A 121365-nucleotide genomic window follows, 5' to 3' on the forward strand; every position below is an offset into this window, starting at 1 on the left:
GGGTTAGGATAGCTGCCTGGTAGCCAGCAGGCCTGTCTGAGAAGAGATGGTGTTGGGTTACTGGTTACACCCCGGTGTTTCACATGCTGCCCGGACCTGTGGGAAGAGGAGGAGGGCTCACCAGTGCTTCTGGACTGGTGCCTCGGTGACAGCAGAGGGGATTGCCAGCACTCAGCTGTTGTTGCTACTGTGCAGAGGACTTCTGAGAAGCCTGGACAGCCAGGATGTGTTTAACTATTGCAAAATCCTTCAGGATGGAGTGCTGAAAGCTACTCCTAGCTGGGCTGAAAAGTGTTCTTTTGCCTTGGAGATGCCAGAGTGGAGCAGGTTCTGGAGGACACGGCTCTAGGTGTGGTATTTCCCTGTGCTCTGCTGTTAGCTCTGACTAAAGGATGTGGGTGTATTCTCCATCCACGTGCTTGCAAGCTTCCCACTAGCCCATCCAGGCTGCTGGATGGTTTGAGCCCTGGGTGCTTTGAAGTCCTGAAGAGCTTTTCTCAAAGGAGTGTCTGTGAGGGGCCCAGCGTGAGCTTTATGGACACACAAATCTTCTACTACAGGATGGATGCCAGCTTTGTTTGGGATGCTTGCAGTGTCTCTAGGGTATCCTTGACTGCTCTTCCACATACAGAGCTTTTAGCTTTCATTTCTGTGGCGGTGCTTGGCTGTGCTGTTGCTGGTTTTGGTTCCTGTTGGTAGCAGGACCAAATGCTGCCAGCTGTGGGAAGCATCAGATGCTAAATGAACAGGAGCAGGTCAGGTGTTTGTTTTACCACTTGGGTTTATTTTTGTCTTTCCAGAACAAGCTCCTGGGGACAAGCTTTGCTTCCTGCTATAAGTGACTCTTGAGCAGTAACAGGAGGAGAACCTAGTGGCTCACACTTGTGCCAAAGCAGGATGCTGTGGCACTGACTGGCCAGTCTTGAAGCTGAGTTTCTATAGTCCTCAGCAGCTTGTTCTAAGCTGGCTTAAATCTTGCTCTGCCTCTTACTCCCCTCCTGAAGTTCGCTTTCGTGCCTACCAGGTTTATTCTTGCCTTGTTAAATGCTCCTGGAGAGTCCCAGGACCTTGTCTGGGGGGTGGGCTGAGCCCTTAGCCCGCAGTGCTGAATGGATGTTAATAGCCTTAAACGGGCTGCATTCGGAGTCCATTGTTCAGGGCGTGCCTGAAGCCATTATGGAAGTTGACAGTTCAGGGTCTCCTTTGCTTTGGAGCTAAATGGTGGGAGGGGGAAGCTGTCCTGTGTGGAGAAAACTGTCAGATCATACCTTATGGCAGTAAAACTGCTCCTAACGACTGGGCTGGAGGAGGAAATGCCAGCCCCCAGCTGGGCTAAAGTTTCTGTCCGTGTGAAACTGGGTTTAGACCTTCTGCCGCGGGCTGAACGCTGGAAAGGTCAGTAAGGGATGGGTTTGGACGAAGCAGGAAGGGAATTGGGGAGGGGGAAATCAGGCCCCAGAGCCTCGCAGGAGTGTATCCAGAGGGTGGATGTATGAAATGTCTCCTTGACAAGTACAAATGGCCCAATTTAGAGCTATTGGCTTCTGTGTGCCTCGCAGTAGCAGGGGCTTGTTGGCCAGCCTTGCTGCAATCCACTTCTTTCGAGTTTGGCTCTAACTCAATTTGCTTAATGGCAAGGATTCTGCTTGGGAGGCCGAAGCTGGTGAGGTTGTGCCTTCCAGCTCTTCATATGGCTCTTAATTGACAGTGATACCGTTTGCTCAGCGTGTTTAGGAGCTGAGTTCTGCTGCAGTGGCTCTTGGGTGGTGGGCAGACCCTGCCCTTGGTCCAAAAATGCTCTTCGGGAACTAAGTTCAGTGGCTTCTAGACCAGCAGAGACTCAGTTGTTGTGCAGCTGCGTTGAACAAACGTGGATGTGAATGTGGCTTGCAAGTGAAGCTGAGTAGAGCCTCTGTTCTTGATGGTTGTCCAGACCAGCACTGGGAAGCAGGAGGGATTTGTTCTTTTTCAGGCAGAGGGAGCATTACAAGAGCTCCAGTTGTTTAGGGTGGGCCCAAAACCTTGCTGCAGCCAGATCCGTGCCTGTGGGAGGATTGAAGAGCTGGTTTGGGGTAACCTCCCTTTGTGGTCAGGAGGTGCTACGTAAAGGGAAGGTCAAGGTTTGCTTCTCTGCCTTTCCAAGGGAGACCACAGGACTTGGGGCTGTCTGATTAGCTGGGAAGCCACATTTTTCCTGCAAGCCTGTCTTCTGAAGCTACTGGCTTGGCCTGACCCAAGAAGTTGTTCAGAGCTCCTAAACATGGGTGATGGTGAGCCAGGCTCTCCTGTCACATGCAAGAGGACCCACCATGATTTCTTGTGGCAGCTGCCTCCCCCATGAACATCTCCTGTGTTCCCCTATGTCAGGAGGGTGGTTCTGGGGAGGAGGTGCATGCCTCTGAACCAGTTACCTGCTGTAGTGATGGGCTGGGGAACATCAGGGAGCTAGTTTGGGTGGCTGGTAGTGTGAAGAGCCTCCCAGCTGTGGTGCACTGGTGCTGGTGTGTGACTGGGGCAGCCCTGGTGTGATGTGCCACGCTGACGAATTGCTGCCCTGCTTTGCTTAACCATTTCTTTAATGCCAAGAATTGTTTGAGTGTTGCAGAGGCCTGGGGCTAGAGCTTAATGTGAGTGTTGGAGGCAGTCCAGCCTTTCTACAATGTATTGAAAGCTGAGTGGTGAGAACTGGCCTGTTTGACACCAATACCTTGTTCTTTCTTAGCAGAAAGAAGATCCTGGGAGGAGCATCAAAGACTGCTGGGACAGCCCGGACGCCCCTGCGCTTTCCACTTGCAGCAATGCAGACATATTCCGCCGAATAAACGCGATGTTGGACAACTCCTTGGACTTCAGTGGGGTCTGCACCACGCCTGCCACAAAAAGCAAACGTGACATCCTGCCAGGTAACTTCTTTTTTTGACTGAATTTGAGGTGAGCTTGAAGATTTAGGAAGAATCTCCTTGTGGGACCTAGCACACTTGCAGTGGTAATCGGTGGTGTGGCTGCTGGTGTGCCTGGAAGTCACAATTAGTGCTGCTTGGTACTGGGGGCTTCATTTGTGTGCCCCAAATGGACAATCCTGGTGGTGTGGTGGGAGGTGCCAGGGCAAGTGTAGTTGTGCTCCTCCAAGCTGCTATGGGGCTGTTGTGTGGGCAGGATGGGAGTGCTCACTGCCTGACCTACCATCTCCTGGTGTAAATGGTTCTAGCAGACTCCCTTAGGGGTTCTGGAGGCTCTGTGCCAAGGCAAAGTGTTGGATCCAGTCTTGTGAGCAAAGGATGTGCTTTTGTCCCCTTGCAGGCGGTGAGACCTGCCAGTAAATAAACCTGCTTGGGGTTCCTTCCCTTCTGCCAGCACACTCCTGTGCAATGCTGCTCATTCCAAGAATTTAGGTGCTTGAAAGTAATTGTTGTTCCTCCAGCCCCTGAATTGTAGGATCAATAAACACTTTGGCCATTATTGGAAACAACCTGAGCCTCTGGAAAAAAAGGGGGAATAAAGCTTCCCCAGCTGGTGACCTTGCAGCCTGCTGTAGGCAGGGAAGCTGTCTTGGAGACAGGGTGATCTTGTGCCTGTAGATAAGCTGGGGGAGCTTGATCAGAAGGGTGTGAAATAGAGCCGTGGGTGGGTGTGGGAGCATCCCGTGGGCCTGTGTGGTGCTTGTGCAGCGCCCCTTTGTTTAGGCTGCTACCAGATGACTTCCAGTGCAGCTTAATCTGTCGGCCGTACGGCGTGAAGGGCTTAGTGCTGTGGGGCAGGGGCTGAGCCAGCCATGTGATCCCGTGCTGGCGCGGCAGAAACGCTGGAGGAGGCGAATCCTTCGCTTGGAGGTGCGGCTCCAAAACGTGCCCAGTAAGGCGGCATCGGAGGAGATGCTGGCAGCTACCGAGCAATTGCACAGTGAATGTTAACTCCTCCAGGTCAGTGGTGCAGTTGGAGAGATTTGCTGCTGTGCTGGGCTTGTTTAGTTCTTAGTTTTTGGTCCCTCAACACGGTGGTAGTCACTGCTGTGTCTGATCTTGATGCACTGGGAGCATAATAGAGAAATAAACCTCAGTATTTGCCTTTATCTCCTTTCACAGTGAGTTTGTGGAAGTTGTTTCTGGCTGCCTTGTTAATCTTATCTCTAACCCTTTGTATTTCATTGACTGTTTGGGAGTCATTCCTAGTGGAGTTTCAGCTTGCCTGACAAAAAGTAACCTAGCTGATAAAGGAACTGATAAAGGAGCAGATTCATCCTGTGAAGATGGGGGTTAGTCCTGGTTTTAGCTCTAAGCTTAGAGTTGGCACATCAGTGTTAGCCTGCAGTCCTCTCTTCTAGAGTGTTAACACTCTTAGCAATGAGGGTGTTCACCTGGCAATGAAATGGACCTGCTACTGATCTGCTGCATGTGAATTTCTGCTCAGTTTGGGGAGGGTGTGGATGTCTGGGGCAGTCTCCCCACTGTGGAGCGGCTGAGAGGTGGTGCCTGGATTGTAAATGGGGTGAATTTCAGCTGCTGCTGAGTACCTGCTGTGGAAGACCTCTTGTAAGACAAGGACAATGCATGTAAAACAGGGAGGCTTCCTCTAGCAAACATTTTCTGCTGTAGTGCAACCAAAGTTGTGCTTTTTGGGACATCCTAAACGGCTTTTCTTGTTCCTAACGTAGTACCTGAGGCCAGTGTGACAAGCAGGTGCTGGCACAGCTGCTCAAGCTTGGGCACTAGGTTGGGAGCCCTGCTCAGTTCTGCTTAACCTGACAGGAGGCTTTGAGCTTGTATCACATCCCTTGTGCAGTGGCAGAAGTGCTTGTGGTGGCAGGAGGAGAGAGACTTGCTCATGTCCCAGAGGATGCTGGGTGCTGCTGAGCCAGGTGAGAAGGTGGTTACCTTGGGTGCCCTGACTGTGTAGGCTGGAGGAAATGTGTGATTTCTTTCAGGAGACTGATGACAGAGCAGAACCTGAGCTACCCAGCCAGGCCAGGAGTGAGCAGTGTAAGGATGTGGATGAGTCAGCAGCTGCCAGTGCATGGGCAGCTCAGAGTTGTCAGTCTGATTGCAGCTATGTTTCCTTAGTGTCAGTTGGGACCTCTTGGTGAGTACCAAGAGCCTGAGTGCTGCAGCTCTGCAAGCCTACTTGTCTCTGGGTTGGAAAAGTGCACAAGGTGCTTCTCTTGTTTGGTGTGCTGCTCATCACAATCTTCTCCATCAAAGAGTTATAGAATCAGAATTGTTTTGATTGGAAGACATTTAAGATTGAATCTAACATGCAACTTAAGACTACCATGGCCATCAAACCATGTCCTCAAGTGCTATGTCCACATGCTTCTTGAACACCTCCAGGGATGGTGACTCCATCTCCCTGGACAGCCCATTCCCATTCCTGACCACTCTTGCAGCAAAGAAATTTTTTCTAATCTCCAACCTAAACCTCCCCTGGCACAGTTTCAGGCCAGTTCTTCTTGTTCTATCACCTGATAGTAGGCAGTTGGTGCTGTCAACAAGAATGAGTCCTGGGGTGGCCATGATCTGCTTAGACCCTGTCTCTTGCAGAAATTCATTCCCAGTGGCTCTAAGGCTAAGCATATGACGACTAAAATTCAGAACACAACACAACACAGCAAATTGCCCTCTGTGCCAGGCAGGGGCTTTAGAGCCTGAAGCAGGCTGTCAGAGCTGGCTGCTGCTGCTTTGAGGAGACAAGATGAGGCTCTGTGGGATCAGGGTCCTCCCTTCCATGAGCCTGGCTTCTGGATAAGCAACCAACAGAGTAGAGAATCTTGTGTGGCATCACTGCTTCAGTTTAAATCATGTCTGAGGAATTCATGGAATCCCAGGATAGTGAGGGGCTTGCAAGGGGCCTCCAGAGACTTAGTCCAACCACCCCTGCTAAAGCAGGTCACCCAAAGCAGGTTGCCCCAGATCACAATGTTCATGGGTTTGTAATCTCCAGAGAAGGAGAATCCACAACCTCCCTGGGCAGCCTGTTCCAGGCCTCCAGCACCCTCACACCAAAGAAGTTTCTCCTCTTGTTCAGATGGAACCTCCTGAGTTGTGGTTTGTGTCCGTTGCACCTTGTCCTGTCACTGGGCACCACTGAAAAGTCTGGCCTCATCTGCTTGCCCCAAAACTATTGATCAGCATGAAGATGATCTCCTCTGGGGCTGCTCTTCTCCAGGCTAAACAGACCCAGGTCCCTCAGCCTTCCTGCTCAGAGATGCTCCATCTCAGCATCTTCATAACTGCCTCTGGACTGTCTCCAGTAGTTCCTTGTCTCTCTTGAACTGGGTCCAGAATTGGGCTCAATCCTCTTGGTGTGGCCTCACTAGGGCAGAGGGGAGGTGAAGAGCCTGCCTTGGCCTATCAGCCACACTCTTCATGAACTGCAGGACACCATTGACCTTCTTGGCCACAAGGGCACATTGCTGGCTCATGGGGAACTTGACCACCAGCACTCCCAGGTCCTTCTCTATGGAGCTGTTTTCCAGCAGGTCCCCTCTCACCTGCCCTGCTGCAGGGGGTTGTTCCTCCCTAGATGCATGACCCTACACTTGCCCTTCACGAGTTTCCTTTCCACCCTATTCTCCATCTTGCCCATGCCTGGTTGAATGGCAGCATAGCCTGATGGGGTGTCAGTCACTCACAGTTCTGTATCATCAAATCATGAGCCCCTGGTGCATCTGCTCTGTGCAGGTCTGAGTTCTGTATTGTAGTTAGGATATGAAACTCGCGGTCTGTGTGAGTCTGGAGTTCCACCCTGAATGTCGGTGCTCTGACTGGTGGAAGGACTGTCTTCTTACAACTTAAACTCTGAGTGGCAGAGCTTGGGGAAGAGATTATGTTCCACCAGGGGAAATACTTGTACTTTAATCTGTTCATGGTCCCTCAAGCTTTTTGGTTGTCTTCCTTAGGTCAAACTAAATTTATCCTGGATTGGACTTTTCAGCATTAAGAGGATTACACGTGGTGGAGAAGGGATGGCAGAGGTTCATGACCTTTCATTAATGCTATCAGGGAAACACGTGGGGAGCCACCTTACTGGGTGTAATGAAATGTGCAGCAAGATGGTGCTGGGAAGAGGTCAGTCCAGCAGCAGCCTGAGCAATGTGAAGGGAACAAGCTTGTTCAGCACTCTTGGGGCTGAGTTATCCAGATCTGGGCAGAGCTGTGTGACAGGAGGCACCACCATTGGAGACTTAGCTTGTCGTACTTAACATTAAATCACAGAATCCCAGCATGGTGTGGTTTGGAAGGGACCTCTGGAGGTCATCCAGTCCAACCCCATGGCTAAAGCAGGGGCACTCATAGCAGGTTGCTCAGGATCACAATATCCAGGTGGGTTTGGAAATTTTCTAGAGGAGCTCCAAAACCTCTCTGGGCAGCCTGTTCCAGATCTCTGACATCCTCACAGCAAAGAAGTTCCTCCTTGTGTTCAGGTGGGCCCTCCTGGGTTCTGGTTTGTACCTTGTCCTGTTGCTGGGCACCACTTGAAAGAGTCTGGCCCCATCTTCTTGTCCCCCACTCTTTAGCTCTTGCTGAGCATTGATCAGATCCCCTCTGGGGCTGCTCTTCTCCAGGCTCAATAGCCCCAGGGCTCTCAGCCTTTCCTCCTCACAGAGATGCCCCTCATCAGCTTTGCAGCCTTCACTGGACCCCCTCTAGTAGTTTCCTGTCTCTTGAGCTGGGGAGCCCAGGACTGGACATGTCTTCAAAGGTAGCTTTTCAGTTAATGATAATCCTTTGTGCACTCAGATCATTCTGATGAGGCAACTGAGTTGTCAAGCCCAGCCTAACCCCACCACCACACCATGGTGGTGCACAAGTACATGCTCCAGGAGGTCCCCAAGCCCTGGCCTTAGCTTGCCAGCTCAAACCAAAGGGCACAGTGCAGCAGTGTGGTGAAGCCTGTCAGTGTAGAGCCTATCTGGTTGCTTCTGTGGACAGGATCTTGTGGTGCTTCAGACTGGTTCAGTCCTCTGCTGAAAGGCAAACCTTCCTCAGCGAGGTTGTGTGGTGCAGGCAGTACCTTCTAGTGGTGGGTGGTGGAGATGGCAGTGGAAGTGGCCTTGACAGGCAGGAGTTGACATTTCCCACCAGCTCTGCTCTTGCCAGCCTGTCCTTGAGCAACTGCTCCACTGGGAGTGTGGTTCTGCTCCCCTGTGTTTAAAGCTGATCTGCATGATCCTCACTGAGGGAATGTGACCAAAGCCAGCTTCTTAAGGTAGCAGGTGGTTTGCTTGCCAGGTTTTAAAGCTGGGTATTGCTGGGTGGAAGGTGCTGCTCCCAGGCTGGGCTTAAAACCCCAACAACCCTAAAGCAGCTTTTGAAGTCATCCCATTCTGTAGGCATGACTTCCAGTGTAATTAAGAGGAAAAGGGAGTAAGGCTCCCTTCTCAGCCTTTCCCTGTATACTTCCAACATGACTGAACTGCCTGGCTTCAACCCAAGGTGATGCTCAAGGGGGTTTGGAGGACTGTAGATACCTTAGAGGTTCTGGTAGCATAAGGACATGCAACTGCTGGAATGGGTTCAGAGAAGTACTACAAAGATGATCAGAGGGCTGGAGCAGCTCCCCTGTGGGGGCAGGCGGGGAGAGTTTGGGCTGTTCAGCTTGAGGAAAAGGCTCTGGGGAGGCCTCAGAGCAGCCTTCCAGTACCTGAAGGGACTTTTGACAAGGGCTGGAAGTGCCAGGATGAGGGACAATGGTTTTGAGCTGGAAGAGGGGAGATTGAGACTGGAGAGAAGGAAGAAATTGTTGGCAGTGAGGGTGGGGAGGCACTGGCACAGGTTGCCCAGGGAGGCTGTGGATGACCCCTCCCCGGAGGTGTTGAAGACCAGGCTGGATGAGGCCTTGAGCAGCTTGGGCTGGTGGGAGGTGTCCTTGCCGGTGGCAGGGGAGTTGGAACTGGATTATCTTTAAAGTCCCCTTCCAGCCCATCCCATTCTGCGATTCTGTGATTTCCCTTTCATTAAGCTCTGCTCGTTTACGGGAGACAAAGCAGCCATTACTTTGCTATAAGGGGACAGGTGGGTGAAGAAATGGGAGACGCTTAAACGACTTCTTGAGGATGGGAGTGGCTTCAGATGCCAAGTGCAGTGTAAAGGCTGTTAGTTGTGGCCCATCAGGTCCTAATGATTCTCGGTGGCTGCTTTATTTAAGGAAAGCTGAAGGACAAATGCAAACTCACGGTGGCTGACTGAATTGGTTTCCTGTTTGCTTTCAAGTGCAGTCAAGTAATGACCTATTACTTGTTTAGCCGCCTAAAAAGTCCTCTCCAGTACTAGAATGTAAATTTTTCTGCTCTTCCCTGCTCTGCAGCCATGAGGAAAACAGATGGTGCTGATGTGTGGGGCCTTAGATTAAAGGACAAAATGTTGTGAGGTGCAGGGACCCCAAACGTAGCACCATTGGTGGGGAGTTGAAGCAGCCTGAGGCGCAGCGCATGGCTGTTGGCAAAAAGCTCACCTGGAGCCGGCAGCTGAGGACAATTTTGCTTGCCCCAAGTCAGAGCTGTTTGTCAGCTATATCCAGTTCTATGAAATTCAACACCTGTGCAAACCCACAGGAGTGGGTTTGGCCTTTCAAATGTCCCATTAGCAGGTCTTTGCCCGTGTGGGCACAATGCTTCTCTGGACTGGAAAGCTGCTTTGGTAAGGGCTTCTCCACCAGGTCTGCAGATGGGAAGGAGATCAGTGTTCCTCTGCAAAGAGCAGGGGCTTGGCCTAGAGCTGGTGCAGCCACTGCAGAGTGCAGCTGGGCTGGTGCTGAAGATCCAGTGTGCTGCCTGCAGTGCTCTGTCCTACAGCATGGGAGCTGGAATCTTCTGGAAAAAGGTAGGTAGAGCAGCAAGTTGCAGTGCCCTCATCCTGAGTTTCTTTAATAGCTCTTCAGTTGTTCAAGTGCTAGTGGTAGGGCAGACTCCTCCATCTGGCTGTGGAAGTGGCCATGCAGCAGCCAGTGTCTCCACTTGAGGAATGTTTCAGATTGCAGGGAAGGTGCATTGCTTTGTGCCAGTAAAACTTCTTGGTGGGCATAAACTTGCTAGTAACAAGAGCTTTGCTGAGCCCTCGTGTACTCTAGGAATACAACTGGCTCGTCCTTTAAAGGCTTTCACTTGAGGTTTGTTTGTCTTGTGTGCAAAATATACTCAAGAAGCTTATTTTTCAGGGATGTGGATTCCCTGCCTTTAAAAGCAGAAGTGAGAGGCAAAACCATGCTGCTGCTGTGAGCTGCCCTCCCATTTGTGATCCTAAGGCTGCTCCTGCATCTTGTTTCTCTGGTTTGGGGTTGGAAGCTCAGCCTTTGTCAGAGCTCAGGTCCATGAGATGAGTCCCATCTGGGCAGTGAGCTGGCAGCTGAGTTGTGGTTATCCATCCTCTGTTCTGTATGCTTGGGAGGTGTTGTTCAGGGAGGGGTTTCCTCCATACTTAGGTTCTGCTGGAAGTCAGGAGGAGCAAAGGGAGACTTTCATGGCTGCAGAGGTGGTAGGAGTGGGATCTGGTTTGTTTGCTTAACCCTTCTGTTGCCTCTTGATTTTCTGTTTTCAAACTCAACTCTTTGCTGAATTTTTAGCTGGTTATGCAGGGGCCTAGATGTGGAAGGCTTAAACATCTTTGGCTTCCCTTTCATGACTAAGTTACAGATGCTGCTGCTCCAGGACAGGGACTGAATTATGCTCACCCTTCCCCATGCTCCCTTAACCCTCCTGGCACAAACTCCCCATGGATCCCAGCTCCTGGTGCTGGGCCCAGGTTGTCCTCACCACACAGGCTTGGGCTGTAATTTTCTGCCTGGTTTCTAGTTTCACACTCCTGGCTGGTGCAGCCAGATCCAGGGGATGAGATGGCCTTCAAATTAACTCCCTGTGGCGTGACTTGGGCCAGAGCAGCTCCCCAACCCATCTTCCCCTGTGGAAACTCACCTGGTGTAAGCAGGGAGGGGTTGGGGACTGGAGCTGGCCGAGCTGGTATGGTTTAGCTGCAGGTTGAAAACTGAACTGAGTAGAGATGCTCACCTGAAAGAAGCCTTTGAAATGTCTTCAGTGAACATCTGAAGTCTGAGGAATGCAGCTTTTCAGTCCAGGTGGTGGTGTGCAAAGCTGTCCAGCCTGTGCTGCTCTACACACTAGCTCCAGGGATCTCCTGGACGGGCAGGAGGACATCGCCCTGCTCCCGAGACCAGCACAGGAGCCTTATACTGAGGTCTTTCTTCTCATGATGCTGTTGAATGAAACCTGACTGGCTCAGGAGACAGGAGCTCAGCTCTCCCAGATGCTCAGGCCTAAGCCCAGCACAGCAGGTCCTTCTGCCAGCATGGTTGGCTTCCAGTGGCAACTCCAGGGAAAAATCCAGGTTGGAAAAATCTTATGCTGGTTCTTGGGGTTTGGGAAAGCCTGCAGCAAAGTCTTTGGGCCACATCAGTTTGTAAAGTGAAATAATTTCATGTTTGGGAGATGTTACTTCTGAGTAACTTAGGGTTATGACTTTTCTGTTGGACCTTTGGTAGGAAATGAGTTCTTCCTGCCCTTGGTATCCCAGCGCTTTTGACTGCCATCAAACTGATTGCTTTGTAACAGATTTCCAAGCTCTGAACTTGAAAACTACTATTCCAGGAATCTGTTTAAATTCTGTGTTGGTTTTTTTTTTTGAAGTTGGTGTTTTTCCTAGCTGACCTGTATCTATCTTTTAGTGTGGCTGGGAATGTTAAAGGGGGAGGCTTGTGCTAGCTGCCTGCTTTGGGTGGAAAAAGGCCTCATTAAAATGCTGGTTGTCTAAGCAAGTTCTGTGTTGTGCTTCAACCCCTAACTGAAGTGCAGGGAGCTTGTCTCTAATGGAGGTTGAAGTCATGGGGGGAAAATGTTGATCTCCTGAACTTGGATCTGACTTCAATTAAACAGAACAACTTAGTCTCTGGGAAACATGGATCGTGAGGCAAAGATGGCCGGATACTGTGGGGTGAGCGCTCCCATTGCTGATAAATGATTCTTCTTTATTTCTTCAGTGGTGGGTTTCATAGAACCACAGGAGGTTAGGGGTCATAAGGGGTCTCTGGAGATGGAATCCAATCCCCCTGCCAAAGCAGGATCGCCCAGGGCAGGTCACACAGGACTGCATCCAGACAGGGCTTGAAAGTCTCCAGAGAAGGAGACTCCACAACCTCTCTGGGCAGCCTGCTCCAAGCCTCTGGCACCCTCACAGTAAAGAAGCTTTTCCTCATATTGAAGTGGCACTTTCTGGGTTCCAGTTTGTCTGTTGCCCCTTGTCCTATCACAGGACACCACTGAAGAGTGCTTGGCCCCTTCTTGACACCCACCTTTCAGGTGTTTACAGACATTGAAAAGGTTCTCTCTCTGCCATCTCTTCTCCAGACTAACCAGCCCCAGGTTGAGAGCCCCAGGTCTCTCAGCCTTTCCTCATCATGCAGATGTTGCAGTCCCTTCATCATCCTCATGACCTCTTTTGGTCACTCTGAACTGGGAAGCCTGGAACTGGACATAATGCTCTGGCTGTGGTCTCACCAGGGAAGGGCAGAGGGGGAGAAGAACCTCCCTTGACTAGCTGACCTGCTTGGGTTTCATTCAAGATATTTTATCTGGGTGGGATTCAGGTTCTGTTGCATGTTTATACTCTATCTTTGTGTCTGTGCTTCCCAGAAGGTGAAGCTTGATGAGAATTAACCTTGGAGATGGCATAAAATCTCTTGGGATCCTGGTCCCTGAAGGGAAGATAATCTTCTCCCGCTGCTGGGGATCTGGGCTGGAGCACCATGCTCGTGTGTGTTCATAAACACAGCTATGTTCCATATTCATATGGGCAAGCTATGGTTGCTGTGGGAACTGAGCTGTCTGAGCAATGTGCCTTGATCCTCTCCTCCCTACAGCTGCCTTAGAAATGGTTTCAGGGCCTGTCCAAAACAAGCAATCTGAAAACTCTGCTGGCAGAATGAATGCAGTGAGATGCCCCACTGAAGCTGCAGGGTGACGCTTTTGGAGGAAGGAGGAGATGCTGTTACAGGTGCTTGATAGTAATGTGGCTGAGTTGGCACTACAACTTGTACTAGTACTACTCAAGGGGTAGCAAAGGACCCTGGTGGATGCTTTCCTGGTGAAGTGCTGTGGAGGAGGCTGCTGCTGGAAAGGGGAAGGTGGCGCATTGCCAGCAGGTGTGGTTTTAGCTGCTTTCATCCCGACTGTAGTGCTTCAGCCCCCTCACCATCATCTGGGAACGCTGGCGTTCCCCAAGCTGCCATGTGCTAAAGGCAGGCCTTGTGCCTCATGCACAGTACCCAGCTACCACCAGGCTTTGCAGGGTCACAGCCAGCCCCAGTGGCACAGGATGTGGATGTGGGAAAGGAGGCCAGGAGCGCTGTCGGGGTGGCCAGGGCTGCACGTGAGGGCTAACGTGACAGGGGCTGGAGCGCCTGCAGCGCCCTGGAGAGCCGGGAGCGGTGTGTGCGAGGTGTACAGCTGATGGCACAGTGGGAGGGTGTGGAGGCAGGGGGAGGAGGAGGAGACAGCTGCTGCTGCCTGGGAGCTGGCTTATAAATGCCCTCTGACTCAGATTTTTGGGTAACACAGCTGAGCATCTTGTGGTTTGATCAGCCCCCAGATCCCTACATTAAACTGGAATTCTCAGACTATGAACCTGCTGCATTTCCTTAGGCTGTTGGCACAGGCTTAGAGCAAGGCAGGAATCCGGCATCTCCAGTACCATAGGCTGGTGAACACCCCGCAGGGGAGGGGAGGGCAGGGCTGGGAAAGTGGGGAGGGGGGGCAGGCAGGCAAAAGGTAAACAGGCCGTGAAAAATTCTTGCTGTGGAATGAGTCCAGCTGCTCCTCTTCTCCCTGTGGCTGTGTGATGTGCCCTGCTCGGGCTGGACCTGGGACAGTGGTCTCCACTCAGGGTAACTGGGGGGAGTGGAAGGTCTGTCCTGGTTACTCAGTGGTAAACAATGCCGAGTCAGGGAGGCACAGTGGCCAAGTTGAAGTGAATAGATTATGCTAGCAGAATTGCAAAGCCTTGCATCGGGCTCTGAACTGGAGCCAGCAGCTGGAGCCTGTCCAGGACTAAAGTGTTTTTTGGGTTTGGTGGGTGGAGAGAGGCGGGGACAGGAGAGCCTGGGTAGCACTAAAACTGTCTGCTCTGTCGCTGCTGCCGCCGCTGCCTTCAGCGTTGCTGGGGGATCGCTGCCTCGTCTGCCGTGTCGTGGAGCCCTGGGTTTTGTGCTGCCTGCCTCCCTCCATCTCCTGGAGCCGCCACCTCTCCCCTCCTGCCTGCTAGCTTGTCTTTTTGAGGGGGAAGCCTTCCCCCTTTCCTCTTACCTTGATTTTGTAAGAGCTGATGCAGTTCTCTTGCATGGCTGTGTGACGTCACTGTCAGCACAGTAAGCATCAGCCGCCTGGTCACATGCTGACCCAGTCAGTAATGCAGACGGGATAGGAAGGTGGAGGGGCTGAGGGGGGTGGGGGCCTGGCTGCTGGACATATGGTAGTCCTCCCCTTTGGGGTGCAACTGCTAGTTGCAGAAGCTGCGGCTTCAGAGCGGCACGAGACCTGGCTTGGGGCTTAAGGCTTTGGAAAAACTCCTGTAAAAAAAAAAAAGGCAGAGCAGCCCCTGAACTCTCAAGCTTCTGTTTGTTCTCCATCTGAGCAGACTTGCAGGACTCTGAAGAAGCAGTGGCAAGCAGGATGCTTTTCCCCACGTCCACGCAAGAGTCTCCCCGTGGCCTCCCAGACACCAACGATCTGTGCCTTGGCCTGCAGTCCCTCAACCTGACAGGGTGGGACAGACCCTGGAGCACCCAGGACTCTGAGGCTGCAGCACAACCCAGCACACAGTCCGGTGAGTTTGCTGACGCACGCAGCAACACTTGTGGGATTCCTCTTTATTTTGGGCCCTCTTTAAAGCTGTTGTGGAGCCATTTGCTTGTGTAATCGGGTGCTGCTGGGGGGCTTCTCGACCTGTCATGCTTGTGTAAGGTGCTGGGTGGGCTGGGGAGGCTGGGGCTGGTGATGCCACAGCCCCTTCTTCTCTGGTCACTGCAGACAAGAAGTGCCTGAGGCTGGTGTTGGGCTTGGTGCCATAAGGCCGACAGACAGAGTAACCCTGCTGAGAGGGGAGAAATCCTCTCCCTGCCTTTGGATGGAGTAGGTGGGGGCTGTGGTGTTAGAAGGCTGAACTCGCCCAGTAGGAGCGAGGCCGAACTTTGCTGTGGCAGCCCGGGAGTGTCCCCAGTGGCAGGGATGTGGGGGCTGGTAGAGGGACCCCTGACAGCACCACTTGCTCCTACGCTGAACTCTGGGGTGTGGTAGGCGCAGCCATCACCGACTCACAACTTTGGCTAGCAGCTTGCAGCCTGGCTGGGAGACTTGGAGGGATCCTTCCCCCACTCCCACGGCCAACTGGGAATAGTGGTCCCTGCCTCAGTGGGCTGGAGGAGATGTGGCAGAACGGCTTCTCTGGTTTAACTCTTCTGGTCCAGCACAAACCTGTGTGTTGGGCAGGGTGTGGGCTTGCAGCCACACACTGCTGCCTGGTTTGCCCTTCCCCCTCAATCCTTTCCAGTCTGGTTTTACAGCTGGGATGGAGGGTTTTGGGGTGCTGGGTACTTCCCCTGGGTTGAGGCAGGGTGCAGTTAACTCTCCAGAGGCCTGTGCTGCCAAATCGCAGGAGGAAGGGTTGCTGCCTGTGCAAACTCAGTGCGTTTCCTTGGCCTGCTGACTGAGCAGGGGAGTAAGAGAGGGAAGAGTTTGTTTCCCAGCTTCTGAGGGCTGCAAAAAACCAGTTTCACAAATGGTGGTGTGCTCAAGTATCAGTCCATGGAAAGATCTAGTGCTTTGGCAGAGTTTGTACAAGTTCAGCCTGGTTGCTACAGAAACTCATCCCTTTATAGCAGCATGCTGCTGCTTTGTTCAAAGGGTAGCACATCTCCACACAGACTGGGGTGACACAGGAGGCCCCAGGCGTGAAGTTGGTGCTGACAGGAATGTAGATTGCTCTGGTGGGGGTGTCCTGGCAAGTGTGACTTTACCCATGGAGATCTCTGGAGGGGGGCAAGGGAGTGTCATAAGCTACCTCTGTTCAGGGGATGCTGCCCTTGGGATAGGAAGAGCAGCCTTGAATGTTGCTGCCTGGGCTGTAAACCAACAGAAATCCCATGTGGGTTGGTGGAGTTGGGGAGGACAGCAGCAGCACAGCTTGCTCGAGTCTCTACACCCAATGTCCCCGAGGCTTAGTGGGCAGACCCAAGTGTGGGCCACAGCAGGCACTTAGGGTCTACTTGCAGCAAGGCTGCAGTGGCTTTCTTAAGTCATTCTCTGCTCCAGCACACAGTCCTGTGGGCTTCCTCTGCACAGGGAGTGCCACACGCTCTGTGCCTGTGCTCCCTCCATTGCTAGCTGAGACCTTGGAGAAGGAAGGAGCAGTGAAAGTTGTTACCATGCAGTGAGGCTGGGCAGGTGTTTCAGAGCTGTGCACCAAGCCCCTTATGGCTGTTAGCAGACTATGGGGTGCTGAACCTGACCTATAAGGTCTTCAATTTCAAGAGCACCCTCTTCAAGGAAGGTGACATCCATGCTGAGGAGTTCTGCCACTGCTACCCACCACAGCCCCTGGGGCTTGGCACACAGTGGTGCTGCAGAGCACACCCCAGGCAGCTGCTCTGTGCGGATGTCCCGGCCCCACCTGATCCACTGTAGCTATCTCCAGCTCTCTCTTGGCCAGTTTCCTGCCAGGCTGTCTTGGCAGGGGCACCAGTGTCTCTGCAGCACGCTGGCAGGCAGGCGAGCAGCTGTCGCACCAGCCTCTGGTGTGCTTTGCACCTTGCAGGTTGGGTGGTGGGGCCAGGCGTGGTGGTACTGTGGTGGTGAGGGGTTCACTCTCCAGAGCAGAAAGGACTTCTGGCTTCAGGAGGGAGGTTCCTCTGGAGATGACTTGAAGGTGCTGTGGTGACCTCCCTTGCTGGCAGAAGGTATCTGGTGTCAGGTGCCCCCGCTGACTGCAGTGTCACGTCGGAGCTCCTGCCTGCCGCAGAGGCCTGGGAAGAGCCCTGGAAAGGATCTAACCTCAGGCTGATCAGCACACAGTGGGTGTTTGTGACAAGCAGCTGCTGGAAGATGTCACCCAGTGCTGCCTGGAGAGGTCTCCTTGCTTGCTTCTCACTCCTGGCATTTGCCTCTGCATGCACACACCACAGCTTTCCCCCCTTTATAGTTGGCCCAAACACAACTGTGCTGTTTCCACGGCAGGGCCTCTGGCCTTTGGAGGCTGTGCAGAGGGTTTGATGCTGTCTGGCTGGGGTTGTCATGGTCCTGAAACCACATGATCCCCTCAGTCCCACTGAGCTTCCCAGGTGTGCAGCAGCTAGGTCAGGAGTGCTGCTTGCTCTGGGCTCCTGGGCCTGTGGAGATGGCATACGCTGGCTGGAGAAGTGCAAGGCTGATATCTGAGCACAGCTGTTGTGTTGCTTCAGCCTGCCCACACCTCCCACGGCTGCAGAGCCTCATCTCTTCCTCCTTAAGGGCTCTGAAGTGGCAACAGGGAGCTCTTTGGGAAGGGGATGTCTTGTAGCTCAGGAATGCCTCCTGAAAGGCTTCTGTGAAATGCTCCTCTCTGGGTGGCAGGGCAGCGTTCCCATGTCCAGAAGCTGTGTGGGTCTGAGCAGCTGGCAGATGCTGATGATTCCAGGTGGCCTAGCTGTGTTGTGACAAAGGAGGATGTGGAGAGGCTGCTGCTGTATCCAGATAATCCTAATATCCAGTACTGAGGCCTGGGAGACTGTAGCTGGCCTTGGCCCAAGGGCTTGGGTCCTGGCAGGGTGTCCTGAGAGCAGGTGAGGCTGCATCAGCACTGGGCTGTCTGTAGGGGCTGGGGAGGGCTTGGCAGTGCCAAACAGAGCTGTTGTGTTGCTGGTGCCCAAGCCTTTGGAAGGTTCCAGCAGTGACTCAGCTGCACAGACCTGTGGGGAGGTGGCTGGAAAGGTGAAAATGTGAAGGAAAAAAAAAAGCCACCACAAACAATCAGGCTAAAAATATTGCTGATGTGATCCCCTGCAGTGCCTGTGCTTGAGTACTGATGAGCTGGGACCTCTCCTGGCTGCGTAGTCCTTTGCCAGCGCAGAGCTTTCCTCAGCCTGGGAAGGACCTTTGGCTGCCAGTCCTTCTGGTGTCACCTTGTGCTCCCAGGGTGGTGTCACTGCCCAGCTTGGTGCAGCAGGGATCAAGTGCCTGCTGCCAGCTGAGGCTGTGCTAGGGGTGGCCAGCGAGCAGCAGGGGCTGGTTTGTACCCTCACGTCCTGCCTGTGGCCCTCTTCCCAACTCTTCCCCACCCAAGGGTATTGGTAACAAGTTTTCCCTCTGGATCCAGCACCATAATGTGCTCAAGGATGTGTGCTTGGCCCTTGAGAGCATGCCACAGCCATGCCAGTCCCTCAGGCTGGTGTCTGGAGAGAGCTGCTCTGGGAGGCAGCAGCTGCTGCAGCTCGAGCTGCCAGTGTTTATTGGCTGTAGGACTGAACTGCTGTCTCATAGCTCCAACCCACTGCTGCCACTCGAGCTGTCAGCCTGCAAAGACTTCAGCAAGTCCCAGAAAGCTGCTCTGTGGCCCAGGAAGGAGCTGTTGTAGCAAACTAGCCTTGAACACTTCCAGTCCTGCTCCGTCCCTGGATGTATTTCCTTACTCTGCAGGGGTGAGGAGGGGAGATGGATCAGTCCTCTGCACATCCTTTCCCAGCACTGCTGTGGCTGATGGTGCTGTGGTGCAGGGCTCAGGCACTGGTTCTCTGAGGTGTTGGCTGTTTTGTTGGGTGGTGCTCTGTGGTGGGTGCAGCACAGCCCTGGAGCAGGGAGCCACATCCCTCCAAAGCTGGCAAAGGGTCTAGAGAACAGGTGAACGAGTTCCGTGAGGAGTGGCTGAAGAGCTGGGGTGATTTAGTCTGGAGATAAGGGTTAGGAAGGGGCTTTTGCAGCAAACTGACCTTGAGCACTTCTGCCCCATCCCTAGCTGTATTTCTTAGTTCCTCACTCTGCAGGGGTGAGGAGGCAGAGAGATGAGACTGCCCTTGCTGGCATCCTTTACCTTCCCTGCTCTGCTCCTCAAGGAGCACAAGCAAATGGGGTCTCGATCCAATTTTTTGCCAGTAGAACAGGTGACAACAAAGCACACAAGCAGATCAGTGTGTGGATTTTGGGTCTTTCTGGCTGGTTTTGTGGCCTGTATTCAGCTGCTTTGTCTGTCCTGCCCTACATTAGGAGGCTGTCCTTATGTGGGACAGCAGACTTGCCCCCTGGGAAGTCATCCTAGAACCAGTCTTAACACTAAGCTTGCAATGGTGTTTTTGGAAGGATCAGATGTTCTGGAGAGGACTTTCACCTCTCTAGGTGAGCCCAGCCTGAGCAGGTGAGTGTTCACTGATGGTGTCAGCTGGACCACCTTGCTCTGTCTCCCTCCACTTGTTGTGTGGCCCTAGAGCTGCTGGTGCAGCAACAGATTGGAGCTTTCCTTAGCTCTGCTCTGGAGACTGCAGCTCCAGCCTCCTCTGTGCCTTCTCTGGGGTGGCTGCTGCTGGCTCATTCTTTATCCTGGAAGGTTACAGCTCCAGTCACTCTGGTGCTAGAGAAGCAGCCTGTGGTAGGGAGGCTCTGCTGAACCTTTCCAGCCCTCAGCTCTGCAGCTTCTCCAGAGCACAGCAACTCTTCTGCTGTGAGCTCAAACGTGCTGATTATCTGTAGCTGCTTTAATATGTGCCAGGCTAGAGCTGCAGGCAGGTTGGTCTGCATTGCCTGGCAGAGAGCTGAGGTCTCCAAGTGTGAACTGCTCTGAAGTCTTCAAGGCAAAACCCTGCCTCTGAAGGATGAAAGAAAAGACCTGTTGTGCAGAAGGAAGCATGGTTGTTGTCATGGACTCCCAGTCTTTCTTCTCGAGGACAGCAGGAGGGACAGTTTCCAGATTATCTTCAGCAATGCTGTGTATGGGTGGCAGGCACCTGAGGAATACCCTCCTGAAGTGAGTGCTCAGCCTTGGGGTGGTAGTTGCAGATCAGTACAGTGCAGCAATGTCTTCCTTGAGCTGCTGGCTGGAGTGGTCAGCTGCAGAACTTGCAGACCCTGGTGGGGCAGAGGATTTGGGTGAGGGAAGTCCCCTAGATCCCTGGCTGTCTATCTTGCTACTAGGCTAACCTGTGGTGCTAAATCCCTGCTCCATAGCTTCTCCATTGTGCCCTTCTGCATGTCCAGGGCTCTTCCTGCTCTTTGATGTCTTTTGGGCAAGTTGCTGCCTAGGTGTGCCCTCAACTATTGCATGTTCCTTCTTGGCTGTATGAAAGTCCTTCTCGTGCTGGAGGAAAGTTTCAGAAGCTTATCCTGATAGAGAAAAGCTCAGTATCTGGATCACTCCAGGTTGTCAGAGTAGCCAAGAAGGATTTTTCTGCTCTCTAGTGAAAGGGGAGCCTCAGGTCCAGGGAGGGAGCACTTTAATTCTGAGTGAGACTTTTCATCAGTGTTCACCTGCAGCTTTAAGCCTGAGTCTGCCTGGGAAACTGGGTCAAAGGGTCTTCATCCTGCTGCTGGTTGGTTGTTTGGTGCTGGAGCATTGAGGTGAGACCACCTCCTGCTGACCTCAGACTTGGGCAAGCAGGTAACCAAAGACTTGCTGGCAGTGGGGATCCTGATACTCTATGACTTTGTCCTTTGTGGCCTTGGAAGGAAGAGCAGCTTTGTCCTTCTGGAAAGCTTGTCTGCTGCTCAGGACTTTGCAGTGGAAGTACAAATGTGATGCACTGAGCACCAGCAACCTCTCTGCTCATAGACCTGGCCAGCCTATGAAGGGCCCTGCAGGGTAGCTGGAGAGGGGCTTTCTGCAACTGCACATGCTGGCAGGACGTGGGGTAATGGCTTCAAACTGGAGGAAGCTAGGAATAGATTGGACCTTAGGAAGCAATTCTTCCCTATGAGGGTGGTAAGGCACTGGAACAGGTTGCCTACAAGCTGTGGAGACTAACCCTGGGGGTGTTGAAGGCCAGGATGGAAGGCCTGGTCTAGTCAGAAGTGCCCCTGCCCATGGCAGGGGGGTTGGAACTGGATGACCTTGAAGGTCTCTTCCAATGCAGGTCATTCTGTGAATCTGTGGTGCTGGTGGTGCCCTCTGCATGGAGAGCCCTTAGGATGCTGTGAGGGAACAAAGCTGGGAGCTGGCCTGGCTTGCATGGTCTCTTGTGGTTGTACTTCAGGAGTCCCTGAGACAGCCTTCCGAAAAGCCTGCCCCATGCCATCTTGGCTCCTTGTAGGGTTTTTGTGTAGATGTTTGATGGACACTTTCTGGAGTGTTTCTATAAGGGCTGCTCTGGGGGCTGATCCCTCAACTGCTGGCTAGAGCAGGGAGCACTTCCTGGCTGGTGACTGCTTGTGTGGCAGCAGAATTTGATCCCTAGCAGAATAAAACATGCGTCGGAAGTCAGACCAAACTCCTGAGTTTGGGATTGCTTTCTAATGGAAGGTGCTCTTAATCCACCTCCTGCTAGAGGCTTCCATTTGAGCAGCTTCTCCTCACCAATCTTATTTTTATTTGTGCTGATGCAGTAAAACAGATGCAAACAGAGGAGTAACTGGAACAGGAACCTAACCAGCACCTCTGCTTGCATCCAGCTACAGCTGAAATGGGTCAGGGCAGCTTCCAGTCTGGTGCTGGAGACAGCTTAGAGGAGCAGGCACACATCACCCAAAGCCCTGGCTCCTAGCAGGGAAGGATGTTTTATTGTGGCCCCCAGGGACTGTTGCTGCTGCCCATGTGCTCTCTGGAGGGAACAGTGGATGAGTGGGTGCAGGGAAGGCACAGGCTGCTCCAGCATCTCGCCCTACTCAAAGCTGTTGGAGGTGCAAAGAAGGAAATACTTCAGCAGTGGTGGATCTCCATTCTTCATGGCCATGCTTACTGGTGCTCCTCTGCCTGCCCATGCTGGTGTGTACAAACACATTAGGATTGCAGAGCTTTTGCCTGTACACTTCAGTCAAGAAATTGTAGTCTGGAGCATGTTCCTTGCTGCTAGCTCCTGAAGTGAGCCATAACAGGCATGGCCCCGTCCAAGGAGACAGCAGAGCTGCCCCAGGCAGTGTCTTAGCCTTTGTCTCCTTGTGAGCAGTGCTGGAGGGATCAGCATGGTGGTAGAGGGGTGGTGGTGACTCTTCCCCTGCCCTAGCTGTGAGACAGGCCCCATGTTCAGCACCTGCTTGTGCTTTAGGCTGTGTTTGGCCCTGCTGCTGCCCTGTGAGCAGGTTGTGTAGGTTGTGCTGTGGGATGACCCATCACTGGTGGCACTAAAGGCAAGGCCATTGAGCCAGCAGGGAGTGCTTGGCCTCTTTGTTACAGCTCATGTTGCTCAGGTGGACTCCTGTGATGGCCACTGCCAAAGGACCTCTGGGGCCCTCTGAAGCACACTTGACCTGCTGGCTGTCTAGGGTGGGAGGACAGTTTGAGTTGGAATGGGACTCTTGAGGTTATCTGTCCCAACCTCCTGTTCAAAGCTGAATTAACAACCTTGTGGAGGGTGTGGGCTGAGGGCAGGGGCACTGGGCAGGGTTTCTCTGGCCAGGGCTGCATCTTCCATCTCAGCACTCTGTATCCACATCTCCAGGCTCCCTGTCCTTGTGTGTGGTGCCCAAGGTGCTGGCAGAAGAGCTGAATCACAGGTGATGTCTGTGCTGCTGCCAGCTCAAGAGGCTGCTTCTTGGGCACAGCAGCAGCTGCCACCTCTCTGAGATGGCAGTGGATGAGCTCCCAGATCCCCTCCTTGCACCTCTGGCTGCTTGTTTTTAAGCTGTGAGCACAGAGGGGAGGTAAAGCAAAGTCCTGAAGCTGTACCTGAGGTGTGCAAACCTCTGGAAGGTAACTGAGAACCTGCAGCATCACTGGCTGTGCTGGGTGTGCCAATCCAGTAATGAAGGAAGTGGCTTTGTGCCAGCTGAAGGCTTTAGTGAGATTCATGTGCCCTTTTGTTTTTTTCACCAAACATTGCTGCTGGGGCTAAGGCCTGGTGGGTTTCATTTTTTTAGTTCTTCCTTGTCCAAAAAGGGGATGACCAACAGCCTGTTCCCCCTCTGAAGAACATCCCTTCCCCCAAAGGGGTATCCCAAAGGACTTGACACCCCCCCCTGCCACAGTGCAGCTGAGCAGTGGAAATGAGTCACTCATCCTGGCTGGCACTGAAGTCAAAGGTGCTGTGGAGCTTGCACCCTGGGTGCTGCAGCGGGGCACAGAGGAGCTCACTGCTTAAATGCTTATGCTGCTGAAGCTGCTTGTGCAGAATTTGACCCCACTATGTCAGCTTTAGCAGCTCTTTGGGACTGGTAAGTGTTAAAACCTGCTGTGCTTCAGTGCTGTCATGCTGGAGAGGGACAGGGAGGTACTAGAGAGTGTCCAACAGAGGCCATGAGGATGATGGACTGGAACATCTGTCTGATGAGCAGAGGCTGAGAGACCTGGGGCTGGTTAGTCTGGAAAAGACTGAGAGGAAGTCTTAATGTTCATACATATCTGAAGGGTGGCTGCCAAGAAGGGGTCAGTCTCTTTTCAATGGTGTCCTGTGAAAGGACAAGGGATAGTGGTTACAAACTGGAACCCAGGAGGTTCCACTTCAGCCTGAGGAGAAACTTCTTTGGTGTGAGGGTGCTGGAACCCTGGAGCAGGCTGCCCAGAGAGGTGGTAGAGTCTTTTTCTCTAGAGAATTTCAAGCCCTGTCTGGATGCATTCTTGTGTGACCTGCCCTGGGTGATCCTGCTCTGGCAGGGGGTTGAACTCTGTCTTCAGAGGTCCCTTCCAACCAATAACATTCTGTGATTGTATGAAAGATGAGCGTGGCAGTCTGCTCAGTGAATGCCCTTACCTGTGCAGTCCCAGTCCTGAGTTGTGCTTTAGCCATCTTTAGTCACTTCATATTTACCTTGGGTGGTTGTTAACTTCTGCAGGAGTAAATTCCCTGCCCCAGGCAGTAGGAAGGAGTGAGGCTTGTTGTCAGCTGGGTCCTGCTCTCTGGACACAGAAACAGGATCTATGTTCGCAGGCTGCTGTGCTGTAGCAGGTCCAGAGTAGGGCAACAAAGCTGGTTAAGGGTCTGGAGAACAGGGCTGGGGAGGAGCTGCTGGGGGAGCTGGGGGTGTTTAGTCTGAAAAGGAGACTGAGGGGAGACCTCATTCCCCTCTGCAGCTCCCTAGAAGGAGGTAAGAGCCAGGCTGGTCTCGTCTCCTGATGAAGAAGTAATAGGAGGAGAGGAAAGGTCCTCTTGTTGCACTAGGGGAGGTTTAGGTTGAACATGAGAAACAATTTCTTCCCTAAAAAAGCTTGTCCAAGCCACAGGCTGCCCAGGGCAGTGGTGGAGAAAGATGGTCCTGTGCTGCAGCCAGAATGGCTCTGCCCCTTTGCTGAGGGGACTGGCATTGTTTACTGTGGAGAAGAGGAGGCTGAGGAAGACTTCATTGCTCTCTACAGCTCCCTGACAGGAGGCTGCAGTGAGGTGGGGATGGGTTCTGCTCCCTAGTTCCTGGTGGTAGGACAAGAGGAAGTGGCCTGAAATAGTGCTTTAGGTTGGAGATTAGGAATTGTTTTCCTGCCAGAGTGGTCAGGGAGTGGCACAGGCTGCCCAGGGAGGTGGTGGGAGTCCCCATCCCTGGAGGTGTTAAAGAAACCTGTGGCCATGGCACTTTGGGACATGGTTGGATGGCTGTGGTGGTGCTGGGTTGATGGTTGGACTTAATCTTGGAGGTCTTTTCCAACCAAAACAATTCTATGATTCCATGATGTTAATGCACTGAGTTTCTCTGTGCCTCTCCTGCTGCTGTTTCCATCTTTCCAGGGCATGTTGGGAAGTGACTTTACCATGCTGGTGCCAGAACTGAGAATAGACCTCAGGTGCCCTGACTCTAATTGTGTGGTTCAGCTGTGGGATCATGCTGCCTTTTTTTATTCCCCTGCCCCCCTTCTCAGCACACCAGAAATAGCTGCCTGAATATCCTCAGTTCTTCTTTGCCCCAGATGAAGAATCCGTGAGGGCAGAGGTTCCTCTTTGGTAGGTCAGAAACAAAGGGCTGTGCCCTCATTCCTACTTAGGTGGTGGTTACTGCTGGTGTGATCACATCTGCAGTTGTGGAAGCTGCTTTTCTTGTACACTGGTGAGAAGATTGAGACTTCTGTTGTGATGCACGGCTCCAGAGAGGGTTCATGCCTTAGAGTTCAGCTGGCTCTTTCTGTAGGGGCAGTGACTTCTTCCAAAGGAGTAAGGGGAGTAGAATCAAGTAGGAGGATTTGAGCTGGACAAGACTTCTGGAGGTATCTGTTGTGCGCTCAGATGAGCTGAGGGCCAAGGGACAGCACAGAGCTGTTCAGCTTGGAGAAGAGGAGGCTGAGGGAGGAGGATCTTGTTAATGCTTACAAGCACCTAAGGGGTGGGTGTCAGGAAGATGGGGCCAGACTCTTCTCAGTGGCCGCCAGTGACACGACAAGAGGTAATGGGCATGAACTAAAGGAGTTCCATCTAACCATGAGAAGGAGCCTCTTTGTTTTGAGGGTGGCAGAGCACTGGACAGGCTGTCCAGAGAGGTGGTGGAGTCTCTGGAGGCTTTCAAGGCTGCCTGGACATGTTCCTGTGTGATCCTGCTCTGGCAACAGGGCTGGAGTTGATCTTCAGAGGTCTCTTCCAACTCTGTGAGTTCCCCTCCACCTCAGGGCCTTGTCCTGTGGCTTCTCCAGCAAGAAGGAAGACTCTGTCTGTGTTGCTTCTCTTGCTCCTGCAGCTTCTCCTCGTTTGTGCAGCTGGAAGAGCCTGGCTGCTCCCTGCTCTCAGGAGTAAGGAATCTGCTGTCTGCCTCCCCTGTGCTAAGCAAAGTCTGCTTCTGCCCTGTGTGCTGCAGCCCCACATCTGTCACTGCCGCTTCTGCTGGGCTGGATTCAATTGGTGTCCCCTGCTTGTCCTGTTGGCTCCTCACAAGCAGCCTGAGGTCCCAGGGCTGCAGCCTTGAGGTGCTGAAACTTCACTTAGGATTAGTGTGGAGCGTGGCTCAGCCCTTGCTCTGCAGCGAGCAGCTCCTGCGGTGCTGCTGTGTGAGGCAGGCGGGGCAGGCCGGCCCCGGCAGCTCCTCTGGCTGTGTCACTGCCGAGATAGAGACTGGAGCTGTAGGAGGTGGTTAAGGTGCCCGTTTGCCTTTCAGACATGCAAATGTTTCTCTTGCCGTGAGGCTGCTCGGTGTCTGTAGGAGGTGCTGCTTTTTTGGCTGACTAAAACATTCAGGCTGCTCCCACCCCAGGGGGGCAGAGCCTGGCTGGGCGGTAAAAACTGCAGACGAGCTGTTTTTCTGGAACTGCAGCAGGCCATTGTTCAGGACATCAGCCTTTTTTCCCCCCTTTATTTCTTTCCAAGCTGATTTGACAAATGACAAAGGAAACTGCACTGTGTTCAGTCTCCAGGGCCTCGGTCACGCTGCTTCCCTCCTCCGCCGCCCTGCCCCAAATGTGCGCTGGGGCTCCGCAGCCTCTGGACGTGGCAGGTGCCTCTCTGGAAGCAGAAGCTCAGTGGCACTGAAACCAATCTCCTCTGCCTTGCTTCTCCCAGTAAGAGCTTTCCTATTGATCTCTCTGCCCCTGCAAGGAGACCATTGCAGAAGGGTGGACTTGTCAATCTGAAAATGCTGAGGGGACTGGACATCCCTGATGAGGAACAACTGAGAGAACTCGGGCTGTTTAGCCTGGGAAAGAGCTGCCTGAGGGGGGAATCTCATCAATGCTGATCAGTACTTCAAGGGTGGATGTCAGGAGGATGGGACTAGGCTTTCTAGTGGTGCCCAGCGATGGGACAAGGGGTAATGGGCACAGACTTAAACATAAGAAGATCCATCTAAACATGAGGAGGCTCTTTGAGGGTGATGCAGCACTGGAGCAGGCTGCCCAGAGAGGTGGTGGAGTCTCCGTTTCTGGAGACATTCATAACCCATCTGGACATGTTCTTGTGTGACCTTCTGTGGGTGAGTCCACCTTGGCAAGGGGATTGGACTTGATCTCCAGAGGTCACTTCCAACCCCTATCATTCTCTGAGAAGTGGTGGGTGGATGCAGGGGAGTTTTCATCTGCCTGTCATCCTACTTCTGCTGCCTCTGGAGGTTTAAATGTCCCTCTGTCTAACCTTGCTGGTGAAGCCAGCTGGCAGCAGTGACCTTCCAAAGGCCTTGGCCTAGCAGCCCTGCTCAGACAAGTCCTGCTCCCTTCTAAACTGGCTTTTTCTCTAGTCCTGCAGCAATAGTTTAGAGGCTGAAACACTTGTTTAGAGCATGACTTCCAGAAGCATGTGCCTGTGCTCATCTAGCAGCCAGTGCTAAACACTGTGCCAGCTGTGGCTGGTGATGTCAGTCTGGGGCCTGGCCTGCTGCTCTGCTCCAAGAGTTCTGTGCAGGCATTTGCTTACGTGTGCCTTCAGGCTGCTCAAGTGGCCAGGAGGGCTGGCTCCCTGCAGCAGTGCTGTTTTGCTCTACAGGGAGGCTTCCACTCCTAGTGTAGAGGATGTCCCTGCTCACTGCAGGGGGCTTGGACTAGATGACCTTTGGAGGTCACTTCCAACCCAAACCATTCTATGTTCTGTGTATGGAGAAGGATCTTAAGCAGAGGGACTTGGACTGCTGTGAGGTGAGAGGGTTTGGTGTATGTGCTTGTTTTTTTTCCCTCTGGGCAAGGTTCAGTTCCTAGATAATTTGACTAAACCAGAGGAGTAAAGAGCATCACCACTGTTCTGGTTGGTTCTGCTGGGTGGCCCTGCCAGGCCCAAGCTAGGTCAGAAGTTCAGAGGACAGCTTAATGGTGACAGAGCTCAGTCAGCCTGGGCTGTCAAATTCAGCAGATGCTGTGTTTTGCTCTTAAGGTCTTATTCAAGGCATTAAGGTGTCATTTGTCATCAGCATGATGGTAGTAAGGTCATTCATTTACCCCAAGCCCTTCCCTAAACTGCCAGTGTTGGTAAACCCAGCTCCTCAGGGCTTGTTTCATCCATCTCTTATAAAAGGCTTTGGCCTTGGTCAAAGCTACCAGGAAGGTCTAATTCCTAAATGCTTCAAGGTCCTGGGCAGGTGCTGAAGGTCTTTTATTGTGAGGGTGACAGAGCACTGGAGCAGGCTGCCCAGAGAGGTGGTGGAGTTTCCCTTCTCCGGTGACTTTCAAGCCTTCTCTGGAAGCATGTGTGACCTGCTCTGGGTGACCCTGCTCTGGCAGGGGGTTTGACTCTTATCTTCAGAGGTCCCTTCTGGCCTCTGCCATTCTGTGACCTGAAGTAGTAAGACTAAACAGCATGTGGGAGCAGGAAGGTTTTCAGAGGCTGGTCAGGTTGGGTGTTGCCATTGCCTTTCCCAAGGTGTGCTGTGAACTGCAGTGTGCTAATGCAGTCACCTGCCTGAGATGGGACAAGCTCATGCTGGGTGTACCAGCTCAGTGATTGGCAGCTGGATTCAAAAGATCATTTGGGATCTACGTGACAAAGCTGGCCTCAAGAGTTGTAACTGGCAATGCTGTGAAACCTCCACTGTGGGCTCAGTGTGGCTGTGTGCTGCTGCTGTGAGGTGGCTGGCTTGGGTGTGCTGGGCCTACAAAGCTTAGGTATGCTTTCTTTGGTGTCTTCAGGGGTCTCAGGCTCACAGGAGGTTAGGAGTTGGAAGCAACCTCCAGAGATCTTGCAGTCCGACACCCCTGCCAGAGCAGGACCACAGAATCCAGCACAGGTCCCACAGGAACACATCCAGACGGGACTGGAAAGTCACCAGAGGGAAACTCCACAACCTCTCTGGGCAGCCTGCTCCAGGGCTCTGGGACCCTCACAGTGCAGAAGTTTCTCCTCATGAGCTGGAACCTCCTGTGCTGCAGTTGCCATCCCCTGCTCCTTGGCCTATCCCAGGGCACAGTGGGCAGAGGCTGTCCCTGTCCCTCCCTTCCTGACCCCCAGCCCTCAGCTACTGAGAGACATTGATCAGATCCCTCTCAGCCTTCTCCTCTCCAGACTAAACAGCCCCAGCCTCTCCTCACCAGGAATGTTCCAGTCTCTTCAGCATCCTTGTAGCCCTCCCTTGGACTCTTCTCTAGCAGATCCCTGTCCCTTTTGAACTGGGGAGCCCAGAACTGGATGCAGTATTTCAGGTGGGGCCTCACTAGGGCAGAGTAGAGGGGGAGAGTGATCATGGAAGAGAATCATTAAGGTTGGAAAAGACCTTTAAGATCAAGTCCAACCTTCTTCCCAATATGTCCATGACCACTAGACCATGTCCCAAAGTGCCACATCATCTTATTTTGAACACCTCCAGGGATGGTGACTCCACTTCCCTGGGCAACCTGTTCCAGTGCTCTGATGATGCAAGAATTAAGAGACTCGGAGAATTGTCAGGGCTGGAAGGGACCTCAAGGATCATCCAGTTCCAGCCCCCTGCCGTGGCCAGGGACACCTCACACCAGATCAGGTTGCTCACAGCCACATCCAGCCTGCCCTTAAAAACCTCCAGAGACTGGGCATATTGCAGCAGCATTGTCCTGACAGCACATCCCAGGGAGGGCTGAGCTGAGGAGTGGTTTGTGAAATGCTGCTTCTCCTGAGCAACCTGAGTGCCCGCAGGCTGGCACTGTGCCACCCTGGTACTGAGGCTGCTCCACAGAGCTCTTCAATCTGTCAGCGCTTGGCTGCCCTGCTCAGAGATGGAGCAGGCTGCTCTGAATCCACTCCTTGCAGCTGCAGCAGCAAGTCAAAAGTCAGAGCTGGAGTGCTATTTAAAACTCCCTTTTCTTTCTGTCCCCTGCAAAGGACCCTTGGCATGTGCCTCCTGCAGCAGCTCGGAAAGCTTCCAGAAGCTCTCTGGCCAGCCAGGCTGCTGCGTGTGAGGATGAACTGTGGTGACCCTGCAGTGAAAATTTCCCCTGTAGATGTGAAAAATACTCTGCTGGTTGCACTTAGGTGGTTGGGTTTTTTTCCCCTAGTCTGAATAGTTATTTGCTGTTTGCTGCTTTGGTTTTGGATCTTCAGGGATGCTCTTGACACCAGTGTGCATGAGAAATAGGTTTCCTCTTCTGCAAGTGAGCTGTCTGCTTGGGAGGGGAGACACTGTCAAGTTCTTTGGAAGAGCTGTGGGTTTATTGGGTGATTTCAGGGCTCTAGTTCAGGTGGGTGACCTTTGTCAGGCTCTTGTGCTCTGTCCTCCAGAATTCAGAGCAGGGAGTTAGAGCAGGATGCCTTCAGGCCCAGGGGGTGAGGAAGATCTGGTCTCATGCTGCTGTTTCCTAGGCTACCTGCAAAGACTAGTTCCAGAGGACACAACCTGATGGCTACACAAGGAGGAAACATTCAGGGCTTTTGCCACCAGGGAGGTGGTGGAAGCCTCATCTCTGGAGGTTAAGGCCAGGCTGGATGTGGCTGTGAGCAACCTGCTGTGGTGTGAGGTATCCCTGCCCATGGCAGGAGGGTTGGAACTGGATGAGCCTTGGGGTCCCTTCCAACCCTAACGATTCTGCAATTCTATGGTGTGGCTGTAGGTCCAGAGTGAAGCTGAGTCAGATCCAGTGGCATGCTGTGGGGTCTGCCATGAGCTCAGTGCATCCCACAGAGCACGTGAGACCTGTCAGAGCTTCTGGAGTGGATGAAATCCCATCTGCTAGCAGCAGGATGTCAGCACTTCCAGGCTAGGAGGTTAGGAGTGGGTCAGTTGTAGCTGGCAGGGTTTTGCTTGCTGGTAGGTGCTGAAACTTGTAAAGATCCCTTTAAAGGCCACTAATCCTACTGCTTGAGAGCACTCATACTGGCCTTACTGGTTTGCTGGCAGTGGGGAGGGCTGAACAGCCCTGTAGCAAGCTAGAGTGCTGACAGACAAGAGGCTGACATAAATGGGGCAGAGCAGTTGGATCCTGAAATACCTCTAGGAGCTCCTGGTGACACCCCCCCCAAATCCTTGCTGGTGCACCCCAAATGGGAGTTGTGGTCCCACATGCCCCTATAAGCAGGGGGTGAGGTGCAGACCAGCAGTGCCTGGCAGCAGCCTGCTGTGTAGGAGCAGCCGCCGTGCCCGAGCGCTGAGGAGGAGGGCGGTGGCGCTGGAGTGCCTGTCAGCAGCGAGGCCCAGGCCTGGGATCAGCTGCTTTTGCTTTGCCTCTTGTACTGTTTAGTGACTAATCAGATTTTTGAGCCTGTTTAACAAATTCAGCTGTCTCCCTTTGAACAATGCCCTGGCTGTATTTTTAAACACGTCACGTGGCTTCAGAGAAGTCGGCAAAGCAGTGGAGCAAGCGCCGCTTGCCAGGGCTGGGAGATGCTCTGCCCTGCTCCACGCTCTGACGAGGGGAAGAGCAGAGCCTCCTCTCCCCCTCCAGCCTCTTTCCCTCCTGGAGCTTTTCCTTGCCTGCCTGCTGCCCCTTGAGCTCTGTCCAGGGTAAGTACCCCTGGGCCAGCAGTGTTCCAGGGGCTGCCAGGTTGTTCTGGGGCTGCAGGGTGTGGGGTGTGTTGCTCATGGGGAGATCAAAGGGCAGGAGGTCCCTTTCCAAGCGTGCTGAGAGATGTCCTGTGCCTGCAGCCAGGGTGGTTCTGACCCTCTGCTGAGGGACCTGGGGTTGTTCAGTCTGGAGAAGAAGCAGCTGAGGGCAAACCTCCTTGCTCTCAACTCCCTAAAAGGAGGCTGCAGTGAGGTGGGGGTTGGTCTCTTCTCCCTACTAGTATCAGGCAATAGGAGAGGAACTGGCCTGAAATTGTGCCAGAGGAGGGTTAGGTTGGAGATGAGGAAAAATTTCTTTGCTGCAGAGTGGTCAGGGATTGGCACAGGCTGCTCAGGGAGGTGGTAGAGTCCCCATGCCTGGAGGTGTTAAAGAAAGGTGTGGCCATGGCACTTTGGGACAATTTGGTTTAGTGGCCATGATGGTGTTGGGTTGCTGGTTGGACTTAATCTTGGAGGTCTTTTCCAGGTGGAAAAAAAAACAACTATGAAATGCAGAGGGAGGTGGACCTGTCAGTGGAGGGAAGATGCTGTGGCTGAGGGCTCCTGCAGCCACAGCTCTGCCCTAGGTCTGCAAGTAGATTACTCAAGGACCCACCTGTACCTGTCTGGGGTTTCTGTTGGTGGTGTGAGGTTTCTCCCTCGTAAGATGAGGCTGGAGGTGCTAGTTCCCTGCTGGAAATGCCACAGGATAACGCAGCTTGAGATTGGCATATCTCAGCTTTGGGCACGCTTGGCAGCCCCCTCTAGTACTGCTCAGGCTGCACTCGAGCATGAGGTCACTTCTACTCGCCTAGTTTGGGCAGTGGATTATTAATCCTCTTTTTGGGGGGGATTATTAATCTTCCTCTGCACAAGAGCTGCTCAAAATCTGGGTTGGTCCTGGCAGAATGAGATCAGGTTGGGCTTGGAGACCAAGCGGTCTCAGGCTTGCTTTGCTGAAAGCTTCCATGCAAGCTGCCTTGTTTTGCAGCCTCTGAATAATTAAAACCATTTCTGAAGGCTTTGCTCTTCTCAGCTGGTTTGGGGACACAGCTTGCTGAGACTCCTTCCCTTTGCCTGAAGCTGGTTGGTGTTGTGTCCCTGTGGGATCCCATGTGGCCATGCCTGCCCTGCCTTCCCTCTCCTCCTGGGTGGCAGCTGACCTGTGGAGCGGGACAGGACTTTGGGTCCTCAATGGGCTGATGCTCTGCTGGGAGGGGGCAGCTGTTTGTAGTTGTTTTCTTGCCTCCATCCTCTCCTCAGTGGGAGGAGAACCTGCTGCTGTGCAGGGGAAGCAGACTGGTGTGTGTGCTGGTCTGTTGGTCCTGGGGCAGAGAGGCCTGACCAGGCAGGCTGTTGTGAAGGCAAGCTAGGAACAGCACTCACTGCTGATGGCGAAGTCCTCAGGCAGCAGGTTGAGGCTGGCACACAGGAGCTGTGCAGTATTCCACCCCCAGGCCTGGCTCCTCTCAGCCTGGCTGTTGGTGTGTGCAGCAAAGCCTGGCTCTGAGTCCACTTTGTGGCCCCTCATTGCTAAAAGTGCCCCAGCATGAGCAGTAAGAAATGCCAGCATGGACTGGGGCACCTGTATGAGGTCTACAACAAGGATGTGGAGTCTCCACTTCTCCTAGGTGAAGTGAGATCTCCTGGCTGATGTCAGCCTTGGAACAGTAGCCCACCCTTGTTTGTGGGCCATGCCAGGCTGCTGCTGTGCACTCCAGCTGTGCAGCACCATGCAGCAGCTCATGGCAAAGACTTGGGGCTTTTCAGCCTGGAGAAGAGACGGCTCCAGGGAAGCCCTTTTGGAGGCATTCCAGTACCCAAAGGGGGCCTACAGTAAAGCTGAGAAGGAACTTTTTACAAGAGCTTGTAGTGATAAGATGAAGGGCAACGGCTTTGAGCTGGAAGAAGGAAGACTTAGACTGGAGATGAGGAAGAAATTGTTGGCAGTGAGGGTGGGGAGACACTGGCAGAGGTTGCCCGGGGAGGCTGTGGATGCCCCTTCCCTGGAGGTGTTCAAGGCCAGGTCGGATGCAACCTTGAGCAACCTGGGCTGGTGGGAGGCATCCCTGCCTATGGTTGGGGGAGGTTTGAACTAGATAACCTTTAAGGCCCTTCCAACCCAAACCATTTCTATGGAAGGGCATGCAGCTATTCTGGAGCAGTGTGGAGGGTTGGTAACCTCCTGACTGTGCCACCTCCTGAGTGTGCTGTTGGTGAGCTGCCAGGAGCCCAGTCCCATGCTGGGAGGGAAGGAGATGTGTCATGCTGCAGCACTCACAGGCTCCTTCTCCCTTCCAGTTCTCAGCATGCTGAGTAGCCCTCTTGGGAACGTCCTGGGGAAGTCCCCGCTGGGTTTCCTGCCTCTAGACCCCATCGGATCAGACCTGTCAGAAAAGTTTTCCACACCCACGCTAAGGAATTCCCGCCTGGACTCCCGCTCCCTCCTGGAATCCCGCTCCAGCAGCCCCTCCGACTCGGACACCAGCGGCTTCAGCTCTGGCTCTGACCACCTCTCAGACTTGATTGTAAGTTTAGGTCTTGCTCTGTGCTTCCTGGTGTCCCTCTGCATTTCTGGGGAGGACAGGGCTGCTGCCAGGGAGTGCTGGTGGGAGCTGCCACACCGATGCAGTGAGGTTCTCCTGCAGCCCAGGGTTTAGAAGGGCTGCTCATGCAGTGCTCCCTCAGCACACACGAGCAGCAGAATTTTGTTCTTGTTATCTTTTGAATAATGTCTTGACCTCTTGGTCCTTGTAGCCCTCATGGGTTAAAGTTGCTCCCAGAGGGGTCCAAGTGCTTGATCTGCTGTGTGGCAGGAAAGTCTGTGCTCTGAACCTATCAGGGAGGTGGATGGAGCTGCTTCCAGGCTCCAGCCTAGGCTTCTCAGGAGCTCCTGTCCCTGCCTTTCATTGCCCTTCCCATTTGCTGACTGTGCTTCTCTGTCTCAGGGCTGCTCCTGGAGCAAACTGGGTCTAGGCTGCTCCTGTTCCCTGAAGTGCAGCTAAATTTGGAAGGCAGCGAGGCGAGCGTCCGTCTGGCTGCCCCAGTCTGTGCTGCTGGCTCTGCATCGTGGCCTGAGCAGCAGCTCGGTGCCATCAGGGCAGCCTGGCTCTGGCCAGCTCTCTGGGTGCTGCTGCATGGCTCAGCCTCAGGACCTGAGGTTACAGCCAGGGCTGAGCTGCTCTGAGCTCTGCTGTGGCAGAGCCATGGCCTTGATGGCCACCTTGGGGTGCCTGTGAAGGATGCGGTTGGCTTGATGTGAAGCTGCTTTTCCTGTGACAGGGCAAGGGGCAGTGGATACAAACTGGAACAATAGAAGTTCCGCCTCAACACGAGGGAAAACTTCTTTGTAGTAAGGCTGCTGGAGCCCTGGAGCAGATTGCCCAGAGAGGTGGTGAAGTCTCCTTCTCTAGAGACTTTCAAGCTCGCTCTGGATGCATTCCTGTGTGGCCTGCCCTTGGTGACTCGACTCTGGCAGGGGGGTTAGACTCGATCTCTGGAGATCCTTTCCAACCCCTACCATCCTGTGATCCACCCTGGAGCATTGAGATATCCAGCAGGGATGCTGCAAGTGACTGCAGTGCCCTGGGCTCTGGTGGTGGGCAGGCTGTGCTGGCCCTGCTCGTGAAGGTCAGCTCCTGCCCAGCAGGGCCTCGGTGTGGGCGGCTGTGCTGCAGCAGTGCACGGCTGGCACTGTGAGCTGCACTGTCTCACATCCCTGCTGCTTTAGTCATTCTGCCACCTTCTCTTACTCCTTTCAGGCTGGGAGAGGCACACTGGGTCTGCAGCCAGCTGAGCCCACACTGCTCTGGCAGGCTGGAGAGCTGGGCTGTGGAGGGAGAGAGCTGCCTGCACAGCTCCTGGGTGCTGCCAACAAGCCCTGCCCACTGCAGTGGGGCCTGTAGCACAGCATGAGCTCCTCCTGGGGTGGTTGGTGCTCCCTGGGGGTGGCAGCTGGCCTTGAGGCTGAGCAGGTAGCTGTTGGCTTTGTGGTTTGCAAGGTTCCTTCTGCTTTATAATCCTTGCTGGTGGTAATTTGGCATGGGCTCAGTTGGGGAACAGCTGCAGGGGCAGGCCTTTCCCAGGGAAGCTCTGCTCCTGTCATGCTACTTTCCTGCCTTTGCCAGACCTCTAAGGGGTCTCAGGAGAACACGAGATGAGCTTCTGCTGTGGGTGATGGCCTGGCCCCTGGTGTTCATGCTCTAGCTCAGAAGCTGGGTTTGAATGGGGACTTTCTCTTGCAGTCAAGCCTTCGCATCTCCCCACCTCTGCCCTTCCTGCCCCTGGGTGGGGTGTCAAGAGACCCCCTAAAGATGGGAGTGGGCTCCCGGCTGGATCAAGAGCAAGCTGCTCTGGCTGCAGTAACTTCCTCCCCAGCTGGGGCATCAAAAAGATGGCCTGGAGCTTCTGCGTGGCCTTCCTGGGATCTCCTGGACTCTCCAGAAGACCCTTTCAGTATCGAAAGAGAAGCCAGGCTTCACAGGCAAGCAGCAGGTAAGTTATGGTGGGGCTCAGTGGGCTGCAGCACATCCTGGTGATGGTCCTGCCCTTCTGGGAGGGCAGCTAGGTGCAGATAATGTGGCTGGAGGTGAGTTTGCAGCAGATCAGACCTTCCTCTATGCATGAGCCTTGCTCGGGGGTCTGTCTGCTGGCAGGAAAACAGGCAGGTGGTGTAGGCAGCTGCCTGCGGGTGCTGCAGCTCTGCTGATCCTATAGCTGTGAAACATGAGGATGTGCTTAGAGACCTGTGGGGTGGTGGGAAGGAAATGGTCCTGTTCTGAGCAGTGCTTCTGCTTGTCCAAGCTGTGAATGAAGCAACCTGCACCTGGAGTGGGCAGCTGCCACCCCGGAACTACAAGAACCCTGTTTACTCCTGCAAAGTCTTCCTGGGAGGAGTCCCCTGGGACATTACGGAAGGTGAGCAGCCCCAGCTCTTCACCCAGCTGGGTTTTCTCACTGGGAGGATGTTGGGTGGAACTTTCTGGGAGCAGACACTGACTTTCTTGCTGTAAGGCTCCATAGAGACCTTACAAAGGCCTTCTAGTAGCTGAAGAGGGCCTACAAGAAAGCTGGGGAGGGACTCGTTGCAAGGGCTCATAGTGATAGGATGAGTAATGGCTTTGAGCTGGAAGAGGGGAGATTGGCTGAAGATAAGGAAGACATTCTTGACTGAGGGGAGAAACTGGAACTGGTTGCCCAGGGAGGTTGTGGATGCTCCCTCCCTGGAGGTGATAAAGGCCAGGCTGGATGAAGCCATGTGCAGCCAGGGCTGGTGGGGCCTGCATGGCAGGGGGGTAGGAACTGGATGATCTTGAAGGTGCCTTCCAACCCAAGCCGTTCTGCTCTGTGTTTCTCTTCTCTGTCTGTAGCTGGACTGATGAACACCTTCCGTGTGTTTGGCTCCCTGAGTGTGGAGTGGCCTGGTAAGGATGGCAAACACCCACGCTGCCCTCCCAAAGGTAATATGCCTAAAGGTAATAGCCACACGGTAGGGTTACTTTTTTCCCATGCTATGTTACAGCACAGATGCTGGGATGCTGGCTGCATGCTGGTGACTGGATGGTGTACAGAGCACCCTAGGGTAAATGTCCTGCTCTCACTTGGGCTGCAGAGCACTGTCACCCCCTAACCTGCCGTACCCCTAGAAGGGGGAAAACCTTCTCCAGGGCTTTTGGAGTCCTACCTTGGTGTTCGTTCTGGGTAAGAGCCACCAGTTCCCACTGCTGGTGTGAGCACCCAAACCTGGCCCTTAAGCACATGCTGGGAGTCCAGAGGGAGCTGTCAAGCTGTGAGGGCTGAGCAGCACCCTGGGTACGATTCAGCCTGGAGCAGCTGGGCTGATGTGTTGCTAGCAGTAACAAGTCACAGGATGAGGAGCTAGCAGTTTGTAGGCTTGGTGCTGCCAGGTGGCTTCACTCAGTCACTGGAGCAATGTGTGGGACAGAGCTGGCACTGCCAGAAGTGGTTTTAAAGCCATCAACTTGTACTTCTGGGCTGAGATGTCCTGAAGGTGAAGCAAAGTGTTTTCCTGACACCTGTGCTGTGGTCAGACTGGTGGTGCCCACTTGTCATGGCTAGAGGAGCCTTTGGGGGTGGGGGGGACCTGTGTGGCACTGGAGGTGGGCAGCCTGCCTGCTTGTGCTGTCTGACCAGGCTCTGTGGCTCTTGTGTGTAGAGTCTGCTGGGGAGGTGCTGCAAATCGCTGTCCTCCCTCTGGAAGGGGTTGTGGAAAGCAGTGCTGGTGGCATCTGGAGAGATGTTTGGTGGTGGTGAGCTGTTGCTCCTCTGCTCCAGGTCTAACAGCTGCTCCTTTCCCTTCCCCTCCAAAGGCTATGTCTACCTGGTGTTTGAGTCGGAGAAATCTGTGCGTGCTCTGCTCCAGGCCTGCACCCAGGACCTGCTGAGCCCTGATGGACTCAGTGAATACTATTTCAAGATGTCCAGCCGCAGGATGCGCTGCAAAGAGGTGAGCAGAGCTGGGAGAGGAGCCCTGCAGGGGACCCCAGTGAGGTCCCTGGGGACTAGGTAGTGCATGGTGTCACTGCTCCAGGAGAGCAGAGCTAAACCAGAGCAGCAGCAGCAGCCAGGCTGGCTCGTGGCCATCATTAGCCAACATGTTCTGGGCCTGGGCTGGATGAGGTCAGATCTGTGCTTATGTCCATCTCAACAGCTTGCTGCAGGCCACAGTTCCTGATGCTCTTGGATATGTGGCAGGCTCTGGTTTTGTGAAGCTTTGGATAGAATCATAGTGTGGTAAGGGTTGGAAGGGACCTCTGAATGTTGAGTGCAACCTCCCTGCCTGGGCAGGTCCCACAGGAACACATCCAGGTGGGACTTTCAAGTCCCAGAGAAGGAGACTCCACAACCTCTCTGGGCAGCTTGCTCTACCACCCTCGAAGTCAAGAAGTCCCTTCTCATATTTAGATGGAACTTCCTGTGTTCATGTTTATGCTTAGTACCTCTTACCCTGTCACTGGGGACCACTAACAGTCCGGCCCCATCTTCTGACACCCACCCCTTGGATATTTGTAAGCATTCATAAGATTCCTCCTCAGCCTCCTCTTGCCCATGCTAACCAGCCCCAGCTCTCAGCCTTTCCTCAGAGCTGTTCCAGTCCCCTCAGAACCTTTAGTGGTCCTGCACTGGACTCTGCAGTAGTTTCATCCTTTGAGCTGGTGTGCCCAAAACTAGACACAGGACTCCAGATGAAGCTTCAGCTGGGTAGCTGGGAAGGGACATGGAAACAGGGGTTTTACTGTTTCATGCTTCTTCCAGTGTGGAGCCAGGCTTTGATCCCTCCAGTGCCCTGTCAGACCTTGCAGAGGGAAGGATTTTTATGCTCACCATAGGCAGATCTTTTGGATCCACAACTAAATGCAGCTGCTCCTCCGTGCAGCTGTGTCTCTCTGACCTGCAGGTGCTGAGCTGCCCGGAGCTTGAGTTGGCCTTCCAGACAAAGGGGAACTTGCCAATCCCAGCAGTGGGGGGTGTAAGGGAGATCATCCAGTCCAACCCCCTTGCTAAAGCAGGGTCTCCCACAGCAGCTTGCCCAGGATCATGATGTCCAGGTGGGTTTGGAATCTCTCCAGAGAAGGAGGCTCCACAACCTCTCTGGGTAGCCTGCTCCAGGCCTCCAGCACACTCACACCAAAGAAGTTTCTCTTCTTGTTCAGGTGGAACCTCCTGAGTTGTGCTTTGTGTCCATTGCTCCTTGTCCTGTCACTGGGCACCACTGAAAAGTCTGGCCTCATCTGCTTGCCCCAAAACTATTGATCAGCATCAAGAAGATACCAAAAGTTTCTTTTCATCTTCAGATGGAATTTCCTGGGTTCCAGTTTGTGCCTCTTGCTGCTTGTCCTGTCACTGGACACCACTGGAAGGAGTCTGGCTCTGGCCTCTTCTGCCCCATCCTTTAGCTCTTTCTGAGCATTGGGCAGATCCCCTCTGGGGCTGCTCTTCTCCAGGCTCAACAGCACCAGGGCTCTCAGCCTTGCCTTCTCAGAGGTGTTCCAAGCCCCTCAGCATCTTCATAACTGCCCTGTCTCTCTTGAACTGGGGAACCCAGAACTGGACTGCTCCAGATGTGGCAGAGCATAAGGGACAGAGAACCTCCCTCAGCCTGTGGGCCACACTCTTCTTAATGCACCCCAGGAGGCCATTGGCCTTCCTGCTTACAAGGGCACACTGCTGGTTCATAGGGAGGTTGTCCACCAGCACTCCTGGGTCCTTCTCCACAGAGCTGCTCTCCAGCAGGTCACTCCTCACCTGTCCTGCTGCAGGAGGTTGTTCCTCCCCAGGTGCATGACCTACCCTTACTGAGCTTCATGAGGTTCCCCTCCACCTGACTCCAGGCTGTCCAGATCTGTCAGCCCCTCCTCTCAGTTCGGTATCAGCAGCAGACTGGCTGAGGGGACACTGTCCCTTTACCCACATTGTTAGTGAAGATGTTGACCAAAATACAGCTGCATTGAGTTGGAGGATTCAGCTTCAGCTCTTATGTAGGCAGGCACAAGCTAACCATGCTCCAGACAGCTCTCCTGGTGTCTGGCTGTTGGCAGCACTTCCCATGCATAGTGATTTAGCTCTTGCAGAACTTTCCCCTCTCCAGAGCCCTCTATCAGCTGTCTGGCAGCTGAGAACTCCTGTTGGAGCTAGCAGTGGGTGGGCTGTCTCACTGATCTCCTCCCACAGCAGGTTGCTGTGCAGGGAGGTGTCTGACTGGGCTGCAAATGTAGGTGCAGGTAGCAGGATTGTGCAGAGATTGTTTCCTGGCTGCCAGGATCCAGTGCTTTAGATTCTGGTTTGGCTGGAAGCAGTGGTGCAGCAGTTAGGCTTCCTCCTTTGAACAGACCTTGTGGGCTCCCAGGAGGTGTCTGGAGCTGCAGAGCTGTATGTGGACCCTGCACAGCAGGAACAAAGTGTTGCCTGCAGGTTGAGGGTCTGAGGTGGCACCGAGGAGCAGCACAGCAGGTCAGGTAGCTTGGCAATCCCCTGGTCATGCAGACCATGTCACTGCCAGAAAGTGAGGTGCCACTTGGTGCTGGAGCAGGTCCAGAGAAGGGCAGAAAAGCCCAGAAAAGGGTCTAGATACCAAGTCTTGAGGAGCAGCTGAGGGAACCGGGGGGGGTTTAGTCTGGAGAAAAGGAGGCTGAGAGACCTTGCTCTCTGCAACTGCCTGAAAGAAGGTTGATCTCTTCTGCCAGGTAATAAGTGACAAGATGAAAGGGCAAGGTCTCAAGTGGCACCAGAGCTTTAGATTGGCCATGAGGAACAATTCCTTCCCTGCAAGGGTACCCAGGCTGCCCAGGGCAGTGGTGGAGTCTCCATCCCCAGAGCCCTGCAGCTGTGGTGCTGAGGGAGGCAGCTCAGCAGATCCGGGCGCGGGGTCGGACTCCCCGTGAAGGTCTTGAGCAGCGCTGTGACCGAGCCGCTGCCGGTGTGTGGTTGCAGGTGCAGGTGATCCCCTGGGTGCTGGCGGACAGCAACTTCGTGCGCAGCCCCTCGCAGCGGCTGGACCCCAGCAAGACCGTGTTCGTGGGGGCCCTGCACGGCATGCTGAACGCCGAGGCCCTGGCAGCCGTCATGTACGACCTCTTCGGGGGGGTGGTCTACGCTGGCATCGACACCGACAAGCACAAGTACCCCATCGGTGAGTGAGGCCTGCCGGGCCGGCCCTCGGCGCGCTCCCGGAGGCTGCGGCAGTGCCCCCTGCTGGGTCCCTCAGTGGGGGCCTCAGGGCACCGGGCTCTGCCTTCATCTGCTCTGGGGGCCAATGTCTGGCCACGGGTGGTGCTCCTCACCTGCTGGCAGAGCCCAGTGTGCCCTAGCAACTTGGAGTTTAATGCTTTTCCCAGAGTCCAAAAGCCCAGAAAGAGCAGATTAAGATTTCCTCCTCCTCTCCCTTTTTCCTGGTAAGGTAAAAGCAAATTAGGCAGGAGAAAGGAGAGGTAAAATCATGCAAGGAATGGTCTGGAAGCAGTTTGGAAGTAAAAAGGTAATTTTAAACAAAATATCTGTAGCTTTTGAGTCCCAGGGAAGGTTACAAAGGTATGAGGAAAAGGGTAAGTAGAAAAATATACAAAACCAGGCCCAGCTGGCATTGGATTCCCTTGATGCAAATGGATTCTGTTTGGATGAAAGTCCTTAGAAGTGGTCTGGAAGCATCATTGGGGTAGGCCTGAGCACATGGTAAGTGGAGGAATCAGGAGGGCAGCAAAGATGCCTGTCTGGAGCAGGGGATGGCACGGGGAAAGAGAGCTAAGACAATGTCTTCCCTGAAATAGGCTTTGCTGGACAGGCAGGGGGAGCAGAACAGACCTTTGACCCAGGGGACCCCTCCCCTGGGAAGGGGGAAAACCAAATCTCTCTGCCCACCTGGATCAGGTTTCGTTTGTCCACCTGGGGGTTGGGTTCTTTTCAGCGTCCTCCAAGGATGGGTGTAACCTGGGACACGACTGCTCACTCCAAAGCAGCTTGAGGGCTTCTCTGCAGACATTGTTGGAAGGGCTCCTCCCCTTGTTCAAGGCTGGTGTAATGGTCGTTAAGTGCTGCTTTAGCTCCTCATCCATAGAAACCGTTTTGGCTGGAAGACATTTGAGATTAAGGCCAACCCAGGTGGGTCTTAGCCTGGTTCCTGTTGCCTGTCAGGACATTCAGCTCCACCAGCTGCTGGATATTCCTGCTGGGAGGCTGTTGGAGCAGGGCAGTACTGTAGGCAGCTCAACTGAACCAGCATTTGTAGGCAGTGTCCTGTCCTCACTGTCCTGCTGAGATCCCCTTCAGGATGCTATTGCTTTGAGCTGGTAGCATCAGTAGAGAGGCTCCTCCTGACTGGGTCTGCTGAAGGTTCACCTCAGCTCTCCCAGGCCACTGGTGATGATGGGTGTCTCTTGGGGAGCATCCAGCTCCTTTGGGGTTGAAACCACAAACTGCTGCAGGCACCAAGTCTGCTGCCCTCAATCATGACCTCTGCTCAGATAGAACCTACCACAGGTGGAACAGATGAAGCCTCTGAGGGCCTAGACTGGGCTCTGTGTTTGAGGGGAGCATCCTCCATAAGCAACCCAGAGAGCAGCCCTGTGCCCTGCAACCTCCTGAAGAGGAATAGAGCACTTGCCACATGTCACAAGGGCTGAAGCATCATAAGTCATGATGTGTTCTCTTTACCTCCCTGGTGGCCTCCTGGGCCGTGTGGGCAGCACTGAGGTTGCTGGTGGGGGGGTGGGAGGGGAAGTTCTTCAGCTTGAACATGGGGCCCAGCTTCCCAGGCTGGGGCTGCAGCAGTTTGTGTACTTCAGCAGGGACAGGGTCCCCTGTGTTGCCAGGCAGGACTGATGTCTGCTTAGTGGTGCAGAGTTGTTACGTACTCATCACTGTCCTTGGATGGCTTTTGGGCTTTTCTGGTCAAGGATTGGCTTTAGGACACACCTGTGATGCTGCAAGTCTTTACCACTGAGGTGGCTTAGAGGGACAATGCCAAAGGGTTGGGAGTGGGTAGGAATTCTTAGTGAGCACAGGCCAAGGTCCTGCACACTAACCTGCCCCATGCTGGAGTGTGACCATAAAACCTCCTGTGGCTTCGTGCAGAGCCCAGGTTGCTCCCTCAAGCAGGTGAGATCTGACTCCCAGCGGCAGCCTGGCACCCCCCAACCCTTGAAGGTTGAGAACCATTCAGTTTTGGGTGATTGAACTGCAGCCTGGTTTTGTATGTTGGTCTGTGCTGAGATGCTGCCTCAGGCTTGCTTGCCTGCTGCCTCTGGCTTGGCAGAAGGCTCCTCAAGGGAAGACCACAGGGTGTATGTAACCTGTCTGTGCTGAACCATCTTGGGTGGAGGAGGTTGCTGGAGACACCTACTGGGAGAAACCTGTGGTTAGGAGGAGGAGCTGCCTTTGAGACCAGCTGATCTGGGTCAGGAGAAGATGCCCTGAGGGATCTCAGGGCGGGTCCCACTAGAGATCTTAGAAGAAGGATCCTCCCCAGCACAGCTGTGACCCAAGCACACAGCATGACCCCAGAGCATGCCCAGGCCCTGTGGTTCTGAGTAAGGCTTTGCTCTGTGGCTGTTGGTGTGGGGCTGAGCTTGAGGGATCTGGCAGCTGGTGACAACTAGATCTCCCCCTGCCCTGAGAGAAGCAGCTGGTAGGTAAGCACAGATGTTCTCCTGCAGCTCAGCAGACCTTGGCTGGGAAGGAGTAGTGCAGGAATGCTGCTGACTGTCAAGGAAGCTGTGAAATGCCAGGCTCTGGGATGAGGGGGAGGCTGAAAAACAAAGCTGCTGAGCTGTCTCGGCACCAGCTGAACTCAGGTGCAAGGTGTGGAGGACCTTCTGGGAGTGCTTCCACCCATGAATTCCCATCTTCACTGGCCTGGAGGTGTCTCTGGAGAGGCCTTCCTGCTCTCAGCTGCCTGCTGGGCTGTTGTTAGGGCCCTGGGAAGGAAGCAGAGCTGCGGTGCCTGGGATGCAGTCCCCTGCAAATCTGCTTCCCTGCCTGTGGCTGAACTGGACCAGGGAAGGGCTGGTGCTGGCAGCAGCTCCTCTTGGCCTCCTGCAGCTCCTGCCCTAGGCACTGGGTCAGTCTAACCTTTGTGGTGTGGCTTGTTCCAGGGTCTGGCCGTGTCACCTTCAACAACCAGCGCAGCTACCTGAAGGCGGTGACTGCTGCCTTCGTGGAGATCAAAACCACCAAGTTCACCAAGAAGGTGAGTGGAGCTGCTGGGGCCCTGACCCTGTGTGGTGAATGGCCCCGTGGGGAGCTGTGCCACCCACACAACTTGCCCTGTGGCGGTGGAGGGTGGTGAACAGCTCTCCCAGCTGTGAGGGAGGGCTGGTGGTGGAGTTGGGGTACCTGGGGTGGTAGGACTGCCCAAGGGAGCGTGTGACCATCTCCAGCACTGTGCCCACTGCCTGCTCCTCCTGCAGGTTCAGATTGACCCATACCTGGAGGACTCCATGTGCCAGGTCTGCAGCACCCAGCCCGGCCCATTCTTCTGCAGAGACCAGGTAAGGCTGTGCCTGCTGCTGTAGCTGGGGGTTCCTCAAGGAAGAGCAGGCTCTCCTGAAGTGTCTGGGGGACTCCTTTTGTCCCTTGCCAAGTGGGGAGGATGAGCAAGAGACCCAAGTGAGCCCTTGTTTTGGAGGAGGTGCAGCTCTCCACCTTGCCTGGAGCTCTGCTGTGGGCAGTGGTGTGCAGCTGGCTGCCCTCAGGGTAGCCTACAGCCGCCGTGAGCAGCTGGCACTTGTGGTGTCACCCTGCTGCTCAAACCCTAGGGGACTCCGCCTGACCTCCTCTTGCCATGGGCAAAGGAACTTGGCCAGGGTCTGGTGGCTTCCCACAGAGCCTGGATGTGAGGTTCACAGACTAGATCAGGTTGGAAGAGACCCTCAAAGGTCATCTTGTGTAACCCCTATACAGTCAGCAAGGACACCTCCAGCTAGAGCAGGCTGCCCAGGGATGTGTCCAGGCTGATCCTGAATGTCTCCAGGGGCAGGCTGATGAGCAGCAGCTGCCCAGCACCCAGATTCTGACTTCTGAGAGCTATTTAAAAGGGGCCCTGGTGGCATCTCAGCACCACACCGCCTCTGGAATGGCTGGAATTCCCTCCCTGCCCTTGGACGTCTGCTGGGAGGAGCGGGGAGAGAAGGGGTGGGAGGGAACAGTGCCTTCCTGAGGGGCCGGTGTCTGTACCCCCTCAGCCAGAACCTCCTCTGCTCTCCCCACAGATCTGCTTCAAGTACTTCTGTCGCTCCTGCTGGCACTGGCAGCACTCCATGGAGGTCCTGCGTCACCACCGCCCGCTGATGCGCAACCAGAAGAACAGAGACTCCAGCTAAGGAGGCTGCCGAGGCCCAGGGGCTGCCGCAGGCGCAGGAGCAAAAAAAAAAACAGATCCTTTGGTTTTGTTTTGTTTTGGATTTGGCTTTTTATTTTTTATTATTTTCATTTTTCTCTTTTTTTTTTTTTTTGGGTTATTATTATTATAACCTTTTCTTTTCCTTTGGTGTGAACCTGCCAAGCGAAGAGCAGAGCACGAGCGTGGTGCCAGACCCGGGCTGGGGATGTGCTTCCTGAGGACTACATGGGGGAGGGGGAGGGGGGAAATGCCAAACAAAAGGAAAACAAAACAAGGAGGAAAGAAGAAGAAGAAAAAATAAAAAAAAAAGAAACAAAACAACAAAAAAAAACACAAAACCAATAAGAAAAAAAGAAAGAAAAAAAAAAACACAAAACAGACAAAAACAAACAAAAAAAAAAGACCAAAAAAATCTCTTCCAGTCACGTTTGCACTTGCTGGTCTTTCTGTTTCTGCACTACTGCACAGTGAGTTTTGTTGGGGGTTATTCTTTTTTTTGGGGGGGGAGTGGGAGTGGGAAGGGAGGGTTGGGGAGGGGAGGGTTGTGTTGTTTTGTTTGAGGGGGAGGGGAGCGCCCCTCAAAGCGATTCTGCAGTTTCCCAGACTTCGGTTCCTAGCTTGATAAACAAAAACAAAGAAACCAACAGAGCATAACCCCAGAGAAAAAGAACAAGCCAACAGAAGCCAGCTGAGAACAGAATCTGAGGACCCAGCACAGATCCAAGAACTGAAAGCTAGCACTGGACTCAAGAACCCAACCCTAGAACTGAGACTTGAAACCTGGAACCCAACAGAACTGAGACCCAGAACCCAATAGATAACTGAAAGCAAGCAACTGAGAACCCAACAGAGAACTGAACCTGAGAACCCGACCTGGACCAAAGAACCCGACCTAGAACCGAGAATTGAAACCTAAAACCCAACAGAGAACTGAGACTGAGAACCCAATAGATAACTGAAAGCAAGCAACCAAGAACTGAAACAGAACCCAACAGACGCCCAGCCAAGACTAAGAACCCAATGGAGAACCAAAACCAAGAACCCAACAGGGACCCCCAAGCAAGATGGAGAACCAAAACCAAGAACCCAACAGGGACCCCCAAGCAAGACCAAGAACCCAAGGGAGAACCAAAACCAAGAACCCAACAGGGACCCCCAAGCAAGACCAAGAACCCAAGGGAGAACCAAAACCAAGAACCCAACAGGGACCCCCAAGCAAGACCAAGAACCCAAGGGAGAACCAAAACCAAGAACCCAACAGGGACCCCCAAGCAAGACCAAGAACCCAAGGGAGAACCAAAACCAAGAACCCAACAGGGACCCCCAAGCAAGACGGAGAACTGAACAGACCCAACACTGAGCACCCCACAGAACCGAAACCGCTCCGGCTCGGACAAGCCACCCAAACCTCGGACAAAACCACCTGGAAGGGCCAGGTGTTGCGGAGGCGTTGCTGCAGACGCCTTCAGCCAGGTTGTTTTCCTTTTCCTTTGGGAGCAGAGGCGCTTTTGTGACATTCCTTGCAGTCCTGGTGGGTGACTCTAGCGCAGGGCTCATCGGCTCCATTTCTTTGCGGTCGCCATACAGTGCCTTTCCATTCATTTGAACACCCCCTCCACCACACACCACACCACACACCACACCACACACACCCCAAACGGGCATCCAAACCCTTGGAATGTTCAGCTGGGTGTTTTTTACTGGAAACAACAGAAAAAGGAGAACTTTTTTTGCTCTTCATTTAAAAAAAAAAAAAAAAAAAAAGGAGGAAAAAAAAATAATAAAAAAAATCTATATAGGTAAAGAAAAGGAAAAAAAAAGCTATTAAAAAAAATCATATTTCATATTTTATGCCTCAAGGGTTTTTACCACTTCCTTTTTACACTCTTAGAGAAAAAAAAATAACAGTTTTTAAGTCGTTTGAAATGAGAAATGTTTCTTTTTTTTTTTCCTTTTTCCTGTTTTTCTTTTTCTTTCCTTTTTTTTTCCCTTTCTTTTTATTTTCTCTCTTTTTTTTTTTCCTTCCTTTTTCACTTTTTTCCTTCCTTTTTCTTTTTTTTTTTTAAATTATTCTTTGTGGCCTTTTTTTTTCCTTTTTTTTTTCCTTTTTTCTCTTTCCTTTCCTGGCAGCTTTTAACATTATTGCAACTTTGTGTCTGGGGGCTGCTGCTGGAGGGATGTTGTAAATCCCAGGGGTTTGCAACAGGACTGCTCGGGGAGGGGAGGGGAGGGGGAGGGAGAGGTTGGGTTGGGTTTAGTTTCTTTTGTGGTTTTGGGTTGTGTTTGGTTTATTTTTCCCCTTTCCTTCTGGTTTTGGTTGGTTGTTTTTTTTTGCTTTGTGGTTTGTTGTTTTGGTTTATATTGTTTTGGGTTTGTTTTTTCTTTTCAGGGGTGGGGTGGGGTTGAAACTGGAGCAGATAAAGGAAGATCTCTGAGCTGCTGTACATAGTTTTAAATAGGTTTGTTTGCACTTTTTTTAAGTTGCACTTGCCGAGGGGGGGGTGGGGTGGGGTTGATAGAGGTTTTTAATCACACGGAGTCACCGGACTTTGCCTTTGGTTGTTCTCTCTTCCGTTTCTTTTGTAACTAGCTACCACAAGGGCTGCATCTGGGTGGCCAGATGAAGGTTCAGAGGAGCCCTTTTCTCGTAGAGGGGACAAGGACTTGAGTAGTGTTGTGTTGTTGTTTTCTTTTTCCTCTACCAGATGTACAGAGTTAACCACGCAGTCGACTGAAATGCTGCTGCTGCTGGGATCTGAGAACTTTAATTATTATTATTAATACTTTTTTACTTTCCCCTCTATTGGAAGCTGTGTGCCAAAGAACCAGTGTCAGAATTTTCTCCCTCTTGATTTTTTTTCCTCTTTTTGTTGTTGTTGTTACAATTACATTTTTCTTTCGGTCGTTTTCCTTTTCCTGCTGAGCTGATGTTGCATTGTTGCATATCCCAGCTGCTCTTTGTGGGGTTTTGTGAAGCTGTGTGTGAAGTCTCTACCTCATTGTAGTATATGCAGGCAAGACTGCACTCTCCTACAGATGCGTGGAGTAAGCTGTGGTGTAGTTTTTGGCACATAATAAACACGTTGCAGCAAAAAACAGCCTGGTGCCTGTGTGCTCTGTGGGGGATTCCTGCACCCAGAGGGCTTCATGCTCTCAGGCTCTGCTTCTCTGGAAGGTGTCCAGAGAAGGGCCAGGAGGATGAGCAGAGGGCTGGAGCACCTCTTCTATGAGGACAGACTGAAGGAGTTGGGGCTGTTCAGTCTGGAGAAGAGAAGGCTCTGAGGTGACCTCATTGTGGCCTTCCAGTATCCGAAGGGGGCTACAAGAAGGCTGGGGAGGGACTGCTCAGGATCTCAGGTAGTGCTAGGACTAGGGGGAATGGAATGAAGCTGGAGGTGGGGAGATTCAGGCTGGACATGAAGTTCCCCATGAGAGTGGTGAAGCCCTGGAATGGGTTGTCCAGGGAGGTGGTTGAGGCCCCATCCCTGGAGGGGTTTAAGCCCAGGCTGGCTGAGGCTCTGGCCAGCCTGATCTAGTGTGGGGTGTCCCTGCCTGTGGCAGGGGGGTTGGAACTGGATGATCCTTGTGCTCCCTTCCAACCCTGGCTGATGCTATGATACTGTAATTGTATGGATGCTATAGAGGAGCTTTCTGCTGGGAGCTGGCTCCTCAGGGACAGTTGTGATTGGAAAAGAGCTGTGAGATTGGAGTCCAGCCATTCTCTAACTCTGCCCAGGCTGGGGCTAAGCCATGGCCCTCAGCACCACAGCTCTGCCTCTTGCAAACAGCTCTGGGGATGGGGATCCAACCACCTCCCTGGGCAGCCTAGGGCAGCCTTTGAGAACTCCCTCAGTGAAGAATTTTCTTCTAATGTCCAACCTAAACGTCCCCTGGTGCAGCCTGAGGCTTTTTTCCTCTTACCCTGTTGCTTGTACTAAGGAGAAGAGACCAACCTCCCCTCCCATCTCCAGCCTCCTTTCAGGGAGCTCTAGAGAGCAATGAGGTCTCCCCTTGGCCTCATTTCCTCCAGACTAAACAGCCCTCAGCTGCTCCTCGCAAGGTCTCTTCTCCAGACCCTTCCCCAGCTTTGTTGCCTTTTGCTGGACTTGCTTCAGCCCCTCAATGTCCTCCTTGTAGTGAACCCTGCTCTCAAGGTGTTGCCTGACCAGTGCCAAGAACAGGAGGATAATCCCTGCCCTGCTTCTGCTGCCTGTGCCCTTGCTAATGCCAGGCCAGGCTGCTGGTGGCCTTGGCCTCCTGGGCACTGTTGGCTCATCTTCAGACCAGCACTCCCAGATCCTTCTCAGCTGGGCAGCTTTCCTGCCACTCTGCCCCAAGCTTGGTTGTGACCCAAGTGCAGGATCCAGCACTTGGTCTAGTTGAACCCCATCCTGCTGGCCTTGGCACATCAATCCAGCCTGGAGAGATCCCTCTGCAAAGCTTCCTTTACCCTGGATCAATGCTACCACCAGCTTAGTGTCATCTGTGAACTTAACTGAGGTTGTCCTTCATCCCCTGGTCCAGCTCCTTGATAAAGACATTCAGGAGCTGTGGGGACCACCACTGGCACTGGCTGCCACCTGGCTTTAGCCACCACCACCTGGTTACCAAAGGCTCCTCCAGTGGGTGCCTCGGGGAGCCCTTAGCTGAGGCAGCTGTGCTCTGGCTGGAGCTCCCCTTCTTAAAAGTAGATGAGGTTAATTTGAGTCTTCTGCCCCTGGGTGCCTCCTCACCCCCCTTGGGGGGTAGCTAACACTGCTAGATGGGGGTGGTGAGCTCCATAAGTCCTGGCCCCTGGGTGTCAAAGGTCTGAGCAGGACTTGGGGTGCTATGGGGCTGCCCACAGTGGCATCCTCATACACCACATGCCCTGGAGGCTTGGGGGAAGTAGCCTTCCTGCCACCTGCATCTCTGCAGGCCCCTGGGGTAGCCAACCCTCATATATTTTTGGGGGCTGAGTGGGGCTGCACCCCACCTCTCATAGCTGGTATGAGTTTGTGGGTGCTCTGTCTCCTCCTCCATCACAGCCTACTGTGGGACCAGCTGCCCTGACTTGTCTCCTTGGCCGCTCCAGCCCAACTGGGGCAAGGTGTTTTTTCTAAACAGGAGAAGGAGGAACCTCTTTTAGAGTGGCAGAGCCCTGGAGCTGGCTGCCCAGCGAGGCTGAGGAGTCTCCAGCTAGGGAGACTTTCAGAACCCTCCTAGACACGTTGCTGTGTGACCTGCCCTAGATCACGCTGCTCTGGCGGGGGGGGTTGGACTTGATGATCTCCGGAGGTCCTTTCCAGCCCTTGCTCTTCTGTCAACCCGGGTCGGCACCTGGGTCCGTCCCGCGGAGCTCCTAGCCCTGGCATCGGTCCTGGCGGAGCCCCCCGCCCCGGCCCCCGGCCCGAAAGGCTGCAGACGTCCTCCGAGCCGCTTGGGGGCGCTGTGGGCGCGGAGGGCTTCCGGTGGCCCCGCGCGCCTCCCGACATCCTTTGCTCTCTTGCCGCGGCCGCCGCCGACATGGTGAGAGGGGGCCGCGTCCGTCACCGCCGCCATCCACCGCCATCCGCCGTCGGGGCCGCTCCGCCCGGGGCGATGAGCGGCTGCGGGCAGCGGGCGGGAGCAAGGCGAGGGCTTGGTGCGGGAGCCGGGCCACGGCAAGCCCTTACGACGGAGCGCTGGGCCGGGGGGACCGGGCCGGGGGGTAGGGGGGGCTGACCGGGCTGGGGCGCGTTGCCGAGGGAAGCCAGGCCTCGGTTGCCGCGGGCTCGGCCGGGGAAGCCAGGCCTCGGTTGCCGCGGGCTCGGCCGGGGCCTGACCGCAGCGTTTCCTGCCCCTCCGCCCCGCGCAGGGACGCGTGCGAACGAAGACGGTGAAGAAGGCGGCGCGGGTGATCATCGAGAAGTACTACACCCGCCTGGGCAATGACTTCCACACCAACAAGCGAGTGTGCGAGGAGATCGCCATCATCCCCAGCAAGAAGCTGCGCAACAAGATCGCAGGGTGAGCCCCGTGGCGGGGTCCCGGCCGCTCGGGGGTGGGGGGTGGGGGTGTCGGTCGCGCCGGAACCTGCATTCGAAAGTGACGGCGGCCTGGGTGTGGCCGGGTCATCGATAGTGCAGGGAGAGGAATGCGAGAGCTTTCCCGTGTCTGCGGGGATCCCCCTGCCCTCCAGACCCTGTTGCTGTCGGACACTTGGCCGTCTCTGACGTACCCCGGAGGTGGTGGGGTGGTGATGGGGCCGTGGGATGATGATGAGAGGGCTGCTTCTGCGACGGCGCCGCTGGGCTCGGCAGTGGGACAGCGCTGGGGTTGGTGGTGGGATGATGCCAGGTGGCCCAAGGTGGCTGGGTGGGACAAGAATGTTAGGGTCCGCTGGTGGGACACTGCCAGGGCTGACAGTGGGACAGCAGCACCCAGGTCAGTGGTGGGACCGTGCTGGGGCCGGTGTAGAATAACTTGACAAGGCAGAGCAGCACCACTGGAGTCAGGGGTGGGATGATGCCAGGACTGGTAGTGGGACTGGTTTGGTGGTGGGACAGTGCCACCAGGGTCGGTGGTGGGACCGTGCTGGAGCTGGTGGTAGGACAGTGACAGGGTTGCATTGAGGTCGGGGGGGGACTCTGTTTCCTCAGAGTGGCACAATTTCGGGAGCAGAAGGGTGGATGGAGAAGACAGAGGTGGGCTGTGGGAGCGTGAGGAAGCCCTGGGTGGTCCTGTGTGTCCCTTGCAGGTATGTCACCCACCTGATGAAGCGGATTCAGAGGGGACCTGTCCGAGGCATCTCCATTAAACTGCAGGAGGAGGAGAGGGAGAGGAGAGACAACTACGTCCCCGAGGTGAGGCTCTAGCTGCGCTCGAGTGCCTGCTGTGGCCTCTCTGTCTCTCACCTGGAGGTGTCATCTTCATCAGTGGCCCCAGATTTCTTCAGAGCACAACTTCAGTGAGGATGGCTGAGGAGGCTTTGGGCCAGGGAGGAGCTCAGGAGGGTTTAGGCCAAGGAGGAGATGAGAGGAGGGTTTGGGTCAAGCTGAAGCTCAGGACAGTTGTGGCTTCATTTTGGGCTGCTCCCTCCAAAGCTGCTGCCTGGGGTGGGCAGGGCAGGTGACTTTCTGCACCTTGCCTCTGCTGCCAGTTGGCAGGTGACCCGTCCTTGGTCTCCCAGGTGTTCAGAAGAGGCTTGGATGTGGCCCTTGGAGCCATGGTTTAGTTGTCAGGAGGTGCTGGGTGACAGCTTGGACTCGATAACCTCTGAGGTCTTCTCCAACCTTATTGATTCTATGATTCTATTCCTAACTTGAAATGGGGAAGAAAATAACCTTCAGCAATGATCTGGGAGGGACTTGTCCTGGCAGCTGGGGCAGGCTGCTGCTGTCCCCACTGCTTGGAGATCTGCCTGGGGAGCACCCTCCCTGCTTTCGGTGCCCTCAGGGTGAGGTGACCTGGCTCTGCACAGGCGCTCGGCTGAACTCCTGGCTCCACCGGCAGCTCCATGCAGACCTCTCATGGATGCTTCATCTCTCCAGATGTTGGCCCAGTGCCGACCTCCACAGCTGGTGGTGGAGGCCTGGAGGAGCCATACAGGGTGACTGTCCCTAGAATTTGTGTGGCAACCTCCCAGCTAAGTGTGGGAATGCTGCTGGGAGAGGTGACCCCTGGAGGGATCCCAGGCAGGGAAGGACATTCCTGCTGTGGCTGTCTGTGCACCTTCAGCTGAACCTGCATTACTGGTGGGGAAGGAAGCAGGTGGTGGTGGAGGTCTGGGGTCCAGAGAAGGTTGAAGGAGGTTGCTCTGCCATTAAGAGCAGAAGAGCTCAGGTCCTGGGGGTGGGACAGCCCCAGGTCACTTGGCATGGCTGTGGGGCTCCAGCCCTGGGGACTCCCAGGACAAGCATGAGCCTTGCTGCTGGCTGCCAGCTCCTCAGCAGCCTTGGTGTGGAGGTGGTCAGGCCTTGGGCTTCCAAAGACTCGGAAATCCACATCCTCTCCCTGTGCAGGGCTGCTCTGCTGCCAGGTGGCCTCATGGTGGTCTGGCAGGAGAGCTGGATGCCCTCGGGGTCCTCCTGGTTCACTCTCTCGCTGGAGCCCTTCCCCGCAGCGGGCGGTGGGAAGGGACCAGAGTGGGTGCATGGAGATGCCTTGGTGGCAGCAGGGGACTTGCCAAACCACATCTCCCTCCTCTGTCCCCAGGTCTCTGCCCTGGACCAGGAGATCATTGAAGTGGACCCAGACACCAAGGAAATGCTGAAGCTCTTGGTGAGTGGCCCCAAGCTGGTGACGTGTCCCCAGCACTGCTGCCCTGAGGGGTTTGATGGTGGTGGCTGAAGGCTTCGAGGCTCTGGACACACGGTGGGGGTCCCTCCACCCTGAGACCTGCAGGTGGAACACTTCCCTGTGGCTCTCGAGAGGGCAGGGACGGGCGGCATGCCCAGACCCCGCTGGAGTGGGTGTGCCCCTTGCCACCCCTTCACACAGCACCCATGGGTGCTGAGCCAAGAGGCAGGAGCCAGGCTGGCTCTCAGCAGGGGAGGAGAATGTGGCCTCACCCAGCAGATCTCTGCTGGAGCCAGGGTGGTCATCTCCCCTTCTCTGCACAATCCTCCCCCGGCGCGCGGCGCTGCCTGCCGCTGCCTGCCGCTGCCTGCCGCCGCTCCCTGCCGCGGCTGGGGCAGCCAAGCGATCCTGATCCCAATCCCAAACCTCTGCTTCCTCCCAGGATTTCGGCAGCCTGTCCAACCTGCAGGTGACGCAGCCCACGGTGGGGATGAACTTCAAGACCCCCCGAGGAGCGCTCTGAGCCGGTCTCTTCTCTGTCACTTTTCCAATAAACGTGGGGAAACCATCTGGGCCTGGCTGGTCTTTGGCACCTGCGTCCCCAGGGAGCAGGAGGGAGGGCTGGTACCTGGGGACACCGCGTCCCAGCCGCGTGTCTGGGAGGCTGCAGAGGGTGAGGAGGACCTGAGGCCTTCGTGTGCACCAGCCTCTGGCTGGGGGCTTGGCTGGCTGTTGGGGGGTGAGGTGCAAAGCTGCTCTTCCACAGGGTGTCCCTGGGGTGGTGGGAGGAGGAGGAGGCCATGGTGGCTGTGGTGGCTTCTCGGAGCTTGGTGGAGCTCCTCAGCCTCGGTGCCTCCCAGGCTTGCCTGTGCCTCCTGCGAATGGAGGCCAGGGAGTCACCAGCTGTGCCAGAATAAAGGATGCTTTTTGTCACCCTGGTGGTCACTGCTAAGTCACTTTGGGAGTGCTCAGATGAAAGGAAAAGGCCTTGGTGGTGCTTGGCTTCATGTGAGGGAGGGAGCCAGGCTGGGGAGAGCCCTGCAGCTGGGGTAGAAGCTGCCCTGGATAATTCCCACAGCAAGATGCTCCACTCAGCAGCTCCCCTGGGCACACCCCCCTGCAGCTCCTGTCCTCTGCTTGGAAGCAAGGGAGACACCCAGGTCCTGGGGCAAGCCTGGGACCCTGCCCCAAAACCTCTGCAAAGCCACCAAGCTTCCCTGTGTGCCCAGGAGATCTTGTCCCAGCCCCTGCCTGTCCCACTCAGCCCTTCCTGCTCCCCCCAGCCCCTGCCTGTCCCAGTCTCAGCCCTTCCTGCTCCCCCCAGCCCCTGCCTGTCCCAGTCTCAGCCCTTCCTGCTCCCCCCAGCCCCTGCCTGTCCCACTCAGCCCTTCCTGCTCCCCCCAGCCCCTGCCTGTCCCACTCTCAGCCCTTCCTGCTCCCCCCAGCCCCTGCCTGTCCCACTCTCAGCCCTTCCTGCTCCCCCCAGCCCCTGCCTGTCCCACTCTCAGCCCTTCCTGCTCCCCCCAGCCCCTGCCTGTCCCACTCTCAGCCCTTCCTGCTCGTCCCAGTCCCCGCCCATCCGGCGCTTCTCCCGGGAGGGTCCCAGCAGTGAGCCCATCCCACGGGTGGCTGTGGGGTGCTGCCTCCCTGCGAGTGTATCCCTGCAAGCTCACAGCCACGTCTGGAACGCCCCGGTCGGAATGACACAGGCAAGGCTCTGTTTTGGGGAGAGATTCCTCTGTTTAGGTTTGCTGTGAAATTTAACGAGTTGCTTAGAGAAGAAAGGGCCCAGGGGAAAGCGTGGCCAGGCCTGCAAACAGAATCCGAACGCCGTCGGAAGAGCCAAACCAGGATGATCTCCCAACCCACCACGGGGACCTAACTCAGAGCTCGCAGCTCAGAGCTGCCGAGCTCTTCACTATTTAACCCAAACACAGCGGAACAAGGAGCGAGTGGGGAAACAACTGCCGAGGCGCGGGCGTCCCCAGCGCCACCAGGAGCCCTCTGGCGGCTCCTGCTCGATGCCAAGAACCCCCCCTCGCTTAACGTCGTCTCTTGGTCCTGCCCTTGCCGTCACAGCAGAGGTTGATTTCCTTCCGGACGAAGTAGGCGGCGTAGCCCGAGGAGCCGGGCGTGAAATCGCGGAGCTCTCCCCTGTACTGCTTCAGGTCCCGAGCGGAGGCATAGCCTGAGTGGGGGAAACACGCGGGGATGAGATCTCCTCCCACAGACCCGCGGGAGCTCTGCTCCTACAGACCCACAGGATCTCTCTTCCCACAAACCCACAGGATCTCTGCTCACACAGAACCACAGGATCTCTTCCACAGAAACATCAGATCTCTTCCATAGAACCATGGGAGCTCTCCTCCCACACAACCATTGGATCTCTTCCACAGAACCACAGGGGAGCTGCCCTCCCACAGGATCCTGTGGGAGCCCAGAAGGGACTCTGGATAAGGGCTGGGAGGGACAGGCTGAGGGCCAATGGCTTTGAGCTGGGAGAGGGGAGACTGAGAGTGGAGAGGAGGAAGAAATTGTTGTGAGTGAGGCTGGGGAGACACTAGCACAAGTTGCCCAGGGAGGCTGTGGCTGCCTCCTGCCTGGAGGTGTTTCAGGCCAGGCTGGATGAGGCCCTGAGCAGCCTGTGCTGGTGGGAGGTGTCCCTGCCCATGGCAGGGGCTGGAGCTGGCTGAGCTCTGGGGTCCCTTCCAACCCAACCCAGTCTGTGAATCTGTGCAAGCCACATGTGGAGGGGAAAGCAGCAATTCCTGCCCTGCCCTCAGCATTCTTGCTGCCTTCAGCACCAGGAGGGAGCAAGGGGCACACGGAGGGGTTCCTGCTCCCCCCCGTGTGCCAGGCCTGGTTTCCACCCCAGACCTCGTGCACAGGACAGTACCTGTCACCATGTTGTTCATGGGGTACTCCTGCAGGGCACGGCACAGGAATTCCTCCTGGGAAGGTGTCCCGGAGCCATTTTCCTCCTCACTGCTGCATCGGGGGGAGGAACAATCTGTATCTTTCGCCTGTGCCTTGGGGATCGCCTGAAATGCAGGGACCACATCCAAAGCCCAGCACACAGGACAGGGAGGTACCTCTCGGCCGGGTCTCGCACACCTTCCTCAGCCTCTTCCTCGGAGCCTCTCCCCACCGCTTCCGGTTTCGCCCTCAGGGTGTCGCTGGGCTGCGAGGATCAGTGCAAGGCTGAGGTAAAACTGCGCTCAGGAGCCCCGCAGAGCAGCAGAGATGGGGCCCGAGGGAGGGGCTGGGGTTAGGATTCTTGGTTTCAAGCTTAATGGAGAAGACAATTTCAAATCTCATCCCATTTTCGCTTCCAGAGCAGCCAGAAGCTGCTCTGAGAGGAGAGCAGAGAGTGCCCCAGAGCTACTCAGGGAAGGAGATGCCTGGGAAAGGCAGAGCTCAGAGCTCCTCAGGAGGGAGTGAAAGGGGAGAGGGCACAGTGAGAACAAGACTTGGCCCTGTGCTCGGGAAGAGGTTCTGGGATGAAAGCCAGGCCCCCAGCAGTCCTTGCAGCCAGGAGTTATTAAGCTCCACCTGCCACAGGGGGAACTGCTCTTACCTCTCCCGTGTGGGACTCCTCCGCCTGCTCCCAAACGAAGCGACCAATTCTCCTCCTGATTTCTGCCAACAGCAACAGGAGAAACCACATCAGAACAGCAGCAGCTGTGGACACCATGAGAACTGCATCAGCTGTGGACCCCATGAGACCAGCATCAGCTGTGTGCCTCCTTTGGGAAGCACAGCACCCACAGTGCCCTCACAGAACAGGTATGAGGCTGTGCAGGAGGAGCTGGTTGTGAGCAGGGACAGGGGCTCATGAAGGCCAGAGGTACCACCAAGGCCAGCCCACCCCAGGCCAGCCATAAGCAGTGCCCCTGGAAGCCAAAGGGAAGGGTCACTGTTGTAGGAGACTCCCTGCTGAGGGGAGCAGAGGGCCCAAGATGCAGACCCAACCCATTCCATAGAGAGCTCTGCTGGCTCCCTGGGGCATGGGTGAAGGATGTCATAGGTAAACTTCCCACCCTTGTGAGGCCTTCAGCCTATTACCCACTGCTGGTGATGGTGATGGTCAAGGGAACCTTCAGGAAGAGCCAAGAGGTCAATTCATGGCTCCAGGACTGGAGTCATCAACAGGGGGTTGGATTTTAAGACCACAGCACAGGTTAGAGGGCACCAGAGCTGCAGGCAACCAATGGGATGCACCTGGCCCAGAGGGGACAAAGGACCCTAGGGCAGGAGTTGGCAGGGCTCATTGATAGGGCTTTGAACCAGACTGGAAGTGGGGAGGGGTTGTTAATCTCATGCTTGCCTGAGACAAGCATTGGGGCAGCTCCCCAGAGGCAGAGGGATGGATGCTAGAAAGGGCTCTCCACTTGCTGCCCTGAGGCAAGCCAAGGACGAAGCACTGGGACACCCCAGGGGAATCAAGGGGGATTCACCTCAGAGGGTGGCACTGCCAGCACAGCTGAAGAGCCTCTGTGCCAATGCACACAGCCTGGGCAACAAACAGGATGAATGAAGGGCACTGTGCTGCTGGAATGCTATGACATAGAGGCTGTTCCTGACACTTGGTGGGATGATTCCCATGACTGGAAGGTAGGCATGGATGAGTGCAAGCTCTTTAGGAAGGACAGGCAGGGCAGGAGGGGAGGAGGTGTTGCTCTCTACATCAGTGACCAGCTGGAGTCAGTGGAGCTCCACCTGGGCAAGGATGATGAGCTGGTGGAGAGCAGGTGGGTGAAGATTCAGGAGAAGCCAGGGGAAGGTGATGTGACTGTAGGGGTCTGCTGCAGGCCACCTGACCAGCAGAACCAAGCAGATGAGGCACTCCACAGGCAAAGAGAAGTGGCTTCACAGTCTCAGGCCCTGCTCCTCATGGGGGATTTCAACCACCCTGGCATCTGCTGGAGGGACAACACAGCCAGGTACCAGCATGCCAGGATGCTCCTGGAATGCATAGGTGACAACTTCCTCCTCCAAATGGCAGAGGAACCAAGGAGAAAAGGCTATGCTGGACCTTGTGTTCACCAACAGGGAAGGGGTGGGCACCGATGTGAGGCTCAGGAATAACCTTGGCTGCAGTGACCATGAAGCAATAGAATTTAAGATCCTCAGGGCAGCTAGGAGGATGTGTCAGCAGCTGAGCTGCCCTTGGCCTTCTGGGCTGCCAGTGCCCATTGCCAGAGGTGGAGGGAGAGGATCCTGCCCCTCTGCTCTGGGGTGTCAGGGGGGGATAGGACTGGGTGGGATGGAGCAGCACTAGAAGTGGGGAGATTGAGATTGGATGTTAGGAAGTTGTTGCCCATGAGGGTGGTGAGAGTCTGGCACAGGTTGCCCAGGGAGGTGGTGGAAGACACATCCCTGGAGGTGTTGAAGGCCAGGCTGGATGTGGCTGTGAGCAGCCTGCTGTGGTGTGAGGTGTCCCTGCCCATGGCAGGGGGTTGGCACTGGCTGATCATTGAAGTCCTTTCCAACCTTAATACTTCTGTGATTCTGTGCACACCATGAGAATCTCAGCTGTGGACACCATGTAACAGCCACCTCCTGCCCCTCACAGGGACTAGCCAAGGTGCTCAGGAGCCCCTCAAGGATCCTGCTCCCTGGGCTCTGAGTGAGACCAGTGATGAGTGGTGTCTCTCAGGGGTCCATCCTGGGACCATCTTTGTGAGGGACATGGACAGAGGGACTGAGTGCAGCAGTGGCAGGTATGCAGCTGCCACCAAGCTGAGTGGAGCAGGTGTGACATGCCTGAGGGATGGGGACAAGTGGGACCAGATGAGGTTCAACAAGGCCAAATCCTGCACCTGGGTCTGGCCAGCCCCTGGTTATCAGCACAGGCTGGGGCTGAAGGGCTGGAAAGTGGCTCTGAGGACAAGGACTTGGGGGTGCAAAGCTGGGCATAAGCTGGCATCGAGCACTGCCCTGGGCTGGTCCCCAGCACCCTGGGCAGCAGGGGCAGGGAGGGGATTCTGCCTCTCTGCTGTGCTCTGTTGAGACCTCCCTGCAGTGCTGGGGCAGCTCTGGAGCCCTCAGCACACACAGGGACCTGGTGGAGCAGGGCCAGAGGAGGCCACAGGAGTGCTGGCAAGGCTGGAAGCTGTGAGGCCAGGCTGGGAGTTGAGGTGGTTCAGCCTGGAGAAGGCTCCAGGGAGACCTTCTGGTGGCCTTTAAGGGCTTCAAGGATGACCAGAGAGCTGGGGAGAGACTTTGAGCAGGGCCTGTGTTGACAAGACAAGGGTTTGAACTGCAAGAGGGAGACTCAGACTGGAGAGAAGGGAGAAATGTTTGACACTGAGGGTGCTGAGAGCCTACCCCAGGCTGCCCAGAGAGCTGGGAGCTGCCCCATGGCTGGCACCACTGCAGGTCAGGTTGGCTGGGGCTGTGAGCAACCTGCCCTGGTTGGGGCTGTCCCTGCTGGCTGCAGGGGGGTTGGGCTGGATGACCTTTAAAGGTCCTTTCCCACCCCACCCATTCTGTGACTGCACCTAGAGCAGAAGTCACAGGAGGTTCTGGTTTGCACCCCCAAGAGGCTGCTCTCATGGTGGAAATCCCAGGGAAGCAAACCCCTGATGTTTGGGGTTGTTTCCCCCCCCACCCCCTAACCTTCTTGCATGCAGGCAGGTGGCAGGACAAAGTGGCCCAGCACCACAGACAGCTTGGCTCCCAGGCTGGTGCTCCCCCCTGCTGAGAGGTACCTGGAGTGGAAGATGGTGGCTCTGCCCTCCAGGTAATCCAGGCTCTCGTGAATTCTGCAAGAGAAGCAGACAGCTGGTTCCCAAAAGGACACCTGGACAAACACCCTCAAACCCAAGGCACTTCACAGGCCATCTTCTCCAGCCCTACCCTGCAGTGAGCAGAGACATCTCCCACTAGATTAGGTTGCTCAGGGCCCCTTCAACTTTGACCTTGAGTTCACATCCAAGCTAAGCCACAGCCTAACCCATGGCTGGGATCCACAGCCTCTAACTGCTTCATCCAGCTCCCATTTACAGCATCAGAATCACAGAATACAGCTGATTGGAAGAGACCTCCAAGCCCATCCAGTCCACCCAGCACTGCAGGGTCACCCCCAAACCATAGCCCTGAGCACCAGCTCCACAGCTGCTGGAACACCCCCAGGGGTGGGGGCTGCAGCACTGCCCTGGGCAGCCTCTGCCGATGGCTGAGAGCCCCTGCAGGGGGGAAATGTTCCCTGAGCTCCAGCCTGAGCCTGCCCTGGGGCAGCTTGGAGCCCTCTCCTCTGCTCCTGTTCCTTGCCACCAAGGAGCAGAGGCTGTCCCCTCCTCAGTCCAACCTCCCTGCAGGGAGCTGCAGAGAGCAGCGAGGTCTCCCTCAGCCTCCTCCTCTCTAGGCTGAACACCCCCAGCTCCCTCAGCCCCTCCTCTAGCCCAGGCCCTGCTCCAGCCTCACTGCCCTGCCCTGGACCTACTCCAGCTCCTCAGTGTCCCTCCTGGAGTGAGGAGCCCAGAGCTGGACACAGCACTGGAGGTGTGGCCTCAGCAGTGCTGAGCACAAGGGGTGGTCACCTCCTGTCCCTGCTGGCCGCCCTGTTTCTAACACAAGCACTGGTGTGAGTTCTCAGCCCCCCACGAGGCAGCAGAGCTCCAGCACAGCTGCAGCAGGCGCCTCGAAAACATCCCCCAGACCTCTGAATGCTGTCAGCCTCCGTTAAACACAGCCAAACTTTGTGCCTTCGCTGATCCCCACAGACATCACATCGAGAGGGCTCCACCTGAGCACGAACCACGGCCACAGGTCCCTCCCTGCAGGGCAGCTGCTGCCAGCACGGAGGTGCCAGGGCGCGGGGGCAGGGCGGGGGGCAGAGCCCACCTGCGGGTGTCCGGGTGGGCAGCGTCGCTGCTGAAGAGGTAGTCGGCATCGCGCCAGGGGGCGAGCGCCCCGCCGCCGGCCGCTGCGGGCGAGAGCAGGGTCGGGAGCAAGGTCAGTGCCCCAAGGGGTCCCCGCCTCAGGGTGGCCCTGGGTGGGACAGATGCCCAGGGGCTGGTCGTGGGGCCCCCGAAGCGGGAGCCCTGGTGGGGCCCTCCCACGGCTCTGAGTCTGACTGCCCCACTGCAGACTCTGCTGGGCTGTGGGGACACTATGGCCTGCCCCAGCACGGGGGACCCTGTGGGGGGCATCAGCTCTGCCCTGCCCCACGGGGGGTGACAGGGCTGGGCCCCACTGCTCTGCCCCACGGGGGGTGACAGGGCTGGGCCCCACTGCTCTGCTCTGCCCCACAAGGGGTGACAGGGCTGGGCCCCCACTGCTCTGCCCTGCCCCACGGGGGGTGACAGGGCTGGGCCCCCACTGCTCTGCCCTGCCCCACGGGGGGTGACAGGGCTGGGCCCCACTGCTCTGGCCCACGGGGGGTGACAGGGCTGGGCCCCACTGCTCTGCCCCACGGGGGGTGACAGGGCTGGGCCCCACTGCTCTGCCCCACGGGGCTGACAGGGCTGGGCCCCACTGCTCTGCCCCACGGGGGGTGACAGGGCTGGGCCCCACTGCTCTGCCCCACGGGGCTGACAGGGCTGGGCCCCACTGCTCTGCCCCACGGGGGGTGACAGGGCTGGGCCCCACTGCTCTGCCCCACGGGGCTGACAGGGCTGGGCCCCACTGCTCTGCCCCACAGGGGGTGACAGCGCTGAGCCCCACTGCTCTGCCCCACGGGGGGGTGACAGGGCTGGGCCCCACTGCTCTGCTCTGCCCCATGGGGGGTGACAGGGCCAGAGCCCCACTGCTCTGCCCTGCCCCACGGGGGTGACAGGGCTGGGCCCCACTGCTCTGCCCTGCCCCACGGGGGTGACAGGGCTGAGCCCCCACTGCTCTGCCCCATGGGGGGTGACAGGGCTGGGCCCCACTGCTCTGCCCCACGGGGGGTGACAGGGCTGGGCCCCACTGCTCTGCTCTGCCCCACGGGGGTGACAGGGCTGGGCCCCACTGCTCTGCCCCACAGGGGGTGACAGGGCTGGGCCCCACTGCTCTGCCCCATGGGGGGTGACAGGGCTGGGCCCCACTGCTCTGCCCCACGGGGGTGACAGGGCTGGGCCCCACTGCTCTGCCCCACGGGGCTGACAGGGCTGGGCCCCACTGCTCTGCCCCACGGGGGTGACAGGGCTGGGCCCCACTGCTCTGCCCCACGGGGCTGACAGGGCTGGGCCCCACTGCTCTGCCCCACCGAAGCCGTGTGTCGCCCCACGGCCTGTGGCTCACGCCCGGGGCGCAGCCGCGACCCCCCCCCGCCCTCACCCCACAGCTCCCGCGGGCCTGGGCTGACGCTCTGTGAGAACCAGGCTCGCTGGCCCCGGAACATCGCGACGGGAAAGGAGCCCTGAGGGGCGGCGGAGAGCCGGAGCGGGGCAGCGGGAGGAGCTCTGAGGCGCAGCGGCGGGAGGAGCTCTGAGGAGCTGTGAGGGGCGGCGGGAGGTGCTCTGAGGAGCTGTGAGGGGCGGCGGGAGGAGCTCTGAGGCGCAGTGGCGGGAGGCTGAGGGCCAGCGGCGGGAGGCTGAGGGCCAGCGGCGGGAGGGCGCTGGGGGGCGGCGGCGGGGGGCGGCGGCGGGGGGCGCTCTGAGGAGCTGTGCGGGGCCGTGGGAGGAGCTCTGAGGAGCTCTGAGGAGCTGTGAGGGGCCGTGGGAGGAGCTCTGAGGCGCAGTGGCGGGAGGCTGAGGGCCAGCGGCGGGAGGCTGAGGGCCAGCGGCAGGAGGGCGCTGGGGGGCGGCGGCGGGGGGCGCTCTGAGGAGCTGTGCGGGGCCGTGGGAGGAGCTCTGAGGCACAGCGGCAGGAGGGCGCTGGGGGGCGGCGGCGGGGGGCGCTCTGAGGAGCTGTGCGGGGCCGTGGGAGGAGCTTTGAGGCACAGCGGCGGGAGGCACTGTGAGGAGCTGTGAGGGGCGGTGGGAGGAGCTCTGAGGAGCTGTGAGGGGCGGTGGGAGGAGCTCTGGGGAGCTGTGAGGGGCGGTGGGAGGAGCTCTGAGGAGCTGTGAGGGGCGGTGGGAGGCGCTCTGAGGAGCTGTGAGGGGCGGTGGGAGGAGCTCTGGGGAGCTGTGAGGGGCGGTGGGAGGAGCTCTGGGGAGCTGTGAGGGGCGGTGGGAGGAGCTCTGGGGAGCTGTGAGGGGCGGCGGGAGGAGCTCTGAGGCACAGCGGCGGGAGGCTGAGGGCCAGCGGCGGGAGGGCGCTGGGGGGCGGCGGCGGGGGGCGCTCTGAGGAGCTGTGCGGGGCCGTGGGAGGAGCTTTGAGGCACAGCGGCGGGAGGCTGAGGGCCAGCGGCGGGAGGGCGCTGGGGGGCGGCGGCGGGGGGCGCTCTGAGGAGCTGTGCGGGGCGGCGGGCGCCGGGCAGCCAGGAGCGCGGTTCCCCGACGGCCGCCCCCAGGGCTGTCTGCCCCTGGCCGAGCCGCTCAGGTACTAGCCGCCCGGGTCTCACAGCCGCCCCTCAAGAGGGCTCCCGGTTCCCCCCGCAACAGCTGCGGGCGGCCCCAGCAGTGAGGCTGTCCCCAGCGCCCGGGACCGCAGCGCTGGTGTCTGCGCTCTGCTGATGCTCAGCCTCTCTGGAGAGCCTCCACGGCTTGTGGCACCTCTGGAGAGGGGACAGGACAAGCTGAGGACGTGGAGGAGATGGTGTCTGTGGCTGACTTGCCCAGGAGAATGCAGTGGCAGAGCCCAGCAGTGCCCCATGGCTTCTGTCCTCTCCACCCCTACCACTGCCCTGCACCTTCTTACAAATCCCTTCAAGCTTCTGCAGGAAGGTGAAGCTGAAGCCTTCACAATGTGGCCTCCTTCACTGCCTGCTGCTGGCTCCTTCCCTCTGTCCCAGGGGCAGGAGCAAGCTCACAGCCCACAGGAGGTTAGGGGCTGGAAGGGACCTCTGGAGAGCTCCCAGGCCAAGCCTCCTGCCAGAGCAGGAGCAGAGAATCCAGCACAGGGCACACAGGAACACATCCAGACAGGGCTGGGAGACTCCACAACCTCTCTGGGCAGCCTGCCCCAGGCCCCTGGGACCCTCACAGGGCAGAAGTTCCTCCTCATGCTGAGCTGGAACCTCCTGTGCTGCAGTTTCCATCCCCTGCTCCTTGGCCTATCCCAGGGCACAGTGAGCAGAGGCTGTCCCTGTCCCTTCCTTCCTGACCCCCAGCCCTCAGCTATTGAGGGACATTGATCAGATCCCTCTCAGCCTTCTCCTCTCCACACTGAACACCCCCAGGGCTCTCAGCCTCTCCTCCCCAGCAGTGCTCCAGGCCCTGCAGCACCCTTGGAGCCTCCCTTGGCCTCTCTGCAGCAGATCCCTGTCCCTCCTGAGCTGGGGAGCCCACAGCTGGATGCAGTATTCCAGGGGAGGTCTCAGCAGGGCAGAGCAGAGGGGGAGGAGAACCTCCCTGGCCCTGCTGGCCACACTCTGCTGAGTGCCCCCAGGACCCCCTTGGCCTTCTTGGCCCCCAGGGCACATTGCTGTCCCATGCAGACCTTGCTGCCCCCCAGCACTCCCAGGAGCTTCTCCTTGGGGCTGCTCCCCAGCAGATCCCCTCCCAGCCTGTGCTGCTGCAGCTTATTCTTCCTGCCCAGCTGCAGCACTCTGCTCTCATCCTCACTGAGCCTCCTTGGGCTCCTCTCTGCCCAGCTCTCAGTCTGTCCAAGACTCAGATTTTCACACTTCAGCCCTCAGTAACTCCAGCCCCCAAGGAAGTTTGTCTGAAAAGCCAGCAGCAGCAATGCAGCTATGCCCCAGGTAGCTTTAGACCCCCTGTGGACGGGGTCCCCCCTAGGAATGCCTGATACAACAGAGAAGGCTTTTGTGGATAGGAAATTCGGTTGATGAAGGTTAGGCAGCCCCTGGGCTTGGCATGCATGGGGATTTTTGACTAAGTCATCCAAATGTCTCCTCAGTGAGACCACAAAAATGCCACAGATGCTATCAGGGCAAAGGAAGATGTTGCTGTAAGCTATGTTTAGAGATGTGGTCATCCCACAGTGCCTGTGCCTCAGCTTCTGCAGACAGCACCACTCATGTCCTCATTAGGAGAGGTGAAATGAGGGCTGGAGCCCCTCTCCTGTGAGGACAGAGCTGGGGCTGTTCAGGCACTAGGGAGACCTCAGAGCAGCCTTCCAGTACCCAAGGGGCTCCAGGAGAGCTGGGGAGGGACTTTGGAGAAGGGCTGGGAGTGCCAGGCTGAGGGACAATGGCTTGGAGCTGGGAGAGGACAGCTTGAGACTGGAGGGGAGGAAGTCCAGGACAACTGGTCCTTTTACCAAGGCATATAGTGACAGGACCAGGGGTGATGGCTTCAAACTGGAAGAAGCTGGATTTAGATGAGACTTTAGGAAGAAATTCTTCCCCATGAGAGTGGAACAGGTTGCCCAGTGAAGTCATGGAGGCTCCATCCAACCCTGGCAATGTTCAAAGCTGGGTTGGATGGGGCCTTCTGCAACCAAGTCTAGTTCCAGCCCCACAGTAGGGGGCTGGAACTAGATCTTTTAAGGTCCCTTCCAAGTTTTCCTGTTGCTGTGAGGCACCCATCTGTCACTCTCCAGTGCTCTTGTGGATAGTAAAGGCAGTGGTAAGCACATCAGAGAGTCACAGCATGTGAAGGGCTGGAAGGGACCTTCAAAGCTCATCCAGTCCAACCCCCTGCCAGAGCAGGGTCACCTAGAGCAGGTCACACAGGAACACATCCAGGCAGGGTTTGAATATCTCCAGGGAAGGAGACTCCACAATCTCCCTGGGCAGCCTGTTCCAGTTTTCCATCACCCTCACAGTGACAAAATTTTCCTTCCTGTTTCCATGGCACTTCCTCTGCCTCAGGTTCCACCACTGCCCCTTGTGCTGTCCTTGGGCATCCCCCAGCAGAGCCTGGCTCCAGCCCCTGGGCACTCAGCCTGCACAGCTTTAGCACCAGCAATGAGGTCACCTCTCAGGCTCATCTGATAAACAGCCCTCAGCTCCCTCAGGCTCTCCTCACAGGAGCCTGGAGGAGGCTCAGGGGAGACCTTCTTGCGCTCTACAACTCCCTGAAGGGAGGTTGTAGCCAGCTGGGAGTTGGTCTCTTCTCCCAGGCACCCAGCACCAGAACAAGAAGACACAGTCTCAAGCTGTGCCAGGGGAGATTTAGGCTGGAGGTGAGGAGGAAGTACTTCCAGAAAGAGTTAATTGGCCATTGGAATGTGCTGCCCAGGGAGGTGGTGGAGTCCCCATCCCTGGAGGTGTTCAAGAGGGGATTGGATGTGGCACTTGGAGCCATGGTTTAGTTGTCAGGAGGTGTTGGGTGACAGGTTGGACTTTATGATCTCTGAGGTCTTTTCCAACCTTAGTGATTCTATGAGAGAAGTGGCTCTTTATGATCTGCAGGTCTACAGGTCAGGCCACCTTGGGCTCTCACATGAGGTTGCCCTGCTAAGGTCACTGCAGAAGGATCTCAGTCCTTCCTTTTCCTCCATGCCAGGCTGTCTTCTATGGCAGGACCACTGCTGGGGCTGGCAGTCACTGGCTGCTCTCCAGAGCCTGGCTGGCACTGCAGGCTGAGCTCTGGTAGCTCTGCTGGCCCAGAAGCTGGGTGAGGAGTGTTTTGCACAACCCCCTGGCCATGACATCTCCACCTCCCTGGGTATGAAGGCTCCTCCCATAGCCACTCCCTTCTCCCCAGCTACTTCTCATCCAGGTATTGGAGCTGCAAGAGTTTGGCTTTTCCTGCTTCACAGAGACCATGGTGATGGAGAAAGCAGTGAAAGAAGCCAAGAGCCCTCAACATGTCCAGCACGTGTTCTGAAGCACCACACCCTGCCCAGCATTCCTCCTCACCTAGGTTTAAGGTCAGGCCCATCCCCCCCCCAAGATACTTTGTTGAACTTGTTTCATTCCCTTGAGAGTCACATCCAGACTAACCTGGAATTCTTTACTGTTTGATGGAGAAGTGTCCTACATCTTCACAGCATAAATCATGGAATGGTTTTGGTTGGAAGGGATCTCAGAGCTCATCTACTCCAACCCCAAGGCCCTGGGCAGGGACCCCTCTCACCAGCCCAGGTTGCCCAAGGCCTCATTCAGCCTGGCCTTCAACACCTCCTGGGATGAGGCTTCCACCACCTGCCTCCTGGGCAACCTGTTCCTGTGTCTCACCACCCTGCAACAGAGCAGAGCACTACAGATCCACCTCCAACCCACCAGAGCCTGTGAAATCAGCTCAGGTCATCAAGAAACATTCCACTTAATTCAGGTAAAACTCCACACAAAACAGAGCTAAGAGGTACAAAGGTGCTTTGATTAGTCAGGTGGAGTTCCATGGCTCTATGCTCAAACCACCTTGCTGCTGTGGGCACTGGGTGAGCTTTATTAAAGGAGTTCTGCAGGTGATGCTGCTGCTGCTCTTCATCCTAGCCATAAATGAAGTGAAGAAAGGACAGGAGAGGAGCTCAGGAATATTTCAACTTGCAAAGCAACACAGTTCAGACCTGCATGAGAGAAAGAAGACTGACATCAGACTCTGGGCACCCCCCCAGCTCTCATCAAGGGAACTCTGGCTGCAGGCCCAGCTCCCAGCTCCCCTTAGGTAACAACCCAGCAGAATCTGCTTCCCCATCACTCCTTGGTGGGGGGCCAGAGTTCCTCTGACCAGAAGATCCTTGCTCTCCACCCCAAGCATCAGCTGCACAGATCTATTCCCGTTATCCTGCTCTCCACCCCAGCTCAGTGAATCCTTATCCCCACCTCTAGTGATGTCCCCAGTGTCCCAGCTCCAGCCAAGCTTTGCAGCCCTTCAACCACCTTCACACCAACACTGCTGGACAGCACACTGTAGACCTCCTGCTGGGGGCCAGGTTTCCATCCCCACTGCCCCAAAGCTAGGACAAACCCCAAGAGGGGTCTGTATGTAACTCCACAGCAACCCTACCTAGATGTCTCTGTGCTGTATGGAGCCATGGCATCTCTTTGAGCCTTTTTGGCAGCCCCAAACCTCTCCCTTCAGCATTCCTGCTGCAAATTAAAGTTCCTTCTTCTGTTGTCCCCCAGGAGAAAGATGGCCAACTGACCCTTCAGAACCTCTTCTCCCTGGAAGCCTAACAGCCCTCCAAGCCTTGGCTGCTCTCCAGGGCAAAGAGCTGCAGCTGCTCTTCAGAAGAGCAGCATTAGGCAGTGAGGAGGTCTCTGGACATCTTCCCAAGAGCTGCCCAATGCAGCTGCTCCAGCTGGCATCTTTGGTTTGATGCTGTCTCTAAGAGCCATCTACACCACTTTCAGGTCCAGCATGAGGGGCACTTCAGGGAAGGTCAAGGTTTGTCCTGGACAGTTAATAATTACCCAGCCTCTGCCAGAGTCCATGGCTAGGGTGTGTCAGCTAGGCCATGAACCTGCAGTTTTCCTTTCACTATCAAACTCAGCTACCAATCCCAGACCAGTTAGGAGCAGATGGTTTGCAGGAGCTGCAGCCCTCAGACTGGGAGGCATGAGTGACTAAAGGCAAAGCAGCCCCAAGGCCCCTGCCACGGGGTCAACCAGCCTCCCCTCCCTGCCAGGGGATTTCTGGGTGTGACAACTAACTCCTCACCAGGCAGAGATCAGCAGCCTGCTGGAAGTGTCAGCTCTGAACAACGTCTGGCAGACACCAAACAAGGGGGGGGCAAAGTTTCCCTCCAAGAGGATCCTTTGATTTGAGCAAAGGAGACTCTGGTAGGCAGCCTGTGGCTGAGAACCGGCCAGAGCCAGGCAAGAAGGGGGTGGCACCAGCCCTGCTCCCCAGCAGGCAGCAGCCTTTTTTTATTGGAATTATTTGCAACAACTGCTTTGGTTCCTGAGCTCTGCAAGACACACACCTGCCCCTGCAGAAAGAGCTCCACAGTGCCCTGATCTGCAGCCCCACAACTCACCTTTATTACCCCAGACAGCTCAGAAGTCTGGATCTGCAGGAAGGAAGGAGAGCAGAGTTAGGCTTGGTGGCAAAGAGCATTTCCCTCTCTTCCCCACTCCAAGCCCACCCCTGCTGGCACCAGTCAGCAGAGAGCTGCCCTCGCTTGCTGTGGCAGGCTGGGTCACAAGGATCAGTCACCACTGCTGCAGCCTCCTCTCTATTCACCAGACAAAGTCCAACACCCCTGCAGGACACATCTTGCTCTAGGCAATTCACCCAGAAAGAGCTCTTCCCTCTGAGAGGCAGCACAACTAAATACCTACAGGTAGGACCAAGGCAAGTCATAGGATTGTTTGGTTGGGAGCCCCCTTTAAGCTCATTGATTAGTGGTCCAACCACCAAGCCAGCACTGCCAGGTCACCACTAAACCATGTCCCTCAGCACCACATCTCCACAACCTTTCAATCCCTCCAGGGACTCTGCCACTGCCCTGGGCAGCCTGTTCTAGCCCTTGACAACACTTTTAGGGAAGAAATTGTTCTTTGTGTCCAACCTAAATCTCTCCTGGTGCAGCTTGAGACCCTTTCCTCTTCTCTTCCTATTGCTTACTCCTTGAGATAAGAGACTGACCCCCTCCTGGCTCCAGTCTCCTTTCAGGGAGTGGTCTCCCCTCAGCCTGCTCTTCCCCAAGCTAAGCAATAACCAATTTACACGATCACAGAAACATTTAGGTTGGAAAAGAGCCTCAGGATCACCAAGTCCAACCCAGAACCCTGCTCTGCAAGGTTCACCCCTAAACCATACCCCCAAGCACCACATCCAACCCACCCTTAAACACAGCCAGGCTCAGTGACTCCACCACCTCCCCGGGCAGCTCAGCCATGCCTCACAAGATCTGTTCTTCAGGCTCCTTATCATCTTTGTTGCCTTTCTCTGCTATTCCAGCACCTCGATATCCTTCTTGGAGCCAAAGCTTCAAAACTGAAGTCCTCCCTGCCTGCTGCTAACGCAACCTGGTCACGTATTCACAGCAGCCCACCTGAGGCCAACTTAACTTTCCTTCTGCATCACCAGACCCTCAAAACCCACCCCATTCTAGCCACCCTGCGTCCCAAAGAGAGGGGACTGAAACACCACAGCTACAGAACCAGCAAGGCCTGGCTGCTACGCAGGAGGACCGGCAAAGCCGGAGGAGGAAGGCACACGACACATACCCCACCGGTAGGTCTGGGGCTCCGGCAGGGCGGAGTGCGCCACCCTGCAGGAGTAGGTGTCCCCGCGCTGGGGCCGGAAGGGCGCATAGACCAGCTGCTGGAAGTGCCACTTGTCGTTGAAGGACATGTCCGCGTGCTTCACGTCGCTCATGGGCTGCCCGTTCTTGAGGAGGGTGATGCTGATCTGCGGCGGGTAGAACCCGCTCGCGAAGCAGTTCAGAACGTTCTCCTCGCCGTTCGCGGCGTGCTTGCGGGAGTACACCTCCACCTTCGGCGCCTCTGGAGAGGAGGTGCAAGGGGGTGCTGAGAAGAGAGGCTGCGGCGGGTAACCGCCACCGAGGAGCCGGCGCCCCTCAATCCACACGCACCAGGGACACGGGAACCGCCACCGGGGCCCTCGCGGCAATCACCTGCTCGCCACGGCCACCCCCGCAGCGCCCCGGGCACTCACCGTCCGCGTTCGCCAGCCCAGGCAGCGCCAGCAGCAACAGCAGGACACCGACTCTCACCGACAGATTCATGACCGCCGCGCTCCGAGACCAGCACTGACTGAACCGCCCCTTCCCCCCCGCGCCGCCCTTTATAACCCTGCCCGGCGCGGCCAATCGCGGCGCAGAGCCGCCCGCGCGTCATCAGTCTCCGGGCAGACAGGCGGCGGGCATGTTGCACTGCGAGCGGCGCCGCTTTCGGTTTCGTTTCGGTTTCCCGTCTCGGGCAGCGCCCACGCACTGCCCGAGCACCGCAGGCGGCGAGCACCCCTGCCCGGCCAGGCCGCGGCTCTGCCCGGAGCCGCCCCGACGGAGCCCGGCGGCGGATGGGGCTGCTGCCCTAGCTGTGCCCCGGGAGCCGCCTGCTCTGCCCTACCCGGGGTCTTTCCCGGCCGTGAGGTCTGCCCTGCCCTTGGCCTTCCTCCCAGTGGTGGAGGCCTCAAAGCTGTGAGGCGGCGCTGGCCCTCGCCACCGTTTCCCCGGGCCTTGGGCCGGAAGCTGCAGTCAGGAACCAAGATCTAGCAGGTCCTGGCACAGCGACTACATAGAGCTCGTCCAGCTCCTGCTTCTTGCTGTCCATCAGTTGAGGCTTGGGGCTATGCTCAGCAGCACACAGAGTCACGATCCACCTCCTCCTCCTCTTCCTCTTCCTCTTCTTTCACCACGGTTCTGTATGGACAGGGATACCCAGCAACGGCTCAGACAACCAGCACCCCTCCTCTGAGATACTGTGGGACTTTCCACAGGCTACAGAAAATGAAAGCTAAGCAAAACTTGTTTACTGGTGACCATTCAGTTATGTAACCGGTGCCCTTCTGGCCATGCTCCAAGCAAGGGCTCAGTTCAGTACACAGGGGCACTCCGGCATTAGCCTGTAGGGTCTCCTCTCAGGTCGGGATTTTTACCATGCTAATTAACCCTAGACCACCTTCAAGTGATCACCTATTCTCCTCTCCCACCCCCCTGTGCAGGGGGAGATTCAGTTTTTGTTGAAGTTAGCTTAGAGAACTATAAAATGGTTTGGGTTGGAAATGACCTTCAAAGGTCATCCAGGCTAACTCCTGCAGCCAGCAGGGACATCCCCAACCAGAGCAGGTTGCTCAGAGCCCCATACAACCTGACCTGCAGTGGTGCCAGGGATGGGGCAGCTCCCACCACTCTGGACAGCCTGGAACAGGCTCTCAGCACCTTCAATATATATTTTTTTTTATCTAGTCTGAATCTGCCTCTTTTAGTTTAAACCATCACCCCTTGTCCCATCACAACAAGCCCTGCTCAAAAGTCTGTCCCTAGCTTTTTGATCATCCCCTTTAAGCACTGAAGGTAGCTGGTAGGTAAAGGAAGGTTCCCCTCCAGCTCTGCTCTACCCTGATGAGGCCTCACCTGGAGTTCTGCAACCAGTTCTGGGCACCCCAGCTCAAGAAGGACAAAACTGCAAGAGAAAATCTAGCCTAGGCCTGCCAAGATGCTGAGGGGACTGGACCACCTTTCACATGAGGAAAGGCTGAGAGCTGTGAAGAGCAGGCTGAAGGGGGATCTTGTCAATGCTTACGAATATCTAAGGGGCAGGTGCCAGAAAGATGGAGCCAGACTCTTCTCAGTGGTCCCCAGTGACAGAAGAGAAGGTACTGGGTATAAACTTGAATACAGAAAGTTCCATCTAAACGTGAGAAGGAGCTTCTTAACTTTGAGGGGGCAGAGCACTGGAGCAGGCTGCCCAGAGAAGTGGTGGAGTCTTTAGAGCCTTTCAAGGCCCCCCTTGGATGTGTCCCTGTGTGACCTGCCCTGGGTGCTCCTGCCCTGGCAAGGCAGGCAGACTCGATAATCTTCAGAGGTCCCCTCCAACCCCTGCCATCTGTGATACCGTTCTGTGCCCTGCCACACGCCGGTGTCGGCAGCGTCGCCGGCCAGGGCAATGCGCCCTGGCTCCCACCTGCCCACACCAACCCCGGCTCCGCACGGCGAGCGCTGAGCTGGGCCACGCTGAGGGGACGGTGCTGAGCGACGGCACAAGCACAGCGCTCTGCCGGGCGCCGCCACGCTGTGAGGCAGGCGCAGGTGCGGCCAGGCGCCGCCATGCTGTACGGCAGGGGCGGGTGCGGCCAGGCGCCGCCATGCTGTACGGACGGCGCATGCGCGCTGGCGCCAGTCGGTAAAAGGCGGCGGCGGTCGCTGCTGGCCCTGTAGAGGGAGGTGTGCGGCGGGCGGCGCCGCGGTATGGCGGAGGGCGGCGAGCTGGCTGTGAGTGCCCGCCCCGCTCTGCCCCGCCTCGCTGCTCCAGCTTCTCGCTTTCCAGGGGTTCCCCCTCGCTCCCCCGTACCGGTTACCCTTCCCTGCCTCCCGGTGCTGGTTTCCCCCCGGAGCGGTCGGTCCTGGAGGAGGCGCTGCCCTCGGGGCGCCGGCGGAGCCTTGTGCTCGGGTGCCGTTCGTGTCCCGGTAGTGGAGCGTTCAGTCTGAAGCCTCACGGTGTCACCCTGGGCAGCCCCAGCCCAGGTGCCAAGCAGGTTTCGGTGCCCACCCGACCTCCCTGGTGCCTACTCTTCCCTTTCGCAGCTCCAGAGGGCCGTGAGCCCTGGGGGTTGCCCGGCGCCACCGGTGGGGTGTGATGGGGGGAGGTTGGGGGCACTCTTAACTTGGGGAACGTGCTAGGGTTGCCTGTCCCTTAGTGGGGACCCTGCTGTTTTTGACTCCAGATCCTCGAGGACTACCTGCTGTTGGAAGATGCACCTCTGCTGGAGGAGATGGCGGAGGAGGATGAAGAGCTCGACCTGTATAATGAGATGACATTTGGGTTAGGTAAGGTTCCCAGGGAGCCCTAGTGCCCTCAGCACCCAGCAGGGTGAATAGGATGGAGGTGAGGAAGGCATCCTCCTGTTTGATGAGGAGCTGGGGTTGGGATAGGGACACCAGGCTCTTGCTCACTCTTACACGTTCTGCTTCTCCTCTCCAAGACTCCACTAAGGAGGACACTACAATCTCCCTGATGCTTCCTGACACAAGCCCTGAGCTGGCTGAAGTGGTGGCAGAGGAGACTGAGACCATGGAGGCATTGGGGGCTGAGCAGCTGGAGGAGCTAGGAAAGCCCCTGGAGGAAGGTGGGATGGGGCTGGAGAATGAGCAGGTTGGCTCAGAGCTGGAGGAAGAGGAGTTGAAGACTGAGGAACAAGAGGAAAAGGAGGAGCCCTCTGAGGAGCCCAACGACCTGGGAGACCCAGCAGTGATGAAAGCTGTGCAGAGCAAGCCCACGCTGGAGGTGTGAGGGGGGAGGGAAGGGGCACAGGCCTGGGGGTCTGCTCCAGGGAGAGCATGGGGTAGGGGAGCTTGGTCACTGTTTAAGAGGGGAACACCCACTGGTGCCAGGGCTGAGTACCTGCCTTTGACCTCTCCCTTGCTTGCAGAGCCAAGACTCGGCAGTGCTGGACAGCAGGATTGGTGCTTGCTGGGCAGAGTTCGGCAAAGAGGAGGTGGTAAAAATGTTGTCTCTGCCTGGGGAAGGGCTGAGTGGTGTCCCTTGACCCTTCCCATTGTCCTTCTCTATGCTGACCATCTCTGTCTTTCCAGCTGGAGATGGAACCTACAGTGTGGGGCTCCTGCCCCAGCAGCCTCCCATCCCACCATGTGCTGGAGGTGGGTACACCCTGAGCCAGGCTCTGGGGAGTGGCCAAAAGCCCTGGGCCAAGTCATGCAGGAGATTTGGGGTGACCAGAGGATTTTCAGAGCCTCCTTAGTGGTCTGGAGGTGCATGAATGTGTCTCTTAGGAGCCAAGGTTGTGGTCAGAAGTGCCCACCCTGGGTTTGAAGGCAAAGCTGTTGAGTTTGGGGGCACTGGGATGCCCCCATGCTGGCTGTCCCTGTGAGTCCCTCTTGGCTGCATGTTGCCAGGATGGCAGCTGGTGAGCAAGGACCCTAAGCTGCCTAGTGCTGGGGGAGCTTAATTGGTCCCAGCTGAACCCTATTTCCACCTGCTGCTGCCTTCTCCCCACAGGATAAAGCCATTGTCCAGGTCCTCGAGAGGCCTCCATCCTCCCCCAACGTGGCCCTCAACTTCCTCAGCTCCCCCCTGCAGAGGGGCTATGGGGGCTCTCCCTGCCTCGAGCGCCCTGACCTAAGGCTGGTGTCACCCAAGTCCTTCCCTCAGCACTTCCTCCAGCAGGTAATGGGTTTGGGGGCACTCTGATGTCCCCTCTCTCCCTCCCTGCCCTGCCTTGGCTGGAGGTGCAGCCTGGAGGGCAGGCTTGTCCCAGTGACCCTCCACCTCTCCTGCCCTGCAGCAGCCTCCTCTGATGCCTCCTCGCAGCTTCGCACCGGCTCGCAGAGCCTCTCCGCTCCTCGCTTCCAGCCAGGTAGTGCCAGCAGCGCTGTGTGCCCCCTGAGCTGGCCCTGGAGCGGCAGGGCACGGGGACAGTGCCCTCCCCCTAGATCTCTGCCACCCCAGGCAGCCTTTGCAGCTCAGACCAGTGCTGGGGCACAGGGGAAGTGGAGCCAGCAGTGTGGCCTTTGCCTCCGCGGGGGTGGCGGTGTGCTTGGTGCCACAACGTGGCGTGGGTGATGAACCTGGGGCACACAACCCCTGGTGGCACTCAGCTCCCCTTGCCTTGCTCAGCTGTGCTGGCAGAATTCTGGGGGTTTCACCTTACTGTAGTGTTCTTTCATGGGGGGTGAGGGTGGTTCCTGTGAAGGTGGGAGCCAGAAGCCAGCATGGCAAACCTCTTTAGGACCCTCAGAGAAGAAGGCTCAGCTCACTGATGGCTTCTCTGCGTTTCTCTCCAGCCTGCAGGCTACTCATCTCCAGGTCCCTTTGGGCCCATGTCACCCAGCCTTGGCAGTGCCCCCCAGCCCCTGGCCATGCACTTTGGGCCTGTGTCTCCCTCTCTGGACCCTGCACTGCTCTTCAGTCCCTCAGCCAGCAGCCAGCTGAACCTCAGGTAGCAGAAGGGTGACCAGGGTGCACGGGGCAGGGGGACCTCTACAAGGCAGCTGTGGGGTGTCCCTGGCCTGGGGACAACCCTGGTGAGCCCCCTGCCCCCAGCCTGGTCTCCTTTGCAGCGTGCCCAGCCACATGACCCAGCTGCACCCCCAGCACCAGCGGCTGCTGACCCAGCGGCAGCAGCAGGGGGGGCAGGCACACAGGTAAGGGGGTGCCTAGAGAGCTGGGCTGGGGAGGGTGGGAGGTGGTGGTGGGCTCTAGGCAGTCACAGCTGTCTACGATCTTGTCTTGTGCCAGCATCTCCCCCAAGAAGCTGTGGTCTCCTAAAGTGGACCCTTATGCTGGGCTGATGACCTCCAAGGAGAAGGACTGGGTGGTCAAGGTGGAGATGATCCAGCTGCAGAGTGAGAACATGGATGATGACTACTACTACCAGGTGAGCTCCAGGGGCCACCCAGCTCTTATCCTGCTCCTCAAGGCCAGTAAGCTGCCCAGGGGAAAAGGATCTGGGGGTGCTGGTCAGCAGTAGGCTGGGGATGAGGCAGGGTGTGGCCAAGAAGGCCACCAGCATCCTGGCCTGGAACAGTGATCCTGGGACCAATGGGAGAGAGAAGTGATTCTCCCACTGTGCCTTATGCTGCTGAGACCATACCTCAAATACTGGGTTCAGGCTTGGGTCCCTCACTCCAAAAAGGATATTGGGGTGCTGGAGCAAGTCTAGAGGACAGCTAAGCTGGGAAAGGGTCTGGAGAACAGGGCTGGGGAAGAGCAGCTGAGGGAGCTGGGGGTGTTTAGTGTGGAGGCTGAGACCTCCTTGCTCTCTACAACACTCTGGAGCCAGGTGGGGGTTGGTCTCTTCTCCTAAGGAACAAAGGCAGGGCAAGAGGAAACAGCCTCAGGTTGCACCAGGGGAGGCTTATGTTTTGTGTTAAGAGAAACTTCTTCCCCAAAAGGGTTGTCAAGGCCTGGCCCAGGCTGCCCAAGGCAGCAGTGGATTCCCCATGCCTGGAAGGGTTTTGAAGCCATGCTAGGTGTAGGACTGAGGGCTGCGATTTAGTGGTCACCCAGCGGTGCTGGGTTAATGGTTGGCCTCAGTGATCTTGAAGGTCATCCTATAATGCTGTGACTTCACCTCTTTGGAGCTGGAGGTGCCCAGGGCTTGTGGCCCTCCCCTCCTGGCTACAGCTGTCCTTACAGACCTACTACCACGGGCTGGAGCGCAAGCAGGCGGAGGAGGAGCTGCTTGGAGGCCGCAACAAGCAGGAACCCCCCAAGCTGGTCACCCCCTTCATCCAGAAAGTGGAGACCTATGACTCTGGTGAGGTGGTCTTCTCCCCTGGCTGGGGGCCACTGGGTGGTGAAGGAAGGCAGGAACCCCATTGCCATAGAGCAAGGAGATTCCAGACTTGCAGAGGGCAGAGAATCTCAGAAGTCCTCCCAGAAGTCCTTTACTGCTGCCTTGTGGAATCCCCAAAGCTGCAGAGTCTGAGTGTCCTTAGCAGCAGAAGTGGGATAGGACAAGGGGTGGTGGATGGAAACTGCAGCACAGGAGGTTCCTCATCAATGTGAGGAGGAAGTTCTGCACTGTGAGGCTCACAGAGCCCTGGAACAGGCTGCCCAGGGAGGTTGTGGAGTCTCCTTCCCTGGAGCCTTTCCAGCCCTGTCTGGATGTGTTCCTGTGTGGCCTGTGCTGGATCCTGTGCTCCTGCTCTGGCAGGGGGGTTGGACTGGAAGATCTCCAGAGGTCCCTTCCAACCCCTAACATCCTGTGAGCCTGTAAAGTCCTGGGAGCCCTTAGCAGACAAAGCAGCTAACAGAAGTCCTGACCCTAGCAGCATCCCTACCCCAAAGCCCTTGCCAGAAGCAGTCCCTAGTAGAGCCCTAACCCAAGCTGCTTTAGAGCTCAGAGTGGCTCTTTTGGATACTCTTTGCTATCAATCCCTTCACCAACAAAACCCAACCACAGAGGTAAGCTAAAATCTCTTCCCAATGAGGAGGTGCCAGCGTGCCAAGGAAGTGGCCTCTGTCCCAATCCGAGGGTGCCACCGTGAGGCTGTTCTTGGCACACATGGGATGTGATCAGCCAGGCACTAAGGACTCAGAGTGGTGGCTGCCACAGGGAGGGGCTGGGGCAGGTGTGCCAGGTTACACCCATCCTTTGGGGGGAGCCTGAAAAGAATCCAGCTCCCAGGTGGACAAAAGAAACCTGGTCCAGAAGGTCTCTGCTGCTCCTTGCTGAGCCACCACCTGGCAGGGCCCTACCTCCACACTGCATCCATGCTTCTGAAGAGCTGAATCCATTTGCCCCAAGGGGATCCACTGCCAGCTGGGCCTGGCTTTGCAGATTTGTCTGTTTACCCTTTTCCTTCTACCTTTGTAACCTTCCCTGGTACTCAAATGCTTATGTATGTTTTAAGGGGGCCTACAAGAAAGGTGAGGAGGGACTTCTTAGGTTGTCAGGGAGTGATAGGATTGGGGGGGGCTGCTGGCAGGACTCATGCTGCTGGCGAGGCTTCCATGGCCCCCAGCACATTGCCTGCAGGCAAGCAACTCACTGCAGGTGTCTGCTGCCTGCTTGGCTTTCCCAGGGCATCTCCTGGCAGCAGTGGCCTTGGGTCTCTGGGGTGCTGCCCATCTGCCTTGGTGTGGCATCAGTGCAGATGGAGTACTGCATCCGGTCCCACCTGGAGCTCTGTGTCCAGTTCTGGAGCCCCTAGTACAAGCAAGATCTGGAGGTGCTGGAAGGTGTCCAGAGAAGGGCCCAGACAGAGATTGGCCATTGGGATGGGCTGCCTGGGGAGGTGGTGGAGTCACCATCCCTGGAGGTGTTTAAAACCAGCCTGGATGAGGCATTCAGTGCCATGGGTGAGTTGATTAGATGCTGCTGGGTGATAGATTAGATGGTGAGGGTGGTAAGAGACTGGCACAGGTTGCCCAGGGAGGTGGTGGAAGCCTCATCCCTGTTGGTGTTGAAGGCCAGGCTGGATGTGGCTGTGAGCAACCTGCTGTGGTGTGAGGTGTCCCTGACCATGGCAGGGGCTTGGGACTGGATGAGCCTTGAGGTCCCTTCCAACCCTGGCAGTTCTGTGAGTCTATACTTTGTCTAAAATTCACCTTTTTTACTTCCAAACCCATTCCAGACCATTTGCTTTGGTGATTTTTTTTTCCCCCACCTCTCCTTTCTCCTGTGCAATTTGCTTTTCATAGAATCAACCAAGTTGGAAAAGACCTCAGAGATCATCAAGCCCAACCTGTCACCCAACACCTCCTGACAACTCCAAGTGCCACATCCAAGCCCTCTTTGAACACCTCCAGTGCTGGTGACTCCACCACCTCCCTGGGCAGCACATTCCAATGGCCAATTACTCTTTCTGGGAAGAACTTTCTCCTCATCTCCAGCCTTAAACCTCTCCTGGCACAGCTTGAGCCTGTGTCCTCTTGTTCTAGTGCCGGTTGCCTGGGAGAAGACACTACCGGGGGGGGGGGGGGGGTGGGGAGGAAAAAGGGAGATGGGGAGGAAATCTAAAATCTGTTCCTTTTGGGCTCTTTGGCCTTGGCAAAGCCTTCGAGCAGCAGAGGGCTGGCGGGGCAGCGGCAGGGTGCCCATGTGCCTGTCTCCCGCAGTGGTGCGCATCGCAGGCTCGCTCGGCCAGGTCGCCGTCTCCACCTGCTACAGCCCGCGCCGCGCCATCGACGCTGTGCACCACGCCCTGGTGGAGGAGGTGAGTGAGGGGCAGCTCAGCTGGCTGCTCCCCGAGCTTCCCCCAGGCCTTGGAGCGGCTTTGCCAGGAGCTCCAGGAGGTGATGCGAGCCGTGGGATGGGACACGGCCCCGCGGCGGCTGCAGCCCCTTCCTGGGCAAGGGCTGAGGTGGGGCTCTGGGCAGTCAAAGCTTGCTGGGGTCTCCCCCTGGGATTCACAGGATGGGAGGGGTTGGAAGGGACCCCTGGAGATAGTCCAATCCTCCTCCCAAAGTGGGGTCCCATAGAGCACATCCAGGCAGGTTCTGAAGGACTCCAAGGATGGAGGCTCTGCCACCTCTCTGGGCAGCCTGCCCCAGGGCTCAGCACCCTGCACTCACAGAAGTTCCTCCTCCTGTTCAGATGAACTTCTGCTGTTCCAGCCTGTGCCCACTGCCCCTTGTCCTGTCCCTGGGCACCACTGAACAAAGCCTGGTCCCGTCCTGCTGACACTCACCCCTGAAGTACTGATCAGCACTGATCAGATCCCCCTCAGGCTGCTTCAGACTAGACAGCTCCAGGTCTCTCAGCCTCTCCTCATCAGCCATGTTCCATTCCTTCTTCATAGCTTCTCTTGGACACTCTCCAGTATATCCCTTTTCCTCTTTTGCTGGGGAGCCCAGAACTGCAGAGAGTCCTCTAACTATGGCCTCACCAGGACAAAGGGAAGGACAACCTTCCTCGACCTGCCAGCCACACTCTTCTTGATGACCCCCAGGGTGCTGTTGGCCGCCTTGGGCGCAAGGGCACATTGCTGGCTCAGGGTCATCTTGCTGTCCACCAGGTCCTTTTTCCCCAGAGCTGCTCTCCAGCAGATCAGCCCCTGGCCTGCACTGATTGCTCTGTGTCCTGAAGCCACCACTGATGCCCAGGGAGCAGCTGGCTTGGTGCTGTGCCTGGGGCAGTGCCTGGTGCTGGCTGTAACTCTTGTCCCTCTTACCCCTCCCCTGCTGAAGGCCACAGGGAGTCACCGTCTCCGGGCGCTGCACAGGATCGAGAAGGTGAGGGAGCTGCACCCTGGGGCAGGGGGGGATGATGCAGACTCTTGGTTTTCATCCAGGGAGCTCTGCCAGGGGACATCCCTGGTCCTGGATAACAGTCAGTTGGTTGAAGGTGCTCCAAGCTTTCTTCCTACCTTGTGCCGCTTCTCCAGCTCTTCCTGCAGCTGCTGGAGGTGGAGGAGATGCAGCAGAAGATGTCCCTGGCCCTGGAGAAGCAGCAGCAGCCCTGCTGTCAGGAGCAGAAGAACCAAGAAGTGCAGAGTATCTACCAAGCCCTGAGAGTCAGGGCTTGCAGCAGCCAAGAGTGAGTTGTGACACAGGATGTGGGCAGCACAGCCTGGTCCTCATGGGGCTCAGGTGGCTGAGCAGCTCTGAGTGGTGTGGGGAAGGTTGGATCCTGGCTCCTGTATCCCCCTGGCCTGTGCTGACCCTGCTCATGAGCCTTGTCTCTTCCACTGGAGCTGCTGCTGGTCCTTCTGGGTGGACAGAGAAGCTGCAGATCCCTTGGGAGCTGTGCCAATGCAGTCTTTGTCCCCAGGGAGGCAGAGGATGAGTTCTTGCAGCTCCTGTGTGTGCGGAAGGGCAAGAAGCTCCTGGCCCGGCTGCTGCCCCACCTGGTCCGGGAGCAAGCGGAGAAGCTGCTGCTGACCATCACCCACCACCTGCCCTTCCTCATGAAGAAGGATGTGTTGGATGAGGCAAGCACACCCAGCCAGGGTGGCAGCACCCTGGCCTGCCTCCTTCCCCTGCCTGCTCTTGCTGGGGAGGGCCCCACCTGGGCAATAGTCCAGCGGGCTGGATCCCAGCATGGCCGGGACAGCTGGTGGGGCTGACAAGAGCCTCAGTCCTGCCCTGGGGAAGAGGAGAAAGGCCTCCAAGAAGGGGTTGAAGCAGTTCTGGTGCAGTGTTGGCCCCACCAGGTGCTGCTGGGATGGGGCTATGGTCACCATGGATTGAAAGTTCTCAGATCCCTGCTCTCCCCTCTGCCCCTGCCCAGTCTCTCTCCCTGCTCTACAGCCCCTTGAACAAGGTGGTGGCTGGGACCAGCTTCAGCAAGCTCATCGAGGTCCTGCAGGAGATGACCAGGCCCCTGCCCGACTCCCCTGAGCTCCCCCTTGCCATGGCCTTGAAGAACCAGGTGGGCAGAACCCTGGGTGGGGGAGGGCAGAGCCGGGCCCCCGGTGCCGGTGCTGCTCCTGCCTGGGGGTGACGCCGCAGCCGAGCCCCCGGTGCCGGTGCTGCTCCTGCCCGGGGGTGACGCCGCAGCCGAGCCCCCGGTGCCGGTGCTGCTCCTGCCTGGGGGTGACGCCGCAGCCGAGCCCCCGGTGCCGGTGCTGCTCCTGCCTGGGGGTGACGCCGCAGCCGAGCCCCCGGTGCCGGTGCTGCTCCTGCCTGGGGGTGACGCCGCAGCCGAGCCCCCGGTGCCGGTGCTGCTCCTGCCTGGGGGTGACGCCGCAGCCGAGCCCCCGGTGCCGGTGCTGCTCCTGCCTGGGGGTGACGCCGCAGCCGAGCCCCCGGTGCCGGTGCTGCTCCTGCCTGGGGGTGACGCCGCAGCCGAGCCCCCGGTGCCGGTGCCGCTCCTGCCTGGGGGTGACGCCGCCCCCGGTGCCACCCTGCAGTTTGGGATCTCTCTGCTCTACTCCCTGCTGAGCCACGGCGAGAGGCTGCTGTCCTGCGAGGTGCCGCTGGAGCCGTGCCCGGGGGACTTCGAGACTTGGTGAGGGGCTGGGGGGGTTGGGGGCCGGGAGCCCCGCAGCGGGCTGGTGAGGGGCTGGGGGGGTTGGGGGCCGGGAGCCCCGCAGCGGGCTGGTGAGGGGCTGGGGGGGTTGGGGGCCGGGAGCCCCGCAGCTGGCTGGTGAGGGGCTGGGGGGGGTTGGGGGCCGGGAGCCCCGCAGCGGGCTGGTGAGGGGCTGGGGGGGTTGGGGGCCGGGAGCCCCGCAGCTGGCTGGTGAGGGGCTGGGGGGGGTTGGGGGCCGGGAGCCCCGCAGAGGGCTGGTGAGGGGCTGGGGGGGTTGGGGGCCGGGAGCCCCGCAGAGGGCTGGTGAGGGGCTGGGGGGGTTGGGGGCCGGGAGCCCCGCAGAGGGCTGGTGAGGGGCTGGGGGGGTTGGGGGCCGGGAGCCCCGCAGCTGGCTGGTGAGGGGCTGGGGAGGTTGGGGGCCGGGAGCCCCGCAGCTGGCTGGTGAGGGGCTGGGGGCCGGGAGCCCCGCAGCGGGCTGGTGAGGGGCTGGGGAGGTTGGGGGCCGGGAGCCCCGCAGCTGGCTGGGGGGCACTCAGCCCCTGCCCCGTGCCCCCAGGACGGACACGGTGTTCCTGGTTGCCCGGGAGCTGTCGCAGGTGCCCAAGGCCGCGCTGGTGGAGCCTCTCTTCCTGCCCAGCAACCTCCTCTCGCTCTTCTGCCGCTACCTGGACAAGCAAACCATCCACCATCTGGAGGCCAAGATGGAGTGAGTGCCACCTGCCAGGGCTCCCTGCTGCCCCTGCCCAGCCCCAGGGTGCCCCCGGGCTCTCGCTGCCGCCCTGGGGGTGACGGCCCTGCTGCCCCAGCCGCCTCCTCTCCCCGCAGGTGCTCCCCGCTGCCGCCGAGAGCTGCCATGCTGTGCTGAGAGCCCCTCAGGAGCTGGGAGTTGAGCCAGGATTGGGCAGGGCCTGATGCTTTGAGCTTCAAAGCAAGCACTCGACCCTGGTGCAGGGCACTCTGGGTGAATTGGGTACTGGTAGGGCCGGTGCCAACCTGCCCCCGCTGCCGGGGGGGGGGGGTTGGGGGAGGGTAACTTATTTTGGCCTGGCCCCCAGCAGTGGCTGGCACCAAGGTGGGGTCAGCACAGGGGTACTAGGAGCACCTGGTGGGGAAGGGACTCTGTACACAGCACTGAAACAAAATAAAAAGGTGGTGAATGAGCTCCACAGGCTCCCAGGGGCAGCTCCTGCTGGGGGAGGGCATGGAGAGTTGGAGAACCCTGGGCGGAGATGAAGATCTTGAGTAAAGGAGAAGCAGAGGCAGAGGGATGGACAAAGATGCCTTGGGAGGAGGATGAAGGGAGATGGGGAAGGCAATGTGCTGAGAAAGGGAAGGATCAGAGGACTTGTGGCTGGGGAGAGAGGGGAGTTGAGCCCCTGCAGAGAGGAAGGGGCTGGAAGCAAAGGCTGTGGTGGTGGAGAGGGGGTCAGAACTTGCCCCAAGAGGCAAGGAAAGATGAGGCTGCAGCTAGGTGCATGGAGAGGAGGTTTGGGATCCTGAACATAGATGGGTGGTTGATAAGGGAATCTCTTTCCTCTGCTGGTCTCTCAAAGGCTACTTAGGCCAAAGGCTTGCAGCTGGGGTCAGGATGAAATTCCTTGAAGCATCTTGAGGCACTTGGCTTCTACATCTGGGGCTGAGGCTGTGCTCAGCTGGACTCTAGAAGACTTTGTGGCTCCTGCTTGTGCTGTGTTGGGGCTTGCCCTAACCCTCTGGCCTGTCTGAGCCTAGGCCACCTGTGCTTAAGTGCCTGGAATGTTCACCCAGAGGTTTAAGCCTGACCCCCAGAGCCTGGTGTGTGTTCAGAAGAGGTTTGCATCAGAAAGTTCTCCTCCTCAGTGTGGTGGTTATGTTCCTAAGCTGCCACCCCCTGTAGATTACAAATTCACAGAGTTCTTGAGCCTGGAGTTGATCTCAGAGGTCTATCAGGCCAGCCTCTGCCCTAACACCACCCCCTGGACCAGACCCTGACACTAAGGGCCACATCCAGTCTTGCCTTAAGCACCTCTAGGGATGGTGACTCTGCCACCTCCCTGGGCAGTCCCTCCCAGCCAAGATGCCATTGGCTTTCCATGCCCTGTGGGCACACAGCTGGCTCATGTTCAGCTGCTGTCACCTAGGTGCCCTCAGGGATTAAACTAAAGCAAGGTGAGAAGGTGAGGATGTAACAGCATGGCTGAGTGCTTGGGTGGGATTTGTATCCATGGCTTATCAAGACAGCTCACCTCTCAATTTCTGAAACAGCTGCAGAGGAGCAGCTGAGATGCCCAAATCTAGCAGGACAGAGACAAGAGAGGCCACAGATAGAATCACAGAACTGTCAGGGTTGGAAGGGACTCCAAGGATCAACCCCCCTCACACCCCAGCAGGTTCCTCACAGCCAGCCTGGCCTTCAAAACCTCTAGGGAAGGGGCTTCCACCACGTGCCTGGGCAACCTGTGCCAGTCTCTCACCACCCTCATGGGGAACAACTTCTTCCTCATATCCAAGCTGAATCTCCCCACTTCTAGTGCTGCTCCATCCCTCCCAGTCCCATCCCTCCCTGACACCCCAGAGCAGAGGGGCAGGAGCCTCTCCCTCCACCTCTGGCAATGGGCACTGGCAGCCCAGAAGGCTCAGCTCAGCTGCCCTTGGCCTTCTGGGCTGCCAGTGCCCATTGCTGCCTCCCTGCCCCAAGCCTGATTCCTGCCCCCCTCAGAGGTGTCCCAGACCCCTGTCCCTCCCTGACACCCTCCAAAGTCCCTCCCCAGCTTTCCTGCAGCTCCTGGAAGGCCACCAGAAGCTCTCCTGGGAGCCTTCTCCTCTCCAGCCTGCACAACCCCAACTCTCTCAGGCTGTCTCCAGAGCAGCTCCAGCCCTCTGCTCCTCCTCGGGGCCCTTCTCTGGACACCTTCCAGAGGCTTCAGAACTGGCCCCAGAGCTCCAGCTGTGGTCTGAGCAGAGGGGGAGAATCCCCTCCCTGGCCCTGCTGGCTCTGCTTCGTCCCTGATGGAGTTCTCCCAGGGAGCTGTGCTGTGGCAGGCAGCGCAGCCGGGGCGCTGGGGGCACAGCCGGGGCGCTGCGCTGACCACAGCCGGCTGGGGCATTGAGGGCACCACGACCACCTCAGCTGGGGCTCAGCACTACCTCCTCCGCCCCCAGGCCGCGCTGCTGAGGGCTCGCCGGGCGGCAGCCCGCGGGGGGGACACCCCCTGCCCCTCCCCGCTCGGCCCCCTGAGGCCTGGGCTGCCCGGAGGGGAGGGCGGGCGACCTCCCCCCGCCCGGCGCGATGGTCCCGCCCGGCGCGCGCCGTTTCCATGGCGGCGAGAGAGACGCCTGCCGGCGGCGGCGAACGGCGGCGCTCATTGGCTCGGCCCGGCGGGGGGCGGGCGGGGCGGGCGCGGGCAGTGTCCAATCCGAAGCGCTCCCGCCCCGGCGGGCGCGGGAGGCGGCGGCGGTTTCCGGCGCGGCGGCGGCGGGGCGGAAGCGGCGGCGCGGACATGGCGTCGGGCGGCGCCTGCGGCTCCCGCTCCCCTTCTCCCGCCCAGCGCCTCCCCCCTCCCTTCCCCGAGCCCCACGGCGCCGACAGCGACGCGCCGGGAGAGGCCGACAGCGACTCGGATGGCGAGGACATCTTTACCGGCACCGTGAGTAGGGGGCGGGGCGGGGCTGCGTCCCGGGGCCGGAGCCTGCCCGGGGCGGCTGTGAGGGGGAACGGTGGCGCCAAACCACTCGGTACTTGGAGACGGGCTCTTCTTCGAGCGGCGTCCCGGTGGCTGCACGCAGCGCGTTGGCCTCCTCTGGGTGTAGTTAAAAACTCCAACCCCGTAGGAAATAAGCAGCAGGGGAGCGGTGGCTCTGGGGTCGCGGTCGTGCGGGGACCCCCGGCTGCCCTTCCCTCCTTCCCTCGGGCACCTTGGGTGGCTGTGGAAAGGGAATGCTGTGGGGTCAGGGGGGTGCCCGGGGATCAAGGAGCAGCCTCCCGGGGTCCCTTAGCTGGGGGTCCGTGCGGTGGCTGCAGACAGGTTGGTCTCTTTCCCCTGGGGAAAGTGCAGCACCCAAGTGTCTTAAAGAAGCCCAGCAGCGTAAGGTCATAGAATCCGGCTGGTTTGGCTTGGAGGGTTCCAACCCCCTGCTGTGGGCAGGGACACCAGGTTGCTCGAGGTCCTCTCTAACCTGGCCTTGAAGATGTCCCCATGTCCCCCAGGCGGTTTCCTGCTGCTCCATCCCCCTCCCCAGCTCAGGGGTAGGGCCCCCTTGTTGGTTTGGAAGGTGGTGGTGGTCACAGCTCAGCATCTTTGTGCAGCTTGTGAGCCTTCACGGGGAGCAGCCTCTTCTTCCTTCCCCCCTGCCGCAGCCCTTGTCCCGTGGCTGTCCAGAAGGCTGTGCTGCAGCTGCTGTCTGCTGCTGGGGGGTGACTCCCAGTGCAGCGAGGCTGAGCTGACAGGAGGCAGCAGTGTCCCCCACTCGTGGGGAGGAGCTCACCAACACTTGGCCTCGATGATCTCTGAGGTCTCTTCCAACCTTGGTGATTCTGTGATACTTTCTGGTAGAGCTCCTGGCCTGGTGGCCTTGAGCTGTGCTCACTCGGCAGCAGGCAGTCTTCTGCTGGTGGCTTAGCAGCATGAAACAAGGTGAGGAGGGTTGAACTGGATAATCCCTGGAGGTCCTTGCCACCCCCTGCCATTCTGTGCTTCTCTGTGTGGGGAGGTGTGGGAGGACTCTGCCCTGTGGGAGCTTGCAAGGGGGAGACTCTCATGGTGCTGTGGGCAGAGCTGCAGGGCTGTGCCTTTGGAAGTAACTCATGGAAGTGCAACCCTGACTTGGCAGGAGGAAGGTGCAGGTACCTCTGGCAACCAAGGTGATGCTCTTGAGCTTCTGGGCCCTCTCTCTGTTGGAAAACCAGAGGCTGTAGTAGGTAGCTGATGGTGGAGGCAGCCTGCCAAAGCTGCCTTGGGCTTCCCTGCAAGCAAAGCATCCCTGCACAGCAGCCAGAGCCTGTTCAGCTCAAGCAGCTTATCAGGTGCTTACTGTTGGTGGTGCAACTTCTCATGACCAAGAGCTGGCTCATCTGTGGGACCTGCTGGCTTTGCTTGCCTCTGCCCTTGAGCCTTAGCAAAACGTTCTGTGGAGCAGGGGAGTCAGGCTGCTGAGGCACACAGCGTCCAGGTGGCCTCACAGCCAGCAGAGAGGTGTTTGGGCCAGACACAGCCATAGCCAGGGCTGGGCCTCATCTGCCTGGGGACCACAGTCATCTTCAGGGCCACCCCTTCTGACGTGGGGTCTGCTTGCCCCCAGTAAGCAGTCTGGGGGGTTCTGGGCAGCTTCTGCCTGGGTGCATGGTGGTTGGGGTGTGCTGAATCAGGCCCCTGAGACACTGAGTGCTGATGTAAAAGAGGCTGCTGCTCTTCTCTAGCAGCAGATGGAGAAGTAGGAACAGGGTGTGGTCCTCTCGGAGTCTTGGGAGCTACATTTCTGGCGAGCTGAGGTCCCAGCAGGACAGCAAGGAGAGCGGTCAGGGTGACTGCAGAGCCCCCCTTGCCTCCTCCACCTGGAGCTGGGAGGTTTTCACCAGCTTGGAGAGCTGCAGAAGCAGAGAGTCTGAGAAAGAACCTGCCCCAAATATCCCTACCCAGGGCACCCTTGGGCTCAGCCCTCTTGGCTGGCTAGAAGGAGGTCCCTGTGGCAGTGGCACTCTCCGTGGCTTGGGTGCAGGTCTGAAGGACCCTGGGGTGGGGCTGGACCTTCCTGCTGCCTGCCCTCCATCACTGCCTCCTGCCTGTAACTGTTGTGATCCAAGCTGGCAGTGGTCTCAGCTTTCTCCTCCAGGAAAATATCCCAACACAGGTGTGGGGACCCTGCCTTAAAGGGTTTGTGTACCCCAAGACTGGAGCCCCCCTCACTGGGCAGCTGCCTGAGCGCCGCTGCAGGGGCAGCCGGAGCCGCCGATGCTCCCTCGCTGCGGAAGGTGCCGAGGAGCCTGGTGGCTCAGGGGGGCTGCTCATAGTGCTCCACTCCCTGACCAGCAGAGACCTCTTCAGTTCCCTGCCAAGACCTTAAAGAATGGCCCTTGCTGTCCCACCCCTGCCTGGAGTAACCTGTGCTTGCCTGTCCCCCTGCCAAGGGAGGGACTCCTCGTGGTGCTGGTGGCCTCCACGCTTGGCCTGCAGCGTCAGCTCTGCTGTGCTGTGCTGCCCTGCTTGCTGTGCAAGCTCTTGGCTGAGCTCTCACCTGGTCCCCAGGCCTGCCCCCAGCAGCTGGGACAGTCCCAGCCAGCCAAGCTGTGTGCCCAAGAGGCTGCTTGCCTGTGTCACAAGCGCTGGCCCTGGGGCTCGGGACCGGCTGGCTGAGCTGAGCCTGGGGTGGCAAAGTGAGGAGCAAGACTTGGCCAGCACCACACTGAAACACCCAGAGTGGTGCCTGGCTGTAGGCCAGCAGTCCCAGCTTTGTCCCTGCTTCAAGGGGTGTCAGAGGAGAGGTCAGCACAGCTCCATACAGCCAGCTGCCAGCAGTGGAGGGGCAGCAGAGCCCCTGAGCTCCTCTGGCCCCACGTTAAAGCACAGCCCAGCTGCCTTCATGCAGGCCTAGCTTTCTTGTAGCCCCCTTCAGATACTGGAAGGCTACAGTGGGGCAGGGCAATCCCAGGCACCAATATAGGCTGGGCAGGGACTGAGAGCAGCCCTGGAGCAAAGGCCTTGGGGGTGCTGGGGGAGGAGAAGCTCCACAGGAGCCAGCAGGGAGCACTTGCAGCCCAGAGAGCCAAGCAGAGCCTGGGCTGCAGCCAGAGAAGTGTGGCCAGCAGGGCCAGGGAGGGGATTCTGCCCCTCTGCTCCACTCTGCTGAGACCACAGCTGCAGCTCTGGGGCCAGCTCTGGAGCCTCTGGGCCAGGAAGGCTCTGGAGGGGCTGGAAGGTGTCCAGAGAAGGGCCAGGAGGAGGAGCAGAGGGCTGGAGCTGCTCTGCTCTGGAGACAGCCTGAGAGAGTTGGGGTTGTGCAGGCTGGAGAGGAGAAGGCTCCCAGGAGAGCTTCTGGTGGCCTTCCAGGAGCTGCAGGGGGCTGCAGGAAAGCTGGGGAGGGACTTTGGAGGGTGTCAGGGAGGGATAGGGGTCTGGGACACCTCTGAGGGGGGCAGGAATCAGGCTTGGGGCAGGGAGGCAGCAATGGGCACTGGCAGCCCAGAAGGCCAAGGGCAGCTGAGCTGAGCCTTCTGGGCTGCCAGTGCCCATTGCCAGAGGTGGAGGGAGAGCATCCAGAGGTGGAAGAGGTGGAAGCCTCCTGCCTGGAGGTGTTTGCAGCCAGGCTGGAGGTGGCTGTGAGCAACCTGCTGTGGTGTGAGGTGTCCCTGCCCATGGCAGGGGGCTTGGAGCTGGCTGAGCCTTGAGGTCCCTTCCAGCCCTGCCAGCTCTGTGATCACTGCCTGGGACTGGTGTGGCCCAGTGTGGTGTGACCAGGAGCCCTCAACAGCCTGCTGCTCCTGGCAGCTGTGCTGTCACACTTGGCTCATGGGCTGGTGTGGCCCAGTGACCTGCAGCTGCTGCTCTTTGGCTGCAGGGCAGGGGCAGAGCTGGCTCTGGAGCTGTGTGACACTTGGTGTCCTCTGCAGCCCTGGCACAGCCTTGCTGGCAGAGGTCACCAGGCTCAGGGGTGGGTGGAAGGGGCTCAGGTGGTGATGGCCTCTGCCCACTCTGCTCACAAAGGGATTGTGGCAGTGGTTGGAAATTGGAGCTCCTGGGTCTCCAGTGTCCATTCATAGACTCACAGAGTGGCTTTGGTTGGAAGAGGCCTTGGAGATCATTGATTGCAAGCATCAAGCCAGGTCACCACTAGACCATGGCCCCCAGCACCACCTCTGTGTGGCTCTGGAGCCTCTCCAGGGATGGGGACTCCACCACTGCCCTGGGGCAGCCCTTTGGGGAAGAAATTGTTCCTCATGGTCAATGTCAACCTCCCCTTGAGGCCATTTCCTCTTGATCTATCACTTCTTACCTGGGAGCAGAGCCCAAGCCCAGCTCCCTGCAGCCTCCTCTCAGGGAGCTGCAGAGAGCAATGAGGTCTCCCTCAGCCTCCTCTGCTCCACACCAACCCCCTCCAGCTCCCTCAGCTGCTCCTCCCCAGCCCCTTGCCCAGCTCTGCTGCCCTTCTCTGGCCCTGCTCCAGCCTCTCAGTGTGCTGCTGGCAGTGAGGAGCCAGAGCTGCAGCCAGCACTCAAGCTGTGGCCTCCCCAGTGCTGAGTACGGGGGGGACAGTCCTTGCCCTGGCCCTGCTGGCTGCAGCACACATGTTCCTCGTTGCCAGTGACCTCACCCTGATGTGCTTTTGCTTCTTGCAGAGCAAGGCCTCAGCAGCACAGAGGGAGCCCCTGGTGCCTGTGGGCAGCAGCTCCCAGCAGAACGGCGTGGGTGCGGAGCCGGACGAGCAGGACTTGTTTGCAGGTCAGTCTGCATCTGCTGGGGGTTGCTGCAGCGTGCTCAGCTCTGAAGCCTGCAGGCAGCTGCTTGCCAGGCAGCTTGGGGACGTTTGTGGACTGTCCCAGGTCCTCATCTCAAGCTCTGGGGGTGTTTGGGGGAGCTGGGAGTAGCCTCCCCCAGGTTAATCCTCCCCTGGCAGGCTTAAGTGTGTGGAGCTGAAGAGGATTAAAGTGGAGTTTGCTTTAGGTCTGCTGCCTGCAACTCTGAGGTGGCTGAGTGTTTTCTCTGGGCTAAAGGACTTCTGTTCTCTGCCTGCCCCTCTCTCTGTGCAGGTGGAGGAGGCCTCTCTAGCAAAGGCTGTTCCCAGGGCACAGGAGGCAGCAGACCCTCAGCAGGGGGCACAGGGAAGGGCAGACCCTTGCCTACTCCTGGCACAGTCTGGGCAGGGGCATCTGGGACTCAGTTCTGGAGGCAGCTGCTGACAGAGGGAAGTTTTTACTTCCTCTGGGTGGAGAGGTGTGCTGGGAAGGAGCCTGCCCTGCAGGCTGGCCTCTGCCCTGGGAGAACCCAGCTGGCCTTCAGCTCTGCACAGCTCCTTCTGCTCCAGCTCCTAAGAGCTTCATTGGATTAATGTCCTCCAGCAGCCCTGGCCAAAGGCTTTGACTGCAGTGACCATGCATCAAGCCCTGCTCCCCCCACTGCTCACAGCTGTCCTCCCCAGGGGTTGTTATCCCTAGGTCCCATGAACCTCTCAGACAAACACTGCAATGACCTTCCCAGAAACCCAAAGCAGAGGCTGACCCTTGCAAACTTCTCTTGACAGATGCCACTGTAGAGCTGACTCTGGACAGCACACAGAACAACCAGAAGAAGGAGCTGGCCAAAGCATCCAATCCTGGCCCCTCTTCAGAAGTACCTGCAAGCTCCTCTTCTAGAAACCCTCCACAGAGCTATGAGGAGGTGAGAACTGCTCTGAGCTTTCCAGCTTCTCTGGAGTAAAGCAACAACAGCCACAAGCTGGAGTCCAGGAGGCTCCAGCTGAACATGAGGGTGCAGGGAGCAGGCTGCCCAGGGAGGTTGTGGAGTCTCCTTCTCTGGAGAGCTTCCATCCCCACCTGGACATTGTGTTCCTGGGCAGGCTGCTGTGGGTGCCCTGCTGGAGCAGGGTTGGGGGTGGCCTGGGTGAGCTCCAGAGGTGCCTTCCACCCCCCACCATGCTGGGACTCTGTGAGCTTGCCTTGCAGGTTGCAATGGGCAGGAACCTGTTCAGTTTACAACTTAAATGATGCAGTTCATGCAGCTGCCATGCTGGCTGCCCTTTGCTTGTGTCCCAGGCCATCAGCCTGGGGCTGATCCCTGGGCTGCAGCCAGAGAAGTGTGGCCAGCAGGGCCAGGGAGGGGATTCTGCCTCTCTGCTCCACTCTGCTGAGACCACAGCTGCAGCTCTGGGGCCAGCTCTGGAGCCTCTGGGCCAGGAAGGCTCTGGAGGGGCTGGAAGGTGTCCAGAGAAGGGCCAGGAGGAGGAGCAGAGGGCTGGAGCTGCTCTGCTCTGGAGACAGCCTGAGAGAGTTGGGGTTGTGCAGGCTGGAGAGGAGAAGGCTCCCAGGAGAGCTTCTGGTGGCCTTCCAGGAGCTGCAGGGGGCTGCAGGAAAGCTGGGGAGGGACTTTGGAGGGTGTCAGGGAGGGATAGGGGTCTGGGACACCTCTGAGGGGGGCAGGAATCAGGCTTGGGGCAGGGAGGCAACAATGGGCACTGGCAGCCCAGAAGGCCAAGGGCAGCTTGAGCTGCCTGGACTGCCAGTGCCCATTGCCAGAGGTGGAGGGAGAGGCTCCTGCCCCTCTGCTCTGGGGTGTCAGGGAGGGATAGGACTGGGGGGGATGGAGCAGCACTAGAAGTGAGGAGATTCAGCTTGGCTGTGAGGAAGAAGTTGTTGCCCAGGAGGGTGGTGAGAGCCTGGCACAGGCTGCCCAGGGAGGTGGTGGAAGCCTCCTGCCTGGAGGTGTTTGCAGCCAGGCTGGCTGTGAGCAACCTGCTGTGGTGTGAGGTGTCCCTGCCCATGGCAGGGGTTGGAGCTGGCTGAGCCTTGAGGTCCCTTCCAGCCCTGGCAGCTCTGTGATGCTCCCTGGGGCTCTGCTGCTGCTGGCCCTCCCTGGGGCCCATGAAGGTTTGGGGTGTCTTGGAGCATGGCTTCCTGGTTCTAACTTGCTGCCCTTGTCTGCTTCCTCCAAACAGCTGGAAGAAGAGGAGCAGGAGGACAAATTTGACCTGACTGTAGGAGTGAGTGACCCAGAGAAAGTTGGTGAGTTCCTGTCCCACCCTGCTGCCCAGTGAGGGGCACTTGCACAAGCCAAGCTTGCCAGTGGGACCAAAGGCAGCTGCCACCTCCAGGTGCCACAGCTCCAGCTTCTGAGCTGTCTTGGTGATCCTGGAGGTCTCTTCCAACCTGGTCAGTTCTGTGATGCTCCAAGACTCCTTCCAACATCTGGGAGAAAGGAAGCTGCACAGAGCAAAATGGCTGTTGTGGAACAGAGGAAGAGAGACAGAAGCAGGTTCTGGAAGGCAGGGACCCTGTGGCCAGGCAGCCAGGAGTGGGTTTTGTGGGAGGGTGATGCTTGCAAGTAGCAGAGCTTGGTGTCTGGAGCTGTGGTGACCAGCTTGGCCTGGCCTCTGGGCAGGAGCTGGCATGGGGGAAGCAAAGCTGCCTTAGCCTGAGTGTTGTTCCATGTTGTGACACCACCCCCAGCAGCTCTGCTGGGCAGGGAAGCAGCTCTGGCTTCAGGGTGAGAAGCAAGAGGCTTTCCCTCTGCTGAAAGTGGTGCTCAGAGGAACCAAGCCCCTGGGGTGCAGAGAGCCCAGAGTGAGCTCTGCCCACAGCCAGCAGAGCAGCTCATGAGTGGCAGCTTGTCCTTACCACCACAGCGTGGCAGGGGCTGGGAGGCACCTCCAGAGATCACCCAGTCCAAGCCCCTGCCAGAGCAGGGCACCCAGGAGCACCTCCAGAGGGGTCCTGAAGGTCTCCAGAGAAGGAGACTCCTCCACCTCTCTGGGCAGCCTGCTCCAGGCCTCCAGCAGCCTCACAGTCAAGAAGTTTCTCCTCCTGTTGAGGTGGAACTTGCTGGGTGCCAGTTTGTAGCTGGCACTTCCTCTGTGCCTTGTGGCCTCTGGAGCTGGGAGCTGCCCTGGCTGGCAAGCTGGAGGTGTGCCAGGGGCAGCATCAAACCTCTGCAGGTGGCCTCCAACTGCCCCACAGGTGAGCAGGGGGACTTGTGTCAGCTGGGGAGCTCTGGCTGCGATGGTTGGGAGCCCGGGGGGCTGTGGGAGCTGCCCCTGAATGGGCTGCTTCAGCTGCTGCACAGCCAGGGGATTGTTGGGCTGCCAGCAGAGGCCTGGAGCCAGCCCAAGCCCCAGGGCCCCACAGGCCTCCAATTGTCGGCGCCGGAAGGAAGGGCAGAGCTGGGCAGCAGGGCTGGGGAAGTGCCTCCTGGGCAGCAGGCCAGGCTCAGGCAGGGAGCTGCTGCCTGCCCTTCTGCAGGAGCACTCAGGGCTCTCTCAGACCGAAGAGCAGAGCCACACCAAGGCAAGAGAAAGGCCAGGAGGCCACAGGAGCCCTGTGCTCTGCCTTCGGGTGATGGTGGGAAGGGGGCAGCTCCCACAGCCCCCCGGGCTCCCAACCATCACAGCCAGAGCTCCCCAGCTGGCACAGCTCCCCTCCTTCACCTCTGGGGCAGATGGAGGCCACCTGCAGAGGTTTGATGCTGCCCCTGGCACACCTCCAGCTTGCCAGCCAGGGCAGCTCCCAGCTCCAGAGGCCACAAGGCACAGAGGAAGTGCCAGCTACAAACTGGCACCCAGCAAGTTCCACCTCAACAGGAGGAGAAACTTCTTGACTGTGAGGCTGCTGGAGGCCTGGAGCAGGCTGGGTTCCATGGTGCTGCTCTGGCAGGGGGCTTGGACTCGAGGATCTCCAGAGGTCCCTTCCCACCCCTAACATTCTGGGATCTGTGATGCTGTGGCTGAGCTTGGAAGCAAAGAATGGCAGGGGCTGGAAGGGACCTGCAGGCACTGGGTGCCAGAGCAGGGCACCCAGGGCAGGTCACACAGGAATACAGCCAGGTGGGGTTGGGAAGTCTCTGGCTTCAGAGTGAGAAGCAAGAGGCTTTCCCTCTGCTGGAAGTGGTGCTCAGAGGAACCAAGCCCCTGGGGTGCAGAGAGCCCAGAGTGAGCTCTGCCCACAGCCAGCAGAGCAGCTCATGAGTGGCAGCTTGTCCTTACCACCACAGCGTGGCAGGGGCTGGGAGGCACCTCCAGAGATCACCCAGTCCAAGCCCCTGCCAGAGCAGGGCACCCAGGAGCACCTCCAGAGGGGTCCTGAAGGTCTCCAGAGAAGGAGACTCCTCCACCTCTCTGGGCAGCCTGCTCCAGGCCTCCAGCAGCCTCACAGCACAGTTTCTCCTCGTACTGAAGTAGAACCTCCTGGGTTCCATCTTACCTCCCTTGTTCCTGAGCACCACCACGAAGAGCCTGGCACCTTCATCTTGCCCCCAGCCCTCAGGCACCAGCAGGCCCTGATCAGATGCCCTGTGAGGCCTCTCCAGAGGCACTAACCCTTGCTCCTGTTCTCCCCAGGGGACGGCATGAACGCCTACGTCGCCTACAAAGTGTCCACCCAGGTAGGTCTGACCTGCAGCTCCCTGCCTGCCTGCTGCAGGGCAGCCTGGCTGCCTGCTCCTGGCCAAGCCACCAGTGACCTACATAGGAGGTGTGGCTGCATGCCTTCAGGGGGGTCATAATCCAGCCTGCAGCTCAGGGGATGAGCCTGGCTGAGAGAGGAGGTTGGAAGTGACCGGAGAGCATCTGGGTTCCTTCAGCCAGTCCTGGCTGCTGCTGAGTGCTGGAGTGAGCTGCAGGAATGGCCTCCCTCAGGGAGAGCCCCCAGTGCTGGGGCTGTTGCTGGAAGTTGTGTGCCTCAGGTGAAGCTGACCTGAGCTCAGCTGTCTGTGAGGATGGTCTGGGGGCAGGACCTGCTCTGCTGAGCCGGTGGCAGGAGACTGAGCCTGCTGCTGCCCTGCTCGGCGCCCCGGCCTCCCAGCCCTGCAGGAAGCTGCTGCTAGCTGCTGTGGCCTTCAGGGGACCCCTTGGCCTCCCCTCCTGCTCTGCACACACAGTGAAAAGCCACCAGTGGCCTCTGTAGTTTTAAGGTGCTGAAGTGACCCAAGAGCAGTGCCCTTGCTGCGGGGCCCGTGGGACTGGGCGGGGGGCAGGGCTCAGCCTGCGGCCACGCTGGCAGCTGCTCTGTCATCTGGTGGCATTAATGCTGCTGGGGCCAGGGAGAGCTGCTGGGAGAGGAATTGCTGGCAAGCCAGGCCAAAGCCTGCCCTGTTGGAACCCTGCAGAGTTCAAGCTGTCCTGCTTCACCCCAGAAGCCAGAGCAGACCGTGCTGAGCAGGCTGTGCTCCCAGGGGCCAGGCTGCCCTGGTGAGTCTGAGCTGAGTCTCCTCTCCTGCCCCCAGACCACCATGCCAATGTTCAGGAGCAAGCAGTTCTCAGTCAAGAGGAGGTTCAGTGACTTCCTGGGGCTCTATGAGAAGCTGTCAGAGAAGCATGCCCAGAACGGCTTCATCGTCCCTCCGCCGCCTGAGAAGAGCCTCATAGGTGAGTGGGGGAGCTGCAGGAGGCTGGGGCTGGTCCCTCTGCTGGCAGCTCTGTGCCTGAGGGGCAAGGCCTGCCTGCAGTCTGAGTGGGGAGAAGGAAAGCTGCAGAGCTGGTGTGGAAAATAATCCCCAGACAAAACTCTGGATCCATCCTTGGAGCCCTGGGCTGAGCTTGCAGGTGCCTCCACCTCTGCTTGCTAAACCACTGTCCTGTGGGCTGCTGCTGAGTCACAGGGTCACAGCCCACAGCAGGTTAGAGGTTGGAAAGGACCTCTGGAGAGCTCCCAGTCCAAGCCCCCTGCCAGAGCAGGAGCAGAGAATCCAGCACAGGGCACACAGGAACACATCCAGACAGGGCTGGGAGACTCCACAACCTCTCTGGGCAGCCTGCTCCAGGCCTCTGGGACCCTCACAGGGCAGAAGTTCCTCCTCCTGCTGAGCTGGAACCTCCTGTGCTGCAGTTGCCATCCCCTGCTCCTTGGCCTATCCCAGGGCACAGTGAGCAGAGGCTGTCCCTGTCCCTTCCTTCCTGACCCCCAGCCCTCAGCTATTGAGAGACATTGATCAGATCCCTCTCAGCCTTCTCCTCTCCACACTGAACACCCCCAGGGCTCTCAGCCTCTCCTCACCAGCAGTGCTCCAGGCCCTGCAGCACCCTTGGAGCCTCCCTTGGCCTCTCTGCAGCAGATCCCTGTCCCTCCTGAGCTGGGGAGCCCAGAGCTGGATGCAATATTCCAGGGGAGGTCTCAGCAGGGCAGAGCAGAGGGGGAGGAGAACCTCCCTGGCCCTGTTGGCCACACTCTGCTAAATGCCCCCCAGGACCCCCTTGGCCTTCTGGGCCCCCAGGGCACATTGCTGTCCCATGCAGACCTTGCTGTCCCCCAGCCATGGTGGGGGAATGAGTCCAGTCCTGTAACCCTCCCCACCTTGCCTGCCTGCACCTTGCCTTCAGCTCTGGGTGTCAGCTGCTGCCAGCTGTGGGCTGTGTGCAGCTTTTAAAGCCCAGGTTGCTCTCACTGCAGTCAGGTTCCTCTGGCAGGTCAGGGCAGGTGTGGCTGTCAGGGCTGTGAGGCTGCACCTTGATCACTTGGCTTAGCAAGGTGTCATTGAAGCTCTGGCAGGTCAGCTCTGGCAGTCAGGTCTCACTGAAGCCCCCAGGGAGGCAAGACTCTTGGTGGGGCAATGAGAAGGGCTTGCTGGGCCTGGCCACCAGCTGCCATGGCCGGAGGAAGCAGCAGGGATGCTGCAGCTGACTGCTGTCAATCTCCTGTCACCCCCAGCCTGCACCAGCTGCACCATTTGCAGCAGCTCACTGATTGTGTCTCCTTCCCTTGGTGTAGGAATGACCAAAGTGAAGGTTGGGAAGGAAGACTCCTCCTCTGCAGAGTTCCTGGAGAAGAGAAGAGCTGCTCTGGAGAGGTAGAGACCCCCCCCAGCCACCCCCTCCTGCTGAGCCAGCCTCAGGCTGGCTGTGCTCTCCTCCCCTCCTGAGGAAGGCCTTCTCCTTCCAGGTGTGCAGCAGAGCTGGAAGCTGCTGGAGAGCTGCAACTGCAGGCAGTTGCTTTGGCTTTGTGAATCCCTCCCCTGCTTCCAAAGCTGCTGCTGGTGCTTGGGCCAGGCGTGGCCAAGCTCCCCCGAGGAGGCAGGGTGAAAGCTGAGCCCCAGAGCTAGGGCTGGCAGCTGCTTCATGAGCAGGCAGCTCAACATCTCTGCCCCTTGCCCCTTGACTGCACCAAGAGCCAGCACAGTGTCCTTGGTTCAGCTGTGCTGGCTGCTGGAGGCGGCCCCAGGGTGCTGCTGTGCTGCAGGCTCGGGCAGGGCAGGGCAGGTGTGGCTGCCAGGGCTGGGAGGCCGCACCCTGATCCCTCGCCTTGGCAAGCTGTCACCCAAGCTCTGGCAGGCAGGTCTCACTGAAGCCCCCAGGGAGGCAGGCCTCTTGGTGGGGCAATGAGAAGGGCTTGCTGGGCCTGGCCTGCAGCTGGCAAGGCAGAGGAGGCAGCAGGGATGCTGCCTGGGGCCGGGGTGACGCTCGCTGCCTTCCCCTCCACAGGTACCTGCGCAGAGTGGTCAGCCACCCCACCATGCTGCAGGACCCAGATGTCAGGGAGTTCCTTGAGAAGGAGGAGGTCAGTAGAGGGGCATCCTGTAGCTGGGGGTAGCTTGGAAGTGCAGAAGGAAACGCTCCCCAGGCAGCTAAGGAGGCAAAAACCACTTCAGAGCAGCAGAGCCTGCAGAGCACAAGCACCTCGGCACCCTCTCAGGCTTCCTGTGCCTGACCTTGGCTTCTGCTCTCAGGGTTCAGTGGTAATGGGAAAGGAGGTGGTGGGTGGATGCTGGGTGCCCACCAAAGCTGCTCCATCACTGCCTGCTGGGCAGGGGGTGGGGAGAATATGACCAAAGGCTCCTGGGCTGAGGCCAGCACAGGGGCAGCTCACTCACAGCATCACAGAATCAACCAGCTTGGAAAAGACCTCAGAGATCATCAGGTCCAACCTAATACCTGTCACCTAACACCTGACAACCAAACCATGGCTCCAAGGGCCACATCCAAGCCTTTTCTGAACACCTCCAGGGATGGGGACTCCACCACCTCCCTGGGCAGCACATCCCAATGGCCAATTCCTCTTTCTGGGAAGAACTTTCTCCTCACCTCCAGCCTAAACCTCCCCTGGCACAGCTTGAGATTGTGTCCTCTTGTTCTGGGGCTGGCTGCCTGGGAGAAGAGCCCAACCCCCACCTGGCTACAACCTCCCTTCAGGCAGTTGCAGAGAGCAATGAGGTCTCCCCTGAGCCTCCTCTTCTGCAGGCTAAGCAAGCCCAGCTCCCTCAGCCTCTCCTGCCAGGGCTGTGCTCCAGACCCCTCCCCAGCCTCCTTGCCCTTCTCTGGACACCTTCCAGCATCTCAGTGTCACCAGTTCCCATCGTGGGCCAAGGCAGCCTTGACTCAAACACAGACCTTGAACCATCTTCCCCCCACCCCTCCCTTCTTGCTGGGAGTTTCACTCCTCAGTTTCACTCCTGATTCCTCCACCTCCTCCCCCAGGGAGCACAGGGAGTGGGGGCTGTGGTCAGTCCCTCACATGTTAGCTGTTATCTCCCCTGCTGCCTCCTCCTCTCACTCTTCCTCTGCTCCAGCCTGGAGTCCTTCCTGTGGGAGCCAGTCCCCCACCAGCTTCCCTGACCTTGATGTCTGCAGGGTTGTTTGCCTCCTGCCCTCTCTGCTGGCTGCAGCTGCACAGGGTTGGTTGGGGTTGGGGTTTTTTTGCCCCACTTCTCCTCACACTTTGATCCCAGAGGTGCTGCCTGCCTTGGCCAGCAGTGGGTGCCTCTTGGAGCCCAGTGCTTTAGGCTCTGTCTGACAGGAAGGAAGCTCCCAGCAGCCCCCCCTGCTGCTTCCCTGCTCTACCAAAACCTTTGCCACAGAAGCTCAATGCAGGGAACATTTCCTTCTGGGTGGGGGCTGGTCTGAGAGCTCTGGCCCAGCTGGTGGGACCCTGGGCAGTTAGTCTTCTGTTTTCTGGAGTCCAGGACAGGCTTGGATCCTGCACTGGGAGGTGACAAGGTCCTGTGCTGGCTGGGCTTGAAGCTCAGCTGCTGGGGGGTGCTAGCTGTGTCCTGGCCAACGTGGCCATTGTGGTCCCTGCTCCTCCAGGCAGAGCAGGAGTGTGTCCAGCTCTGCACCTGCTGTGGAGAAGTCCTTCTGCCCTCAGGCTGAGCCCTGGGGAGACCTTGGCCTGAGTGTCTGCAGCGCTGCTGCTGTGCTGCAGGGCTGTGCTGCAGGAGCAGCCACCCTGGCAGCTTCTCACCTGGCTGCTGTGGAGCCGAGTCCCAGCCCCACTGCCCTGCTCCAGCATCCCCCAGGCACTGCCTGCTGGGGAGATGTTCTGAAGCCCTTCTGGGGCTCTGTGTGACCTCTGGTGGCCTGGGCAGCCCCCAGGCTGAGGGGTTGAGCTCAGTGCTGCTGCTGAAGCTGTGCAGGCTGAGTGCCCAGGGGCTGGAGCCAGGCTCTGCTGGGGGATGCCCAAGGGGCAGTGCTGGAAGCTGAGGCAGAGGAAGTGCCATGGAAACAGGAGGGGAAAACTTCCCTGTGAGGGTGATGGAAAACTGGAGCAGGCTGCCCAGGGGGCTGTGGAGTCTCCTTCCCTGCAGATGTTCAACCCCTGCCTGGCTGTGTTCCTGTGTGACCTGCTCTGGGTGACCCTGCTCTGGCAGGGGGTTGGACTGGGTGAGCTGTGGGGGTCCCTCCCAGCCCCTCACATGCTGTGGTTGTGTGGTCCTGTGACCACTGGTGCAGCAGGGGTGGTTCTTGCAGACCTCCACTCCCTTGGCCAGGCAGCACAGGTGGATCCCACCTGCCTCAGGTGTTCCAAGAGCTCTCCAGTGCTGCTCCTGGAGATACTGCTGAGGCCTCAGAGGAACTCTGCCTGCGGTGGGAGCCTCAAGGGGCAGCAGCTGCCCACCCCCCAGGGGCTGCTCACCCTTCTGCTGGCAAAGCAAGCCCCTGCCTTTGTCCCCAGCTGCCCAGGGCAGTCAGCACCCAGACCCTGAGTGGAGCAGGACTGCTGAAGATGTTCAACAGAGCCACGGACGCCGTCAGCAAGATGACCATCAAGATGAACGAGTCAGACATAGTGAGTGCCAGCTGCCCCTTGGAGCTGCCTGCTCCCCCCAGCTTTGGGGGGGCTGCCCCAGCCCTGTGGCAGTCAGCTCTGCAATCCTGCCCTGTTCCAGTGGTTCGAGGAGAAGCTGCAGGAGGTGGAGTGCGAGGACCAGCGGCTGCGGAAGCTGCACGCGGTGGTGGAGACCCTGGTGACCCACAGGAGAGGTAACAGCTCTGCTGCCACTGCCCTCCAGGGCTCCTGGCTGCAGCCAGCTGGGGGAAGACCTGGGGAGATCAGCAAGTCCAGCCTGTCACAGAATCACAGACTTGTCAGGGTTGCACCTCGAGGCTCAGCCAGCTCCAAGCCCCTGCCATGGGCAGGGACACCTCACACCCCAGCAGGCTGCTCACAGCCAGCCTGGCTGCAAACACCACCAGGGCTGAGGCTTCCACACCTCCCTGGGCAGCCTGTGCCAGGCTCTCACCATCTAATCTATCACCCAACAGCATCCAATCAACTCACCCATGGCACTGAGTGCCTCACCCAGGCTGGCTTTAAACACCTCCAGGCATGGGGACTCCACCACCTGCCTGGGCAGCACTTCCCAGTGGCCAATCTCTCTTGCTGGGAAGAACTTCTTAGAGTCATAGAATCAATAAGGTTGGAAAAGACCTCAAAGATCAGCAAGTCCAACCTGGCACCCAATAACTCCTTCTGTGAAGAGCTTTCTCCTCACCTCCAGCCTAAACCTCCCCTGGCACAGCTTGAGACTGTGTCCTCTTGTTCTGGTGCTGGGTGCCTGGGAGAAGAGACCAACCCCCTCCTGGCTACAACCTCCCTTCAGGGAGTTGTAGAGGGCAATGAGGTCTCCCCTGAGCCTCCTCTTCTCTTCTGACACAGCTTCACCCTGCAGACAGGACAGAGCTTCCTTGCTGCTGAGGGCTCTTGGGGCTTACCATCATGGGAAGTAAATGGAAGAGGAATCCCTCCCCTTCCTTCAGCTTCAAGTGCTGGTGCTGAGGTGGAGCAGTGTCCTCCTGAGCAGAGCTGCTCTCATCACTAATTAGTTCTGAAGTGCTGGGGCAGCTCTGGAGCCCTCAGCACAGACAGGGAGCTGGTGGAGCAGGGCCAGAGGAGGCCACAGCAGGGCTGGAAGCCCTCTGCTGTGAGGCCAGGCTGAGAGCTGGGGTGGCTCAGCCTGCAGAAGGCTCCAGGGAGACCTTGTGGTGGCCTTTTGAGTGTTTCAAGAGGTGATCAGAGAGCTGGGGACAGCCTTTGAGCAGGGCCTGTGGTGAGAGGAGAAGGGAGGGATGGTTTGAACTGCAAGAGGGAGACTCAGACTGGAGAGAAGGGAGAAATGGTTGACACTGAGGGTGCTGAGAGCCTGCCCCAGGCTGCCCAGAGAGCTGGGAGCTGCCCCCTGGCTGGCAGCACTGCAGGTCAGGTTGGTTGGGGCTGTCCCTGCTCTCTGCAGGGAGGGTTGGGAGGAGAAGTTGGACAGGGAGCCAGCAATGGGCACTGGCAGCCCAGAAGGCCAAGGGCAGCTGAGCTGAGCCTTCTGGGCTGCCAGTGCCCATTGCCAGAGCTGGAGGGAGAGCTTTGAAGGTCCCTCCCCAGCTTTCTTGTAGCCCCCTTCAGACCCAGAAAGGTGACAAGAAGGTTTCTTTGCTTGGGGGTGTGTTGGACTGGATGACCTTTGGAGGTCCCTTCCCATCCAGAGCATTCTGTGACCTCTCTTCTCCTCTCTCCTCCAGAGCTAGCCCTGAACACAGCTCAGTTTGCCAAGAGCTTGGCCATGCTGGGCAGCTCAGAGGACAACACAGCCCTCTCCAGGGCCCTCTCCCAGCTGGCTGAGGTGGAGGAGAAGATTGAGCAGCTGTACCAGGAGCAGGCCAGCAATGATTTCTTCGTCCTGGCTGAGCTCCTGGGGGACTACATCAGGCTGCTCTCTGTGGTGAGGGTAAGAAGCCCATGGGAGGTGGTGCCAGAGGGGCAGGAGCCTCTCCCTCCACCTCTGGCAATGGGCACTGGCAGCCCAGAAGGCTCAGCTCAGCTGCCCTTGGCCTTCTGGGCTGCCAGTGCCCATTGCTGCCTCCCTGCCCCAAGCCTGATTCCTGCCCCCCTCAGAGGTGTCCCAGACCCCTATCCCTCCCTGGGAGGGAGCCTTCTCCTCTCCAGCCTGCACAACCCCAACTCTCTCAGGCTGTCTGCAGAGCAGAGCAGCTCCAGCCCTCTGCTCCTCCTCCTGGCACCTTCTCTGGACACCTTCTGGATCCTCTCAGCCCCCTCCCTCCCTCCCAGAGCCCTCTCTCCCAGCCCCAGAGGCTCCAGGTCTGGCCCCAGAGCTCCAGGCCCTGCCCTCTCCTTCCAGGGAGCCTTTGACCAGCGCATGAGGAGCTGGCAGCGCTGGCAGGACGCTCAGAGCATGCTGCAGAAGAAGAGGGAGGTGGAGGCCAGGCTGCTGTGGGCCAACAAACCTGACAAGCTGCAGCAGGCCAAGGAGGAGATCTCAGAGGTAGGCACTGAGCGGTGCCAGGGCCTCAGGCTCGCTGCAGGGCGGGGAGGAGGGCACCAGTGCAGGGGGCAGAGCTCCTGGGCTGCAGGCACAGCTCACCTGCCAGGCTTGCAGGGAGCTGCAGGGAGCTGCAGGAGGGGCTGCTTGGGGTCCCATCTCAGGTGGCTCTAGCCCAGCAGAGTGCTGGGTATGGTCCTGTTCAGTATCTCCATCAGTGACATCGATGAGGGGACAGAGAGAGTCTGCTCAGCAGGTTTGCTGAGGGTACCAAGCTGGGAGGCTTGGCTGAGACAGCTGAAGGCTGTGAGGCCATTCAGGGATTGGCACAGACTGAGAGCTGGGCAGAGAGGAGCCCAAGGAGGCTCAGTGAGGATGAGAGCAGAGTGCTGCAGCTGGGCAGGAAGAATAAGCTGCAGCAGCACAGGCTGGGAGGGGATCTGCTGGGGAGCAGCCCCAAGGAGAAGCTCCTGGGAGTGCTGGGGGGCAGCAAGGTCTGCATGGGACAGCAATGTGCCCTGGGGGCCAAGAAGGCCAAGGGGGTCTTGGGGGGCACTCAGCAGAGTGTGGCCAGCAGGGCCAGGGAGGTTCTCCTCCCCCTCTGCTCTGCCCTGCTGAGACCTCCCCTGGAATATTGCATCCAGCTCTGGGCTCCCCAGCTCAGGAGGGACAGGGATCTGCTGGGGAGAGGCCAAGGGAGGCTCCAAGGGTGCTGCAGGGCCTGGAGCACTGCTGGTGAGGAGAGGCTGAGAGCCCTGGGGGTGTTCAGTGTGGAGAGGAGAAGGCTGAGAGGGATCTGATCAATGTCTCTCAATAGCTGAGGGCTGGGGGTCAGGAAGGAAGGGACAGGGACAGCCTCTGCTCACTGTGCCCTGGGACAGGCCAAGGAGCAGGGGATGGAAACTGCAGCACAGGAGGTTCCAGCTCAGCAGGAGGAGGAACTTCTGCCCTGTGAGGGTCCCAGAGGCCTGGGGCAGGCTGCCCAGAGAGGTTGTGGAGTCTCCCAGCCCTGCCTGGATGTGTTCCTGTGTGCCCTGTGCTGGATTCTCTGCTCCTGCTCTGGCAGGGCTTGGACTGGGAGCTCTCCAGAGGTCCCTTCCAGCCCCTAACCTGCTGTGAGCCTGTGGGGCTGGTGGGGGGCAGGCAGAGGCGGTGGCCCTGCCCTGCAGCCTGCTGTGTGCCCGCAGTGGGAGTCCCGAGTGACGCAGTACGAGAGGGACTTCGAGCGCATCTCGGCCGTGCTGCGCAGGGAGGTGACTCGCTTCGAGGTACCTGCCCCGGGCCCTGCACGGCCTGGCAGCCCCACCCCCATCATCTTCCCTCCCATCTCCCCTGCCCTTGCTGTTCCCTGGCCTGGGAGCAGCACCTTGGCTCCTGCCCCCACATCCTCACCCCTGTCCCTGCAGGGAGCTGTGGGTTGGGGTACACCTGAGGCCTCCAGGCTGGGGGAGGGGGGGGCCTGGGTGGCCTTTGGACAGGGACCTTCTGAGCCCTCAGGCTGTGGCCAGAGGTGAGCTTTGCCCTCAGCATCTCCCACTGCTGTCTGTGAGGCCCCAGGATCAACAGGGAGCTCCTGGTGGCTTCCCCTTCCCCCCCTGGGAGGCAGGGGGGCTGGGTGGGTGCCGCGGCCTGGGGCCCACTCCTGCCCTGCCCCTTGCAGAAGGAGAAGTCCAAGGACTTCAGGAACCACGTCACCAAGTACCTGGAGACACTGCTGACCTCCCAGCAGCAGGTGGGTAGCCCCAGCTCCTGGGCTGCTGTTTCCTCCAGGCTGAACACCCCCAGGCCCCTCAGCTCCAGACCCTTCCCCAGCTTCAGTGCCCTTGGGGGGCGCTCAGCTCCTCCCCCACCCAAAGCAGGGTGAGCAGCAGGGGGGCACCGCTGGCCACAGCCTCAGCATTGCTTTCCCTTTGCTGGCTTGGGGGGGGGGAGCCTGTAACCTGAGGGAGGGGTCTGGGGGAGGGGGGTGGGGACATGGTGGGAGGAAGCTGGGGGGAGGGGGGGTGCAACCTGTGAGGAAGCTTCTGCCTCTCCCCAGATGCTTCTCAGACTGTTGTGGGCTTGGGTTGTGTTGGTGGAGTGCCCTCTCTCTCTGTCCCCCTGGGTGCCCTCTCGCTCTGTCCCCCTGGGTGCCCTCTCGCTCTGTCCCCCTGGGTGCCCTCTCGCTCTGTCCCCCTGGGTGCCCTCTCGCTCTGTCCCCCTGGGTGCCCTCTCTGTCCCCCTGGGTGCCCACCCCCCTCTTCTCATCCCCCTGGGTGCCCTCTCTCTCTGTGCCCCTGGGTGCCCCTGCCCTCTCGTCCCCCCCGGGAGCCTCACCCTAGGTGTGCATGCACTTCCCCCTTGCCCCCCCGGGTGCCCTCTCTTGGCTGCCCCTCCTCTCCTCCCGGGTGCCTCTCCTCTCCTGCTGGGTGTCCTTTCTGGTGCCAAGTGCCTGCTGTGCCCTGCTGAGTGCCCCCCATGCCCCCGCAGCTGGTCAAGTACTGGGAAGCCTTCCTGCCCGAGGCCAAGGCCATCTCCTAGGCAGTGCGGAGCCGGCGCCGTGCGGACCCCGACTGCCTCGCCGGGCACCTCTGCCTCCTCCCGGCCGGGGCAAGGCCTCCTGGCAGCCTCTGGAGGTGCTGCTGGAGCCCTGCCCCTCCCCCCCGCCCCGAGGAGCAGCTTTGCAGCCACTTAACTCTTCTCCGCGGCTGTTTGTCACGTAGCAGCATCTATTTTCTTACTGAGACACAGACTTGGAGCGGTTCCTGCCCCGGGCCCTGCGCTGGGGCTGCCCCGGCGCCTGGCTCCCGGGCTGGGGGCTCTCAGGGCTCTTACTGAACTCTCTGACTCCTGCAGTGCCATTAAACTTCTGGAATAAAAACTTCTATCAGGGCAAACAGGCTCTGGCTGGCTGGGGGCCGGGCACAAGGGGCAACGGCCCCCCGGGGGTGGCAGCGAAGCCTTCCGCGGGGCTGTGACCTTGGGCTCCCGATAAAGCTTTGGCTTCCTGCCCTGCTGCCAGGAGCAGCTGCTGCTGGGAGCTGAGCTCAGGGGGGCTGGGCTTGGGGGGGGGAAGGGGATGATGACCTGGTGCCCAGGAAGCCATCGTGGAGCCTTTGTGGGGGCTGTGCTGCTCCTTTCCCCCCGTGGCCAAAGAGTGGTTCCTGCTTCTCCATGCCTCACCCCCTGCCCCTCCACGGCCACAGGGTGGTTCCTGTGCCTTTTCCCCAGGGCCAGAGTGCCTCCTGCTCCTTCCTCCCTCCAGAAGCCATCACAGGGCCTTTGAGGAGCTGTGAGGCTCCTTTTTCCCAGGGCCAGGGTGGTTCCTGCTCCTTCCTGTCCCTAGAAGCCATCATGGAGCCTGGGAGGAGTTGTGATGCTCCTTTGTCCCCTCCAGGTCCCCAAGAAGCCATGGTGGAGCCTTTGAGGAGCTGTGATGCTCCTTTCCCCCAGGGCTGCAGGGGTCCTGCTCCTTTCCCCCAGGGCTGCAGGGGTCCTGCTCCTTTCACCTATGGCTGAAGGGTTCCTCCTCCTTCGGCACCCAGCCATGGATGTCACCAAAACCGATACCTCCTCCCCTGCCTCCGCCAAGGGCAAGGGCAGCTTGTGCTGACTTCCCACTTTCCTTTCCCCTTCCCCCCGTGCAGCCGGATCCCGGCGGCACCTCCAGCCTCCTGCCAAAACCCCCTCCCCACCCCCTGCTGGGGGCGGCAGGCCCCCCTCGGGCTGCTCCGCAGGCGGCTTTGGGGGCTCCCGTGTCAGCCGCTGGGTGCCCCGGGGCCGGGACTGGCTGGGAGCCCGCGGGGGAGGTTACGGCAGCGCCGAGTCCCGCGGCGGCCGTCCCCCACCCCCGGCGGCGCCGAGCCCTCCGCCGGCCCCGTGCAGCGGCGGCGGTGTCTGTCGCGACAGTGGCGATGATCGCAGTGTCCATCCCCGCGGCGGAGCCCCCGGCGGCGGCGCGCAGCCCTGACAGGGCGCACACGGTGAGGGGCGGCCGGGGGGCTGCGGGGCAATGGGGGTCGTGTCCTTCTACCCCGGGGGGGTGGAGGTCCCCCAAGTGTCCCCAGCGGGGGTCCCTACCACATTCCCTTGCCTGTCCCCAGGGGTCCCTGCTGCCTGGGGGGAACTTTTAAAGGGGTGGGAAGTGTGGGGGGCCCGTGTCCGCCCCGGGATGCCTTCACTGCCCCGGGGGTTGGAAGTCCCCAGGCTCCCCCCAGGGTCACCGTTTGACCCAGGGGTGGTTATCCTTTCCTGCCCCGGGCGTTGGAGGTCCTCAGATTCCCCCGGGGCCGGGGGGTGCCTCTGGCCTCTTTCTGCCCCAGGGATGGAGGTCCTCAAGTGTCCCCTGCATAGGGGGTGTCCCCCCCTGCCCAGGCTGCCCCTCCTCCCCCGGTGAGGGGAAGTGGAAGTCCAAAATTACCCCCAGGCAGTTCCCACCTGCCCTGCCTGTGCTGCGTGTGTCTGCCCCATGGGTTGGAGGTCCCCAGGAGACCCCTGCATGCCCCAGGAGCAGGAGGTCTCTGGCCTCAGGGGAAGTCCCTTCTGGAGGCTTCCTCTGCCCGTGGGGGCTGTCTGCTGCCCTGGGGGGTCCTTGTCTGCCCCAGGGTGCCACCATCCTTCTTAGGGGATGCTGGTCCCTGCCTGTGCCCAGGGCATCCTGCCGGGGCTGGGGGGCCCCCTGTGCCCTTCAAAGAGGGGGTGGGGGAGGATGGCCCTGCTCAGGGCATCCCCTCTGTCCCCAGGGGTAGGGGGTCCTTGTCGTCCCCAGGGGGTCCCAGCTGCCCCGGGGCTGGGAGGTGCTGGTTGCTGCAGGGCTCTGCTGGCTCCCTGGGAGTAGGGGGCAGGCAGAGGCAGGTGGGGCTCTTGGTGCAGGGGAGGTCCCTAACTGTCCTCCTATGTCCCTGCTGGGGGAGGCAGGGGACATGGAGAGGGTGTCTGACCCGGGGGGAGCTGGGAGGAGGCCACTCGACCCTTGAATGAGTGTGGGGGTGAGGGAGGGACGTGGAAGAGGATGGGGGGGGAGGTGGTGTCCCTGTCTGCCCCTGGGGTCCCATCTGTCCCAGGGTAACCCCCACCAGCCCCAGGGGTGGGTGGTGCCTCCACACTCCCCAGGGACCAAAGATGTCCCCCGGACTATCCACACCTGCTCTGTGGGCTCAGGGTGGGCGAGTTCCTGCCTGACTGAGGAGGGAAAGGGCCCCAGGGGTCCCTGCCTGCTCCCAGGGTGCCCACACCGGAGGAGGAGTGGGGGTGGGGTCTGGAGAAGGAGGTGGGGGTGGTCCTGGCTCCAGGTCCTCACCTGCCTTAGGGAAGGGCAATCTGTCTCCCTCTGCCCCAGAGGCTGGAGGCCCCCATGTGCCCCCCGGTGTCCCTACACACCCTAGGGGGGCTGAAGGACTCTGCTTGCCCCAGGGGCTCCCATCTGCCCCTGGTGCCCTGCCTGCTGCCAGGGTGACCCCCACGGGAGGTAGTGAGGGGGGGCAGGGTGTTGGTCCCTGTCTGTCCTGGAGGCTGGGGGTCTCTGCCTGTCCTGGGGAGAGCTGGGGTAGGGGGTGTGGGGGTCCTCAGCTGTGCTCTCCAGGTTGTGGGAGGCTCCTTTCTGCCCTGTATGGAAGATGAGGCTGGGGAGGGAGAGATGAGGCTGGGGGGATGTGAGATGAGGCTGGGGAGGGAGAGATGAGGCTGGGGGGATGTGAGATGAGGCTGGGGAGGGAGAGATGAGGCTGGGGAGGGAGAGATGAGGCTGGGGGGATGTGAGATGAGGCTGGGGAGGGAGAGATGAGGCTGGGGAGGGAGAGATGAGGCTGGGGGGATGTGAGATGAGGCTGGGGAGGGAGAGATGAGGCTGGGGGGATGTGGGATGAGGCTGGGGAGGGAGAGATGAGGCTGGGGAGGGAGAGATGAGGCTGGGGGGGATGTGGGATGAGGCTGGGGAGGGAGAGATGAGGCTGGGGAGGGAGAGATGAGGCTGGGGGGATGTGGGATGAGGCTGGGGATGCGGGAGGTGAGGCTGGGGAGGCTGAGGCTGCTGCTGGGGCTGAGGCTGCTGGGGCTGAGGCTGCTGGGGAGGCTGAGGCTGCTGCTGGGGCTGAGGCTGCTGCTGGGGCTGGGGCTGCTGGGGCTGAGGCCGCTGCTGCAGGTGTTCCGTGTGGAGGTGCAGTGCGGGGGCCGCCGGCACACGGTGCTGAAGCGCTTCAGCGAGTTCCAGGCTCTGCACAAGCAGGTGAGGCCCGGGGGCAGGGGGCGTGGGGAGGGTAGGGGGCGTGGGGTGGGCAGGGCGGTGCCCGGGGGCAGGGCGGTGCCTGGGGGCAGGGGGCGTGGGGAGGGTAGGGGGCGTGGGGAGGGCAGGGCGGTGCCCGGGGGCAGGGGGCGTGGGGAGGGCAGGGGGCGTGGGGTGGGCAGGGCGGTGCCCGGGGGCAGGGGGCGTGGGCAGGGCAGGGGGCGTGGGGAGGGCAGGGCGGCGCCCGGGGGCAGGGGGCGTGGGGAGGGTAGGGGGCGTGGGGTGGGCAGGGCGGTGCCCGGGCACATCCCCTGTGCTCTGTGCCCCCCACCCCCGTCCCGCCCCCAGATCAAGAAGCTCTGCAAGGTTCCTGACTTCCCCCCGCGCCGCATCCCCAACTGGATGCCCAAGGCCCTGGAGCAGCGCCGGCAGGGGCTGGAGCTCTACATCCGAGTAAGGCCCTGGCCAGAGGTGGCTTTGGGGGGGGCTGGGGGTGTGTTTTGGGGTGCTCAGCCCAGCCCACCCCCGGGTGCGTGGCAGGGGATCCTGCACCACAACAAGGAGCTGCCCCAGGACGTGTTGGACTTCCTGAAGCTGCGCTGCTGCCAGCAGGACCCCAAGGCCAGCAGCCCCCCGTGAGTGGAGGTCACCCACATGGGGCTGGGATTGCCCCACCCCACCCCCCAGAGGCACACAGAGTGGGTTGGGTTGGAAGGGACCCCAGAGCTCAGCCAGCTCCAGCCCCTGCCAGGGGCAGGGACACCTCCCACCAGCACAGGCTGCTCTGAGGTCTCACTCCTGTTGCGGTCCCCAAAAAGTGGAGCTGGGGACAGTGGGGCCAGGCAGGGTGCTGGCACAGGTCTGGGTGTCCCAGGGCCCGCAGGATGCTTGCCTGGGCCCTGAGGTGCCCTGTGCCCCAGCAGTGCCAGCTGCCTGCCCTCCCAGCGCCCTGTCATCGGCTTCTGCTCCGATCCCTACACGCAGGCTCCGGGCACCGGTAAGGAGCGGCCCCGGGGGTGCCCCCAGCCTCCCGGGGCCCAGGCTCTGCTCCCAGCCCATCCCCCACACTGTGCCTCCTTTGCTCGCAGCGCTGCTCCCGGACACGGTGCTCAGAGGGGTGCTGCAGGGCCTCTACGCCCCCGGCCCGGCGGCGCCCCCAGCCCCCGGCCCCCCGCCCCGCCCCCAGCCGCCGGGGCAGCGGTGGTGAGCAGGCAGGAGCCAGAGAGGGACTCGCTGCCGCCGCGGGACGGGGCCGGGCAACGCCGGCAGGAGCCTCAGCCGCTCACCCCCCACCCCCCAGGCGCCTTGGGCAGCTCTGCTGTGCCAGGGCTGCGGTGGCAGCCGGTGGAGCCCCAACCGTGCTGGAAAACCTCTCAGCCCCTGGGCTTCAGGGCAATAAATCACTTGGGCTTGGCCTGCAGGAGAGGGAGTGCTGCACCCCACAGCCCAGGGCAACACCCCCTGGCACGGGTGGTGACTCACCAGCGGGCAGGGGTGACCCTGGGACCAGTGCTGCTCAGTACCCTCATGGATGGCACAGAGAGTGGCTGCCTGCACCCCCAGCAAGCTTGCAGGTGACACCAAGCTGAGTGGAGAAGGTGCCACAGCTGAGGGACAGGATCCATCCAGAGGGACCAGGCCAAGCTGAAGAAGTGAGCCCAGGTGAAGCCCAGGTTCAACAAGCTGAAGGGCAAGGCCTTGCACCTGGGTCTGACCCACCCCTGCTGTGAAGCCAGGCTGGGGATGCAGCTCTGAGGACTTGGGGGGTGCAAAGCTGGAGAGGAGCTGGCACTGAGCACTGCCAGCCCAGAGCCAGCCCTGTCCTGGGCTGATCCCCAGCACCCTGGGCAGCAGGGGTAGGGGCCTCTGCTGTGACCTCCCTGCAGTGCTGGGGCAGCTCTGGAGCCCTCAGCACAGACAGGGACCTGGTAGAGGGCCAGAGGAGGCCACAGCAGGGCTGGAAGCCCTCTGCTGTGAGGCCAGGCTGAGAGTTGGGGTGGTTCAGCCTGGAGAAGGCTCCAGGGAGACCTTGTGGTGGCCTTTGAGTGCTTCAAGAGGTGATCAGAGAGCTGGGGACAGCCTTTGAGCAGGGCCTGTGATGAGAAGGCAAGGGAGGGATGGTTTACTGGAGAGAAGGGAGAAATGTTTGTCACTGAGGGTGCTGAGAGCCTGCCCCAGGCTGCCCAGAGAGCTGGGAGCTGCCCCATGGCAGGTCAGGAGAAGGTGGACAGGGAGGCAGCAATGGGCACTGGCAGCCCAGAAGGCCAAGGGCAGCTAAGGCCTTCTGGGCTGCCAGTGCCCATTGCCAGAGGTGGAGAGAGAGGATCCTGCCCCTCTGCCCTGCTCTGGGGGTTGGGCTGAATGCCTTCTACCCACTTGAAGCCCTTGATGAAACCCAGGGCCAGCTATGGCAGCTACCTGGCTCCCTGCCCGCTTGCTGGGTTGGGGGGGGGAGGGGGGTGGAGGCTGCAGGCAGCGCCCCGAGGCAGCAGCGCAGGCCCTTTACAAAAGGCATTGGTCTCCTTTATTGGTGCCCGTGCTCCGTACAAAAGGCAGAGGCAGCGCCGCCAGGCCCCGCCCTGCCCCGCCCCAGGAGGGCGGTGGTGGGGCGGGGAGGCTCCGCCGCCGCCCGGCCCCCGGGGGAGGCTGCGAGGGGCGGCGCCGGGCCCGCAGTGCCGAGCCCCCGGGGCGGGGGTCACTCCTTGGCGATGGCGAAAGGCTTCTCCACCTCGATGGTGCCGCAGTCGGTGACGGTGACGTCCTTCAGCGGCTTGTCCCTGCTGTCCGTCTTGGTGCTCTCCACCTTCCGCACCACCTCCTGGGGAGCGCAGGGGGGCGTCAGGGACAGCTCTGCCCTGCCCGGCGCCTGCTAACCCCCTGCTCAGCCCCCAGCTAACCCCCTGCTCAGCCCCCTGCTGCTCAGCCCCCTGCTAACCCTGCGGCTCAGCCCCCTGCTACCCTCCCTGCTCAGCCCCCTGCTAACCCCCGTGCTAACCCCCCTGCTAACCCCCTGCTCAGCCCCCAGCTAACCCCCCTGCTCAGCACCCTGCTAACACCCCTGCTAACCCTGCGGCTCAGCCCCCTGCTAACCCCGCTGCTCAGCACCCAGCTCAGCCTCCTGCTCAGCCCCCTGCTAACCCCCTGCTAACCCCCAGCTCAGCCCCCTGCTAACCCCCCAGCTCAGCCCCCTGCTAACCCCACTGCTAACCCCCCTGCTAACCCCGCTGCTCAGCCCCCCTGCTCAGCCCCCCTGCTAACCCCCCTGCTCAGCCCCCTGCTAAGCCCCCTGCTCAGCCTCCTGCTCACCCCCCTGCTCACCCTGCTGCTCAGCCCCCTGCCAACCCCCCTGCTCAGCCCCCTGCCAACCCCCCTGCTCAGCCCCCAGCTAACCCCACTGCTCACCCCCCTGCTCAGCCCCCAGCTCAGCCCCCTGCCCATCCCCCAGCTCCCCGCCCAGCTGCCCGGCCGCGGCAGTGCTCACCATGCCCTCCAGCACTTTGCCGAACACCACGTGCTTGCCGTCCAGCCAGGGGGTCTTGACGGTGGTGATGAAGAACTGGGAGCCGTTGGTGTCCTTGCCGGCGTTGGCCATGCTGACCCAGCCCGGGCCGTAGTGCTTCAGCTTGAAGTTCTCGTCCGGGAACCGCTCCCCGTAGATGCTCTTGCCTGGGGGGAGGGAGAGGCCTGGAGCCTGAGGGCCACCTCATTGCCCTGGGGAGACCTTGGCTGAGTGTTTGACAAGGTCCTGTGCTGGCTGGGCTTGAAGCTCAGCTGCTGGGGGGTGCTAGCTGTGTCCTGGCCAACGTGGCCATTGTGGTCCCTGCTCCTCCAGGCAGAGCAGGAGTGTGTCCAGCTCTGCACCTGCTGTGGAGAAGTCCTTCTGCCCTCAGGCTGAGCCCTGGGGAGACCTTGGCCTGAGTGTCTGCAGCGCTGCTGCTGTGCTGCAGGGCTGTGCTGCAGGAGCAGCCACCCTGGCAGCTTCTCACCTGGCTGCTGTGGAGCCGAGTCCCAGCCCCACTGCCCTGCTCCAGCATCCCCCAGGCACTGCCTGCTGGGGAGATGTTCTGAAGCCCTTCTGGGGCTCTGTGTGACCTCTGGTGGCCTGGGCAGCCCCCAGGCTGAGGGGTTGAGCTGAGTGCTGCTGCTGAAGCTGTGCAGGCTGAGTGCCCAGGGGCTGGAGCCAGGCTCTGCTGGGGGATGCCCAAGGGGCAGTGCTGGAAGCTGAGGGAGAGGAAGTGCCATGGGAACAGGAGGGAGAAATATTTTCCCTGTGAGTGTGACAGAGCCCTGGAGCAGGCTGCCCAGGGGGGCTGTGGAGTCTCCCTCTCTGAAGATACTCAAACCCTGCCTGATGTGTTCCTGTGTGATCCTGCAGGGGTTGGACTGGATGAGCTCCAGAGGTCTCTTCCAGCCCCTAACATCACACAGCTGGCAGGGCTGGAAGGGACCCCCAAGGCTCAGCCAGCTCCAAGCCCCCTGCCATGGGCAGGGACACCTCACACCACAGCAGGCTGCTCACAGCCACATCCAGCCTGGCTGCAAACACCTCCAGGCAGGAGGCTGCCACCTCTTCCACCTCTGGATCCTCTCCTTCCACCTCTGGCAATGGGCACTGGCAGCCCAGAAGGCCAAGGGCAGCTCAGCTGCCCTTGGCCTTCTGGGCTGCCAGTGCCCATTGCTGCCTTCCTGTCCCAAGCCTGATTCCTGCCCCCCTCAGAGGTGTCCCAGACCCCTATCCCTCCCTGACACCCTCCTGCAGCTCCTGGAAGGCCACCAGAAGCTCTCCTGGGAGCCTTCTCCTCTCCAGCCTGCACAACCCCAACTCTCTCAGGCTGTCTGCAGAGCAGAGCAGCTCCAGCCCTCTGCTCCTCCTCCTGGCCCTTCTCTGGACACCTTCCAGCCCCTCCAGAGCCTTCCTGGCCCAGAGGCTCCAGAGCTGGCCCCAGAGCTGCAGCTGTGGTCTCAGCAGAGTGGAGCAGAGGGGCAGAATCCCCTCCCTGCCCTGCTGGCCACACTTCTCTGGCTGCAGCCCAGGCTCTGCTTGGCTCTCTGGGCTGCAAGTGCTCCCTGCTGGCTCCTGTAGAGCTTCTCCTCCCCCAGCACCCCCAAGGCCTTTGCTCCAGGGCAGCTCTCCAGCCAGTCCCTGCCCAGCCTATACAACATTCTGTGACTGTGATAAGGCCAAGCTTCTCTCAGGGAAATGCAGCAGGTGATGCTGCTGGCTCACTCCACTGGCTTGGGGTGAATAAGCACCTCCAGAGCAGAGACTCCATGAGCTACCTGCAACCTGAAGGAGAGCTAAAAGCCACCTCCCACCTAGAGCTGGGCAGAAGGCTGTGAGAGTAGACCTGGTACAGCTTAAGAGCCCCAGTGGCAATGTCATGAAGGGCAGCAGTGTTTGCTGAGTGCTGCTAGAAGGTCTGAACTTGGCTGCCAGGACAGCAGCAAGGATGTCTGACACTGCCAGCAGCCTCTGCAGAGTGGAGTTCTGCTAGGATGGAGCTCCAGGTCCACCCCAGGCACAGGGCAGGCACTGAAGGGCTGGAGAAGATCCAGAGAAGGGCAGCAGAGCTGGGGAAGGGTCTGGAGAAGAGGGCTGGGGAGGAGCAGCTGAGGGAGCTGGGGGGGGTTGGCGTGGAGCAGAGGAGGCTGAGGGAGACCTCATTGCTCTCTGCAGCTCCCTGAGAGGAGGCTGCAGCCAGGTTTGTCTCTTCTCCCAAGGAACAAGTGATAGAAGACCCAAATGACCTCAAGTTGCCCCAGGGAAGGTTTAGGTTGGACAGAAGGAACAATTTCTTCCCCTAAAGGGGTCATCCAAGCCCTGGAGCAGGCTGCCCAGGGCAGTGGTGGAGTCCCCATCCCTGGAGGGGTTTAAAAGCGGCAGAGATGTGGTGCTGAGGGCCGTGGTTTAGTACCAGACTCGGCAGAACTACACAAGGGTTGGACCTGATGATCTGAGAGGTCTCTTCCAACCAAACCAAACCCTTTTCATTCTGTGTTTCAGGTACCAGCCAGCCAAGCCTGACCACACTCAGTCCTCCCCATAACCAAGCTCTGCTTTGAGGCCAGGACTCTGTGTGCCCTCTCATGCCACAAGCTGCACAGTGGTGCCCAGGGCAAGCCAGGCAGTGGCTGGCAGCATGGGCAGGGCCTCACTTCACCAGAGCAGCTGGCTCCTCCAGCTGGTGCGGGCCAAATTACCTCCAGTGCCATCACCACGAGTGAAGTCTCCTCCCTGGATCATGAAGTCCTTGATCACACGGTGGAATTTGCTGCCCTTGAAGCCAAATCCTTTCTGGGATTGGGGGTGGAGAACACAGGAGTGAGGCAAAAGGACAGGAGCAGAGCTCCCTCCCCCGAGCTCTGCCTCGGGGCAGCGAGCAGGAGCAGCTCAGTGAGGCCAAGCTGAGCGGCCCCTGCCTCCTCACCTCTCCAGTGGCCAAAGCCATGAAGTTCTCCACTGTCTTGGGCACTGTCTTGCCGAAGAGCCCAATGACCACTCGGCCCACATCCTCCTCCCCGATCCGCAGGTCGAAGAACACCTTCGGGGGGGCGCGGGGGGAGTGCAGACAGCTTAGGGGGGCATCATGAGAGCCAAGACCACCCTGCTGGCCCAACCCATTCCCTTCAACCCTCCCAAGTCCAGCCAGGCCTGGCCGCCCTGGACCAGGCCTCCTCCACCTCTCCAGCTGCTGCCTCAGCACCGAACCCCATCTGGCTTCTCCTCACCCCAGCCCCCACTCATCCCAAGGCTTCACCCCGCGCCCACCTCTCTGCCCCTTGCAGGCCCCCTCAACCTGGGCTCCGCTCATGCCAGGCCTTTAGCCCAGCCCCGCTCCCTCTCGGCGCAGCTCCCACCGCGTTCTAGCCCTCCCAGGTGCCCCCAACCCCCCCCGGGCCCCCTCACCCCGGGCCGAGATCTCCAGGGCCCCGGCGGGCTTCTCCTCACCCCAGGCACAGCCCGAACCGCATCCGAGCTCTGCCCCACCCCCAGGCCCTCCTCCCCCCCCGGACACCCCCGCCCCCAGCCTCACTCCCAGGCCTCCCTCGTCCCCTCCGGGCCCTCCTCAGCCCAGGCCTCCCCTCACCCACGGCCTTCATCCTCGGCCTCCCAAGCCCCATCCGGGCTCTTTTCAGCCCCGATCCCCCTCGGCCCGGCCCCAGGCCGCTCCTCACTCCAGGCTTCCCCCGCCCAGGCCTTCGCCGCCGCGTCCCGTCCCGACCTTGGCGGTGACCTTGGGTCCCTTCTTGCGCTCGTCGGCCCGCGACGCGGCGGGCAGCAGGAGCAGGAGGGCAGCGCCCAGCGCCGCCGCCGCCACCAGCACCTTCATCCTGCGCCGCTCGCAGCCCGGCCACAGCGCCCGCCGCACCGCCTGCATCCGGCCCCGCCCGCCGCCGCCCCCCGCCGCGCAGTGGTACGCGCCGCGCCGCCCGCCCCGCCCCGCCTGCCGCCCGGCCGCGACCAACGCGCCCCTGGAGCAGGGGGGGAAGGCCGCGGCGGGGGCGGTGCCGGCGGCGGGCGCCGGGCGGCTGCCACGTTGCCCCTCGCTCGGCCGGCCGCCGTCAATCAGGGGGAGCTGCTGTGCTGTGATTGGCTCCCGGGGGCATGGGGGCGGGGCGGGCGCGCTCTGGTGGCGGGAGGCGGCTGGGGGGAGTCGGAGTCGGAGTCGGGCGGGCAGGGCACAGGGAACGGAGCCGTTCGGGGCTCGTCCTGCTCCGGGCCCGGGGGCGAGGAGGGCGCCGCAGTGCCCTCGGTACCGCCCTTCACCGCTGCGAAGATGTAGCCTGTTTCCGAGGCACCCCCCGGGAGGGGACAGCTTGGCCTCCTCCTGCCCGGGCATGGCGGCGGCGTGGGCGAGGCTGTGTGGAACGGTCACGAAACAAGCCCCAGAGTTTGGCTTGCAAGACAGCCGCAGACCGCTGACCCGGCACTGCCAGGGCATCTCTGAGCACCGCAGCTCCACGGCTTTGAAACCCCTCCAGGGATGGGGACTCTGCCACTGCCCCGGGCTGGGCCTTGGCAATGCTTTTGGGGTAGAAATTGTTCCTCGTGGCCAACCTGAACCTCCCCAGCTGCAACTTGAGGCCATTTCCCCTCCTCCTACCACTCGTTCCTTGGGTGATGGGACCGACCTGGCTCCAGCCTCTTCCAGGGAGCTGTGGAGAGCAGTGAGGTCTCCCCTCTCAACCTCCTCCAGACTAAATAGCCGCAGGTCCCTCAGCTGCTCCTCATCAGACTTGTGCTCCAGACCCTCCACCAGCTTCATTGTCCTTCTCTGGACCTGCTCCAGACCCCCAATGTTCTTGTAGTGAGGGACCCAAAACCAGAGTGGATCTCAGTAGTCTTTGCCTGGCACCCAAACCTGTACAGAAACCTCCTGGGGCAGATTCCTGTCTCCAGGGCCAGGCAAAGAAAGCAAGCTCGAGGTTTCTCTTCCTTCTCAGAGCACAAGTGTCCCAAGATTATTTGTTGGGGAGCAGAAAATGAAAGCTCATGCTTAAAAATACTCTTTTCACAAGGTGAGAACATGGAAAGAGGAGAAGGGTCCCAGCATGGATCCCAGCATCAAACAGTTCCTCCACTCTGTGCAAGATCCTGGTGAGTGGGCAGAGTAAGGCAGCTCTTGAGGCACCAGTGGCTGGGGGCTGTGTCTCCACCACCTTCCTCTAGTGGTTCCTTCATCTAGAGCTGAAACCTCCCTGCTGGGGGAAGGGACACTTGATGCCTACAGCAGCAGCTGCAGTTTCTGCTCTAGGGACCGTGCAGCAGCATGTTTTGGGGTGGTTCACATCTTTGTGCTCCAGGCAGTCAATGGTTTAGCCTTTCTGCCACCCAGGGTGCTTGATGTGGGAACATACAAAGCCCAGGGAGAAACTGGTGCCTCCATGCAGGCTTGTAGGGATAGGATGAGAGGGAATGGATTGAAACTTGAGGGGAGGCTGAGACTGGAGGGAAGGAAGAGATTCTTAGCAGTGGGGGGAGGAGACACTGGCACAGACACTGTCCCTGGGAGACCCAGCCAGGGGGTGGAGTCCCCATCCCTGGAGGTGTTCAAGAGGAGATTGGATGTGGCACTTGGTGCCATGGTTTAGTCATGAGGTCTGTGGTGACAGGTTGGACTCGGTGATCTTTGAGGTCTCTTCCAACCTTGGTGATACTGTGCCAGCACCCTGCCTGCTGCCTCTGTCCCCAGCTCCACTTTATGGGGACCTTAACAGGGGTGAGGCCTTCTAGTGGCCTTCCAGTGCCTGAAGTGGCTCCAGGAGAGCTGGGGAGGGACTTTGGACAAGGGCTGGGGGTTGCAAGGCTGAGGGACAATGACTTTGAGCTGGGAGAGGGGAGACTGAGAGTGAGAGGAGGAATTGTTGTGAGTGAGGGTGGGGAGAGACTGGCACAGGTTGCCCAGGGAGGCTGTGGCTGCCTCCTGCCTGGAGGTGTTTCAGGCCAGGCTGGATGAGGCCCTGAGCAGCCTGTGCTGGTGGGAGGTGTCCCTGCCCATGGCAGGGGCTGGAGCTGGCTGAGCTCTGGGGTCCCTTCCAGCCCAACCCACTCTGTGAATCTGTGCCTCTGCCAAGCCCTGTGGGGCTGAGCCATCCATGGCTGTAAAGCACAAAGTGCTGAGGAGGTCTTGTGGGGACCTCACACTCTGCATTGTCCCTCCCCAGGAGAGCCCAGAGCTGCGTGCAGGAGAGGAGAGCTCCTACGAGAGCCGCAGAGGCTGAGCAGAGGAGCACGGCAGGTCACAAACGCCTCTGTTCCTGGAGAACAATGCAGCAGTGCAATGTTTTATTGAAAAAAAAAATAAAATAATCATCATCATCATCCTCCTCCTCTCACTTGATACCTCAGAAGACTGCATGGCCCCGCTGCCGAGCCACGCCGTGGGACAGCCACCCCGGCGGGGCCAGCACGGAGCCGGCTGCTCCCCGCCCCGCAGCCCTCCCGGCGTGGGTTGCGCCTGAGGGGGGGTGGCCCAGGTCAGCTTTAATGCCCTGCATCCGACCGCGGCACGGCTGGCCCGCCCGGCTCGTGTGTCCCGGGCACCTCCAGGCTCCCCGGGGACGGCAGAGCTCCCTCAAGCACCGGACTTGCTGTTACCCTGCTTTTGGTCGTTGTGAAGTTAAAGCCACCTCATAGCTTTGCAGCCTTTGTTGGTTCGTTTTGCTCTGCCGACTCCCAACCTCCGATTCCAGTGCCAGAGGGCCTGGGACAAGTGAGCATTCCCAGCACGCTGTGGGGGCCAGGCCTCCCCCTCCCCACACATCACCACATCGGATCTCCAGAGAAAGAGAGCGAGAGAGCGGTGGTGGTCACCCTGAACACGAGCTTCCAACCCAACCCCCTCCCCCCCCCGCCCCATAAAAACAAGGTCAAGGAAGTTTCTAAACAATCAAATACATTCACTTAGAAAACAAAACAAAACAAAAGAACCAACGAAAAAAAAAAAACAACCCAAAGGCAAAACAAAACCCGAAACAAAAACATTTAAGAACAACGAAACCTGTTGAGATGGCCCTGTGCCCCCCCCGCCCTCCCTCGCCCTGCACACACTCACGTAGGCTGTGACTGCAGCTGCCCCTCCGGCGGAGGCAGCCGGGAATGACCGAACGCGGCAGGAGATGCAGAAGGAATCGAGTTCTGGTGACAGGCACTTAGTGGGGGCTCGGGAGGGCAGCGACAGAAGGGTCGGAGGGCCCGGCTCTGCCTGCAGCGGGCAGGACCGCTCCTGCGAGAGCGCCTGAGCCCTTTTCCTCCCCCTCCCAAGACACCAAACCGTGGTTTCCTATAGCAGAGAGGGAGACGACCGCCTGCGACAGAGACCCCGGCTGGGCTTCTGGGAGCCGCAGGCAGCGGAGGAGCTGGGAGAGAGAAGGGTGGAACGCGGCCACCGTCCCTGTGCTGGCAGGCGCTGCAGCCCGGGGGGCGGCTTGGGGGGCGGTGCAGAAGGGGCGGCAGGGTGCGGCGGGTCCCGGCGGGCTCCGTGCTGCCAGCCGCCTCCGGCGGGATAAGGCATGGAGAGAACGCGGCGGCGAGGAGCCCTGAGGGCATCCGGCCCGGGGGCGAGGCTTTGCTGCCCCAGCACCGCACCAGCGTCTGCCTGCTGTAGGGATGCGCCGAGAGCGAGCCCGTAAGCCTCCTGCCATGGGATGATCCTCTGCCTGCTCCTGCCCAGCCAGGGGAACCAACCTCCTGGGTCCACATGCTTCAAGCTACGCAGATCATCCCTTCCAGACTACCACAGACAACGAGATCCAGCCACTGCCTCTCCTTGCAGGGACTGCAGACAACGAGATCCAGCCACTGCCTCTTCTTGCAGGGATTCTGAGCCAGGCCAAGCCAAGTCCCCTGAGTGAACGGTCCCAGCCTGGCCAGGTGTCAGAGGGGGCAGGCCAAGGTACAAGGAACCTATCTGCATCCTCCTGCAAAGCTGCTGGAGTTCTCCCACGTTTCGGGCAGCCCTTGGCCTGCTCCTGGTTTGGACAGGCTGCAGCAGCAGGGTGCAAGATCCTCTGTG

General features: G+C 58.8%; 8 protein-coding genes and 1 non-coding gene across 14 annotated transcripts; 6 read left to right on the forward strand and 3 right to left on the reverse strand.

The window, feature by feature from the left end:
- The first annotated feature begins 2827 nt into the window (after positions 1–2827).
- Positions 2828–45311, forward strand: CPEB1 (cytoplasmic polyadenylation element binding protein 1). Of its 6 annotated transcripts, none has more exons than XM_009898436.2 (11): positions 2828–2903; positions 14634–14822; positions 33740–33966; positions 35683–35932; positions 36242–36355; positions 36808–36912; positions 37768–37904; positions 40889–41087; positions 44044–44138; positions 44359–44439; positions 45160–45311. In XM_009898436.2, the coding sequence occupies exons 1-11, from the start codon at positions 2828–2830 to the stop codon at positions 45268–45270; spliced, it is 1584 nt and encodes a 527-aa protein (XP_009896738.2). In that variant the 3' UTR covers positions 45271–45311. The 6 variants fall into 6 exon arrangements, with proteins under 6 accessions (XP_009896738.2, XP_009896739.2, XP_054025106.1 ...); XM_009898437.2 differs by having other exon boundaries at positions 2829–2903; positions 36808–36897; XM_054169131.1 differs by lacking the exon at positions 2828–2903 and adding an exon at positions 3806–3920 and having other exon boundaries at positions 36808–36897.
- A 5422-nt stretch (positions 45312–50733) lies between these two features.
- RPS17 (ribosomal protein S17) lies at positions 50734–54482 on the forward strand. The gene is made up of 5 exons (XM_054168911.1): positions 50734–50798; positions 51127–51278; positions 52009–52114; positions 53466–53531; positions 53992–54482. Exons 1-5 carry the CDS (start codon positions 50796–50798, stop codon positions 54070–54072), a joined length of 408 nt encoding a protein of 135 aa, XP_054024886.1. The 5' UTR covers positions 50734–50795; the 3' UTR covers positions 54073–54482.
- Positions 51343–51469, forward strand: LOC128898048 (small nucleolar RNA SNORA71). The gene has a single exon (XR_008462677.1). It is a non-coding gene; the product is annotated as a small nucleolar RNA SNORA71 (small nucleolar RNA).
- Positions 54483–55540: 1058 nt separating the features above from the next.
- Positions 55541–62877, reverse strand: TERB2 (telomere repeat binding bouquet formation protein 2). The gene is given in 7 exon segments (XM_054169172.1): positions 55541–55737; positions 56446–56544; positions 56547–56730; positions 57127–57188; positions 60171–60316; positions 61398–61479; positions 62814–62877. Coding segments are annotated over 7 exon segments (783 nt in total). The 3' UTR covers positions 55541–55591.
- A 6510-nt stretch (positions 62878–69387) lies between these two features.
- Positions 69388–71126, reverse strand: B2M (beta-2-microglobulin). Its single transcript, XM_054169007.1, has 3 exons — positions 71057–71126; positions 70606–70884; positions 69388–69443 (listed from the first exon to the last, which is right to left on the reverse strand). The coding sequence occupies exons 1-3, from the start codon at positions 71124–71126 to the stop codon at positions 69430–69432; spliced, it is 363 nt and encodes a 120-aa protein (XP_054024982.1). The 3' UTR covers positions 69388–69429.
- A 2184-nt stretch (positions 71127–73310) lies between these two features.
- On the forward strand, positions 73311–83454 carry PATL2 (PAT1 homolog 2). Its single transcript, XM_054168774.1, has 19 exons — positions 73311–73334; positions 73787–73889; positions 74045–74346; positions 74492–74560; positions 74655–74720; positions 75079–75246; positions 75365–75436; positions 75864–76018; positions 76140–76223; positions 76318–76456; positions 77218–77338; positions 79645–79742; positions 80716–80760; positions 80913–81064; positions 81299–81458; positions 81758–81898; positions 82380–82477; positions 83055–83204; positions 83324–83454. The coding sequence occupies exons 1-19, from the start codon at positions 73311–73313 to the stop codon at positions 83361–83363; spliced, it is 2187 nt and encodes a 728-aa protein (XP_054024749.1). The 3' UTR covers positions 83364–83454.
- Positions 83455–85936: 2482 nt separating this feature from the next.
- On the forward strand, positions 85937–106516 carry SNX1 (sorting nexin 1). Its single transcript, XM_054168999.1, has 15 exons — positions 85937–86124; positions 90807–90909; positions 91709–91845; positions 93119–93185; positions 95513–95556; positions 96397–96538; positions 97878–97956; positions 98588–98663; positions 101055–101168; positions 101269–101362; positions 102893–103098; positions 103510–103653; positions 104838–104918; positions 105311–105382; positions 106120–106516. Exons 1-15 carry the CDS (start codon positions 85978–85980, stop codon positions 106168–106170), a joined length of 1557 nt encoding a protein of 518 aa, XP_054024974.1. The 5' UTR covers positions 85937–85977; the 3' UTR covers positions 106171–106516.
- A 1014-nt stretch (positions 106517–107530) lies between these two features.
- Positions 107531–111056, forward strand: SNX22 (sorting nexin 22). The gene is made up of 6 exons (XM_054168775.1): positions 107531–107612; positions 109769–109852; positions 110198–110302; positions 110390–110484; positions 110773–110846; positions 110938–111056. The coding sequence occupies exons 1-6, from the start codon at positions 107544–107546 to the stop codon at positions 111054–111056; spliced, it is 546 nt and encodes a 181-aa protein (XP_054024750.1). The 5' UTR covers positions 107531–107543.
- A 1424-nt stretch (positions 111057–112480) lies between these two features.
- Positions 112481–117257, reverse strand: PPIB (peptidylprolyl isomerase B). The gene is made up of 5 exons (XM_054169006.1): positions 117073–117257; positions 116278–116391; positions 116051–116144; positions 113331–113515; positions 112481–112667 (listed from the first exon to the last, which is right to left on the reverse strand). The coding sequence occupies exons 1-5, from the start codon at positions 117226–117228 to the stop codon at positions 112545–112547; spliced, it is 672 nt and encodes a 223-aa protein (XP_054024981.1). The 5' UTR covers positions 117229–117257; the 3' UTR covers positions 112481–112544.
- Between the last annotated feature and the right edge of the window lie 4108 nt (positions 117258–121365).

Source organism: Dryobates pubescens, chromosome 17 (genome assembly GCF_014839835.1).
Source record: "Dryobates pubescens isolate bDryPub1 chromosome 17, bDryPub1.pri, whole genome shotgun sequence".
Lineage (NCBI taxonomy): Eukaryota > Metazoa > Chordata > Aves > Piciformes > Picidae > Dryobates > Dryobates pubescens.

What these genes read in the sequence shown, in the direction of transcription:
- CPEB1 (XM_009898436.2), top strand. Translation starts at nt 2,828, where the DNA reads ATGTTGGACAACTCCTTGGACTTCAGTGGGGTCTGCACCACGCCTGCC. An exon ending in CAAGCACAAGTACCCCATCG is followed by an intron (nt 41,088 to 44,043) that starts GTGAGTGAGGCC and finishes GGCTTGTTCCAG; the next exon opens with GGTCTGGCCGTGTCACCTTC. An exon ending in CCACCAAGTTCACCAAGAAG is followed by an intron (nt 44,139 to 44,358) that starts GTGAGTGGAGCT and finishes CTCCTCCTGCAG; the next exon opens with GTTCAGATTGACCCATACCT.
- RPS17 (XM_054168911.1), top strand. An exon ending in CTGCGCAACAAGATCGCAGG is followed by an intron (nt 51,279 to 52,008) that starts GTGAGCCCCGTG and finishes TGTCCCTTGCAG; the next exon opens with GTATGTCACCCACCTGATGA. An exon ending in AGGAAATGCTGAAGCTCTTG is followed by an intron (nt 53,532 to 53,991) that starts GTGAGTGGCCCC and finishes GCTTCCTCCCAG; the next exon opens with GATTTCGGCAGCCTGTCCAA.
- B2M (XM_054169007.1), bottom strand. Translation starts at nt 71,126, where the DNA reads ATGAATCTGTCGGTGAGAGTCGGTGTCCTGCTGTTGCTGCTGGCGCTG. An exon ending in TGGGCTGGCGAACGCGGACG is followed by an intron (nt 70,885 to 71,056) that starts GTGAGTGCCCGG and finishes CCTCCTCTCCAG; the next exon opens with AGGCGCCGAAGGTGGAGGTG.
- PATL2 (XM_054168774.1), top strand. Translation starts at nt 73,311, where the DNA reads ATGGCGGAGGGCGGCGAGCTGGCT. An exon ending in TGAGATGACATTTGGGTTAG is followed by an intron (nt 73,890 to 74,044) that starts GTAAGGTTCCCA and finishes CTCCTCTCCAAG; the next exon opens with ACTCCACTAAGGAGGACACT. An exon ending in AGTTCGGCAAAGAGGAGGTG is followed by an intron (nt 74,561 to 74,654) that starts GTAAAAATGTTG and finishes CTGTCTTTCCAG; the next exon opens with CTGGAGATGGAACCTACAGT.
- PPIB (XM_054169006.1), bottom strand. Translation starts at nt 117,228, where the DNA reads ATGCAGGCGGTGCGGCGGGCGCTGTGGCCGGGCTGCGAGCGGCGCAGG. An exon ending in TGGCTTTGGCCACTGGAGAG is followed by an intron (nt 116,145 to 116,277) that starts GTGAGGAGGCAG and finishes CCCCAATCCCAG; the next exon opens with AAAGGATTTGGCTTCAAGGG. An exon ending in GCAAAGTGCTGGAGGGCATG is followed by an intron (nt 112,668 to 113,330) that starts GTGAGCACTGCC and finishes TGCGCTCCCCAG; the next exon opens with GAGGTGGTGCGGAAGGTGGA.
- SNX22 (XM_054168775.1), top strand. Translation starts at nt 107,544, where the DNA reads ATGATCGCAGTGTCCATCCCCGCGGCGGAGCCCCCGGCGGCGGCGCGC. An exon ending in TCCAGGCTCTGCACAAGCAG is followed by an intron (nt 109,853 to 110,197) that starts GTGAGGCCCGGG and finishes TCCCGCCCCCAG; the next exon opens with ATCAAGAAGCTCTGCAAGGT. An exon ending in GGCTGGAGCTCTACATCCGA is followed by an intron (nt 110,303 to 110,389) that starts GTAAGGCCCTGG and finishes GGTGCGTGGCAG; the next exon opens with GGGATCCTGCACCACAACAA.
- SNX1 (XM_054168999.1), top strand. Translation starts at nt 85,978, where the DNA reads ATGGCGTCGGGCGGCGCCTGCGGCTCCCGCTCCCCTTCTCCCGCCCAG. An exon ending in GCCTGAGAAGAGCCTCATAG is followed by an intron (nt 96,539 to 97,877) that starts GTGAGTGGGGGA and finishes CCCTTGGTGTAG; the next exon opens with GAATGACCAAAGTGAAGGTT. An exon ending in AGAAGAGCTGCTCTGGAGAG is followed by an intron (nt 97,957 to 98,587) that starts GTAGAGACCCCC and finishes TCCCCTCCACAG; the next exon opens with GTACCTGCGCAGAGTGGTCA.